The sequence below is a fragment of the Phasianus colchicus genome, chromosome Z, assembly GCF_987193195.1.
Source record: "Phasianus colchicus chromosome Z, bPhaCol1.hap1.1, whole genome shotgun sequence".
In the NCBI taxonomy this organism is placed as follows: Eukaryota; Metazoa; Chordata; class Aves; order Galliformes; family Phasianidae; genus Phasianus; species Phasianus colchicus.
The window spans coordinates 8,887,181-9,028,419 of record NC_143476.1 but is presented as its reverse complement, the minus strand read 5'-3'; the positions used below and the strand labels follow the sequence as shown (position 1 = coordinate 9,028,419).

At 49.0% G+C, this 141,239-nt stretch overlaps 4 protein-coding genes and 1 long non-coding RNA gene across 5 annotated transcripts; 1 reads left to right on the top strand and 4 right to left on the bottom strand.

Moving 5' to 3' along the window:
• Nucleotides 1-14,764: 14,764 nt before the first annotated feature.
• Nucleotides 14,765-18,491, bottom strand: LOC149912422 (rho GTPase-activating protein 32-like). Its single transcript, XM_090130805.1, has 6 exons — nt 18,413-18,491; nt 18,013-18,094; nt 17,392-17,535; nt 17,056-17,158; nt 16,828-16,960; nt 14,765-14,833 (listed from the first exon to the last, which is right to left on the bottom strand). The coding sequence occupies exons 1-6, from the start codon at nt 18,461-18,463 to the stop codon at nt 14,765-14,767; spliced, it is 582 nt and encodes a 193-aa protein (XP_089986931.1). The 5' UTR covers nt 18,464-18,491.
• A 9,467-nt stretch (nt 18,492-27,958) lies between these two features.
• LOC149912421 (uncharacterized) lies at nt 27,959-29,946 on the top strand. Its single transcript, XR_016462076.1, has 3 exons — nt 27,959-28,077; nt 29,040-29,277; nt 29,802-29,946. It is a non-coding gene; the product is annotated as an uncharacterized LOC149912421 (long non-coding RNA).
• Nucleotides 29,947-78,993: 49,047 nt separating this feature from the next.
• Nucleotides 78,994-103,430, bottom strand: LOC149912420 (rho GTPase-activating protein 33-like). Its single transcript, XM_090131064.1, has 3 exons — nt 103,255-103,430; nt 103,027-103,159; nt 78,994-79,014 (listed from the first exon to the last, which is right to left on the bottom strand). The coding sequence occupies exons 1-3, from the start codon at nt 103,428-103,430 to the stop codon at nt 78,994-78,996; spliced, it is 330 nt and encodes a 109-aa protein (XP_089987190.1).
• Nucleotides 103,431-104,060: 630 nt separating this feature from the next.
• LOC149912418 (uncharacterized) lies at nt 104,061-136,285 on the bottom strand. The gene is made up of 3 exons (XM_090131063.1): nt 136,167-136,285; nt 135,908-135,985; nt 104,061-104,339 (listed from the first exon to the last, which is right to left on the bottom strand). The coding sequence occupies exons 2-3, from the start codon at nt 135,956-135,958 to the stop codon at nt 104,061-104,063; spliced, it is 330 nt and encodes a 109-aa protein (XP_089987189.1). The 5' UTR covers nt 135,959-135,985; nt 136,167-136,285.
• On the bottom strand, nt 130,739-134,685 carry LOC149912419 (rho GTPase-activating protein 33-like). Its single transcript, XM_090130802.1, has 4 exons — nt 134,679-134,685; nt 134,511-134,613; nt 134,283-134,415; nt 130,739-130,795 (listed from the first exon to the last, which is right to left on the bottom strand). Exons 1-4 carry the CDS (start codon nt 134,683-134,685, stop codon nt 130,739-130,741), a joined length of 300 nt encoding a protein of 99 aa, XP_089986928.1.
• Nucleotides 136,286-141,239: the final 4,954 nt, after the last annotated feature.

Genomic DNA, 141,239 nt, shown 5'->3' with positions numbered 1-141,239 from the left:
CTTTTTGGGAGTGACAGCACGCCTGAATGAAGCACAAATCTAAACATTTAAAATAAGGGCTAGTGTCAAAGGGACTTGCAGTATTTCTCGTGAAGAAATATTTGATGCTTCTTTATGAAAGTCATCATAACAAAAGTGTACTGATGTCTTTGCTGAGGATTTCCTTGGTTCCAGCCTGAAGGTGTGCGCAGGCATGAGCAGGCAGTGCTGAGCTGCAGGTGAGTGCCTGTGTCCCACAGCAGGAAACCCGTGGATGTCTTCAGGGGTTTGAAATGGGCAGAGCTGTGAAACCTGCAGGCTTTCACTGAAATTGTCCCCTGCTTTATTTTGTAATCTTAGTTTCACCAATGCTTTCCAATATAATTTTCGTATGAGTGCAGATACATGGGATAGGATTTAAAGTTTTTATGGTGCTGCTGTATAGTTTTCTGTGGTCATCATAAGCCAATAAAAAAAATAAATGGTAATCAGGCAATCTATTAACAACCTGTGGCACGTGTCAAAACAATGAAATTCCTTGCAGGAAGACAATATTGCTATATAATACTGTGGCTATCCAAAACTGTTAATTATACTTGATGAGCTGGAGATAATCCTGAAATGCGGGTCTTTGATCTTAGCCAAGAAAAATAAACCGTATTATCATTCTTAAATTGGCAGCTGCTATCAAAAGCCTGTGTCTTATTTCCCTTTTAGTAACACTGGCTAAATCAGAGAAAGTGATAAAAGAATTTCATGATTGCAGCTTAGGGATTCTTTCCCACTTGACCAGAAGTAATCAATGTCCAAAAATGTCTGTAAATACTTTTTCTATCTTATTTTGCCAGATGTATTGATATTTGAGATAGATAGTACATAGATAAGCAATGCAAATTCGCTGGATTGTTTTAGAGAAAAAAGCTCTGGTTATCAGATCGTTTCCATGCAGAAATAAGATTTACAGAAAAATTCTCATTATTATTATTCATGCATGAATAAGTTCAAAAAAGAGATGTGGGGGATGTTGTTTCAATTCCAGGTGATAGTAGGAAGGACTGTCAGGATGGAAAGGCTAGTGTCTGCATGGGCAAAGAAACACTTCTGGTTTTCATTTTCCCTTTGTCTTTGAGTGCAAGAGGCCATGAGGAGAGAGTGCACTAAACTTGGACCCTTTTTGACCATTGCAGCAGAGATGGAGAAGTGTTCAACCTTCTAGAAGGATTTCAGGACAAAGATATGTAATGAAAATAAGTCCAGCTTGGCTGTCCTTGTGGGCATCAGCTGTTCGCATCTGCATAGTTGTTGCTATGGGAATGGCAGAACAGCTGGAATGTTGCATTTCCTTGTGTGACACAAGCACTGGTGAATTCAAAGCAAGAGGGGTATATTACAAAGAGCATCACCTCCCTGCCAGATTAGGAAAAGGTGAGTGGGATGTTGTTTCAATTAGTGCTGATGGCAGGAAGGACTGTAAGGATGGAAAGTCTGGTGTTTGCCATGGGCTGGGAAACACATTTGCTATTCATTTTGTCTTAATCTTTCAATGCTAGATAAATAGAAAAGAGTGTGCCCTCACCTAGGAACTCTCCTGCCCTCTTCTGCTGCGACGGAGAAATGTCCAGCTTGTAGAAGGACATCAGTACAAAGATATGTAATGAAAATAAGTCCAGGCTGGCTGTCCTTGTGGGCATCAGCTGCTGGCATCTGCATTGCTGCTGCCAAGAGCATGGCACAGCAGGTAAAAGATTGCTTTTCCTTGTGTGACACAGGAGCTCTTGACTTGAAAGCTACAGGGATGCAATAGAAAGAGCTGCAACCTCTGCCAGACATGGCAAAGGTGAGTGGGATGTTGTTTCAATTAGTGCTGATGTCAGGAAGGACTGTAAGGATGGAAAGTCTGGTGTTTGCCATGGGCAGGGAAACACATCTGGTTTTCATTTTCTCTTTCTCTTTGAGTGCCAGATAAACAGGGGAGAGTGTGCCCTCACCTTGGATCCATCCTGCCCTCTTCTGCTGAGATGGAGAAATGTTCCAGCTTGTAGAAGGACATCAGGACAAAGATATGTAATGAAAATAAGTCCAGGCTGGCTGTCCTTGTGGGCATCAGCTGCTGGCATCTGGACTTCTGTGCCATGAGCATGGCAAAGCAGGTAAAAATTGCGTTTCCTTGTGTGACACAGGAGCTCTTGACTTGAAAGCTAGAGGGATGCAATAGAAAGAGCTGCAACCTCTGCCAGACATGGCTAACTTGAGTGGGATGTTGTTTCCATTTCTGCTGATGTCAGGAAGACTGTAAGGATGGAAAGGCTGGTGTTTGCCATGGGCAGGGAAACACATCTGGTTTTCATTTTCTCTTTCTCTTTGAGTGCCAGATAAACAGGGGAGAGTGTGCCCTCACCTTGGAACTCTCCTGCCCTCTTCTGCTGAGATGGAGAAATGTCCAAGCTTCTAGAAGGACATCAGGACAAAGATATGTAATGAAAGTAAGTCCAGGCTGGCTGTCCTTGTGGGCATCAGCTGCTGGCATCTGCATTGCTGCTACCAAGAGCGTGGCAAAGCAGGTAAAAGGTTGCTTTTCCTTGTGTGACACAGGAGCTCTTGACTTGAAAGCTAGAGGGAAGCAATAGAAAGAGCTGCAACCTCTGCCAGACATGGCAAAGGTGAGTGGGATGTTGTTTCAATTAGTGCTGATGTCAGGAAGGACTGTAAGGATGGAAAGTCTGGTGTTTGCCATGGGCAGGGAAACACATCTGGTTTTCATTTTCTCTTTCTCTTTGAGTGCCAGATAAACAGGGGAGAGTGTGCACTCACCTTGGACCCATCCTGCCATCTTCTCCGGAGATGGAGAAATCTTCCTGCTTGTAGAAGGACATCAGGACAAAGATATGTAATGAAAGTAAGTCCAGGCTGGCTGTCCTTGTGGGCATCAGCTGCTGGCATCTGCATTGCTGCTGCCAAGAGCGTGGCAAAGCAGGTAAAAGGTTGCTTTTCCTTGTGTGACACAGGAGCTCTTGACTTGAAAGCTAGAGGGAAGCAATAGAAAGAGCTGCAACCTCTGCCAGACATGGCAAAGGTGAGTGGGATGTTGTTTCAATTAGTGCTGATGTCAGAAAGACTGTAAGGATGGAAAGTCTGGTGTTTGCCATGGGCTGGGAAACACATCTGGTTTTCATTTTCTCTTTCTCTTTGAGTGACAGATAAACAGGGGAGAGTGTGCCCTCACCTTGGACCCATCCTGCCCTCTTCTGCTGAGATGGAGAAATGTTCAAGCTTCTAGAAGGACATCAGGACAAAGATATGTAATGAAAATAAGTCCAGGCTGGCTGTCCCTGTGGGCATCAGCTGCAGGCATCTGCATTGCTGCTGCCATGAGCATGGCATAGCAGTTAAAACTTGCTTTTCCTTGTGTGACACAGGAGCTCTTGACTTGAAAGCTAGAGGGATGTAATAGAAAGAGCTGCAACCTCTGCCTGCCATGGCAAAGGTGAGTGGGATGTTGTTTCAGTTGCTGCTGATGTCAGGAAGGACTGTAAGGATGGAATGTCTGGTGTTTGCCATGGGCAGGGAAACACATCTGGTTTTCATTTTCTCTTTCTCTTTGAGTGCCAGATAAACAGGGGAGAGTGTGCCCTCACCTTGAACCCATCCTGCCCTCTTCTGCTGAGATGGAGAAATGTTCCAGCTTCTAGAAGGACATCAGGACAAAGATATGTAATGAAAGTAAGTCCAGGCTGGCTGTCCTTGTGGGCATCAGCTGCTGGCATCTGCATTGCTGCTGCCAAGAGCATGGCACAGCAGGTAAAAGAATGCTTTTCCTTGTGTGACACAGGATCTCTTGACTTGAAAGCTAGAGGGATGCAATAGAAAGAGCTGCAACCTCTGCCAGACATGGCAAAAGTGAGTGGGATGTTATTTCAATTAGTGCTGATGACAGGAAGACTGTAAGGATGGAAAGGCTGGTGTTTGCCATAAGCTGGGAAACACATCTGTTTTCATTTTCTCTTTCTCTTTGAGTGCCAGATAAACAGGGGAGAGTGTGCCCTCACCTTGGAACTCTCCTGCCCTCTGCTGCTCAGAGGGAGAAATGTCCAAGCTTCTAGAAGGACATCAGGACAAAGATATGTAATGAAAATAAGTCCAGGCTGGCTGTCCTTGTGGGCATCAGCTGCTGGCATCTGCATTGCTGCTGCCATGAGCATGGCACAGCAGGTAAAAGATTGCTTTTCCTTGTGTGACACAGGAGCTCTTGACTTGAAAGCTAGAGGGATGCAATAGAAAGAGCTGCAACCTCTGCCAGACATGGCAAAGGTGAGTGGGATGTTGTTTCAATTAGTGCTGATGTCAGGAAGGACTGTAAGGATGGAAAGTCTGGTGTTTGCCATGGGCAGGGAAACACATCTGGTTTTCATTTTCTCTTTCTCTTTGAGTGCCAGATAAACAGGGGAGAGTGTGCACTCACCTTGGACCCATCCTGCCATCTTCTCCGGAGATGGAGAAATCTTCCTGCTTGTAGAAGGACATCAGGACAAAGATATGTAATGAAAGTAAGTCCAGGCTGGCTGTCCTTGTGGGCATCAGCTGCTGGCATCTGCATTGCTGCTGCCAAGAGCGTGGCAAAGCAGGTAAAAGGTTGCTTTTCCTTGTGTGACACAGGAGCTCTTGACTTGAAAGCTAGAGGGAAGCAATAGAAAGAGCTGCAACCTCTGCCAGACATGGCAAAAGTGAGTGGGATGTTATTTCAATTAGTGCTGATGACAGGAAGACTGTAAGGATGGAAAGGCTGGTGTTTGCCATAAGCTGGGAAACACATCTGTTTTCATTTTCTCTTTCTCTTTGAGTGCCAGATAAACAGGGGAGAGTGTGCCCTCACCTTGGAACTCTCCTGCCCTCTGCTGCTCAGAGGAAGAAATGTCCAAGCTTCTAGAAGGACATCAGGACAAAGATATGTAATGAAAATAAGTCCAGGCTGGCTGTCCTTGTGGGCATCAGCTGCTGGCATCTGCATTGCTGCTGCCATGAGCATGGCAAAGCAGGTAAAAGATTGCTTTTCCTTGTGTGACACAGGAGCTCTTGACTTGACAGCTAGAGGGATGCAATAGAAAGAGCTGCAACCTCTGCCAGACATGGCAAAGGTGAGTGGGATGTTGTTTCAGTTGCTGCCAATGTCAGGAAGGACTGTAAGGATGGAAAGTCTCGTGTTTGCCATGGGCAGGGAAACACATCTTGTTTTCATTTTCTCTTTCTCTTTGAGTGCCAGATAAACAGGGGAGAGTGTGCCCTCACCCTGGACCCATCCTGCCCTCTTCTGCTGAGATGGAGAAATGTTCCAGCTTGTAGAAGGACATCAGGACAAAGATATGTAATGAAAATAAGTCCAGGCTGGCTGTCCTTGTGGGCATCAGCTGCTGGCATCTCCATTGCTGCTGCCATGAGCATGGCAAAGCAGGTAAAAGGTTGCTTTTCCTTGTGTGACACAGGAGCTCTTGACTTGAAAGCTAGAGGGATGCAATAGAAAGAGCTGCAACCTCTGCCCGACATGGCAAAGGTGAGTGGGATGTTGTTTCAATTAGTGCTGATGACAGGAAGACTGTAAGGATGGAAAGGCTGGTGTTTGCCATGGGCAGGGAAACACATCTTGTTTTCATTTTCTCTTTCTCTTTGAGTGCCAGATAAACAGCAGAGTGTGCCCTCACCTTGGAACCCTCCTGCCCTCTTCTGCTGAGATGGTGAAATGTTCTAGCTTCTAGAAGGACATCAGGACAAAGACATGTAATGGAAATAAATCCAGGCTGGCTGTCCTTGTGGGCATCAGCTGCTGGCATCTGCATTGCTGCTGCCATGAGCATGGCACAGCAGGTAAAAGATTGCTTTTCCTTGTGTGACACAGGAGCTCTTGACTTGAAAGCTAGCGGGATGCAATAGAAAGAGCTGCAACCTCTGCCAGACATGGCAAAGGTGAGTGGGATGTTGTTTCCATTGTTGCTGTTGTCAGGAAGACTGTAAGGATGGAAATGCTGGTGTTTGCCATGGGCTGGGAAACACATCTGGTTTTCATTTTCTCTTTGTGTGCCAGAAAAAGAGCAGAGTGTGCCCTCACCTTGAACCCCTCCTGCCCTCTTCTGCTGAGATGGAGAAATGTTCCAGCTTGTAGAAGGACATCAGGACAAAGATATGTAATGAAAATAAGTCCAGGCTGGCTGTCCTTGTGGGCATCAGCTGCTGACATCTGCACTGCTGCTGTCATGAGCATGGCAAAGCAGGTAAAAGATTGCTTTTCCTTGAGTGACCCAGGAGCTCTTGACTTGAAAGCTAGAGGGATGCAATAGAAAGAGCTGCAACCTCTGCCAGACATGGCAAAGGTTAGTGGGATGTTGTTTCAGTTGCTGCTGATTTCAGGAAGGCCTGTAAGGATGGAAAGTCTGGTGTTTGCCATGGGCAGGGAAACACATCTGGTTTTCATTTTCTCTTTCTCTTTGAGTGCCAGATAAACAGGGGAGAGTGTGCCCTCACCTTGGAGCTCTCCTGCCCTCTGCTGCTCAGAGGGAGAAATGTCCAAGCTTCTAGAAGGACATCAAGACAAAGATATGTAATAAAAGTAAGTCCAGTTTGGCTGTACTTGTGCGCATCAGCTGCTGGCATCTGCATTGCTGCTGGCATGAGCATGGCACAGCAGGTAAAAGGTTGCTTTTCCTTGAGTGACACAGGGGCTCTTGACTTGAAAGCTAGAGGGATGCAATAGAAAGAGCTGCAACCTCTGCCAGACATGGCAAAGGTGAGTGGGATGTTGTTTCAGTTGCTGCTGAAGTCAGGAAGGACTGTAAGGATGGAAAGGCTGGTGATTGCCATGGGCTGGGAAACACATCTGGTTTTCATTTTCTCTTTGTGTGCCATAAAAAGAGGAGAGTGTGCCCTCACCTTGAACCCCTCCTGCCCTCTTCTGCTAAGGTGGAGAAATGTTCCAGCTTCTAGAAGGACATCAGGACAAAGATATGTAATGAAAATAAGTCCAGGCTGGCTGTCCTTGTGGGCATCAGCTGCTGGCATCTGCACTGCTGCTGCCATGAGCATGGCAAAGCAGGTAAAAGATTGCTTTTCCTTGAGTGACACAGGAGCTCTTGACTTGAAAGCTAGAGGGATGCAATAGAAAGAGCTGCAACCTCTGCCAGACATGGCAAAGGTGAGTGGGATGTTGTTTCAGTTGCTGCTGATTTCAGGAAGGCCTGTATGGATGGAAAGGCTGGTGTTTGCCATGGGCAGGGAAACACATCTGGTTTTCATTTTCTCTTTCTCTTTGAGTGCCAGATAAACAGGGGAGAGTGTGCCCTCACCTTGGAGCACTCCTGCCCTCTGCTGCTCAGAGGGAGAAATGTCCAAGCTTCTAGAAGGACATCAAGACAAAGATATGTAATAAAAATAAGTCCAGGCTGGCTGTACTTGTGCGCATCAGCTGCTGGCATCTGCATTGCTGCTGGCATGAGCATGGCACAGCAGGTAAAAGATTTCTTTTCCTTGAGTGACACAGGAGCTCTTGACTTGAAAGCTAGAGGGATGCAATAGAAAGAGCTGCAACCTCTGCCAGACATGGCAAAGGTGAGTGGGATGTTGTTTCCATTGCTGCTGATGTCAGGAAGTACTGTAAGGATGGAAAGGCTGGTGTTTGCCATGGGCAGGGAAACACATCTTGTTTTAATTTTCTCTTTCTCTTTGAGTGCCAGATAAATCGGGGAGAGTGTGTCCTCACCCTGGAACTCTCCTGCCCTCTGCTGCTCAGAGGGAGAATGGCCAAGCTTGTAGAAGGACATCAGGACAAAGATATGTAATGAAAATAAGTCCAGGCTGGCTGTCCTTGTTGGCATCAGCTGCTGGCATCTGCATTGCTGCTGCCATGAGCATGGCAAAGCAGGTAAAAGATTGCTTTTCCTTGTGTGACACAGGAGCTCTTGACTTGAAAGCTACAGGGATGCAATAGAAAGAGCTGCAACCTCTGCCAGACATGGCAAAGGTGAGTGGGATGTTGTTTCAGTTGCTGATGATGTGAGGAAGGACTGTAAGGATGGAAAAGCTGGTGATTGCCATGGTCTGGGAAACACATCTGGTTTTCATTTTCTCTTTCTCTTTGAGTGCCAGATAAAGAGCAGAGTGTGCCCTAACCTTGGACCCATCCTGCCCTCTGCTGCTCAGAGGGAGAAATGTCCCAGCTTCTAGAAGGACATCAGGACAAAGATATGTAATGGAAATAAGTCCAGGCTGGCTGTCCTTGTGGGCATCAGCTGCTGGCATCTGCATTGCTGCTGCCATGAGCATGACACAGCATGTAAAAGATTGCTTTTCCTTGAGTGACATAGACTCTCTTGACTTGAAAGCAAGAAGGATGCAATAGAAAGAGCTGCAACCTCTGCCAGACATGGCAAAGGTGAGTGGGATGTTGTTTCAGTTGCTGCTGATGTCAGGAAGACTGTAAGGATGGAAAGGCTGGTGTTTGCCATGGGCAGGGAAACAATGCTGGTTTTCATCTTCTCTTTCTCTTTGAGTGCCAGAAAAATAGAGGAGAGTGTGCGTACTTTCTACCCCTCTTGCCCTCTTCTGCTGAGATGGAGAAATGTCCCAGGTTCTACAAGGACATCAGGACAAAGATATGTAGTGAAAATAAGTCCAGGCTGGCTGTCCTTGTGGGCATCAGCTGCTGGCATCTGCATTGCTGCTGCCATGAGCATGGCAAAGCAGGTAAAAGATTGCTTTTCCTTGCCTGACACAGGTTCTGTTGACTTGAAAGCTAGAGGGATGCAATAGAAAGAGCTGCAACCTCTGCCAGACATGGCAAAGGTGAGTGGGATGTTGTTTCAATTAGTGCTGATGTCAGGAAGGACTGTAAGGATGGAAAGGCTGGTGTTTGCCATGGGCAGGGAAACACATCTGGGTTTCATCTTCTCTTTCTCTTTGTGTGCCAGAAAAATAGAGGAGTGTGTGCCTGCAACTTGGAGCCCTTCTGCCCTTTTCTGCTGAGATGGAGAAATGTCCCAGCTTCTAGAAGGACATCAGGACAAAGATATGTAATGAAAATAAGTCCAGGCTGGCTGTCCTTGTGGGCATCAGCTGCTGGCATCTGCATTGCTGCTGCCATGAGCATGGCACAGCAGGTAAGGTATTGCTTTTCCTTGTGGGACAGCTGTTAAGCCATTCTGATTCACCCTTTTCATCCACAGCATCCAGATTTTTCCCACACTGCTGTTTTTATCCAGCAGTGTGCATATGTGCAGTGCTACAGAGGTTGATGGCCCTGCCTTTGGCAGGGGGTTGGAGATTCCTGATCCTTGAGGTCCCTTCCAACCCGGGCTATTCTGTGTGTGTGTGTGTGACTGGCTAAACACCAATTGTTGCTAGCTCAGCAGGTATACTGCTAATTATTGAACGTCTGACAGCTGATATCAACACTTGGCCACTATTTCTGGACACCTGCTCATCCCTGAAGAGAGAGAAGTTTGGAAGGAGGACAGAGGGGAGTCTCTTGATGCCTGCCTGTTGCATCCCAACCTGCCCACAAAGTGAGTCAATTCGGCCTTGTGTGGAGGCCCTGGCTTCTTTGGAGTCTGTTTTTCTTTTGCTGAGCTTCTCCTATCCAAACAGAATGGCCTTACAACATGCTTTCTCTTTCTTAATGCTATACCCATGCAATTTGTAACTATTACAGTTCTGTAAGTGAGAATTGATCACATGATTGAACAACTGTATTTCTAAAATATGTTATGAAATAACTTCTTTTCACTAATACTAATAAAGTCTTTCTACTTTTTCAAACTGTTTCTAAGGGCAAATTACTAAACACATGGTGCTGTACTGCTTCAGAGCAATCCCACATTTGATAGCCAGTGCAGAAACAACATTCCATCCTACAGCATTAGCTAGTTCAGAGGTACCAGACGTGTATCTGGATGTGGCTGTTGTGCATAACTGGGGCTGAGGGATCAGAAATGACAGCTCCACTCTTGGAGACCACAGAACTAAAATGGAAAGATAAAATAGTTGCAGGGCAATTGTTCTGTGTGCCTGAAGCAGGGACCGATTTATGGGGGAGAGATTTAACAGTTAAATGAGGATTACAGCTGCAAGTCTGTGAAACAGATGTCAGGTGTCAGTGAATGTGTTAACAGCTGTGATGAGAAGAAATGAATCCAAAGCTGTGGGCAGGGGAAGGAAATCGGGGTGGACTCACAATTTTCCCTTACAAAGAACTGCCCAAGGAGGGAGTGGAGCTGTGAAACAGCAACAATATCCCATAGCCTTAGAAGGGAGAGTGGGTCTAAAAGCTGTAACACAGACACTGGTTAAGGATGGTCTTCTGGAACCTTGTCTGTGGCCTTATAACACCCCAATCCTGTCGGCACGGAAGGCAGACGGCACGTATCGGCTGGTGCAAGATGTAAGGAAATGACTGAACCCGTTCTCAAAAGACAGCCTGTGGTTCCTAACCCCTATACCCTAATGAGTCAGATCCCACACGGACAGCAGTGGTTTGGTGTGAGAGACCTCAAAGATGCTTTCCGGACAGCCTCTGGACTCAGAGAGAAATGGCTGCGTTTGTATGAGGACACATTGTAATCCTATCGTGATTCGTGATGATACTGTAGATACTGGAACTCGTGCTAATCCTTGTCTTTGCAGCATTTGAAGCAAGCAACTGGTGCTGCTGTCATGCAGAAAGCTCCCTTCCAACCACTCAGCAAGCATTTGGATGAGACAGCTTCCTGCTGGGGAGCCCTCCGACATCACTGCTGCCTCCTCCAGAACCATACCTGCAGATGCTTCAGAGCTCTTCAGCATGGACTTCCTTCCTCCCATCAGCAGCTGCTCCTGCACTGACCTTCATTCACACTGGGATACCATCTGCTTCCAGCAGGAGCTGACCTGCGAGACAGAGAAAGGAAACGTGGGATGAGCACCAATGCAGAAGCACAAGGCTGTGTCACCACCACGTCTTGCAGCCTTGGGAAGTCAGCTGCAACTGCAGCCTTGGTCAGAATTCTTTTGCTTTGGGGAACAGATGGACTCGGAATGGAAGGACACGAGAAAAATGACATCTGTTTGAGCTCAGCAGACTTGAGAGGTGGGCCTGGGTGAACCTCATGAGGTTCAGCACAGCCAAGTGCAAGGTTTGGCATTTGGGCCGGAGGAATCCCAGGCATTCTTTTGTCATCGTGGTGGTTTCCAATAGACCCCAACAATGAGACATCAGGTCGCCGTGTGGGCTCCTGGGTGACACTGCCATTTCCCAGCCATTGCAGCCTAGGGGCAAATAAAGTAAAATACTTCAGAAAGATCTCACACTGATTGCATATTTTACTGTTCTTTTACACAAAACAGAAGGGGAGGGCAGCAGATGCATGCAGCTGCATCAACACCCAGGCTGCTAAAGGAATGGAAAGACAGAAACATCAAATATCAATGCCTTATTCTAATGCAAGGAGGGAAGCTTTTTTCAATGTTACTTTTTATCACTTAAAATAAGCAGTTGGCACTCTTAAAGGAAAATCCTAGGCCCCAGGTTCTGACAGTGTGGCAATCTGGACACAGCTGTGAATGATCCAAACAGTCTGTTCCAGATTTTAACATCCCTTTTATGCATTCACAAGTTTTCTCTCTTGACTTCCCCTTACAGCCGTTAGATGCCAGCAAAACATCCCACAAACACTCCTTAACTCTGTGCACACAGGCACCCATCCAACCAGAGCCATCAGTCATTCCCAGCCATGCGCTCTTCCTCCAATCATGGTCAGCATCACACGGCCGTCACGCAGCTCACTTGACTCAGTTTTTCTCTTCTTTCTGGAGGTGTCCTTGCTTCTCAGCCTTACCTTCTCGTGATGTTTATCTCGCTCTGCAGCTCCTGCTCTGAATAGGCTTTCTTGTATTCCCGCATGACAGGCACAAAATGCAGCCACAGCCCCTGCCACCAAGGTCAGCTCTTCAGCACACATTACCTGAGGAGCACTTGGCAACTCCTGCAACCTGAGCAGTGCCAGGAAAACTGTTTCACTTCTGCTTCTCCTGGCTCAGAAATTCATTTTCCTACCTAGAAAATGGGAAGAGAAAAGAAAGACAAAAAACCCTGACATAAAGCAGACACAATTGATACTGTGGAATTCTGGAAGGCAAGGGATTTGCCCTCTATGATGAGAAGTTGACTGCAAAGAACTAAGAAGAGCCATGAGCAGGTTGTGAACTTGTGGGTAAAATTAGGAAGTGCAGCAGTGCAGGGCTTCTGGAGGTGAGGGTCTGCTACAGCCGCCTGGAAAGAGAGCCTGTTGGTGGGAGCTGCTTACTGCAGCCAGCAGAAGCATCGCACTCACTGACTCTCATCCTGATGGGGGATTCCAGTCAGTCTGGGAAATCAGCATGGCTGGCTGCAAGCAATCTGACAGACTCCTGGAGTGCAGTGAGAATCACTCTGTGGTGCAGGCATTGGGCACAGCAAGCAGAAGGGAAGCATTGCTGGACATGGTGCACACCAGGGGTTACGACAGGAGGCGGTCAGGGCTGCAGTGACCATGCCCTCCTTGAGTTGGGGATCTCAAGGAATGCGGGCCTGGCAGGAAGCAAAGGCAGGAGCCTGAACTTCAGGAGAGCCAGCTGCAGGCTGTTCCAGGAATTCTTGGACGAGATCCTCTGGACAACTGTGTGTAGGGGCAAAGGGATGGAAAAGAGCTGGTCACTTTCTCAGAAAAAAACGTGCTCAGGTTGCACGCTGAGCTGCAGGAGAGGAAGGGGAGGAGGTGCCAGCACGGCTCTGCACGATGCTCTGCCACACTGGGCAGCTTGATCATGGCTCAGCAGTGGGATCTGACGTGGAGAAGGGGAGAAGGAAATCAAGGATGGGAGGGAGCCATCAGACACAGTCGGTGAGTGTCTGTGAAGTCTTGCAGACCCAGAGATTCCCAGGTTGTTTCTGCTTTTGCAGCATTTGTGTGCTGCAGGGTGAGCAAAAGGTTCTGCTGCTTGATTCTTCTGCAGGAGCCGCCTAAAAGGGAAATGGCCACTGAGCTGCAGACCAAGCAGTACTGCCTGACGTTGGCCAGGGGGAGCTTCTCCTGCCGCAGTGTGCTGATGACAGGTCTGGAGATGATCTGCAGGGCCAGTTCGTAGATGGGAGCCAGGAAAGGACATGATGGGAGGAGGGAGGTGTTAAGCAACATCCAAGGCATCAAAATGCATCAAAAATCCCTGAAAAGCGTCACAAAGCCACAGCCAGGAAGCCTGGGAGTATCATGAGCAGCATCCAGGATGCGAGAGATTATTTGCTACCACGCCAAATGGTAGCAGAGCTCCCCCTGCAGACATCCCAAAGCCAGACAAAACAGGAACAAACCCAGAGCTGTGCTGCCCGCACCCCACAGCCACAGCATTGCAAGCTGGGGTGCCTTGCTGTGTGCTGCATTCATCCCAGTCCGTGTGAATGAAGACTCTGGAGGCAGTCAAGGCAATGATTGAGCACAAGTGTGCTTTTATTATAATATAAAGTTCAGGAGGGTGTGAGAGGTCCATGGTGAAGATGGGACTCATGCTGTCTTGTCATGGAGAGAGTGGCTCAGAGCTCTCAGTGCTGCTGTCCGGTGCCTGGGACTGGAGGCCTGATTGAAAGTCCCCTTGCAAGAGGCTCTGCTCCTCCTCACTGACACTGACCTGCTCCTGCATGGAGGTGCTGCTGTCGGGGCACTCACACTGTGCTTGGGATGGGCTGCACTGCAGAGACTCCTGGTTACAATCCAGGCTGGCGACTGTGGTGTCTTGCAGGCCCAGGTCAGCAACTTCAGCAGAGCCAGGTGTAATGAGGGCATGGACTTCGATGAGCTCCTTCTCTCCATCACTGTTTTCATGTGGAAGGCTGCTGTTGGAACTGCAGCAATTTGTGCTTCCTAAGAGCTCTCCACTGATGGAAGCACACAGAGCATCCTCGCTACTTGCCCTGGATCTTCTGGGTTGGCAAGGGCTCGATTCATCTAGAAAGGATACACAGGGGTTAGTGTCAAACTTTCACAAGCTGAATGACGACAGTGGTTCTTGATCAGGGGTGAACTGAAGATGCTAGGCAGGGGCTGGAATGCCAGAAGGAGATACAAGTGCATTGCAAACTTGAATTCTATGCTCCTGAAAAGCAGGGATTTGGAAGCTGCATTTGCACCCTTACCTGCCAGGACTACCACTGCTGTTTCTGAGGGCTGCCTGGCATTGCGCTGCAGTTGGCGTTTGCTGCCAGAGGATGGCTTTCTGAGGCTGAAGCAGCAACACCAACTGCTAGCTGGTGATTCCTCAGTCTTTCTGCGTGGATTTTGCCTGGAGAGAGAAAACAGCCAACGCTGTGAGTCGTGCGTGGTGCAGGGTGAGGGAAGAGCAGCACTGAGCTCTTGGCAGCAGTTGCTTGTTCCTGGGACTGCCTGGTTTCTGCAGAAACACAACTTAGAAACTCGCTCTGTTTCCGGCAGTTGAGGATGGCTCCGTTCTACTGCTCAGCCCTGAAGTCTTGCTGGCTAAATTCCCCTCAACTCTGTCAAGCAAGATGCAGAGCATGTGAGCAAAGGCTCCACAGCTGTACAGCACAGCATCTGAGGGATGGCTTTTAGTGAGCTGGCAGGCGTAACTGCTTTCTGAGGAACCGTGCAGCCATAAAGGAAGTTCAGGAGCATCTCTGACTCTTACATTAGCACCTCATCGGCCTCATCTCACTGCCATGTTTAATTTCTAGTGCCAGCAAGTCTGACCAACTGCTCTGCTTAGAGGAGAACTGGAATTGGTTTCAGGCACGTGGCCCTGACATCTGGAAAACCCCACCATTAGCATAACCTAGTTTCAGCAAGTTTTGGCACTAGAAATATTGAGAAAAAAACAAAAACAAAAACAAAAACCTACCCAAACAATGATGCTAGGTGCTGGAAAAGAAAGTCCTCTTTACCTGTCAGATGGAAAGTCAATGACGGTGTGGAATTTGCCCTGCCCAGCTGCAGGGCTTTCTTCCACTTCAATGTCGTGGCTGCTCTCTGTCACAGGGGGAGAGCTGCTGTGGCCTCGCCTCTGTGCCTGTGCCTCCTCCAGGCTGAGCAGCTTTGTGGCAGCAGAAGAGACCCCCACAGACTTGGGCCCTGGGAGAGAATTGTGCCCTGTCAGGGAAAACCACAGGTAAGAGCGAGGATCAGAAAGCAGCAGCACAGCCACCACAGTTCTGGGGGAGGTGCTGTATTTTTCTCAGGCTTGCTTATCCGAGCCACTGGAAGAAGAGGAGCTCAAAATAACCATGTGGGCAGAGGTGTGTTTATGGCAAAGGACACGGTCATCATTAAGAGCAGCTTACTGTATCAAAACAGGTAAGGAAAAACCCAAGGAAATGGGGGCAGGGAACTGAGAAAGCTTCGCTGCCACACTTGCATCAAGCTTTTCCTGCATGCAAACCATAATAATGACGGTTTCCTCCTTGTGAAGTTTGGGCTTGGACATTCTCAGCATCCAGCAACAGGATGCCATACCCTAATGAAAGCCCAGAGGTCTGCTGTCCCCTTGATGGTAAAAGAGTATCTCAAAGGTCCTGGAGAAGGCCTGCATTTGATCAAGGTGTCAGGTCAAGATAAAGCTAATGGAGGAAGACACTCACCTGCTGCATCTGCAATGTCTGCTCTGGATTTGGAGCAGAAGAGGACGTCTGTGTGGTTGATGATGAATTCCACCACATCCGACTGCGTCTGCAGCTCCATGCAGGCAGCTCTTCCGCTGGCGCAGGCAGACTCGTTCTGCTGTGATCTGTAGAAAAGGCAGATTTTAGAAGTCATTTCTCCAAGACCGTTTCCCCGAGTCTGAATTGTTGCAGCCAAAAGCTGTCAGCTGAGGCTCTGGAGATTTCCGCAGTGGGCAATCAGTGATGCCACTGCAGAAATTCTCCTGGATGATCAAGGACACGTCAGTCCCATCTCAACAAGACTGCAGAAATTGTCACCTAGACATTGTGCCCGTGGGGTTGGAGAACAGCCCAGGCTCCTGCTCTGCTGTCAGCCACAGATTTTACAGGAGAAGAGCACATTTGATGGAGAAAAAGAGAGGACTGCTTTTCTTAACTGGAGAACAGAGGAAGCGTTGAAACAGAAGCAGAAGTTTACCTTAAGAGGTTTGGAGCCCACACAATGGCTAGGTTCTTGGCATGCATGTTTGTGATGGTGGAGCTCCCAGCCAGACACGCCAAGTGTCTCATCAGGTACTCCAGTGTCCTGGAAAACAAGAGAGGCAAACGTTCAGCACCAACGAGCATGCCGTGCTGCAATTCAGAAGCAAACCTCCATTCATGCTACTTCTTGTGATTGCTACTGTCACCAAAGACGAAGTAGATCCAACTTGACTGAGTGCCACGCTGCAGCACCAAGCCCCAGCACAGCACAGCCGCAGCCATCAGCTGCACCAAGCGTGCCCCCGTGCCCAGGAACTGACCCCATAAAGTAAGCCCATGGAGCCTTCAACCCTTCAGCATACACAGGCATCGTGTTGCCGGCGTGAGACAGAGCCTGGAACCGCATCGTTGCCCTCTGCAATGCAGCAGGGCTGAGCTCAGCAGGCTGAGGGCAGCACTGACCTGTAGTGAGGAGCGGGCAGCTGCTGGATGACGTCCTGCATTCTGAGCAGCCGCTCCTCCTCTGTAGCGGCACCAACAGCATCCTGGAGTAGTGCAGAAAGGGAGCGAGACACCAATCAGGCTAGTACACCACTGCGAGTAAACCTCGTGGGGCTGACAGCAAAAGGGCCTCCGAGCTGGGGCACTGCTGCAGCCATCTGCCAAGAGGCCCAGGAAGAGGGAAATGAAAGACGTGGCCTTGTGCTTACCGAGAACTTGCCGTACAGCTGGTGGGTGAGCAGAGGGTTCGGGAGCTCCCTGAAGTACATCTTGCAGAGGGAGCTCACGCTGTGAATGTCACGGACGGTGAGCTCAGGAATCTGCTCCGACTCAAATTCCTGCCTGGAGAGAGGGACGCAAACCCGGTTGAGCGAGAGGAAGGCAAGCCCAAAGCCACACCAGATGCACTCAGGCTGTGTCAGTCGCAGCACTCTTACCGCAGTCTCTGGATGTTGGACGCGACGCCGGACAGGCGGTATATCCCCTGCACCACGCCGTGCTGCTCAAGGAACTCAGCGCAGCTCTGGAGGACCTGGGGGACTGAAGAACACGTGCCAGCCGTCAGTGGAGCTCCTGATTCAATCGTGCTGCAGGCTGTGCTTCACATCCCATCCACTAAGCCCAGCCAGGCTTGGCTGAAGCAAATACAGATGTGCTTGTCTCTTAGGAGCATCTGCATCTGCTATCAGCCTGCCCCCTGCTAGATATGAGCTCCCTTTCATCTTCTTCAGATGCCCAGCAGAGGAAGATCTCAGGAATGGGCAGCTCCTTACCATCACGACCGGAGTGGAGAAGATGCTCTCCCAGGTCACCGCCAAACACCCTTTCCTTCTCCACCTCCCGCTCGGTCGGTTTCTTTGGGCGGGCCTTCACCAAGGAACGAAGGAAGGTGAGGATCTTGCTGCGTTTCTTGGGCACTGCACAACAAAAGGAAGAAACCAGGTCATTTCAGGTCTGGCTCCGTTGGACGAGGCCGAGCACAGCACATTCTACAGAGCACGTCAGAACGGGAAGAACATTACCAACCAGTACATACAAAAAGGGATTTTCCCCATCTCTGGAGGAGCCCAAGGCCAGGTTGGATGGGGCCCTGGGCAGCCTGGTCTTGTCTCACATTAAATGTGGGGCTGGGAGACCATCCTGAGGCGGGAGGGTTGGAGCATAATGATGCCTGAGGTCCCTTCCATCCCAAGCCATTCTATGAAGATTCTATAGTTTCCCCAAGTCCAATCATAAACACAGGAGGATTGGGCCAAATCCCCGCCCCATGGTGTGCATGAAGAATCATCAACGCAGAGGACAATGTGGGATGGATAAAGGAGGTATTAAAAACGGAACCACCCTTAAAAAGATTTCATTTTTCTTCCCGTCACCATCAAATGTAACAACCATACCTGGCTTTGGCACAGAATTGATGAGTGCCTCAGGAATGTTCTTATTAATGAGTTCCACACACTCCCCTGGGAAAAATCCAACCTGTAACAAGAACAAAATAGAGACCAACTATTGCATGCTGCATTTCTACGGTTTGAACTGTTAAATCAAAAGCCACGTAACATTTCCCTCGGAACGTGCTTGCCTGACGCTCCGTAAGACTATCCAGCAGAAAATGGCCATAGTTCACAGCATAAAGGTAATAATTTTTCAACATTAGCAGCCAAAGGCAAGGTCCCCTGACACTGACACAGGGAAACTGTTTATGTCCACTAGGCATCCTGTGCAGGCAGAGCAGCTCTAAGCTGAGATTCCTGCCTTTACTGAAGTTGCACTCTCCAGTCTGAAGCTTGTGCCTACCTGGAAGCCGAGCTTGCCTCTCCACCAGGGGGTCAGCTCCTTTGGTGGCATGTCGATGACACACACGATGTCTCCCACCTGCAAGAGATTGCAACGTCAATCCCAGCTTCAGCACGGCTGGGAGGAAAGCACAGCTCAAATGTCTGCATTCTTCTGCACTGCCAAACATTGCCGAGCATGAGAGCACTTGCACCAGTGCAGCTCTGAAGGCATTTGCCATTGTAAAATTGAGCAACAAGGAACGCCTTGAACTGCTTACCTCAAAGGAGAGTTCATCCGCTGCCTGGGCAATGTATCTCTTAATGACATGGGCAGCAGCAATAGCTGGAATGTTCACAGCTGACTCCCCATGGTCCAGCAGGGGCTTCCCCTTGTTCTCAGTCTGAAACAGAGAGCACAGGCCACGGTGAGGAGCTGGGAACCAACAAGGAGGATTTCAAGGTGAGGAGCACATCTGCAGAGAAAGCTGCAGGAAATGCACTCGGTCCTTATCATGGGCACTTCAGAAGGAACTGCAAGTCTAATAACGGCTGTTTCTCTCCCTGGTGTGCAGCAGGCACACGCCAGCAAAGATGCATCTCTCCCCATCCAGACTAATCAGCAATGGCACTGACACAGGCAGGTGGCCTTGTCCATGTTGCCCCCTCCTTTCCTGCGCTCTTTGTGCAGGAAGGCTGACTGTTTAAGATGCTAGGAGACCGTGAAGAGGGAAACCAAAGCTACGGCTGCAGTTACAAGGTGCAAACAGTGCCATTGCAAGCACCAAGCAGCTCTCTTGAGCAGTCCAACCAACAGCGAGGCCAAACAGAGCAGAGAATGACTGTTGTTTCTGCAGCCATTTCAAGGGAAAAGTCAGTAGAGGACAAACACAACAGCCGAGATGGCTCTGGTACTTTTATAAACTTGCCACGCTTGCACTACTGTCTTGCCACAGAGGAGCTCTCTTGGAAAGCAGGAGAGCACATCTGCGGCTCACTCTGCTGGCTGCAGTCAGGGAACAAAGACCAATCAGAGCTTCATACTCTACCTCTGTCCATGCCAGGTCAGGCCCACAGCTGATCTCGCTGCACGCCACAGCCATCAGCGTAGGTGTGACAAGCTGGAACTGAAAAGAAACACACTTTTATTTTCTCTGTTCACATCTCTGCTGTGCTCCCTACAGCTGTCGGGCACACTCACACAGCCCAAGCACGCCTGCTGGTGTCCCTGGTGATGCTGTGCAGCTCTGCACAAGCTGGGGCTGGGACTCTTTGCCTAAGGGATTGGTTTCCTGTAGACCAGCTGGTCACAGCACCACAGACAGCATCCTTCTGAGGGCTGAGCTGCAGAGCACGTGGAGAAAACCCACACGTGACCAGCGTCCCATCAAAGCTGGATGAGGCTGTGTTACTAAACACGGGGCGTCACGGGCTGCTAAAGCATGTGGGGGGACAAACCATGGCAGGTACCTGGCAAGAGATCAGAACGAGGGAGAGAAATCTCACAAATCCGCAGCCGTTCCTTGTCACTTTGCTCTGATCTTCCACGAGCAAAAGCTGCAGCAGGGAAGCAGGCAGAGGGTGGAGAGAGGAGAGTGAAAGAGCAGGTCAGTTTGCTTCCACGGTTTAGCAAAGACTACGAGGGAAAATCCAAAATCTGCCCTCCCTCAACTTAAAAACTTAAGTTTTCAACTTAAAACCATTTCCCCTTGTCCTGCTGTTATCTACCCTTTCAAAGAGTTGATTCCCCTCCTCTTTTTAGGCTCCCTTTAGGTACTGAAGGCTGCCATGAGGTCACCCCACAGCCTTCATTTCTCCAGGCTGAACAAGCCCAGCTCCCTCAGCCTGTCTTTGCAGGGGAGGTGCTCCTGTCCCCTGATCATCTCTGTGGCTCGCCTCTGGACCCTCTCCAACAGCTCCCTGTCTTTCTGGACACTGTACTGCAGCTGGGGCCTCACAAGAGCAGAGCAGGGGGGGACGATCACCTCCCTGTCCCTCATGGCCACCCCTCTGCTGATGGAGATAATGTGATCCTATGAGCTCCGCCAGCCAGCAGTTCTCAGCACTCACTGTCCCCCCGTCTCTCCCACACTGTCTCAGCTTACCTACAAGGTGCTGCACAGGACGGTGTGAAGACAAAGGGACGCAGTCGGTGCACAAGTGCAACAAGCGAGCTGCTCAGTCAGAGCTCCAGCGCTCCAATGAAGGGACGCAGCACGCACTGCTCCTCCCCTCATTCTAGCCCTTATGACATCACTGAGGGCCACCAGGCTGCTCCACCACGACGGACAGGGTGGGGAGGCAAGACCAGTCACAAGGGCAGAAGATTCCAACAGCCCAGCCCAACGTTCTGGAATCAGGGGCTGCTTGGAATTCTACCCCAGCCAAATCCTGGAGAAGCTGGCACGGGGTCGTCATGACCAAAGCGCAGGACCTGGCGCTTGCTCTTGTTGAGCCTCGCACAACTGGCCTCAGTGCATCCCTCTGGAGGGCCTTCCTGCCCTCAGCCAGATGGACGCTTCCTCCCAGCAGCGTACCTTGCAGTGCTGGGCCCATGTCAAATCCACACTAGAGTGGCTTTTGTTACATTCAAGGGCATGTTGCAGCACCCATCTATTTCACCTGGAAGGAAATAAAGCAGGAGATGGGAGAAACACAGAACTACTGCCAGACTGCTTTATCACCTTCTTACACCACCTTCCCTTGCCTCATCCCCTACCCCAACTCCTGGATGATGCCCACAGGCTGATAGTTGGATCTCAAATCCATAGGAATCCTTTCACAGGACTCCATCAAAAAGGCTGTCACACTTGTTCCGTACACTCACACTGACCCAGCAGTGGTATCACAGTCACTTAACACACACACAACAACCAAACCCCGAGCATGCACATCCCTTCCTGCGTGACTGCAGCCCACAGCTCCCCTTCACACCTCCGTGGATCTCTGGTGTTTTACACGGATGCAGCCTCGCTGCAGCTCCGTGGCTGTCACACAAGGCCTGCAGGACCTCTTTCTCTGCAAACCCCGTCTGCAGGCATTGGTTCACGAGGTTCACCTCCTGCCCTCCTGAGCAAAAACAAGCACTAAGAACAAGAGCAAAGCACGCTGGACTCGACCTGGCTGGATCCCCAACCCTCAGTCCTGTCAGACGGACCCTGGTGTGGAGACTCATCCCCAAAGCCTGGCTGGACATCAGCACAGGCATCCTTCTTCAAACGCCCCATCCAAGCAGCAAGGGATCAAAGCGTTGGCACAGCTGAAACAGAAATGCTGTGTGAGTTTCCTGTTAGCACTGAGCAGGAACAAATCTACCGCTGAGCAGCAGGATGTGAGACAAGCAGCAGAAGACACCCAACCTGCAGAACCAGCTCGTTTGGGGTCGGTCCAGATGTTTGTCTGCTCCCTTCCCTGGCCCAGGCCAAGCTTGTGAGCTGCTCCTCCTTGGTGCAGGGGGAAATGGTGCAGATGCCATGTGGTGGCTATGCACAGCATGCCTTTCACTTGCTTTTCCTCTCTCCATCTTCCATTAGCAAACAGCATCTCCAGCCTCCAGAGATCACTGAGTCCAACCCCTGCACAACAGTGAAAAAAAAGATATGATAAGGGGTACTTAAAGCACAGCATCTGTAATCAGATCAGACTCCTGCACTGTGAAGACTTCCATGAGTATTCCTGCAGAGTGCATCACTTAGTCTCTCTTTAGCCTTGTGTTCATGGTTTTCCTGTAAGAGCTTGTCTAAACACTGCCTGTAATCGTGGTTATGCTAGAAGCATTTGGATTTATTGATCCTCAGTGTGATTTCAATAACAAATGCAGATGTTTTTTTGTTAGGGACAGCTTTCAATTTCTCAACTCAAATTTCAATATTGCAGTAGGTGTTGACAACCACGGGGCTGCAGTACAGAGAATTACAGGAAGATTAATTTCTCCATCTCCATGCTCCTAGACATTTATGATTACAGTGATGTAGTTATAGACAAAGTTGCAAGATACCAAAGCTAGAATAACCTCTTGGTGCAGCAGGATGTCTGGAGCCCAAGTGCAGAGTCTCAGTGTTGCAAAGCCTTGAAGAGGTGCACCGTATGTGCTGGGGCTGATGACACAGACACTGGAGCAAGGCCAGTGTGATGTTAGAAACTTGACCAGCAGCTGATCTGTTGTCAGCCATTTCTGGACACAAACGGGATCTGGTCGACTTAGGACATGACCTTTGGGCTGGAGAGCAACTCCCCGAGGAATCACACAGCCACTGCAGACCGTTGGCAAGAACCCCATACCAAAACAGCTCATCTGCAATCAGTTTTTAATCTGTGCAGCAGTGATTGGAACAGGCGCACGCTCTCTGCAATTGCAGGAATGTTCACAAGTGGAATGTACATCACCTGTGTGCTCCAGCTCTTCTGTGTGCATGCTAGGAGCAGTGATCCCCCTGCACCCAGGGCTGCAATAAAGTCATGTTGGGTTTCTAACCTGACAACCAGCAGCCCAGGCTGCCCAGAGCCACATCCAGCCTGGCCTTGGATGCCTGCAGGGATGGGGCATCCATAGCCTCCCTGGGCAACCTGTTCCAGTGCCTCACCACCCTCTGGCTGAAAAACTTCCTCCTCACATCCAACCTAAACCTCAACACCCCCCGTCTCAGTTTAAAGCCATTCCCCACTTGTCCCATCACCATCCACCCTCCAAAACAAAACTCCTCGGCTGTTCAACACTGAAAGAGCAAAATAACCCACAGCTCTTACTTCCACTGTATGCATTTAATTCCAAACTTAAGGTCACAGGTTAATTACTCAGGTGATCCTTCCGGACAGAAGAACTACTCGTAGTGATGTGTAGGAGTAAGGAACAGTTTGAAAAGGTCATGGACATATTAGAACTTGCAGCATTTATCTTAATAGATGCCTACATTGCAAAGCATTTTGTAAAACACACGTTACAAGTACTGTGCATTGGATTACACTATATCAAACTCTAAGTAACAATACAGGTTGCTTTTCAATCTACACTTACATGTTTTCTTCTAACTCCTTGATAAAATTCCTTACTACCTTAGTTTTACAGCCAAAGCAGTGTTTGAGCTGGTAATGTACTCTTGAACAGCACTGTTGCCTTTAACATTTGTATGTTTAGATCTGAAAAGAGAATTTGGTCATTATTTCATGATGAGAGAATCTTATATGACAAAACAGAATTACAAAAATCTGACAATACTGTAAAATGCCAGCGTAAGAATGTGGCTTTGATTTTTTTTTCTTTTTTTTTCTTTTTTTTTCTTTTTTTTTTTTCTTTCTTTCTTTTTTCTTTTCTTTTTTTTTTTTTTAAATGGTGAGTGTACCATTAATTCAAGACAAGAATTTTGTTTGTAAGTCGATCTCTATAACTGTTCTTGGCATCATTCTGTAGGATGAACTAGATACATGGAATTTGGCACTGGCTCCCCAGGGCAGTGGTTTGGCACTGAGCTGACACAGGCCAAAGAGCATTTGCACAATGCTCTCAGACACAGGGCTTGACCCATAGGAGGTCCGGTGTGGAACCAGGAGGTGGAATACATGATCCTCGAGGTCCCTTCCAAATACAGATATTCCATGATCCTCTAATACTTATATTCCCAAGTCCTGTACACAGTGCTCAGGTGCTTAACTGAGAGGTTCCATGAAACAGTGAGGTATCTATGTCCCTTTACCACTCAGTTATTCAAATTGCCACATGGATCTTTTATCCAGTCACATTAAAAAAACACTCAAAGTATTTCCTTCAGTCTTCCATTCTGATAGAGCTTTCTGGAGCAAATAAAGAGTTGCAACTCAGAATGTCCACACCTCCCTTCCTGCACCCTGCATACTTTTTTCATTGCACTGTGATTATGTACCATTCTATTGTCACCCTCATTCTGTCATTATCTGGGCAGTTTACTGCCATTAAATTTTCCAGCAACAGATGCCCACAAGTACAGCCAGCCTGGAAATATTTTGATTACTTACCTTTGTCCTGATGTCCTTGTAGGAGGTGGGACATTTCTCCATCTCAGCAGCAGAGGGCAGGAGGGGTCCAAGGTGAGGGCACGCTCTCCTCTATTTTTCTGGCACTCAAAGACAAAGGGAACAAGAAAACCAGACGTGTTTCCCTGCCCATGGCAAACACCAGCCTTTCCATCCTTACAGTCCTTCCTGCCATCAGCAGAGACATTTTGCTTTCTTGTGCCACTTCATCCCGTTAGCATCTGGCATTCTAACAAAAAAGTACTTACAAGGAATTTTAATATTTTCATATTAAATGTCAGAATTAGAACCATTATGTTTACCAAATATTTAAAACGTTCAACCCAGTGAGAAGTGAATTGATGTTGTCTTTAGCATTCAGATAAGAACTTGTAAAGGAAGTAAAAAGTGCTGCTTTCATAAACTATAGTCTCATTGTCAAGCCTTGCACTGTCTCAGCAGAATATTACAGAATGTTCATTCAAGCAGGAATTAAGAGATGCGTCTGAATTGATAACAACAATGAATAATTAAGAAAGCTTGACTGCAGTCTGCTTGAGGATTCCAGTCTGAAGTGTGTTCCACCTGATGACAACTGGGAATGTCTTTCTCTCACCATTAGAACCATTGCACCTCTGACTAAACACATAGCGAATCACCAGTGAAAACTAACTACATGTTGATTAACATTCAGAGAGATTGTGCAGGTGTCCTTTTAGGAACTGGCCTACAGTATGCTAAGAGGGATGTATGTGGGGACATTAGGATAACGTGCCCTCTGCCCTTTAAGACAGCCCAAGCAGACCAGGTCAGCAGGCTGAAGAGCTGAGTGGGTCACAGAATCACAGAATCACAGAATTGCCAGGGTTGGAAGGGACCTCAAGGATCATGAATCTCCAACCCCCCTGCCACACGCAGGGCCACCAACCATTCCACCTAAAGCTAGACCAGGCTGCCCAGGGCCCCATCCAATCTGGCCTTGAACACCTCCAGGGACGGGGCATCCACAACCTCCCTGGGCATCCTGTTCCAGTACCTCACCACTCTCTCCGTAAAGAATTTCCCCTGACGTCCAACCTAAATCTCCCTTCCCTCAGCTTAAAACCATTTCCCCTTGTCCTGCTGTCACCCTTTCAAAGAGTTGATTTCCCTCCTGTTTGTAGGTTCCCTTTAGGTACTGAAAGGCTGCAATGAGGTCACCCCGCAGCCTTCTTTTCTCCAGGCTGAACAAGCCCAGCTGCCTCAGCCTGTTATCACAGGGGAGGTGCTCCTGTCCCCTGATCATCTTCGTGGCCCTCCTCTGGACCCTCTCCAGCAGCTCCCTGTCTTTCTTGTACTGGGGGCTCCAGACCTGGACGCAGTATTCCAGATGGGGCCTCACAAGAGCAGAGTAGAGGGGAACAATCACCTCTCTGTCCCTGCTGGGTCACCAGGGCTCAGAGACTTCACTCGGCCATCTGAAAGTTGAGGGCCTTCAGCCCAAGCTGCCCTTTTCCATGCAGGCAAGGAGGCCAAGAGAAGGTGGATCGGCACGGTTCTGGTGCAGACAGGGGCTGCAGTGTGAGCAGGCCTACACAGACAAGGCTGTGCCCACACAGAGTGACAGCAGCTTTCGCTGTGAGCAGATTCCCAGGGGGCCTGAGCCATGGCAGTTCTTGATGGCAGCATGTTCCAATCAGCCCTGGAAGTCTTCTCTGGACGTCTGTCGCATTCTGGAATCCACACTGAGGACGCAGTCGCTGTGTCAGAGCAGCTGGCAGAGTCACGGGGAACCGTGACGTAGTTGGCCCAGGGAGCAACAACAAGGCCTGCACTGCTCAGCCAGCCCAGGCCAAAGGGGAGCACGAGAGAGAGCAGAGGAGAGAGGGGGGGAAAGAGGGCCAGGAAGGAAAGGCCTGTGCCTGAATGGACGTGTAGCAGCAGCTGCTGACAGCAAACTCGGTGATGGCAGGGGCACAGCAGAGCAGTGCAATGCTGGCAGCTTCCTGTGTCTTTCACACAGGCACTGCAGACATGGCCAGCACTGGGAGATCAGCAGAACTGCTGCACACCTCTGCCAGCCCAGGCCAGAGGAGTGCAGAACAGTGAGCTGCTGCTGAGGGGAGAGAGGATGGCCTGAGAGCTGACCTGAGAGGCAGGGCTGGCTGTGTTACAGCAGCCTCTGTGTCCTCCTCCTGTGTCTGTGAGGGCCAGAGGGCCAGAAGAGAACATGCCCAGACAACGAAGCCCTGCTGTCCTCTGCTGCTCAGCTGGAGAGATGTTCCGCCTTCCTGAAGGACGCTGATCCAAAGGGAAGGAATCAAAGGAAGTCCAGGCTGGCTGTCCTTGTGGGCATCAGCTGCTGGCAGCTGCCTCTGTGCTGCCATGGGCAGGGCACAGCACACACAGTGTTTGCAGTTCCCTGTGTGACACTGGCCCTGGTGACCTGACAGCCATAGGGAGACAAGAGAAAGAGCTGCCTCCCTCTGCCAGATGAGGCAAAGGTGAGAATCCCAGAATCACAGCATGGCCCGGGTTGGAAAGGAGCTCAAGGTTCATGAATCTCCAACCCTTGGCTCTCCAAGGGTGCACAGGGGGCTTTGTTCTCCCTGTGGTGCAGCTTCAGTGCCAACTCACAGCTGAGCTGGTTGGCACACTGTGACAGCCTGCCGCTCTGAAGCTCTTGGGGCAGTGCTCAGTTCTTTCTGAAGTACTCTGGAAAATGCTGCTTCTCCTTCACCAAGTCTGTTTCCAGACAGACGTCTTTTTCTCCTCTGTACACACAAACAGTATCTTGTAACTCCCTGGCACAGTGCTCAGAAGTGATACTTCTGGAAGCACGTCAGAGAAAAGTGGCCTTGTCCCAGTGGACTTTCAGAGCAGATGAGAACAAGTCTTGGTTGACGGCTTTCTTCTGCTTCTGGAACTGCACAGGCAGGTTGTGTGTTGTCATACTTCGTGCTGTGGAATTTCATCAGTGAAAGGATTCTGCTCTAATGACTGTCATTCTAAAGCTGATATTGTTTCTACCGCATCAGGCTTGCATGAAGCATCTCTGATCAACAGAGAAATCAGAAAAATTGCTTTTCCTATTGCAGTTTCCTTTTAACTAGTGATGAAAGCTGTCAGTTTATTTTTGGCACCAGAAATCCTGGGATGCAACCAGGTTAGATAAGAAGTGAAACTGAGTCAACAGTAAAGGAACATAGATGAGATAGCATCACACAGCTGTGGAAAAGATGTTCCAGCTCTGTGTCTACCTACACCTTCAGGAGATGAAAAGTACTGGCTTACTGAGGTGTCCTGGGTTGCAGGTTCTGTTAGTCTCCATTTTTGGAAGAGCTGCTTGCAATAAATACCATGTAAGGTGAATGAGCTTGATAGAATCAGGGTGTGAAAGAGATGGATTTGCTGTTTCCCTGAAGGTGCAGGAGTATTGCTGTGCCTACAGTCAGTAAACAAGGCAGAAATCACTGTGTTCCTCAGAATGAAAAAGAATAAAAATCTTTTTGGGAGTGACAGCACGCCTGAATGAAGCACAAATCTAAACATTTAAAATAAGGGCTAGTGTCAAAGGGACTTGCAGTATTTCTCGAGAAGAAATATTTGATGCTTCTTTAGGAAAGTCATCATAACAAAAGTGTACTGATGTCTTTGCTGAGGATTTCCTTGGTTCCAGCCTGAAGGTGTGCGCAGGCATGAGCAGGCAGTGCTGAGCTGCAGGTGAGTGCCTGTGTCCCACAGCAGGAAACCCGTGGATGTCTTCAGGGGTTTGAAATGGGCAGAGCTGTGAAACCTGCAGGCTTTCACTGAAATTGTCCCCTGCTTTATTTTGTAATCTTAGTTTCACCAATGCTTTCCAATATGATTTTCGTATGAATGCAGATACATGGGATAGGATTTAAAGTTTTTATGGTGCTGCTGTATAATTTTCTGTGGTCATCATAAGCCAATAAAAAAAAAAAATGGTAATCAGGCAATCTATTAACAACCTGTGGCACGTGTCAAAACAATGAAATTCCTTGCAGGAAGACAATATTGCTATACAATAATGTGGCTATCCAAAACTGTTAATTATACTTGATGAGCTGGAGATAATCCTGAAATGGGGGACTTTGATCTTAGCCAAGAATAATAAAACTTATTATCATTCTTAAATTGGCAGCTGCTATCAAAAGCCTGTGTCTTATTTCCCTTTTCGTAACACTGGCTAAATCAGAGAAAGTGATAAAAGTAGTTCATGATTGCAGCTTAGGGATTCTTACCCACTTGACCAGAAGTAATCTATGTCCAAAAATGTCTGTAAATACTTTTTCTATCTTATTTTGCCAGATGTATTGATATTTGAGATGAATGGCAAAAACATTTTGCGTATAGATAAGCAATGCAAATTCGCTGGATTGTTTTAGAGAAAAAAGCTCCGGTTATCAGATCGTTTCCATGCAGAAATAAGATTTACAGAAAAATTCTCATTATTATTATTCATGCATGAATAAGTTCAAAAAAGAGATGTGGGGGATGTTGTTTCAATTCCAGGTGATTTTAGGAAGGACTGTCAGGATGGAAAGGCTAGTGTCTGCCATGGGCAAAGAAACACTTCTGGTTTTCGTGTTCCCTTTGTCTTTGAGTGCAAGAGGCCATGAGGAGAGTGTGACCTAAACTTGGACCCTTTTTGACCACTGCAGCAGAGATGGAGAAGTGTTCAACCTTCTAGAAGGACTTCAGGACAAAGATATGTAATGAAAATAAGTCCAGGTTGGCTGTCCTTGTGGGCATCAGCTGCTCGCATCTGCATAGTTGTTGCTATGGGAATGGCAGAACAGCTGGAATGTTGCATTTCCTTGTGTGACACAAGCACTGGTGAATTCAAAGCAAGAGGGGTATAATAGAAAGAGCATCACCTCCCTGCCAGATTAGGCAAAGGTGAGTGGGATGTTGTTTCAATTAGTGCTGATGGCAGGAAGGACTGTAAGGATGGAAAGGCTGGTGTTTGCCATGGGCAGGGAAACACATCTGGTTTTCATCTTCACTTTGTTTTCCAGAAAAAGAGGAGTGTGTGCCCTCACCTTGGACCCCTCCTGCCCTCTTCTGCTGAGATGGAGAAATGTTCCAGCTTCTAAAAGGACATCAGGACAAAGATATGGAATGAAAATAAGTCCAGGCTGGCTTACCTTGTGGGCATCAGATGCTAGCATCTGCATTGCTGCTGCCATGAGCATGGCAAAGCAGGTAAAAGATTGCTTTTCCTTGTGTGACACAGGAGCTCTTGAGTTGACAGCTAGAGGGATGCAATAGAAAGAGCTGCAACCTCTGCCAGACATGGCAAACTTGAGTGGGATTTTGTTTCACTTGCTGCTGATGTCAGGAAGGACTGTAAGGATGGAAAGGCTGGTGTTTGCCATGGGCAGGGAAACACATCTTGTTTTAATTTTGTCTTAATCTTTCAGAGCTAGATAAATAGAGGAGTGTTTGCCCTCACCTTGGAACTCTTCTGCCCTCTGCTGCTCAGAGGGAGAAATTTCCAATCTTCTAGAAGGACATCAGGACAAAGATATGTAATGAAAATAAGTCCAAGATGGCTGTCCTTGTGGGCATCTGCTGCTGGCATCTGCATTGCTGCTGCCATGAGCATGGCACAGCAGGTAAAAGATTGCTTTTCCTTGTGTGACACAGGAGTTCTTGACTTGAAAGCTAGAGGGATGCAATAGAAAGAGCTGCAACCTCTGCCAGACATGGCAAACTTGAGTGGGATGTTGTTTCAATTAGTGCTGATGTCAGGAAGGACTGTAAGGATGGAAAGGCTGGTGTTTGCCATGGGCAGGGAAACACATCTGGTTTTCATTTTCTCTTTCTCTTTGAGTGCCAGATAAACAGGGGAGAGTGTGCCTGCAGCTTGGACCCCTCCTGCCCTCTTCTGCTGAGAAGGTGAAATGTTCCAGCTTGTAGAAGGACATCAGGACAAAGATATGTAATGAAAATAAGTCCAGGCTGGCTGTCCTTGTGGGCATCAGCTGCTGGCATCTGCATTGCTGCTGCCATGAGCATGGCACAGCAGGTAAAACATTGCTTTTCCTTGTTTGACACAGGAGCTCTTGACTTGAAAGCAAGAGGGATGCAATAGAAAGAGCTGCAACCTCTGCCAGACATGGCAAACTTGAGTGGGATGTTGTTTCAGTTCCTGCTGATGGCAGGAAGGACAGAAAGCATGGAAAGGCTGGTGTTTTCCATGGGCAGGGAAGCACATCTGGTTTTCATTTTCTCTTTCTCTTTCAGTGCCAGATAAACAGGGGTGAGTGTGCCTGCAACTTGGACCCCTCCTGCCCTCTTCTGCTGAGATGGTGAAATGTTCCAGCTTCTAGAAGGACATCAGGACAAAGATATGTAATGAAAATAAGTCCAGGCTGGCTGTCCTTGTGGGCATCAGCTGCTGGCATCTGCATTGGTGTTGCCATGAGTATGGCAAAGCAGGTAAAAGATTGTTTTTCCTTGTGTGACACAGGAGCTCTTGACTTGACAGCTAGAGGGATGCAATAGACAGAGCTGCAACCTCTGCCAGACATGGCAAAGGTGAGTGGGATGTTGTTTCAATTAGTGCTGATGTCAGGAAGGACTGTAAGGATGGAAAGGCTGGTGTTTGCCATGGGCAGGGAAACACATCTGGTTTTCATTTTCTCTTTCTCTTTGAGTGCCAGATAAACAGGGGAGAGTGTGCCCTCACCTTGTAACTCCCCTGCCCTCTTCTGCTGAGATGGAGAAATGTTCCAGGATCTAGAAGGACATCAGGACAAAGATATGTAATGAAAATAAGTCCAGGCTGGCTGTCCTTGTGGGCATCAGCTGCTGGCATCTGCATTGGTGTTGCCATGAGCATGGCAAAGCAGGTAAAAGTTGCTTTTCCTTGTGTGACACAGGAGCTCTTGACTTGACAGCTAGAGGGATGCAATAGACAGAGCTGCAACCTCTGCCAGACATGGCAATGGTGTGTGGGATGTTGTTTCAATTAGTGCTGATGTCAGGAAGGACTGTAAGGATGGAAAGGCTGGTGTTTGCCATGGGCACGGAAACACATCTGGTTTACATTTTCTCCTTCTCTTTGAGTGCCAGAAAAAGAGGAGAGTGTGCCCTCACCTTGTAACTCCCCTGCCCTCTTCTGCTGAGATGGAGAAATGTTCCAGCTTCTCGAAGGACATCAGGACAAAGATATGTAATGAAAATAAGTCCAGGCTGGCTGTCCTTGTGGGCATCAGCTGCTGGCATCTGCATTGGTGTTGCCATGAGCATGGCAAAGCAGGTAAAAGGTTGCTTTTCCTTGTGTGACACAGGAGCTCTTGAGTTGAAAGCTAGAGGGATGCAATAGAAAGAGCTGCAACCTCTGCCAGACATGGCAAAGGTGAGTGGGATGTTGTTTCAATTAGTGCTGATGTCAGGAAGGACTGTAAGAATGGAAAGGCTGGTGTTTGCCATGGGCAGGGAAACACATCTGGTTTTCATTTTCTCTTTCTCTTTGAGTGCCAGATAAACAGGGGAGAGTGTGCCCTCACCTTGTAACTCCCCTGCCCTCTTCTGCTGAGATGGAGAAATGTTCCAGCTTCTAGAAGGACATCAGGACAAAGATATGTAATGAAAATAAGTCCAGGCTGGTTGTCCTTGTGGGCATCAGCTGCTGGCATCTGCATTGGTGTTGCCATGAGCATGGCAAAGCAGGTAAAAGATTGCTTTTCCTTGTGTGACACAGGAGCTCTTGACTTGAAATCTAGAGGGATGCAATAGACAGAGCTGCAACCTCTGCCAGACATGGCAAAGGTGAGTGGGATGTTGTTTCAATTAGTGCTGATGTCAGGAAGGACTGTAAGGATGGAAAGGCTGGTGTTTGCCATGCGCAGGGAAACACATCTGGTTTTCATTTTCTCTTAATCTTTCAGTGCTAGATAAATAGAGGAGAGTGTGCCCTCGCCTTTGAGCTCTCCTGCCCTCTGCTGCTCAGAGGGAGAAATGTCCCAGCTTCTAGAAGGACATCAGGACAAAGTTATGTAGTGAAAATAAGTCCAGGCTGGCTGTCCTTCTGGGCATCAGCTGCTGGCATCTGCATTGGTGTTGCCATGAGCATGGCACAGCAGGTAAGGGATTCCTTTTCCTTGTGTGACAGCTGTTGAGCCATTCTGATTCACCCTTTGCATGCACAGCATATAGTTTTTTCCCACACTGCTGTTTCTATCCAGCAATGTGCATATGTGCTGTGCTACAGACGTTGGTGGTCCTGCCTGTGGCAGGGAGTTGGAGATTCCTGATCCTTGAGGTCCCTTCCAACCCGGGCCATTCTGTGTGTGTGTGTGTTACTGGCTAAACACCAATTGTTGCTAGCTCAGCAGGTATACTGCTAATTATTGAACGCCTGACAGCTGCTTATCAACACTTGGCCACTATTTCTGGACACCTGCTCATCCCTTAATAGAGAGAAGTTTGGAAGGAGGACAGAGGGGAGTCTCTTGTTGCCTGCCTGTTGCATCCCAACTTGCCCACAGAGTGAGTCAATTCGGCCTTGTGTGGAGGCCCTGGCTTCTTTGGAGTCTGTTTTTCTTTTGCTGAGCTTCTCCTATCCAAACAGAATGGCCTTACAACATGCTTTCTGGTCCTTAATACTAAACCCATGCAATTTGTAACTATTACAGTTCTGTAAGTGTGAATTGATCACATGATTGAACAACTGTATTTCTAAAATATGTTATGAAATAACTTCTTTTTACTAATACTAATAAAGTCTTTCTACTTTTTCAAACTGTTTCTAAGGGCAAATTACAAAACACATGGTGCGGTACTACTTCAGAGCAATCCCACATTTGATAGCCAGTGCAGAAACAACATTCCATCCTACAGCATTAGCTAGTTCAGAGGTACCAGACGTGTATCTGGATGTGGCTGTTGTGCATAACTGGGGCTGAGGGATCAGAAATGACAGCTCCACTCTTGGAGACCACAGAACTAAAATGGAAAGATAAAATAGTTGCAGGGCAATTGTTCTCTGTGCCTGATGCAGGGACCGATTTATGGGGGAGAGATTTAACAGTTAAATGAGGATTACAGCTGCAAGTCTGTGAAACAGATATCAGGTGTCAATGAATGTGTTATCAGCTGTGATGAAGAAGAAATGAATCCAAAGGTGTGGGCAGGGGAAGGAAATCGGAGTGGACTCACAATTTTCCCTTACAAAGAACTGCCCAAGGAGGGAGTGGAGCTGTGAAACAGCAACAATATCCCATAGCCTTAGAAGGGAGAGTGGGTCTAAAAGCTGTAACACAGACAGTGGTTAAGGATGGTCTTCTGGAACCTTGTCTGTGGCCTTATAACACCCCAATCCTGTCGGCACGGAAGGCAGACGGCACGTATCGGCTGGTGCAAGATGTAAGGAAATGACTGAACCCGTTCTCAAAAGACAGCCTGTGGTTCCTAACCCCTATACCCTAATGAGTCAGATCCCACACGGACAGCAGTGGTTTGGTGTGAGAGACCTCAAAGATGCTTTCTGGACAGTCTCTGGACTCAGAGAGAAATGGCTGCGTTTGTATGAGGACACATTGTAATCCTATCGTGATTCGTGATGATACTGTAGATACTGGAACTCGTGCTAATCCTTGTCTTTGCAGCATTTGAAGCAAGCAGCTGGTGCTGCTGTCATGCAGAAAGCTCCCTTCCAACCACTCAGCAAGCATTTGGATGAGACAGCTTCCTGCTGGGGAGCCCCACAACATCACTGCTGCCTCCTCCAGAACCATACCTGCAGATGCTTCAGAGCTCTTCAGCATGGACTTCCTTCCTCCCATCAGCAGCTGCTCCTGCACTGACCTTCATTCACACTGGGATACCATCTGCTTCCAGCAGGAGCTGACCTGCGAGACAGAGAAAGGAAACGTGGGATGAGCACCAATGCAGAAGCACAAGGCTGTGTCACCACCACGTCTTGCAGCCTTGGGAAGTCAGCTGCAACTGCAGCCTTGGTCAGAATTCTTTTGCTTTGGGGAACAGATGGACTCGGAATGGAAGGACACGAGAAAAATGACATCTGTTTGAGCTCAGCAGACTTGAGAGGTGGGCCTGGGTGAACCTCATGAGGTTCAGCACAGCCAAGTGCAAGGTTTGGCATTTGGGCCGGAGGAATCCCAGGCATTCTTTTGTCATCGTGGTGGTTTCCAATAGACCCCAACAATGAGACATCAGGTCGCCGTGTGGGCTCCTGGGTGACACTGCCATTTCCCAGCCATTGCAGCCTAGGGGCAAATAAAGTAAAATACTTCAGAAAGATCTCACACTGATTGCATATTTTACTGTTCTTTTACACAAAACAGAAGGGGAGGGCAGCAGATGCATGCAGCTGCATCAACACCCAGGCTGCTAAAGGAATGGAAAGACAGAAACATCAAATATCAATGCCTTATTCTAATGCAAGGAGGGAAGCTTTTTTCAATGTTACTTTTTATCACTTAAAATAAGCAGTTGGCACTCTTAAAGGAAAATCCTAGGCCCCAGGTTCTGACAGTGTGGCAATCTGGACACAGCTGTGAATGATCCAAACAGTCTGTTCCAGATTTTAACATCCCTTTTATGCATTCACAAGTTTTCTCTCTTGACTTCCCCTTACAGCCGTTAGATGCCAGCAAAACATCCCACAAACACTCCTTAACTCTGTGCACACAGGCACCCATCCAACCAGAGCCATCAGTCATTCCCAGCCATGCGCTCTTCCTCCAATCATGGTCAGCATCACACGGCCGTCACGCAGCTCACTTGACTCAGTTTTTCTCTTCTTTCTGGAGGTGTCCTTGCTTCTCAGCCTTACCTTCTCGTGATGTTTATCTCGCTCTGCAGCTCCTGCTCTGAATAGGCTTTCTTGGATTCCCGCATGACAGGCACAAAATGCAGCCACAGCCCCTGCCACCAAGGTCAGCTCTTCAGCACACATTACCTGAGGAGCACTTGGCAACTCATGCAACCTGAGCAGTGCCAGGAAGACTGTTTCACTTCTGCTTCTCCTGGCTCAGAAATTCATTTTCCTACCTAGAAAATGGAAAAAAATAAATAAATAAATAAATAAAATAAAAAAATCCTGACACAATTGATACTATGGAATTCTGGAAGGCAAGGGATTTGCCCTCTATGATGAGAAGTTGACTGCAAAGAACTCAGAAGAGCCATGACCAGGTTGTGAACTTGTGGGTAAAATCAGGAAGTGCAGCAGTGCAGGGCTTCTGGAGGTGAGGGTCTGCTACAGCCGCCTGGAAAGAGAGCCTGTTGGTGGGAGCTGCTTACTGCAGCCAGCAGAAGCATCGCACTCACTGACTCTCATCCTGATGGGGGATTCCAGTCAGTCTGGGAAATCAGCATGGCTGGCTGCAAGCAATCTGACAGACTCCTGGAGTGCAGTGAGAATCACTCTGTGGTGCAGGCATTGGGCACAGCAAGCAGAAGGGAAGCATTGCTGGACATGGTGCACACCAGGGGTTACGACAGGAGGCGGTCAGGGCTGCAGTGACCATGCCCTCCTTGAGTTGGTGATCTCAAGGAATGCGGGCCTGGCAGGAAGCAAAGGCAGGAGCCTGAACTTCAGGAGAGCCAGCTGCAGGCTGTTCCAGGAATTCTTGGACAAGATCCTCTGGACAACTGTTTGTAGGGGCAAAGGGATGGAAAAGAGCTGGTCACTTTCTCAGAAAAAAACTTGCTCAGGTTGCACGCTGAGCTGCAGGAGAGGAAGGGGAGGAGGTGCCAGCACGGCTCTGCACGATGCTCTGCCACACTGGGCAGCTTGATCATGGCTCAGCAGTGGGATCCGATGAGGAGAAGGGGAGAAGGAAATCAAGGATGGGAGGGAGCCATCAGGCACAGTCGGTGAGTGTCTGTGAAGTCTTGCAGACCCAGAGATTCCCAGGTTGTTTCTGCTTTCGTAGCATTTGTGTGCTGCAGGGTGAGGAAATTCTTCTGCTGCTTGATTCTTCTGCAGGAGCCGCCTAAAAGGGAAATGGCCACTGAGCTGCAGACCAAGCAGTACTGCCTGACGTTGGCCAGGGGGAGCTTCTCCTGCCGCAGTGTGCTGATGACAGGTCTGGAGATGATCTGCACGGCCAGCTCGTAGGTGGGAGCCAGGAAAGGACATGATGGGAGGAGAGAGGTGTTAAAGAACAGCCAAGGCATGGAAATGCATCAGAAAGCCCTGAAAAGCATCACAAAGCCACAGCCAGGAAGCTTGGGAGTATCATGAGCAGCATCCAGGATGCGAGAGATTATTTGCTACCATGCCAAATGGTAGCAGAGCTCCCCCTGCAGACATCCCAAAGCCAGACAAAACAGGAACAAACCCGGAGCTGTGCTGCACGCACCCCACGGCCACAGCATTGCAAGCTGGGGTGCCTTGCTGTGTGCTGCATTCATCCCAGTCCGTGTGAATGAAGACTCTGGAGGCAGTCAAGGCGTTGGTTGAGCACAAGTGTGCTTTTATTATTAAATAAAGGACAGGAGGGTGTGAGAGGTCCACGGTGACTTAGGGACTCATCCTGTCTTGTCATGGAGAGAGTGGCTCAGAGCTCTCAGTGCTGCTGTCCTGTGCCTGAGACTGGAGGCCTGATTGAAAGTCCCCTTGCAAGAGGCTCTGCTCCTCCTCACTGATGCTGACCTGCTCCTGCATGGAGGTGCTGCTGTCGGGGCACTCACACTGTGCTTGGGATGGGCTGCACTGCATGGACTCCTGGTTACAATCCAGGCTGGCGACTGTGGTGTCTTGCAGGCCCAGGTCAGCAACTTCAGCAGAGCCAGGTGTAATGAGGGCATGGACTTCGATGAGCTCCTTCTCTCCATCACTGTTTTCATGTGGAAGGCTGCTGTTGGAACTGCAGCAATTTGTGCTTCCTAAGAGCTCTCCACTGATGGAAGCACAGAGAGCATCCTCGCTACTTGCCCTGGATCTTGTGGGTTGGCAAGGGCTCGATTCACCTAGAAAGGATACACAGGGGTTAGTGTCAAACTTTCACAAGCTGAATTACGACAGTGGTTGATCAGAGGTGTACTGAAGACGTTAGGCAGGGGCTGGAATGGCAGAAGGAGATACAAGTGCAGAGCGAACTTGAATTCTATGTTCCTGAAAAGCAGGGATTTGGAAGCTGCATTTGCACCCTTACCTGCCAGGACTACCACTGCTGTTTCTGAGGGCTGCCTGGCATTGCGCTGCAGTTGGCGTTTGCTCCCAGAGGTTTGCTTTCTGAGGCTGAAACAGCAACACCAACTGCTAGCTGGTGATTCCTCCTTCTTGCTGGGTGGATTTTGTCTGGAGAGAGAAAACAGCCAATGCTGTGAGTCGTGCGTGGTGCAGGGTGAAGGAAGAGCAGCACTGAGCTCTTGGCAGCAGTTGCTTGTTCCTAGCACTGCCTGGTTTCTGCAGAAACACAACTTAGAAACTCGCTCTGTTTCCAGCAGTTGAGGATGGCTCCATTCCTATAGCTCAGCCCTGAAGTCTTGCTGGCTAAATTCCCCTCAACTCTGTCAAGCAAGATGCAGAGCATGTGAGCAAAGGCTCCACAGCTGTACAGCACAGCATCTGAGGGATGGCTTTGATGGAGCTGGCAGGTGTAACTGCTTTCTGAGGAACCGTGCAGCCATAAAGGAAGTTCAGAAGCATCTCTGACTCTTACATTAGCACCTCATCGGCCTCATCTCACTGCCATGTTTAATTTCTAGTGCCAGCAAGTCTGACCAACTGCTCTGCTTAGAGGAGAACTGGAATTGGTTTCAGGCACGTGGCCCTGACATCTGGAAAATCCCACCTTAGCCTAACTTACTTTCAGCAACTTTTGGCACTAGAAATACTGGGAAAAAAAAACCACAAAAACCCACCCAAACAATGATGCTAAGTGCTGGAAAAGAAAGTCCTCTTTACCTGTCAGATGGAAAGTCGATGACGGTGTGGAAATTGCCCTGCCCAGCTGCAGGGCTTTCTTCCACTTCAATGTCCCTGCTGCTCTCTGTCACAACAGGAGAGCTGCTGTGGCCTCGCCTCTGTGCCTGTGCCTCCTCCAGGCTGAGCAGCTTTGTGGCAGCAGAAGAGACCCCCACAGACTTGGGCCCTGGGAGAGAATTGTGCCCTGTCAGGGAAAACCACAGGTAAGAGCGAGGATCAGAAAGCAGCAGCACAGCCACCACAGTTCTGGGGGAGGTGCTGTATTTTTCTCAGGCTTGCTTATCCGAGCCACTGGAAGAAGAGGAGCTCAAAATAACCATGTGGGCAGAAGTCTGTTTATGGCAAAGGACACGGTCATCATTAAGAGCAGCTTACCCCTAGATAAAAGGGGCAGGGAACTGAGAAAGCTTCGCTGCCACACTTGCATCAAGCTTTTCCTGCGTGCAAACCATAATAATGACGGTTTCCTCCTTGTGAAGTTTGGGCTTGGACATTCTCAGCATCCAGCAACAGGATGCCATACCCTAATGGAAGCCCAGAGGTCTGCTGTCCTCTTGATGGTAAAAGAGTATCTCAAAGGTCCCAGAGAAGGCCTGCATTTGGTCAAGGTGTCAGGTCAAGATCAAGCTAATGGAGGAAGACACTCACCTGCTGCATCTGCGATGTCTGCTCTGGATTTGGAGCCGAAGAGGACGTCTGTGTGGTTGATGATGAATTCCACCACATCCGACTGCGTCTGCAGCTCCATGCAGGCAGCTCTTCCGCTGGCGCAGGCAGACTCGTTCTGCTGTGATCTGTAGAAAAGGCAGATTTTAGAAGTCATTTCTCCAAGACCGTTTCCCCGAGTCTGAATTGTTGCAGCCAAAAGCTGTCAGCTGAGGCTCTGGAGACTTCCGCAGTGGGCAATCAGTGATGCCACTGCAGAAATTCCCCTGGATGATCAAGGACACGTCAGTCCCATCTCAACAAGACTGCAGAAATTGTCACCTAGACATTGTGCCTGTGGGGTTGGAGAACAGCCCAGGCTCCTGCTCTTCTGTCAGCCACAGATTTTACAGGAGAAGAGCACATTTGATGGAGAAAAAGAGGACTGTTCTTTTTTAGTGGAGAACATATGAAGCGTTGTGTTGAAACAGAACCAGAAGTTTACCTTAAGAGGTTTGGAGCCCACACAATGGCTAGGTTCTTGGCATGCATGTTTGTTATCGTGGAGCTCCCAGCCAGACACGCCAAGTGTCTCATCAGGAACTCCAGTGTCCTGGAAAACAAGAGAGGCAAACGTTCAGCACCAACGAGCATGCCGTGCTGCAATTCAGAAAGCAAACCTCCATTCATGCTACTTCTTGTGATTGCTACTGTCACCGAAGATGAAGTAGATCCAACTTGACTGAGTGCCACGCTGCAGCACCAAGCCCCAGCACAGCACAGCCGCAGCCATCAGCTGCACCAAGCGTGCCCCCGTGCCCAGGAACTGACCCCATAAAGTAAGCCCATGGAGCCTTCAACCCTTCAGCATACACAGGCATCGTGTTGCCGGCGTGAGACAGAGCCTGGAACCGCATCGTTGCCCTCTGCAATGCAGCAGGGCTGAGCTCAGCAGGCTGAGGGCAGCACTGACCTGTAGTGAGGAGCGGGCAGCTGCTGGATGACGTCCTGCATTCTGAGCAGCCGCTCCTCCTCTGTAGCGGCACCAACAGCATCCTGGAGTAGTGCAGAAAGGGAGCGAGACACCAATCAGGCTAGTACACCACTGCGAGTAAACCTCGTGGGGCTGACAGCAAAAGGGCCTCCGAGCTGGGGCACTGCTGCAGCCATCTGCCAAGAGGCCCAGGAAGAGGGAAATGAAAGACGTGGCCTTGTGCTTACCGAGAACTTGCCGTACAGCTGGTGGGTGAGCAGAGGGTTCGGGAGCTCCCTGAAGTACATCTTGCAGAGGGAGCTCACGCTGTGAATGTCGCGGACGGTGAGCTCTGGAATCTGCTCCGACTCAAATTCCTGCCTGGAGAGAGGGACGCAAACCCGGTTGAGCGAGAGGAAGGCAAGCCCAAAGCCACACCAGATGCACTCAGGCTGTGTCAGTCGCAGCACTCTTACCGCAGCCTCTGGATGTTGGACGCGACGCCGGACAGGCGGTATATCCCCTGCACCACGCCGTGCTGCTCAATGAACTCAGCGCAGCTCTGGAGGACCTGGGGGACTGAAGAACACGTGCCAGCCGTCAGTGGAGCTCCTGATTCAATCGTGCTGCAGGCTTTGCTCCCGGGAGTCACATCCCATCCACTAAGCCCAGCCAGGCTTGGCTGAAGCAAATACAGATGTGCTTGTCTCTTAGGAGCATCCGCCTCACTTGATCCTTCAGCCATCAACTCCCATTACACGTGCCTCCACTGCTATCAGCCTGCCCCGTGCTAGATATGAGCTCCCTTTCATCTTCTTTAGATGCCCAGCAGAGGAAGATCTCAGGAATGGGCAGCTCCTTACCATCACGACCAGAGTGGAGAAGATGCTCTCCCAGGTCACCGCCAAACACCCTTTCCTTCTCCACCTCCCGCTCGGTCGGTTTCTTTGGGCGGGCCTTCACCAAGGAACGAAGGAAGGTGAGGATCTTGCTGCGTTTCTTGGGCACTGCACAACAAAAGGAAGAAACCAGGTCATTTCAGGTCTGGCTCCGTTGGACGAGGCTGAGCACAGCACATTCTACAGAGCACGTCAGAACGGGAAGAACATTACCAACCAGTACATACAAAAAGGGATTTTCCCCATCTCTGGAGGAGCCCAAGGCCAGGTTGGATGGGGCCCTGGGCAGCCTGGTCTAATCTGACAATAAATGTGGGGGCTGGCAGCACAGCCTGATGCAGGGAAGTGGAAGCCTAAGAACCTTGCAGACCGTTCCATCCCAAGCCATTCTATGAAGATTCTATAGTTTCCACAAGTCCAGTCATAAACACAGGAAGATTGCGCCAAATCCCTGCCCCATGGTGTGCATGAAGGATCATCAACCCAGAGGACAATGTGGCATGGATAAAGGAGGTACTAAACATGGAACACACCCCAAATAAGACTTCATTTTGCTTCCCCACACCATCAAATGTAACATCCCTACCTGGCTTTGGCACAGAGTTGATGAGTGCCTCAGGAATGTTCTTATTAATGAGTTCCACACACTCCCCTGGGAAAAATCCAACCTGTAACAAGAAGAGAGGCCAACTATTGCATGCAGCACTTCTCAGATCTGAACTGTTAAATCAAAAGCCACGTAACATTTCCCTTGGAACGTGCTTGCCTGACGTTCCATAAGACTATCCAGCAGAAAATGGCCATAGTTCACAGCATAAAGGTAATAATTTTTCAACATTTGCAGCCAAAGGCAAGGTCCTCTGACACCGACACAGGGAAACTGTTTATGTCCTTTAGGCATCCTGAGCAGGCAGAGCAGCTCTAAGCTGAGATTCCTGCCTTTACTGCAGTTGCACTCTCCAGTCTGAAGCTTGTGCCTACCTGGAAGCCGAGCTTGCCTCTCCACCAGGGGCTCAGCTCCTTTGGTGGCATGTCGATAACACAGATGATGTCTCCCACCTGCAAGAGATTGCAATGTCAATCCCAGCTTCAGCACGGCTGGGAGGAAAGCACAGCTCAAATGACTGCATTCTTCTGCACTGCCAAACATCGCCGAGCATGAGAGCACTTGCACCAGTGCAGCTCTGAAGGCATTTGCCATTGTAAAATTGAACAACAAGGAACGCCTTGAACTGCTTACCTCAAAGGAGAGTTCATCCGCTGCCTGGGCAACGTGTCTCTTAACGACATGGGCAGCAGCAATAGCTGGAACATTCACAGGTGCCACCTCATGGTCCAGCAGGGGCTTCCCCTTGTTCTCAGCCTGAAACAGAGAGCACAGGCCACGGTGAGGAGCTGGGAACCAACAAGGAGGATTTCAAGGTGAGGAGCACATCTGCAGAGAAAGCTGCAGGAAATGCACTCGGTCCTTATCATGGGCACTTGAGAAGGAACTGCAAGTCTAATAACGGCTGTTTCTCTCCCTGGTGTGCAGCAGGCACACGCCAGCAAAGATGCATCTCTCCCCACCCAGACTAATCAGCAATGGCACTGACGCAGACAGGTGGCCTTGTGTATTTTGCCACATCCTTTCCTGCGCTCTTTGTGCAGGAAGGCTGACTGTTTCAGATGCTACGAGACCGTGAAGAGGGAAACCAAAGCTACGGCTGCAGTTACAAGGTGCAAACAGTGCCATTGCAAGCACCAAGCAGCTCTCCTGAGCAGTCCAACCAACAGCGAGGCCAAACAGAGCAGAGAATGATTGTTGTTTCTGCAGCCATTTCAAGGGAAAAGTCAGTAGAGGACAAACCCCACAGCCGAGATGGCTCTGGTACTTTTATAAACTTGCCACGCTTGCACTACTGTCTTGCCACAGAGGAGCTCTCTTGGAAAGCAGGAGAGCACATCTGCGGCTCACTCTGCTGGCTGCAGTCAGGGAACAAAGACCAATCAGAGCTTCATACTCTACCTCTGTCCATGCCAGGTCAGGCCCACAGCTGATCTCGCTGCACGCCACAGCCATCAGCGTAGGTGTGACAAGCTGGAACTGAAAAGAAACACACTTTTATTTTCTCTGTTCACATCTCTGCTGTGCTCCCTACAGCTGTCGGGCACACTCACACAGCCCAAGCACGCCTGCTGGTGTCCCTGGTGATGCTGTGCAGCTCTGCACAAGCTGGGGCTGGGACTCTTTGCCTAAGGGATTGCTTTCCATAAAACCAGCTGGTCACAGCACCACAGACAGCATCCTTCTGAGGGCTGAGCTGCAGAGCACGTGGAGAAAACCCACACGTGACCAGCGTCCCATCAAAGCTGGATGAGGCTGTGTTACTAAACACGGGGCGTCACGGGCTGCTAAAGCATGTGGGGGGACAAAGCATGGCAGGTACCTGGCAAGAGATCAGAACGAGGGAGACAAATCTCACGAATCCGCAGCCGTTCCTTGTCACTTTGCTCTGATCTTCCACGAGCAAAAGCTGCAGCAGGGAAGCAGGCAGAGGGTGGAGAGAGGAGAGAGAAAGAGCAGGTCAGTTTGCTTCCACGGTTTAGCAAAGACTACGAGGGAAAATCCAAAATCTGCCCTCCCTCAACTTAAAAACTTAAGTTTTCAACTTAAAACCATTTCCCCTTGTCCTGCTGTTATCTACCCTTTCAAAGAGTTGATTCCCCTCCTCTTTTTAGGCTCCCTTTAGGTACTGAAGGCTGCCATGAGGTCACCCCACAGCCTTCATTTCTCCAGGCTGAACAAGCCCAGCTCCCTCAGCCTGTCTTTGCAGGGGAGGTGCTCCTGTCCCCTGATCATCTCTGTGGCTCGCCTCTGGACCCTCTCCAACAGCTCCCTGTCTTTCTGGACACTGTACTGCAGCTGGGGCCTCACAAGAGCAGAGCAGGGGGGGACGATCACCTCCCTGTCCCTCATGGCCACCCCTCTGCTGATGGAGATAATGTGATCCTATGAGCTCCGCCAGCCAGCAGTTCTCAGCACTCACTGTCCCCCCGTCTCTCCCACACTGTCTCAGCTTACCTACAAGGTGCTGCACAGGACGGTGTGAAGACAAAGGTACGCAGTCGGTGCACAAGTGCAACAAGCGAGCTGCTCAGTCAGAGCTCCAGGGCTCCAATGAAGGGACGCAGCACGCACTGCTCCTCCCCTCATTCTAGCCCTTATGACATCACTGAGGGCCACCAGGCTGCTCCACCACGACGGACAGGGTGGGGAGGCAAGACCAGTCACAAGGGCAGAAGATTCCAACAGCCCAGCCCAACGTTCTGGAATCAGGGGCTGCTTGGAATTCTACCCCAGCCAAATCCTGGAGAAGCTGGCACGGGGTCGTCATGACCAAAGCGCAGGACCTGGCGCTTGCTCTTGTTGAGCCTCGCACAACTGGCCTCAGTGCATCCCTCTGGAGGGCCTTCCTGCCCTCAGCCAGATGGACGCTTCCTCCCAGCAGCGTACCTTGCAGTGCTGGGCCCATGTCAAATCCACACTAGAGTGGGTTTTGTTACATTCAAGGGCATGTTGCAGCACCCATCTATTTCACCTGGAAGGAAATAAAGCAGGAGATGGGAGAAACACAGAACTGCTGCCAGACTGCTTTATCACCTTCTTACACCACCTTCCCTTGCCTCATCCCCTACCCCAACTCCTGGATGATGCCCACAGGCTGATAGTTGGATCTCAAATCCATAGGAATCCTTTCACAGGACTCCATCAAAAAGGCTGTCACACTTGTTCCGTACACTCACACTGACCCAGCAGTGGTATCACAGTCACTTAACACACACACAACAACCAAACCCCGAGCATGCACATCCCTTCCTGCGTGACTGCAGCCCACAGCTCCCCTTCACACCTCCGTGGATCTCTGGTGTTTTACACTGATGCAGCCTCGCTGCAGCTCCGTGGCTGTCACACAAGGCCTGCAGGACCTCTTTCTCTGCAAACCCCGTCTGCAGGCATTGGTTCACGAGGTTCACCTCCTGCCCTCCTGAGCAAAAACAAGCACTAAGAACAAGAGCAAAGCACGCTGGACTCGACCTGGCTGGATCCCCAACCCTCAGTCCTGTCAGACGGACCCTGGTGTGGAGACTCATCCCCAAAGCCTGGCTGGACATCAGCACAGGCATCCTTCTTCAAACGCCCCATCCAAGCAGCAAGGGATCAAAGCGTTGGCACAGCTGAAACAGAAATGCTGTGTGAGTTTCCTGTTAGCACTGAGCAGGAACAAATCTACCGCTGAGCAGCAGGATGTGAGACAAGCAGCAGAAGACACCCAACCTGCAGAACCAGCTCGTTTGGGGTCGGTCCAGATGTTTGTCTGCTCCCTTCCCTGGCCCAGGCCAAGCTTGTGAGCTGCTCCTCCTTGGTGCAGGGGGAAGTGGTGCAGATGCCATGTGGTGGCTATGCACAGCATGCCTTTCACTTGCTTTTCCTCTCTCCATCTTCCATCTTCCATTAGCAAACAGCATCTCCAGCCTCCAGAGATCACTGAGTCCAACCCCTGCACAACAGTGAAAAAAAAGATATGATAAGGGGTACTTAAAGCACAGCATCTGTAATCAGATCAGACTCCTGCATTGTGAATACTTCCATGAGTATTCCTGCAGAGTGCATCACTTAGTCTCTCTTTAGCCTTGTGTTCATGGTTTTCCTGTAAGAGCTTGTCTAAACACTGCCTGTAATCGTGGTTATGCTAGAAGCATTTGGATTTCTTGATCCTTAGTGTGATTTCAATAACAAATGCAGATGGTTTTTTGTTAGGGACAGCTTTCAATTTCTCAACTGAAATTTCAATATTGCATTAGGTGTTGACAACCACGGGGCTGCAGTACAGAGAATTACAGGAAGATTAATTTCTCCATCTCCATGCTCCTAGACATTTATGATTACAGTGATGTAGTTATAGACAAAGTTGCAAGATACCAAAGCTAGAATAACCTCTTGGTGCAGCAGGATGTCTGGAGCCCAAGTGCAGAGTCTCAGTGTTGCAAAGCCTTGAAGAGGTGCACCGTATGTGCTGGGGCTGATGACACAGACACTGGAGCAAGGCCAGTGTGATGTTAGAAACTTGACCAGCAGCTGATCTGTTGTCAGCCATTTCTGGACACAAACGGGATCTGGTCGACTTAGGACATGACCTTTGGGCTGGAGAGCAACTCCCCGAGGAATCACACAGCCACTGCAGACCGTTGGCAAGAACCCCATACCAAAACAGCTCATCTGCAATCAGTTTTTAATCTGTGCAGCAGTGATTGGAACAGGCGCACGCTCTCTGCAATTGCAGGAATGTTCACAAGTGGAATGGACATCACCTGTGTGCTCCAGCTCTTCTGTGTGCATGCTAGGAGCAGTGATCCCCCTGCACCCAGGGCTGCAATAAGGTCCTGTGGGCTTTCTAACCTGCCAACCAGCAGCCCAGGCTGCCCAGAGCCACATCCAGCCTGGCCTTGGATGCCTGCAGGGATGGGGCATCCACAGCCTCCCTGGGCAACCTGTTCCAGTGCCTCACCACCCTCTGGCTGAAAAACTTCCTCCTCACATCCAACCTAAACCTCAACACCCCCCGTCTCAGTTTAAAGCCATTCCCCACTTGTCCCATCACTGTCCACCCTCCAAAACAAAACACCTCGGCTGTTCAACACTGAAAGAGCAAAATAACCCACAGCTCTTACTTCCACTGTATGCAGTTAATTCCAAACTTAAGGTCACAGGTTAATTACTCATGTGATCCTTCCTGACAGAAGAACTACTCGTAGTGATGTGTAGGAATAAGGAACAGTTTGAAAAGGTCATGGACATATTAGAACTTGCAGCATTTATCTTAATAGATGCCTACATTGCAAAGCATTTTGTAAAACACACGTTACAAGTACTGTGCACTGGATTACACTATATCAATCTCTAAGTAACAATACAGGTTGCTTTTAAACCTACACTTACATGTTTTCTTCTAACTCCTTGATAACATTCCTTACTACCTTCAGTTTCATACCCAAAGCAGTGTTTGAACAGCACTGTTGCCTTTAACATTTGTATGTTTAGATCTGAAAAGAGAATTTGGTCATTATTTCATGATGAGAGAATCTTATATGACAAAACAGAATTACAAAAATCTGACAATACTGTAACATGCCAGCGTAAGAATGTGGCTTTGATTTTTTTTTTTCTTTTTTTTTTTTAAATGGTGAGTGTACCATTAATTCAAGACAAGAATTTTGTTTGTAAGTCGATCTCTATAACTGTTCTTGGCATCATTCTGTAGGATGAACTAGATACATGGAATTTGGCACTGGCTCCCCAGGGCAGTGGTTTGGCACTGAGCTGACAAAGGCCAAAGAGCATTTGCACAATGCTCTCAGACACAGGGCTTGACCCATAGGAGGTCCGGTGTGGAACCAGGAGGTGGAATACATGATCCTCGAGGTCCCTTCCAAATACAGATATTCCATGATCCTCTAATACTTATATTCCCAAGTCCTGTACACAGTGCTCAGGTGCTTAATTGAAAGGTTCCATGAAACAGTGAGGTATCTATGTCCCTTTACCACCCAGTTATTCAATTTGCCACGTGGATCTTTTATCCAGTCACATTAAAAAACCCCTCAAAGTATTTCCTTCAGTCTTCCATTCTGATAGAGCTTTCTGGAGCAAATAAAGAGTTGCAACTCAGAATGTCCACACCTCCCTTCCTGCACCCTGCATACTTTTTTCATTGCACTGTGATTACGTACCATTCTATTGTCACCCTCATTCTGTCATTATCTAGGCAGTTTACTGCCATTAAATTTTCCAGCAACAGATGCCCACAAGTACAGCCAGCCTGGAAATATTTTGATTACTTACCTTTGTCCTGATGTCCTTGTAGGAGGTGGGACATTTCTCCATCTCAGCAGCAGAGGGCAGGAGGGGTCCATGGTGAGGGCACGCTCTCCTCTCTTTTTCTGGCACTCAAAGACAAAGGGAACAAGAAAACCAGATGTGTTTCCCTGCCCATGGCAACCACCAGCCTTTCCATCCTTACAGTCCTTCCTGCCATCAGCACAGACATTTTGCTTTCTTGTGCCACTTCATCCCTTTAGCATCTGGCATTCTAACAAAAAAGTACTTACAAGGAATTTTAATATTTTCATATTAAATGTCAGAATTAGAACCATTATGTTTGCCAAATATTTAAAACGTTCAACCCAGTGAGAAGTGAATTGTTGTTGTATTTAGCATTCAGATAAGAACTTGTAAAGGAAGTAAAAAGTGCTGCTTTCATAAACTATAGTCTCATTGTCAAGCCTTGCACTGTCTCAGCAGATTATTACAGAATGTTCATTCAAGCAGGAATTCAGAGATGCGTCTGAATTGATAACAACAACGAGTAATTAAGAAAGCTTGACTGCAGTCTGCTTGAGGATTCCAGTCTGAAGTGTGTTCCACCTGATGACAACTGGGAATGTCTTTCTCTCACCATTAGAACCATTGCACCTCTGACTAAACACATAGCTAATCACCACTGAAAACTAACTACATGTTGATTAACATTCAGAGAGATTGTGCAGGTGTCCTTTTAGGAACTGGCCTACAGTATGCTAAGAGGGATGGATGTGGGGACATTAGGATCACGTGCCCTCTGCCTTTTAAGACAGCCCCAGCAGAGCAGGTCAGCAGGCTGAAGAGCTGAGTGGGTCACCAGGGCTCAGAGACTTCACTCGGCCATCTGAAAGTTGAGGGCCTTCAGCCCAAGCTGCCCTTTTCCATGCAGGCAAGGAGGCCAAGAGAAGGTGGATCGGCACGGTTCTGGTGCAGACAGGGGCTGCAGTGTGAGCAGGCCTACACAGACAAGGCTGTGCCCACACAGAGTGACAGCAGCTTTCGCTGTGAGCAGATTCCCAGGGGGCCTGAGCCATGGCAGTTCTTGATGGCAGCATGTTCCAATCAGCCCTGGAAGTCTTCTCTGGACGTCTGTCGCATTCTGGAATCCACACTGAGGACGCAGTCGCTGTGTCAGAGCAGCTGGCAGAGTCACAGGGAACCGTGACGTAGTTGGCCCAGGGAGCAACAACAAGGCCTGCACTGCTCAGCCAGCCCAGGCCAAAGGGGAGCACGAGAGAGAGCAGAGGAGAGAGGGGGGGAAAGAGGGCCAGGAAGGAAAGGCCTGTGCCTGAATGGACGTGTAGCAGCAGCTGCTGACAGCAAACTCGGTGATGGCAGGGGCACAGCAGAGCAGTGCAATGCTGGCAGCTTCCTGTGTCTTTCACACAGGCACTGCAGACATGGCCAGCACTGGGAGATCAGCAGAACTGCTGCACACCTCTGCCAGCCCAGGCCAGAGGAGTGCAGAACAGTGAGCTGCTGCTGAGGGGAGAGAGGATGGCCTGAGAGCTGACCTGAGAGGCAGGGCTGGCTGTGTTACAGCAGCCTCTGTGTCCTCCTCCTGTGTCTGTGAGGGCCAGAGGGCCAGAAGAGAACATGCCCAGACAACGAAGCCCTGCTGTCCTCTGCTGCTCAGCTGGAGAGATGTTCCGCCTTCCTGAAGGACGCTGATCCAAAGGGAAGGAATCAAAGGAAGTCCAGGCTGGCTGTCCTTGTGGGCATCAGCTGCTGGCAGCTGCCTCTGTGCTGCCATGGGCAGGGCACAGCACACACAGTGTTTGCAGTTCCCTGTGTGACACTGGCCCTGGTGACCTGACAGCCATAGGGAGACAAGAGAAAGAGCTGCCTCCCTCTGCCAGATGAGGCAAAGGTGAGAATCCCAGAATCACAGCATGGCCCGGCTTGGAAAGGAGCTCAAAGTTCATGAATCTCCAACCCTTGGCTCTCCAAGGGTGCACAGGGGGCTTTGTTCTCCCTGTGGTGCAGCTTCAGTGCCAACTCACAGCTGAGCTGGTTGGCACACTGTGACAGCCTGCCGCTCTGAAGCTCTTGGGGCAGTGCTCAGTTCTTTCTGAAGTACTCTGGAAAATGCTGCTGTCATGACTGTCATTCTAAAGCTGATATTGTTTCTACCGCATCAGGCTTGCATGAAGCATCTTTGATCAACAGAGAAATCAGAAAAATTGCTTTTCCTATTGCAGTTTCCTTTTAACTAGTGATGAAAGCTGTCAGTTTATTTTTGGCACCAGAAATCCTGGGATGCAACCAGGTTAGATAAGAAGTGAAACTGAGTCAACAGTAAGGGAACACAGATGAGATAGCATCACACAGCTCTGGAAAAGATGTTCCAGCTCTGTGTCTACCTACACCTTCAGGAGATGAAAAGTACTGGCTTACTGAGGTGTCCTGGGTTGCAGGCTCTGTTAATCTCCATTTTTGGAAGAGCTGCTTGCAATAAATACCTTGTAAGGTGAATGAGCTTGATAGAAGTAGGGTGTGAAAGAGATGGATTTGCTGTTTCCCTGAAGGTGCAGGAGTATTGCTGTGCCTACAGTCAGTAAACAAGGCAGAAATCACTGTGTTCCTCAGAATGAAAAACAAAAGAATAAAAATCTTTTTGGGAGTGACAGCACGCCTGAATGAAGCACAAATCTAAACATTTAAAATAAGGGTTAGTGTCAAAGGGACTTGCAGTATTTCTCGTGAAGAAATATTTGATGCTTCTTTAGGAAAGTCATCATAACAAAAGTGTACTGATGTCTTTGCTGAGGATTTCCTTGGTTCCAGCCTGAAGGTGTGCGCAGGCATGAGCAGGCAGTGCTGAGCTGCAGGTGAGTGCCTGTGTCCCACAGCAGGAAACCCGTGGATGTCTTCAGGGGTTTGAAATGGGCAGAGCTGTAAAACCTGCAGGCTTTCACTGAAATTGTCCTCTGCTTTATTTTGTAATCTTAGTTTCACCAATGCTTTCCAATATTATTTTCGTATGAGTGCAGATACATGGGATAGGATTTAAAGTTTTTATGGTGCTGCTGTATAATTTTCTGTGGTCATCATAAGCCAATAAAAAAAATAAATGGTAATCAGGCAATCTATTAACAACCTGTGGCACGTGTCAAAACAATGAAATTCCTTGCAGGAAGACAATATTGCTATATAATAATGTGGCTATCCAAAACTGTTAATTATACTTGATGAGCTGGAGATAATCCTGAAATGCAGGACTTTGATCTTAGCCAAGAATAATAAAACTTATTATCGTTCTTAAATTGGCAGCTGCTATCAAAAGCCTGTGTCTTATTTCCCTTTTAGTAACACTGGCTAAATCAGAGAAAGTGATAAAAGAATTTCATGATTGCAGCTTAGGGATTCTTACCCACTTGACCAAAAGTAATCAATGTCCAAAAATGTCTGTAAATACTTTTTCTATCTTATTTTGCCAGATGTATTGATATTTGAGATGAATGGCAAAAACATTTTGCGTACATAGATAAGCAATGCAAATTTCCTGGATTGTTTTAGGGAAAAAAGCTCCAGTTATCTGATCGTTTCCATGCAGAAATAAGATTTACAGTAAAATTCTCATTATTATTATTCCTGCATGAATAAGTTCAAAAAAGAGATGTGGGAGATGTTGTTTCAATTCCAGCTGATTGTAGGTAGGACTGTCAGGATGGAAAGGCTAGTGTCTGCCATGGGCAAAGAAACACTTCTGGTTTTCATGTTCTCTTTGTCTTTGAGTGCAAGAGGCCATGAGGAGAGAGTGCCCTAAACTTGGACCCTTTTTGAACATTGCAGCAGAGATGGAGAAGTGTTCAACCTTCTAGAAGGACTTCAGGACAAAGATATGTAATGAAAATAAGACCAGGTTACTGTCCTTGTGGGCATCAGCTACTGACATCTGCATAGTTGTTCCTATGGGAATGGCAGAACAGCTGGAATGTTGCATTTCCTTGTGTGACACAAGCACTGGTGAACTCAAAGCCAGAGGGGTATAATAGAAAGAGCATCACCTCCCTGCCAGATTAGGAAAAGGTGAGTGGGATGTTGTTTCAATTAGTGCTGATGGCAGGAAGGACTGTAAGGATGGAAAGGCTGGTGTTTGCCATGGGCAGGGAAACAAATCTGGTTTTCATCTTCTCTTTCTCTTTCAGTGCCAGATAATCAGGGGAGAGTGTGCCTGCAACTCTTACCCCTCCTGCCCTCTTCTGCTGAGATGGTGAAATGTTCCAGCTTCTAGAAAAACATCAGGACAAAGATATGTAATGAAAATAAGTCCAGGCTGGCTGTCCTTGTAGGCATCAGCTGCTGGCATCTGCATTGCTGCTGCCATGAGCATGGCACAGCAGGTAAAAGATTGCTTTTCCTTGTGTGACACAGGAGCTCTTGACTTGACAGCTAGAGGGATGTAATAGAAAGAGCTGCAACCTTTCCAGACATGGCAAAGGTGAGTGGGATGTTGTTTCAATTAGTGCTGATGACAGGAAGGACTGTAAGGATGGAAAGGCTGTTGTTTGCCATGGGCAGGGAAACACATCTGGTTTTCATCTTCTCTTTGTGTGCCAGAAAAAAAAGAGAGTGTGCCTGCAACTTGGACCCCTCCTGCCCTCTGCTGCTCATAGGGAGAAATGTTCCAGCTTCTAGAAGGACATCAGGACAAAGATATGTAATGAAAATAAGTCCAGGCTGGCTGTCCTTGTGGGCATCAGCTGCTGGCATCTGCATTGCTGCTGCCATGAGCATGGCACAGCAGGTAAAAGATTGCTTTTCCTTGTGTGACACAGGAGCTCTTGACTTGACAGCTAGAGGGATGCAATAGAAAGAGCTGCAACCTCTGCCAGAAATGGCAAAGGTGAGTGGGATGTTGTTTCAGTTATTGCTCATGTCAGGAAGGACTGTAAGGATGGAAAGGCTGGTGTTTGCCATGGGCAGGGAAACACATCTGGTTTTCATTTTCTCTTTCTCTTTGAGTGCCAGATAAACAGGGGAGAGTGTGCCCTCACCTTGGAACTCTCCTGCCCTCTGCTGCTCAGAGGGAGAAATTTCCATGCTTCTAGAAGGACATCAGGACAAAGATATGTAATGAAAATAAGTCCAGGCTGGCTGTCCTTGTGGGCTTCAGCTGCTGGCATCTGCATTGCTGCTGCCATGAGCATGGCACAGCAGGTATAAGATTGCTTTTCCTTGTGTGACACAGGAGCTCTTGACTTGACAGCTAGAGGGATGCAATAGAAAGAGCTGCAACCTCTGGCAGACATGGCAAAGGTGAGTGGGATGTTGTTTCAGTTGCTGCTGATGTCAGGAAGGACTGTAAGGATGGAAAGTCTGGTGTTTGCCATGGGCAGGGAAACACATCTGGTTTTCATCTTCTCTTTCTCTTTCAGTGCCAGATAATCAGGGGAGAGTGTGCCTGCAAATCTTACCCCTCCTGCCCTCTTCTGCTGAGATGCTGAAATGTTCCAGCTTCTAGAAAGACATCAGGACAAAGATATGTAATGAAAATAAGTCCAGGCTGGCTGTCCTTGTGGGCATCAGCTGCTGGCATCTGCATTGCTGCTGCCATGAGCATGGCAAAGCAGGTAAAAGATTGCTTTTCCTTGTGTGACACAGGAGCTCCTGACTTGAAAGCAAGAGGGATGCAATAGAAAGAGCTGCAACCTCTGCCAGACATGGCAAAGGTGAGTGGGATGTTGTTTCAGTTATTGCTCATGTCAGGAAGGACTGTAAGGATGGAAATTCTGGTGTTTGCCATGGGCAGGGAAACACATCTGGTTTTCATCATCTCTTTGTGTGCCAGAAAAAAAGGAGAGTGTGCCTGCAACTTGGACCCCTCCTGCCCTCTGCTGCTCATAGGGAGAAATGTTCCAGCTTCTAGAAGGACATCAGGACAAAGATATGTAATGAAAATAAGTCCAGGCTGGCTGTCCTTGTGGGCATCAGCTGCTGGCATCTGCATTGCTGCTGCCATGAGCATGGCACAGCAGGTAAAAGATTGCTTTTCCTTGTGTGACACAGGAGCTCTTGACTTGACAGCTAGAGGGATGCAATAGAAAGAGCTGCAACCTCTGCCAGAAATGGCAAAGGTGAGTGGGATGTTGTTTCAGTTATTGCTCATGTCAGGAAGGACTGTAAGGATGGAAAGGCTGGTGTTTGCCATGGGCAGGGAAAGACATCTGGTTTTCATTTTCTCTTTCTCTTTGAGTGCCAGATAAACAGGGGAGAGTGTGCCCTCACCTTGGAACTCTCCTGCCCTCTGCTGCTCAGAGGGAGAAATTTCCATGCTTCTAGAAGGACATCAGGACAAAGATATGTAATGAAAATAAGTCCAGGCTGGCTGTCCTTGTGGGCTTCAGCTGCTGGCATCTGCATTGCTGCTGCCATGAGCATGGCACAGCAGGTATAAGATTGCTTTTCCTTGTGTGACACAGGAGCTCTTGACTTGACAGCTTGAGGGATGTAATAGAAAGAGATGCAACCTCTGCCAGACATGGCAAACTTGAGTGGGATGTTGTTTCAATTAGTGCTGATGACAGGAAGGACTGTAAGGATGGAAAGGCTGGTGTTTGCCATGGGCAGGGAAACACATCTGGTTTTCATCTTCTCTTTCTCTTTCAGTGCCAGATAATCAGGGGAGAGTGTGCCTGCAAATCTTACCCCTCCTGCCCTCTTCTGCTGAGATGCTGAAATGTTCCAGCTTCTAGAAAGACATCAGGACAAAGATATGTAATGAAAATAAGTCCAGGCTGGCTGTCCTTGTGGGCATCAGCTGCTGGCATCTGCATTGCTGCTGCCATGAGCATGGCAAAGCAGGTAAAAGATTGCTTTTCCTTGTGTTACACAGGAGCTACTGACTTGAAAGCAAGAGGGATACAATAGAAAGAGCTGCAACCTCTGCCAGACATGGCAAAGGTGAGTGGGATGTTGTTTCCATTGCTGCTGATGTCAGGAAGGACTGTAAGGATGGAAAGGCTGGTGTTTGCCATGGGCAGGGAAACACATCTGGTTTTCATCTTCTCTTTGTGTGCCAGAAAAAAAGGAGAGTGTGCCTGCAACTTGGACCCCTCCTGCCCTCTGCTGCTGAGAGGGAGAAATGTTCCAGCTTCTAGAAGGACATCAGGACAAAGATATGTAATGAAAATAAGTCCAGGCTGGCTGTCCTTGTGGGCATCAGCTGCTGGCATCTGCATTGCTGCTGCCATGAGCATGGCACAGCAGGTAAAAGATTGCTTTTCCTTGTGTGACACAGGAGCTCTTGACTTGAAAGCAAGAGGGATGCAATAGAAAGAGCTGCAACCTCTGCCAGACATGGAAAAGGTGAGTGGGATGTTGTTTCAGTTGCTGCTGATGTCAGGAAGGACTGTAAGGATGGGAAGTCTGGTGTTTGCCATGGGCAGGGAAACACATCTGGTTTTCATTTTCTCTTTCTCTTTGAGTGCCAGATAAACAGGGGAGAGTGTGCCCTCACCTTGGACCCATCCTGCCATCTTCTGCTGAGATGGAGAAATGTTCCAGCTTCTAGAAGGACATCAGGACAAAGATATGTAATGAAAATAAGTCCAGGCTGGCTGTCCTTGTGGACATCAGCTGCTGGCATCTGCATTGCTGCTGCCATGAGCATGGCAAAGCAGGTAAAATATTGCTTTTCCTTGTATGACACAGGAGCTCCTGACTTGAAAGCTAGAGGGATGCAATAGAAAGAGCTGCAACCTTTGCCAGACATGGCAAAGGTGAGAGGGATGTTGTTTCCATTGCTGCTGATGTCAGGAAGGACTGTAAGGATGGAAAGGCTGGTGTTTGCCATGGGCTGGGAAACACATCTGGTTTTCATCTTCTCTTTGTGTGCCAGAAAAAAAGGAGAGTGTGCCTGCAAGCTGGACCCCTCCTGCCCTCTGCTGCTCATAGGGAGAAATGTGCCAGCTTCTAGAAGGACATAATGACAAAGATATGTAATGAAAATAAGTCCAGGCTAGCTGTCCTTGTGGGCATCAGCTGCTGGCATCTGCATTGCTGCTGCCATGAGCATGGCACAGCAGGTAAAAGGTTGCTTTTCCTTGTGTGACACAGGGGCTCTTGACTTGAAAGCAAGTGGGATGCAATAGAAAGAGCTGCAACCTCTGCCAGACATGGCAAACTTGAGTGGGATGTTGTTTCCATAGCTGCTGATGTCAGGAAGGACTGTAAGGATGGAAAGGCTGTTGTTTGCCATGGAAAGGGAAACACATCTGGTTTTCATTTTCTCTTTCTCTTTCAGTGCCAGATAAACAGGGAGAGTGTGCCCTCACCTTGGACCCCACCTGCCCTCTGCTGCTCAAAGGGAGAAATGTCCAAGCTACTAGGAAGGACATCAGGACAAAGATATGTAATGAAAATAAGTCCAGGCTGGCTGTCCTTGTGGGCATCAGGTGCTGGCATCTGCATTGGTGTTGCCATGAGCATGGCAAAGCAGGTAAAAGGTTGCTTTTCTTTGTGTGACACAGGAGCTCTTGACTTGAAAGCTAGAGGGATGCAATAGAAAGAGCTGCAACCTCTGGCAGACATGGCAAAGGTGAGTGGGATGTTGTTTCAGTTGCTGCTGATGTCAGGAAGGACTGTAAGGATGGAAAGTCTGGTGTTTGCCATGGGCAGGGAAACACATCTGGTTTTCATTTTCTCTTTCTCTTTGAGTGCCAGATAAACAGGGGAGAGTGTGCCCTCACCTTGGACCCATCCTGCCATCTTCTGCTGAGATGGAGAAATGTTCCAGCTTGTAGAAGGACATCAGGACAAAGATATGTAATGAAAATAAGTCCAGGCTGGCTGTCCTTGTGGGCATCAGTTGCAGGCATCTGCATTGCTGCTGCCAAGAGCATGGCAAAGCAGGTAAAAGATTGCTTTTCCTTGTGTGACACAGGAGCTCTTGACTTGAAAGCAAGAGGGATGCAATAGAAAGAGCTGCAACCTCTGGAAGACATGGCAAAGGTGAGTGGGATGTTGTTTCAATTAGTGCTGATGTCAGGAAGACTTTAAGGATGGAAAGGCTGGTGTTTGCCATGGGCTGGGAAACACATCCTGTTTTCATTTTCTCTTTCTCTTTGAGTGCCAGATAAACAGGGGAGAGTGTGCCCTCACCTTGGACCCATCCTGCCCTCTGCTGCTCAGAGGGTGTATGGCCAAGCTTGTAGAAGGACATCAGGACAAAGATATGTAATGAAAATAAGTCCAGGCTGGCTGTCCTTGTGGGCATCAGCTGCTGGCATCTGCATTGCTGCTGCCATGAGCATGGCAAAGCAGGTAAAAGATTGCTTTTCCTTGTGTGACACAGGAGCTCTTGACTTGAAAGCAAGAGAGATGCAATAGAAAGAGCTGCAACCTCTGCCAGACATGGCAAAGGTGAGTGGGATGTTGTTTCAGTTGCTGCTGATGTCAGGAAGGACTGTAAGGATGGGAAGTCTGGTGTTTGCCATGGGCAGGGAAACACATCTGGTTTTCATTTTCTCTTTCTCTTTGAGTGCCAGATAAACAGGGGAGAGTGTGCCCTCACCTTGGACCCATCCTGCCATCTTCTGCTGAGATGGAGAAATGTTCCAGCTTCTAGAAGGACATCAGGACAAAGATATGTAATGAAAATAAGTCCAGGCTGGCTGTCCTTGTGGACATCAGCTGCTGGCATCTGCATTGCTGCTGCCATGAGCATGGCACAGGAGGTAAAAGATTGCTTTTCCTTGTATGACACAGGAGCTCCTGACTTGAAAGCTAGAGGGATGCAATAGAAAGAGCTGCAACCTTTGCCAGACATGGCAAAGGTGAGAGGGATGTTGTTTCCATTGCTGCTGATGTCAGGAAGGACTGTAAGGATGGAAAGGCTGGTGTTTGCCATGGGCTGGGAAACACATCTGGTTTTCATCTTCTCTTTGTGTGCCAGAAAAAAAGGAGAGTGTGCCTGCAAGCTGGACCCCTCCTGCCCTCTGCTGCTCATAGGGAGAAATGTGCCAGCTTCTAGAAGGACATAATGACAAAGATATGTAATGAAAATAAGTCCAGGCTGGCTGTCCTTGTGGGCATCAGCTGCAGGCATCTGCATTGCTGCTGCCATGAGCATGGCAAAGCAGGTAAAATATTGCTTTTCCTTGTGTGACACAGGAGCTCTTGAGTTGAAAGCTAGAGGGATGCAATAGAAAGAGCTGCAACCTCTGCCAGACATGGCAAACTTGAGTGGGATGTTGTTTCCATAGCTGCTGATGTCAGGAAGGACTGTAAGGATGGAAAGGCTGTTGTTTGCCATGGACAGGGAAACACATCTGGTTTTCATTTTCTCTTTCTCTTTCAGTGCCAGATAAACAGGGAGAGTGTGCCCTCACCTTGGACCCCACCTGCCCTCTGCTGCTCAAAGGGAGAAATGTCCAAGCTACTAGGAAGGACATCAGGACAAAGATATGTAATGAAAATAAGTCCAGGCTGGCTGTCCTTGTGGGCATCAGGTGCTGGCATCTGCATTGGTGTTGCCATGAGCATGGCAAAGCAGGTAAAAGGTTGCTTTTCCTTGTGTGACACAGGAGCTCTTGACTTGAAAGCTAGAGGGATGCAATAGAAAGAGCTGCAACCTCTGCCAGACATGGCAAAGGTGAGTGGGATGTTGTTTCAATTAGTGCTGATGTCAGGAAGACTTTAAGGATGGAAAGGCTGGTGTTTGCCATGGGCTGGGAAACACATCTTGTTTTCATTTTCTCTTTCTCTTTGAGTGCCAGATATACAGGGGAGAGTGTGCCCTCACCTTGGACCCCTCCTGCCCTCTTCTGCTGTCATGGAGAAATGTTCCAGCTTGTAGAAGGACATCAGGACAAAGATATGTAATGAAAATAAGTCCAGGCTGGCTGTCCTTGTGGGCATCAGCTGCTGGCATCTGCATTGCTGCTGCCATGAGCATGGCACAGCAGGTAAAAGATTGCTTTTCCTTGTGTGACACAGGAGCTCTTGACTTGAAAGCTAGAGGGATACAATAGAAAGAGCTGCAACCTTTGCCAGACATGGCAAAGGTGAGTGGGATGTTGTTTCAGTTGCTGCTGATGTCAGGAAGGACTGTAAGGATGGAAAGGCTGGTGTTTGCCATGGGCTGGGAAACACATCCTGTTTTCATTTTCTCTTTCTCTTTGAGTGCAAGATAAACAGGGGAGAGTGTGCCCTCACCTTGGACCCATCCTGCCATCTTCTGCTGAGATGGAGAAATGTTCCAGCTTGTAGAAGGACATCAGGACAAAGATATGTAATGAAAATAAGTCCAGGCTGGCTGTCCTTGTGGGCATCAGTTGCAGGCATCTGCATTGCTGCTGCCAAGAGCATGGCAAAGCAGGTAAAAGATTGCTTTTCCTTGTGTGACACAGGAGCTCTTGACTTGAAAGCTAGAGGGATGCAATAGAAAGAGCTGCAACCTCTGCCAGACATGGCAAAGGTGAGTGGGATGTTGTTTCAATTAGTGCTGATGTCAGGAAGACTTTAAGGATGGAAAGGCTGGTGTTTGCCATGGGCTGGGAAACACATCCTGTTTTCATTTTCTCTTTCTCTTTGAGTGCCAGATAAACAGGGGAGAGTGTGCCCTCACCTTGGACCCATCCTGCCCTCTGCTGCTCAGAGGGTGTATGGCCAAGCTTGTAGAAGGACATCAGGACAAAGATATGTAATGAAAATAAGTCCAGGCTGGCTGTCCTTGTGGGCATCAGTTGCAGGCATCTGCATTGCTGCTGCCAAGAGCATGGCAAAGCAGGTAAAAGATTGCTTTTCCTTGTGTGACACAGGAGCTCTTGACTTGAAAGCAAGAGGGATGCAATAGAAAGAGCTGCAACCTCTGGAAGACATGGCAAAGGTGAGTGGGATGTTGTTTCAATTAGTGCTGATGTCAGGAAGACTTTAAGGATGGAAAGGCTGGTGTTTGCCATGGGCTGGGAAACACATCCTGTTTTCATTTTCTCTTTCTCTTTGAGTGCCAGATAAACAGGGGAGAGTGTGCCCTCACCTTGGACCCATCCTGCCCTCTGCTGCTCAGAGGGTGTATGGCCAAGCTTGTAGAAGGACATCAGGACAAAGATATGTAATGAAAATAAGTCCAGGCTGGCTGTCCTTGTGGGCATCAGCTGCTGGCATCTGCATTGCTGCTGCCATGAGCATGGCAAAGCAGGTAAAAGGTTGCTTTTCCTTGTGTGACACAGGAGCTCTTGACTTGAAAGCTAGAGGGATGCAATAGAAAGAGCTGCAACCTCTGCCAGACATGGCAAAGGTGAGTGGGATGTTGTTTCAGTTGCTGCTGATGTCAGGAAGGACTGTAAGGATGGAAAGTCTGGTGTTTGCCATGGGCAGGGAAACACATCTGGTTTCCAATAGACCCCAACAATGAGACATCAGGTCGCCGTGTGGGCTCCTGGGTGACACTGCCATTTCCCAGCCATTGCAGCCTAGGGGCAAATAAAGTAAAATACTTCAGAAAGATCTCACACTGATTGCATATTTTACTGTTCTTTTACACAAAACAGAAGGGGAGGGCAGCAGATGCATGCAGCTGCATCAACACCCAGGCTGCTAAAGGAATGGAAAGACAGAAACATCAAATATCAATGCCTTATTCTAATGCAAGGAGGGAAGCTTTTTTCAATGTTACTTTTTATCATTAAAATAAGCAGTTGGCACTCTTAAAGGAAAATCCTAGGCCCCAGGTTCTGGCAGTGTGGCAATCTGGACTCAGCTGTGACTGATCCAAACAGTCTGTTCCAGATTTTAACATCCCTTCTATGCATTCACAAGTTTTCTCTCTTGACTTCCCCTTACAGCCGTTAGATGCCAGCAAAACATCCCACAAACACTCCTTACCTCTGTGCACACAGGCACCCATCCAACCAGAGCCATCAGTCATTCCCAGCCATGCGCTCTTCCTCCAATCATGGTCAGCATCACACGGCCGTCACGCAGCTCACTTGACTCAGTTTTTCTCTTCTTTCTGGAGGTGTCCTTGCTTCTCAGCCTTACCTTCTCGTGATGTTTATCTCGCTCTGCAGCTCCTGCTCTGAATAGGCTTTCTTGTATTCCCGCATGACAGGCACAAAATGCAGCCACAGCCCCTGCCACCAAGGTCAGCTCTTCAGCACACATTACCTGAGGAGCACTTGGCAACTCCTGCAACCTGAGCAGTGCCAGGAAGACTGTTTCACTTCTGCTTCTCCTGGCTCAGAAATTCATTTTCCTACCTAGAAAATGGAAAAAGAAAAGAAAGAAAAAAAATCCTGACATAAAGCAGACACAATTGATACTATGGAATTCTGGAAGGCAAGGGATTTGCCCTCTATGATGAGAAGTTGACTGCAAAGAACTCAGAAGAGCCATGAGCAGGTTGTGAACTTGTGGGTAAAATCAGGAAGTGCAGCAGTGCAGGGCTTCTGGAGGTGAGGGTCTGCTACAGCCGCCTGGAAAGAGAGCCTGTTGGTGGGAGCTGCTTACTGCAGCCAGCAGAAGCATCGCACTCACTGACTCTCATCCTGATGGGGGATTCCAGTCAGTCTGGGAAATCAGCATGGCTGGCTGCAAGCAATCTGACAGACTCCTGGAGTGCAGTGAGAATCACTCTGTGGTGCAGGCATTGGGCACAGCAAGCAGAAGGGAAGCATTGCTGGACATGGTGCACACCAGGGGTTACGACAGGAGGCGGTCAGGGCTGCAGTGACCATGCCCTCCTTGAGTTGGTGATCTCAAGGAATGCGGGCCTGGCAGGAAGCAAAGGCAGGAGCCTGAACTTCAGGAGAGCCAGCTGCAGGCTGTTCCAGGAATTCTTGGACAAGATCCTCTGGACAACTGTTTGTAGGGGCAAAGGGATGGAAAAGAGCTGGTCACTTTCTCAGAAAAAACCTTCCTCAGGTTGCACGCTGAGCTGCAGGAGAGGAAGGGGAGGAGGTGCCAGCACGGCTCTGCACGATGCTCTGCCACACTGGGCAGCTTGATCATGGCTCAGCAGTGGGATCCGATGAGGAGAAGGGGAGAAGGAAATCAAGGATGGGAGGGAGCCATCAGACACAGTCGGTGAGTGTCTGTGAAGTCTTGCAGACCGAGAGATTCCCAGGTTGTTTCTGCTTTTGCAGCATTTGTGTGCTGCAGGGTGAGCAAAAGGTTCTGCTGCTTGATTCTTCTGCAGGAGCCGCCTAAAAGGGAAATGGCCACTGAGCTGCAGACCAAGCAGTACTGCCTGACGTTGGCCAGGGGGAGCTTCTCCTGCCGCAGTGTGCTGATGACAGGTCTGGAGATGATCTGCAGGGCCAGTTCGTAGATGGGAGCCAGGAAAGGACATGATGGGAGGAGGGAGGTGTTAAGCAACAGCCAAGGCATGGAAATGCATCAGAAAGCCCTGAAAAGCGTCACAAAGCCACAGCCAGGAAGCTTGGGAGTATCATGAGCAGCATCCAGGATGCGAGAGATTATTTGCTACCATGCCAAATGGTAGCAGAGCTCCCCCTGCAGACATCCCAAAGCCAGACAAAACAGGAACAAACCCGGAGCTGTGCTGCACGCACCCCACGGCCACAGCATTGCAAGCTGGGGTGCCTTGCTGTGTGCTGCATTCATCCCAGTCCGTGTGAATGAAGACTCTGGAGGCAGTCAAGGCGTTGGTTGAGCACAAGTGTGCTTTTATTATTAAATAAAGGACAGGAGGGTGTGAGAGGTCCACGGTGAAGATGGGACTCATCCTGTCTTGTCATGGAGAGAGTGGCTCAGAGCTCTCAGTGCTGCTGTCCTGTGCCTGAGACTGGAGGCCTGATTGAAAGTCCCCCTGCAAGAGGCTCTGCTCCTCCTCACTGATGCTGACCTGCTCCTGCATGGAGGTGCTGCTGTCGGGGCACTCACACTGTGCTTGGGATGGGCTGCACTGCATGGACTCCTGGTTACAATCCAGGCTGGCGACTGTGGTGTCTTGCAGGCCCAGGTCAGCAACTTCAGCAGAGCCAGGTGTAATGAGGGCATGGACTTCGATGAGCTCCTTCTCTCCATCACTGTTTTCATGTGGAAGGCTGCTGTTGGAACTGCAGCAATTTGTGCTTCCTAAGAGCTCTCCACTGATGGAAGCACACAGAGCTTCCTCGCTACTTGCCCTGGATCTTGTGGGTTGGCAAGGGCTCGATTCACCTAGAAAGGATACACAGGGGTTAGTGTCAAACTTTCACAAGCTGAATTATGACAGTGGTTGATCAGAGGTGTACTGAAGACATTAGGCAGGGGCTGGAATGGCAGAAGGAGATACAAGTGCAGAGCAAGCTTGAATTGTATGTTCCTGAAAAGCAGGGATTTGGAAGCTGCATTTGCACCCTTACCTGCCAGGACTACCACTGCTGTTTCTGAGGGCTGCCTGGCATTGCGCTGCAGTTGGCGTTTGCTGCCAGAGGATGGCTTTCTGAGCCTGAAGCAGCAACACCAACTGCTAGCTGGTGATTCCTCACTCTTGCTCGGTGGATTTTGCCTGGAGAGAGAAAACAGCCAACGCTGTGAGTCGTGCGTGGTGCAGGGTGAGGGAAGAGCTGCACTGAGCTCTTGGCAGCAGTTGCTTGTTCCTAGCACTGCCTGGTTTCTGCAGAAAAACAGAAAAACCCACCCAAACAATGATGCTAGGTGCTGGAAAAGAAAGTCCTCTTTACCTGTCAGATGGAAAGTCAACGACGGTGTGGAATTTGCCCTGCCCAGCTGCAGGGCTTTCTTCCACTTTGATGTCCCTGCTGCTCTCTGTCACAGGGGGAGAGCTGCTGTGGCCTCGCCTCTGTGCCTGTGCCTCCTCCAGGCTGAGCAGCTTTGTGGCAGCAGAAGAGACCCCCACAGACTTGGGCCCTGGGAGAGAATTGTGCCCTGTCAGGGAAAACCACAGGTAAGAGCGAGGATCAGAAAGCAGCAGCACAGCCACCACAGTTCTGGGGGAGGTGCTGTATTTTTCTCAGGCTTGCTTATCCGAGACACTGGAAGAAGAGGAGCCCAAAATAACCATGTGGGCAGAGGTGTGTTTATGGCAAAGGAAACGGTCATCATTAAGAGCAGCTTACTGTATCAAAATAGGCAAGGAAAAACCCAAGGAAATGGGGGCAGGGAACTGAGAAAGCTTTGCTGCAACGCTTGCATCAAGCTTCTCCTGCATGCAAACCATAATAATGATGGTTTCCTCCTTGTAAATTTTGGGCTTGGACATTCTCAGCATCCAGCAACAGGATGCCATACCCTAATGGAAGCGAGAGGTCTGCTGTCCCCTTGATAGTAAAAGAGTATCTCAAAGGTCCCGGAGAAGGCCTGCATTTGGTCAAGGTGTCAGGTCAAGATAAAGCTAATGGAGGAAGACACTCACCTGCTGCATTTGCAATGTCTGCTCTGGATTTGGAGCCGAAGAGGACGTCTGTGTGGTTGATGATGAATTCCACCACATCTGACTGTGTCTGCAGCTCCATGCAGGCAGCTCTTCCGCTGGCGCAGGCAGACTCGTTCTGCTGTGATCTGTAGAAAAGGCAGATTTTAGAAGTCATTTCTCCAAGACCGTTTCCCCGAGTCTGAATTGTTGCAGCCAAAAGCTGTCAGCTGAGGCTCTGGAGACTTCCGCAGTGGGCAATCAGTGATGCCACTGCAGAAATTCCCCTGGATGATCAAGGACACGTCAGTCCCATCTCAACAAGACTGCAGAAATTGTCACCTAGACATTGTGCCCGTGGGGATGGAGAACAGCTCAGGCTCCTGCTCTTCTGTCAGCCACAGATTTTACAGGAGAAGAGCACATTTGATGGAGAAAAAGGGAGCACTGTTTTTTTTTTTAATGGAGAACAGATGTAAGCGTTGTGTTGAAACAGAACCAGCAGTTTACCTTAAGAGGTTTGGAGCCCACACAATGGCTAGGTTCTTGGCATGCATGTTTGTTATCGTGGAGCTCCCAGCCAGACACGCCAAGTGTCTCATCAGGAACTCCAGTGTCCTGGAAAACAAGAGAGGCAAACGTTCAGCACCAACGAGCATGCCGTGCTGCAATTCAGAAAGCAAACCTCCATTCATGCTACTTCTTGTGATTGCTACTGTCACCGAAGATGAAGTAGATCCAACCTGACTGAGTGCCACGCTGCAGCACCAAGCCCCAGCACAGCACAGCCGCAGCCATCAGCTGCACCAAACGTGCCCCCGTGCCCAGGAACTGACCCCATAAAGTAAGCCCATGGAGCCTTCAACCCTTCAGCATACACAGGCATCGTGTTGCCGGCGTGAGACAGAGCCTGGAACCGCATCGTTGCCCTCTGCAATGCAGTAGGGCTGAGCTCAGCAGGCTGAGGGCAGCACTGACCTGTAGTGAGGAGCGGGCAGCTGCTGGATGACGTCCTGCATTCTGAGCAGCCGCTCCTCCTCTGTAGCGGCACCAACAGCATCCTGGAATAGTGCAGAAAGGGAGCGAGACACCAATCAGGCTAGTACAGCACTGCGAGTAAACCTCGTGGGGCTGACAGCAAAAGGGCCTCCGAGCTGGGGCACTGCTGCAGCCATCTGCCAAGAGGCCCAGGAAGAGGGAAATGAAAGACGTGGCCTTGTGCTTACCGAGAACTTGCCGTACAGCTGGTGAGTGAGCAGAGGGTTCGGGAGCTCCCTGAAGTACATCTTGCAGAGGGAGCTCACGCTGTGAATGTCACGGACGGTGAGCTCAGGAATCTGCTCCGACTCAAATTCCTGCCTGGAGAGAGGGACGCAAACCCGGTTGAGCGAGAGGAAGGCAAGCCCAAAGCCACACCAGATGCACTCAGGCTGTGTCAGTCGCAGCACTCTTACCGCAGCCTCTGGATGTTGGACGCGACGCCGGACAGGCGGTATATCCCCTGCACCACGCCGTGCTGCTCAATGAACTCAGCGCAGCTCTGGAGGACCTGGGGGACTGAAGAACACGTGCCAGCCGTCAGTGGAGCTCCTGATTCAAGTCCTGCTGCAGGCTGTGCTTCACATCCCATCCACTAAGCCCAGCCAGGCTTGGCTGAAGCAAATACAGATGTGCTTGTCTCTTAGGAGCATCCGCCTCACTTTATCCTTCAGCCATCAACTCCCATTACACGTGTCTCCACGGCTATCAGCCTGCCCCCTGCTAGATATGAGCTCCCTTTCATCTTCTTTAGATGCCCAGCAGAGGAAGATCTCAGGAATGGGCAGCTCCTTACCATCACGACCGGAGTGGAGAAGATGCTCTCCCAGGTCACCGCCAAACACCCTTTCCTTCTCCACCTCCCGCTCGGTCGGTTTCTTTGGGCGGGCCTTCACCAAGGAATGAAGGAAGGTGAGGATCTTGCTGCGTTTCTTGGGCACTGCACAACAAAAGGAAGAAACCAGGTCATTTCAGGTCTGGCTCCGTTGGACGAGGCCGAGCACAGCACATTCTACAGAGAACGTCAGAACGGGAAGAACATTACCAACCAGTACATACAAAAAGGGATTTTCCCCATCTCTGGAGGAGCCCAAGGCCAGGTTGGATGGGGCCCTGGGCAGCCTGGTCTAATCTGACATTAAATGTGGGGGCTGGCAGCACAGCCTGATGCAAGGAAGTGGAAGCTTGAGGATCCTTAAGGACCCTACCATCCCAAGCCATTCTATGAAGATTCTATAGTTTCCCCAAGTCCAATCATAAACACAGGAGGATTGGGCCAAATCTCTGCCCCATGGTGTGCATGAAGAATCATCAACCCAGAGGACAATGTGGGATGGATAAAGGAGGTACTAAACATGGAACGCACCCCCAAAAAGACTTCATTTTGCTTCCCCACACCATCAAATGTAACATCCCTACCTGGCTTTGGCACTGAGTTGATGAGTGCCTCAGGAATGTTCTTATTAATCAGTTCCACACACTCCCCTGGGAAAAATCCAACCTGTAACAAGAAGAGAAGCCAACTATTGCATGCAGCACTTCTCAGGTCTGAACTGTTAAACCAAAAGCCACATAACATTTCCCTCGGAACGTGCTTGCCTGACGTTCCATAAGACTATCCAGCAGAAAATGGCCATAGTTCAAAGCATAAAGGTAATAATTTTTCAACATTTGCAGCCAACGGCAAGGTCCCCTGACACCGACACAGGGAAACTGTTTACGTCCATTAGGCATCCTGTGCATGCAGAGCAGCTCTAAGCTAAGATTCCTGCCTTTACTGCAGTTGCACTCTCCAGTCTGAAGCTTGTGCCTACCTGGAAGCCGAGCTTGCCTCTCCACCAGGGGGTCAGCTCCTTTGGTGGCATGTCGATGACACACACGATGTCTCCGACCTGCAAGAGATTGCAACGTCAATCCCAGCTTCAGCACAGCTGGGAGGAAAGCACAGCTCAAATGTCTGCATTCTTCTGCACTGCCAAACATCGCCGAGCATTAAAGCACTTGCACCAGTGCAGCTCTGAAGGCATTTGCCATTGTAAAATTGAGCAACAAGGAACGCCTTGAACTGCTTACCTCAAAGGAGAGTTCATCCGCTGCCTGGGCAACGTATCTCTTAATAGCATGGGCAGCAGCAATAGCTGGAACATTCACAGGTGCCACCTCATGGTCTAGCAGGGGCTTCCCCTTGTTCTCAGCCTGAAACAGAGAGCACAGGCCACGGTGAGGAGCTGGGAACCAACAAGGAGGATTTCAAGGTGAGGAGCACATCTGCAGAGAAAGCTGCAGGAAATGCACTCGGTCCTTATCATGGGCACTTCAGAAGGAACTGCAAGTCTAATAACGGCTGTTTCTCTCCCTGGTGTGCAGCAGGCACACGCCAGCAAAGATGCATCTCTCCCCATCCAGACTAATCAGCAATGGCACTGACGCAGACAGGTGGCCTTGTGTATTTTGCCACATCCTTTCCTGCGCTCTTTGTGCAGGAAGGCTGACTGTTTAAGATGCTAGGAGACCGTGAAGAGGGAAACCAAAGCTACGGCTGCAGTTACAAGGTGCAAACAGTGCCATTGCAAGCACCAAGCAGCTCTCTTGAGCAGTCCAACCAACAGCGAGGCCAAACAGAGCAGAGAATGATTGTTGTTTCTGCAGCCATTTCAAGGGAAAAGTCAGTAGAAGATATACACCACAACCTTCAACTCTTGCACTACTGTCTTGCCACAGTGGAGCTCTCTTGGAAAGCAGGAGAGCACATCTGCGGCTCACTCTGCTGGCTGCAGTCAGGGAACAAAGACCAATCAGAGCTTCATACTCTACCTCTGTCCATGCCAGGTCAGGCCCACAGCTGATCTCGCTGCACGCCACAGCCATCAGCGTAGGTGTGACAAGCTGGAACTGAAAAGAAACACACTTTTATTTTCTCTGTTCACATCTCTGCTGTGCTCCCTACAGCTGTCGGGCACACTCACACAGCCCAAGCACGCCTGCTGGTGTCCCTGGTGATGCTGTGCAGCTCTGCACAAGCTGGGGCTGGGACTCTTTGCCTAAGGGATTGCTTTCCATAAAACCAGCTGGTCACAGCACCACAGACAGCATCCTTCTGAGGGCTGAGCTGCAGAGCACGTGGAGAAAACCCACACGTGACCAGCGTCCCATCAAAGCTGGATGAGGCTGTGTTACTAAACACGGGGCGTCACGGGCTGCTAAAGCATGTGGGGGGACAAAGCATGGCAGGTACCTGGCAAGAGATCAGAACGAGGGAGAGAAATCTCACGAATCCGCAGCCGTTCCTTGTCACTTTGCTCTGATCTTCCACGAGCAAAAGCTGCAGCAGGGAAGCAGGCAGAGGGTGGAGAGAGGAGAGAGAAAGAGCAGGTCAGTTTGCTTCCACGGTTTAGCAAAGACTACAAGGGAAAAACCAAAATCTGCCGTCCCTCAACTTAAAAACTTAAGTTTTCAACTTAAAACCATTTCCCCTTGTTCTGCTGTTATCTACCCTTTCAAAGAGGTGATTCCCCTCCTCTTTTTAGGCTCCCTTTAGGTACTGAAGGCTGCAATGAGGTCACCCCACTGCCTTCTTTTCTCCAGGCTGAACAAGCCCAGCTCCCTCAGCCTGTCTTTGCAGGGGAGGTGCTCCAGTCCCCTGATCATCTCTGTGGCTCGCCTCTGGACCCTCTCCAACAGCTCCCTGTCTTTCTGGACACTGTACTGCAGCTGGGGCCTCACAAGAGCAGAGCAGGGGGGGACGATCACCTCCCTGTCCCTCATGGCCACCCCTCTGCTGATGGAGATAATGTGATCCTATGAGCTCCGCCAGCCAGCAGTTCTCAGCACTCACTGTCCCCCCGTCTCTCCCACACTGTCTCAGCTTACCTACAAGGTGCTGCACAGGACGGTGTGAAGACAAAGGTACGCAGTCGGTGCACAAGTGCAACAAGCGAGCTGCTCAGTCAGAGCTCCAGCGCTCCAATGAAGGGACGCAGCACGCACTGCTCCTCCCCTCATTCTAGCCCTTATGACATCACTGAGGGCCACCAGGCTGCTCCACCACGACGGACAGGGTGGGGAGGCAAGACCAGTCACAAGGGCAGAAGATTCCAACAGCCCAGCCCAACGTTCTGGAATCAGGGGCTGCTTGGAATTCTACCCCAGCCAAATCCTGGAGAAGCTGGCACGGGGTCGTCATGACCAAAGCGCAGGACCTGGCGCTTGCTCTTGTTGAGCCTCGCACAACTGGCCTCAGTGCATCCCTCTGGAGGGCCTTCCTGCCCTCAGCCAGATGGACGCTTCCTCCCAGCAGCGTACCTTGCAGTGCTGGGCCCATGTCAAATCCACACTAGAGTGGGTTTTGTTACATTCAAGGGCATGTTGCAGCACCCATCTATTTCACCTGGAAGGAAATAAAGCAGGAGATGGGAGAAACACAGAACTGCTGCCAGACTGCTTTATCCCTTTCTCAGCCCAACTTCCCTTGCCTCATCCCCTACCCCAACTCCTGGATGATGCCCACGGGCTGATAGTTGGATCTCAAGTCCATAGGACTCCTTTCACAGGGCTCCATCAAAAAGGCTGTCACACTTGTTCCGTACACTCACACTGACCCAGCAGTGGTATCACAGTCACTTAACACACACACAACAACCAAACCCCGAGCATGCACATCCCTTCCTGCGTGACTGCAGCCCACAGCTCCCCTTCACACCTCCGTGGATCTCTGGTGTTTTACACTGATGCAGCCTCGCTGCAGCTCCGTGGCTGTCACACAAGGCCTGCAGGACCTCTTTCTCTGCAAACCCCGTCTGCAGGCATTGGTTCACGAGGTTCACCTCCTGCCCTCCTGAGCAAAAACAAGCACTAAGAACAAGAGCAAAGCACGCTGGACTCGACCTGGCTGGATCCCCAACCCTCAGTCCTGTCAGTCGTACCCTGGTGTGGAGACTCATCCCCAAAGCCTGGCTGGACATCAGCACAGGCATCGTTCTTCAAACGCCCCATCCAAGCAGCAAGGGATCAAAGCGTTGGCACAGCTGAAACAGAAATGCTGTGTGAGTTTCCTGTTAGCACTGAGCAGGAACAAATCTACCGCTGAGCAGCAGGATGTGAGACAAGCAGCAGAAGACACCCAACCTGCAGAACCAGCTCGTTTGGGGTCGGTCCAGATGTTTGTCTGCTCCCTTCCCTGGCCCAGGCCAAGCTTGTGAGCTGCTCCTCCTTGGTGCAGGGGGAAATGGTGCAGATGCCATGTGGTCGCTATGCACAGCATGCCTTGAACTTGCTTTTCCTCTCTCCATCTTCCATTAGTAAACAGCATCTCCAGCCTCCAGAGATCACTGAGTCCAACCCCTGCACAACAGTGAAAAAAAAGATATGATAAGGGGTACTTAAAGCACAGCATCTGTAATCAGATCAGACTCCTGCACTGTGAAGACTTCCATGAGTATTCCTGCACAGTGCATCACTTAGTCTCTCTTTAGCCTTGTGTTCATGGTTTTCCTGTAAGAGCTTGTCTAAACACTGCCTATAATCGTGGTTATGCTAGAATAACCTCTTGGTGCAGCAGGATGTCTGGAGCCCAAGTGCAGAGTCTCAGTGTTGCAAAGCCTTGAAGAGGTGCACCGTATGTGCTGGGGCTGATGACACAGACACTGGAGCAAGGCCAGTGTGATGTTAGAAACTTGACCAGCAGCTGATCTGTTGTCAGCCATTTCTGGACACAAACGGGATCTGGTCGACTTAGGACATGACCTTTGGGCTGGAGAGCAACTCCCCGAGGAATCACACAGCCACTGCAGACCGTTGGCAAGAACCCCATACCAAAACAGCTCATCTGCAATCAGTTTTTAATCTGTGCAGCAGTGATTGGAACAGGCGCACGCTCTCTGCAATTGCAGGAATGTTCACAAGTGGAATGTACATCACCTGTGTGCTCCAGCTCTTCTGTGTGCATGCTAGGAGCAGTGATCCCCCTGCACCCAGGGCTGCAATAAAGTCCTGTGGGCTTTCTGACCTGCCAACCAGCAGCCCAGGCTGCCCAGAGCCACATCCAGCCTGGCCTTGGATGCCTGCAGGGATGGGGCATCCACAGCCTCCCTGGGCAACCTGTTCCAGTGCCTCACCACCCTCTGGCTGAAAAACTTCCTCCTCACATCCAACCTCAACCTCAACACCCCCCGTCTCAGTTTAAAGCCATTCCCCACTTGTCCCATCACTGTCCACCCTCCAAAACAAAACACCTCGGCTGTTCAACACTGAAAGAGCAAAATAACCCACAGCTCTTACTTCCACTGTATGCAGTTAATTCCAAACTTAAGGTCACAGGTTAATTACTCATGTGATCCTTCCTGACAGAAGAACTACTCGTAGTGATGTGTAGGAGTAAGGAACAGTTTGAAAAGGTCATGGACATATTAGAACTTGCAGCATTCATCTTAATAGATGCCTACATTGCAAAGCATTTTGTAAAACACACGTTACAAGTACTGTGCATTGGATTACACTATATCAAACTCTAAGTAACAATACAGGTTGCTTTTAAATCTACACTTGCATGTTTTCTTCCAACTCCTTGATAAAATTCCTTACTACCTTCAGTTTTATAGCCAAAGCAGTGTTTGAGCTGGTAATGTACTCTTGAACAGCACTGCTGCCTTTAGCATTTGTATGTTTAGATCTGAAAAGAGAATTTGGTCATTATTTCATGATGAGAGAATCTTATATGACAAAACAGAATTACAAAAATCTGACAATACTGTAAAATGCCAGCGTAAGAATGTGGCTTTGATTTTTTTTTTTTCTTCTTTTTTCTTTTTCTTTTTCTTTCTTTCTTTTTTTTTTTTTTTTTTTTTTTAATGGTGAGTGTACCATTAATTCAAGACAAGAATTTTGTTTGTAAGTCGATCTCTATAACTGTTCTTGGCATCATTCTGTAGGATGAACTAGATACATGGAATTTGGCACTGGCTCCCCAGGGCAGTGGTTTGGCACTGAGCTGACAAAGGCCAAAGAGCATTTGCACAATGCTCTCAGACACAGGGCTTGACCCATAGGAGGTCCGGTGTGGAACCAGGAGGTGGAATACATGATCCTCGAGGTCCCTTCCAAATAAAGATATTCCATGATCCTCTAATACTTATATTCCCAAGTCCTGTACGCAGTGCTCAGGTGCTTAATTGAAAGGTTCCATGAAACAGTGAGGTATCTATGTCCCTTTACCACTCAGTTATTCAATTTGCCACATGGATCTTTTATCCAGTCACATTAAAAAAACACTCAAAGTATTTCCTTCAGTCTTCCATTCTGATAGAGCTTTCTGGAGCAAATAAAGAGTTGCACCTCAGAATGTCCACACCTCCCTTCCTGCACCCTGCATACTTTTTTCATTGTACTGTGATTACGTACCATTCTATTGTCACCCTCATTCTGTCATTATCTAGGCAGTTTACTGCCATTAAATTTTCCAGCAACAGATGCCCACAAGTACAGCCAGCCTGGACTTATTTCCAATACTTATCTTTGTCCTGATGTCCTTGTAGGAGGTGGGACATTTCTCCATCTCAGCAGAATAGGGCAGGTGGGGTCAAAGCTGATGGCACACTCCTCTATTTTTCAGGCACTCAAAGACAAAGGGAACAAGAAAACCAGATGTGTTTCCCTGCCCATGGCAAACACCAGCCTTTCCATCCTTACAGTCCTTCCTGCCATCAGCAGAGATATTTTGCTTTCTTGTGCCACTTCATCCCTTTAGCATCTGGCATTCTAACAAAAAAGTACATACAAGGAGTTTTAATATTTTCATATTAAATGTCAGAATTAGAACCATTATGTTTACCAAATATTTTAAACATTCAACCCAGTGAGAAGTGAATTGATTTAGCATTCAGATAAGAACTTGTAAAGTCAGTAAAAAGTGCTGCTTTCATAAACTATAGTCTCATTGTCAAGCCTTGCACTGTCTCAGCAGATTATTACAGAATGTTCATAAGCAGGAATTAAGAGATGCGTCTGAATTGATAACAACAACGAATAATTAAGAAAGCTTGACTGCAGTCTGCTTGAGGATTCCAGTCTGAAGTGTGTTCCACCTGATGACAACTGGGAATGTCTTTCTCTCACCATTAGAACCATTGCACCTCTGACTAAACACATAGCTAATCACCACTGAAAACCTAGGTGCAATTTCTGCAGTGCACAGACCAACTGCATGTTGATTAACATTCAGAGAGATTGTGCAGGTGTCCTTTTAGGAACTGGCCTACAGTATGCTAAGAGGGATGGATGTGGGGACATGAGGATAACGTGCCCTCTGCCTGTTAAGACAGCCCCAGCAGAGCAGGTCAGCAGGCTGAAGAGCTGAGTGGGTCACCAGGGCTCAGAGACTTCACTCGGCCATCTGCAAGTTGAGGGACTTCAGCCCAAGCTGCCCTTTTCCATGCAGGCAAGGAGGCCAAGAGAAGGTGGATCGGCACGGTTCTGGTGCAGACAGGGGCTGCAGTGTGAGCAGGCCTACACAGACAAGGCTGTGCCCACACAGAGTGACAGCAGCTTTCGCTGTGAGCAGATTCCCAGGGGGCCTGAGCCATGGCAGTTCTTGATGGCAGCATGTTCCAATCAGCCCCGGAAGTCTTCTCTGGACGTCTGTCGCATTCTGGAATCCACACTGAGGACGCAGTCGCTGTGTCAGAGCAGCTGGCAGAGTCACGGGGAACCGTGACGTAGTTGGCCCAGGGAGCAACAACAAGGCCTGCACTGCTCAGCCAGCCCAGGCCAAAGGGGAGCACGAGAGAGAGCAGAGGAGAGAGGGGGGGAAAGAGGGCCAGGAAGGAAAGGCCTGTGCCTGAATGGACGTGTAGCAGCAGCTGCTGACAGCAAACTCGGTGATGGCAGGGGCACAGCAGAGCAGTGCAATGCTGGCAGCTTCCTGTGTCTTTCACACAGGCACTGCAGACATGGCCAGCACTGGGAGATCAGCAGAACTGCTGCACACCTCTGCCAGCCCAGGCCAGAGGAGTGCAGAACAGTGAGCTGCTGCTGAGGGGAGAGAGGATGGCCTGAGAGCTGACCTGAGAGGCAGGGCTGGCTGTGTTACAGCAGCCTCTGTGTCCTCCTCCTGTGTCTGTGAGGGCCAGAGGGCCAGAAGAGAACATGCCCAGACAACGAAGCCCTGCTGTCCTCTGCTGCTCAGCTGGAGAGATGTTCCGCCTTCCTGAAGGACGCTGATCCAAAGGGAAGGAATCAAAGGAAGTCCAGGCTGGCTGTCCTTGTGGGCATCAGCTGCTGGCAGCTGCCTCTGTGCTGCCATGGGCAGGGCACAGCACACACAGTGTTTGCAGTTCCCTGTGTGACACTGGCCCTGGTGACCTGACAGCCAGAGGGAGACAAGAGAAAGAGCTGCCTCCCTCTGCCAGATGAGGCAAAGGTGAGAATCCCAGAATCACAGCATGGCCCGGGTTGGAAAGGAGCTCAAGGTTCATGAATCTCCAACCCTTGGCTCTCCAAGGGTGCACAGGGGGCTTTGTTCTCCCTGTGGTGCAGCTTCAGTGCCAACTCACAGCTGAGCTGGTTGGCACACTGTGACAGCCTGCCGCTCTGAAGCTCTTGGGGCAGTGCTCAGTTCTTTCTGAAGTACTCTGGAAAATGCTGCTTCTCCTTCACCAAGTCTGTTTCCAGACAGACGTCTTTTTCTCCTCTGTACACACAAACAGTATCTTGGTAACTCCCTGGCACAGTGCTCAGAAGTGATACTTCTGGAAGCACGTCAGAGAAAAGTGGCCTTGTCCCAGTGGACTTTCAGAGCAGATGAGAACAAGTCTTGGTTGACGGCTTTCTTCTGCTTCTGGAACTGCACAGGCAGGTTGTGTGTTGTCATACTTTATGCCAGAGTGCCAAACTGAAGCAGTTTCTGCAACCTCTTTTTTTCATACTTGTCACTCTTTGCTGAGACCTTAACTTAGTCATTTTTAATGCGCTCTCATCTAAACTACTGTGTCCTCCAGTGTCAGTGTTGTATGAATCAGGACTGTGGGATTTCATCAGTGAAAGGATTCTGCTCTAATGACTGTCATTCTAAAGCTGATATTGTTTCTACCGCATCAGGCTTGCATGAAGCATCTTTGATCAACAGAGAAATCAGAAAAATTGCTTTTCCTATTGCAGTTTCCTTTTAACTAGTGATGAAAGCTGTCAGTTTATTTCTGGCACCAGAAATCCTGGGATGCAACCAGGTTAGATAAGAAGTGAAACTGAGTCAACAGTAAGGGAACACAGATGAGATAGCATCACACAGCTCTGGAAAAGATGTTCCAGCTCTGTGTCTACCTACACCTTCAGGAGATGAAAAGTACTGGCTTACTGAGGTGTCCTGGGTTGCAGGTTCTGTTAATCTCCATTTTTGGAAGAGCTGCTTGCAATAAATACCTTGTAAGGTGAATGAGCTTGATAGAAGTAGGGTGTGAAAGAGATGGATTTGCTGTTTCCCTGAAGGTGCAGGAGAATTGCTGTGCCTACAGTCAGTAAACAAGGCAGAAATCACTGTGTTCCTCAGAATGAAAAACAAAAGAATAAAAATCTTTTTGGGAGTGACAGCACGCCTGAATGAAGCACAAATCTAAACATTTAAAATAAGGGCTAGTGTCAAAGGGACTTGCAGTATTTCTCGTGAAGAAATATTTGATGCTTCTTTAGGAAAGTCATCATAACAAAAGTGTACTGATGTCTTTGCTGAGGATTTCCTTGGTTCCAGCCTGAAGGTGTGCGCAGGCATGAGCAGGCAGTGCTGAGCTGCAGGTGAGTGACTGTGTCCCACAGCAGGAAACCCGTGGGTGTCTTCAGGGGTTTGAAATGGGCAGAGCTGTAAAACCTGCAGGCTTTCACTGAAATTGTCCTCTGCTTTATTTTGTAATCTTAGTTTCACCAATGCTTTCCAATATAATTTTCGTATGAATGCAGATACATGGGATAGGATTTAAAGTTTTTATGGTGCTGCTGTATAATTTTCTGTAGTCATCATAAGCCAATAAAAAAAAAATAAATGGTAATCAGGCAATCTATTAACAACCTGTGGCACGTGTCAAAACAATGAAGTTCCTTGCAGGAAGACAATATTGCTATACAATAATGTGGCTATCCAAAACTGTTAATTATACTTGATGAGCTGGAGATAAACCTGAAATGCGGGACTTTGATCTTAGCCAAGAATAATAAACCTTATTATCATTCTTAAATTGGCAGCTGCTATCAAAAGCCTGTGTCTTATTTCCCTTTTAGTAACACTGGCTAAATCAGAGAAAGTGATAAAAGAATTTCATGATTGCAGCTTAGGGATTCTTTCCCACTTGACCAGAAGTAATCAATGTCCAAAAATGTCTGTAAATACTTTTTCTATATTATTTTGCCAGAAGTATTGATATTTGAGATGAATGGCAAAACCATTTTGCGTACATAGATAAGCAATGCAAATTTCCTGGATTGTTTTAGAGAAAAAAGCTCTGGTTATCAGATGGTTTCCATGCAGAAATAAGATTTACAGAAAAAAATCTCATTATTATTATTCATGCATGAATAAGTTCAAAAAAGAGATGTGGGGGATGTTGTTTCAATTCCAGGTAATTGTAGGAAGGACTGTCAGGATGGAAAGGCTGGTGTCTGCCATGGGCAAAGAAACACTTCTGGTTTTCATGTTCCCTTTCTCTTTGAGTGCAAGAGGCCACGAGGAGAGTGTGCCCTAAACTTGGACCCTTTTTGACCATTGCAGCTGAGATGGAGAAATGACCCACCTTCTAGAAGGACATCAGGACAAAGAGATATAATGAAAATAAGTCCAGGCTGGCTGTCCTTGTGGGCATCAGCTGCTGGCATCTGCATTGCTGCTGCCATTAGCATGGCACAGCAGGTAAAAGATTGCTTTTCCTTGTGTGACACAGGAGCTCTTGACTTGAAATCTAGAGGGATGCAATAGAAAGAGCTGCAAACTCTGCCAGACATGGCAAAGGTGAGTGGGATGTTGTTTCAATTTAGTGCTGATGTCAGGAAGGACTGTAAGGATGGAAAGTCTGGTGTTTGCCATGGGCAGGGAAACACATCTGGTTTTCATCTTCTCTTTGTGTGCCAGAAAAAGAAGAGAGTGTGCCCTAACATTGGACCCCTCCTGCCCTCTTCTGCTGAGATGGTGAAATGTTCCAGCTTGTAGAAGGACATCAGGACAAAGATATGTAATGAAAATAAGTCCAGGCTGGCTGTCCTTGTGGACATCAGCTGCTGGCATCTGCATTGCTGCTGCCATGAGCATGGCAAAGCAGGTAAAAGATTGCTTTTCCTTGTGTGACACAGGAGCTCTTGACTTGACAGCTAGAGGGATGTAATAGAAAGAGCTGCAACCTCTGCCAGACATGGCAAAGGTGAGTGGGATGTTGTTTCAATTAGTGCTGATGTTAGGAAGACTGTAAGGATGGAAAGGCTGGTGTTTGCCATGGGCAGGGAAACACATTTCAGTCTGGAGAAGAGGAGGCTCAGGGGAGACCTTATTGCTCTCTATAACTACCTGAAGGGAGGTTGTAGCGAGCTGGGGGTCGGCCTCTTCTCTCGTGTAACTGGTGATAGGACTAGAGGGAATGGTTTCAAGCTTCGCCAGGGAAGATTCAGGCTGGATATTAGGAAATACTACTTCTCTGAAAGGGTGGACAGGCACTGGAATGGGCTGCCCAGGGAGGTGGTGGAGTCACCGACCCTGGAGGTGTTCAAAGAACGTTTGGATGTTGTGTTGAGGGATATGGTTTAATGAGAACCATTGGTGACAGGTGGATGGTTGGACTGGATGATCCTATAGGTCTTTTCCAACCTTAGTGATTCTGTGATTCTGTGATTCTGTGACATCTGGTTTTCATCTTCTCTTTGTTTTCCAGAAAAAGAAGAGAGATTGCCTGCAACTTGAACCCCTCCTGCCCTCTTCTGCTGAGATGGAGAAATGTTCCAGCTTGTAGAAGGACATGAGGACAAAGATATGAAATGAAAATAAGTCCAGGCTGGCTGTCCTTGTGGGAATCAGCTGCTGGCATCTGCATTGCTGCTGCCATGAGCATGGCACAGCAGGTAAAAGATTGCTTTTCCTTGTGTGACACAGGAGCTCTTGACTTGAAAGCTAGAGGGATGCAATAGAAAGAGCTGCAACCTCTGCCAGACATGGCAAAGGTGAGTGGGATGTTGTTTCAGTTGCTGATGATGTCAGGAAGGACTGTAAGGATGGAAAGGCTGGTGTTTGCCATGGGCAGGGAAACACATCTGGTTTTCATTTTCTCTTTCTCTTTGAGTGCCAGATAAAGAGCAGAGTGTGCCCTCACCTTGGACCCCTCCTGCCCTCTACTGCTGAGATGGAGAAATGTTCCAGCTTCTAGAAGGAAATCAGGACAAAGATATGTAATGAAAATAAGTCCAGGCTGGCTGTCCTTGTGGACATCAGCTGCTGGCATCTGCATTGCTGCTGCCACGAGCATGGCAAAGCAGGTAAAAGATTGCTTTTCCTTGTGTGACACAGGAGCTCTTGACTTGAAAGCTAGAGAAATGCAACAGAAAGAGATGCAACCTCTTCCAGACATGGCAAAGGTGAGTGGGATGTTGTTTCAATTAGTGCTGATGTCAGGAGGACTGTAAGGATGGAAAGGCTGGTGTTTGCCATGGGCAGGGAAACACATCTGGTTTTCATCTTCTCTTTGTGTGCCAGAAAAAGAGGAGAGTGTGCCTGCAACTTGGACCCATCCTGCCCTCTGCTGCTCATAGGGAGAAATGTCCAAGCTTCTAGAAGGACATCAGGACAAAGATATGTAATGAAAATAAGTCCAGGCTGGCTGTCCTTGTGGGAATCAGCTGCTGACATCTGCATTGCTGCTGCCATGAGCATGGCACAGCAGGTAAAAGATTGCTTTTCCTTGTTTGACACTAGAACTCTTGACTTGACAGCTAGAGGGATGTAATAGAAAGAGCTGCAACCTCTGCCAGACATGGCAAAGGTGAGTGGGATGTTGTTTCAATTAGTGCTGATGTCAGGAGGACTGTAAGGATGGAAAGGCTGGTGTTTGCCATGGGCAGGGAAACACATCTGGTTTTCATCTTCTCTTTGTGTGCCAGAAAAAGAGGAGTGTGTGCCCTCACCTTGGACCCCTCCTGCCCTCTTCTGCTGAGATGGAGAAATGTTCCAGCTTGTAGAAGGACATCAGGACAAAGATATGTTATGAAAATAAGTCCAGGCTGGCTGTCCTTGTGGGCATCTGCTGCTGGCATCTGCATTGCTGCTGCCATGAGCATGGCAAAGCAGGTAAAAGATTGCTTTTCCTTGTGTGACACAGGAGCTCTTGACTTGAAAGCTAGAGGGATGCAATAGAAAGAGCTGCAACCTCTGCCAGACATGGCAAAGGTGAGTGGGATGTTGTTTCCATTGCTGATGATTGCAGGAAGGACTGTAAGGATGGAAAGTCTGGTGTTTGCCATGGGCAGGGAAACACAGCTGGTTTTCATTTTCTCTTTGTGTTCCAGAAAAAGAGGAGAGTGTGCCCTCACCTTGGAACTCTCCTGCCCTCTGCTGCTCAGAGGGAGAAATTTCCCAGTTTCTAGAAGGACATCAGGACAAAGATATGTAATGAAAATAAGTCCAGGCTGGCTGTCCTTGTGGGCATCAGCTGCTGGCATCTGCATTGCTGCTGCCATGAGCATGGCACAGGAGGTAAAAGATTGCTTTTCCTTGTGTGACACAGGAGCTCTTGACTTGACAGCTAGAGGGATGCAATAGAAAGAGCTGCAACCTCTGCCAGACATGGCAAAGGTGAGTAGGATGTTTTTCCAGCTGCTGATGATGTCAGGAAGGACTGTAAGGATGGAAAGGCTGGTGTTTGCCATGGGCAGGGAAACACATCTGGTTTTCATTTTCTCTTTCTCTTTGAGTGCCAGTTAAAGAGCAGAGTGTGCCCTCACCTTGGACCCCTCCTGCCCTCTGCTGCTGAGATGGAGAAATGTTCCAGCTTGTAGAAGGACATCAGGACAAGGATATGTGATGAAAATAAGTCCAGGCTGGCTGTCCTTGTGGGCATCAGCTGCTGGCATCTGCATTGCTGCTGCCATGAGCATGGCAAAGCAGGTAAAAGATTGCTTTTCCTTGTGTGACACAGGAGCTCTTGACTTGAAAGCTAGAGGGATGCAATAGAAAGAGCTGCAACCTCTGCCAGACATGGCAAAGGTGAGTGGGATGTTGTTTCAGTTGCTGATGATGTCAGGAAGGACTGTAAGGATGGAAAGGCTGGTGTTTGCCATGGGCAGGGAAACACATCTGGTTTTCATTTTCTCTTTCTCTTTGAGTGCCAGATAAAGAGCAGAGTGTGCCCTCACCTTGGACCCCTCCTGCCCTCTGCTGCTGAGATGGAGAAATGTTCCAGCTTGTAGAAGGACATCAGGACAAGGATATGTGATGAAAATAAGTCCAGGCTGGCTGTCCTTGTGGGCATCAGCTGCTGGCATCTGCATTGCTGCTGCCATGAGCATGGCACAGGAGGTAAAAGATTGCTTTTCCTTGTGTGACACAGGAGCTCTTGACTTGAAAGCTAGAGGGATGCAATAGAAAGAGCTGCAACCTCTGCCAGACATGGCAAAGGTGAGTGGGATATTCTTTCCATTGCTGATGATTGCAGGAAGGACTGTAAGGATGCAAAGTCTGGTGTTTGCCATGGGCAGGGAAACACATCTGGTTTTCATTTTCCCTTTCTCTTTGAGTGCCAGATAAAGAGCAGAGTGTGCCCTCACCTTGGAACTCTCCTGCCCTCTGCTGCTCAGATGGAGAAATTTCCCAGTTTCTAGAAGGACATCAGGACAAGGATATGTAATGAAAATAAGTCCAGGCTGGCTGTCCTTGTGGGCATCAGCTGCTGGCATCTGGACTTCTGCTGCCATGAGCATGGCACAGCAGGTAAAAGATTGCTTTTCCTTGTGGGACACAGGAGCTCTTGACTTGAAAGCTAGAGGGATGCAATAGAAAGAGCTGCAACCTCTGCCAGACATGGCAAAGGTGAGTGGGATGTTGTTTCCATTGCTGATGATTGCAGGAAGGACTGTAAGGATGGAAAGGCTGGTGTTTGCCATGGGCTGGGAAACACATCTGGTTTTCATTTTCTCTTTCTCTTTGAGTGCCAGATAAAGAGCAGAGTGTGCCCTCACCTTGGACCCCTCCTGCCCTCTTCTGCTGAGATGGAGAAATGTTACAGCTTCTAGAAGGACATCAGGACAAGGACATGTAATGAAAATAAGTCCAGGCTGGCTGTCCTTGTGGGCATCAGCTGCTGGCATCTGCATTGCTGCTGCCATGAGCATGGCACAGGAGGTAAAAGATTGCTTTTCCTTGTGTGACACAGGAGCTCTTCACTTGAAAGCTAGAGGGATGCAATAGAAAGAGCTGCAACCTCTGCCAGACATGGCAAAGGTGAGTGGGATGTTGTTTCAATTAGTGCTGATGTCAGGAAGGACTGTAAGGATGGAAAGTCTGGTGTTTGCCATGGGCAGGGAAACACATCTTGTTTTCATTTTCTCTTTGTGTTCCAGAAAAAGAGCAGACTGTGCCCTCACCTTGGACCCATCCTGCCCTCTTCTGCTGAGATGGAAAAATGTTCCAGCTTCTAGAAAGACATCAGGACAAAGATATGTAATGAAAATAAGTCCAGGCTGGCTGTCCTTGTGGGCATCAGCTGCTGGCATCTGCATTGCTGCTGCCATGAGCATGGCACAGCCGGTAAAAGATTGCTTTTCCTTGTGTGACACAGGAGCTCTTGACTTGAAAGCTAGAGGGATGCAATAGAAAGAGCTGCAACCTCTGGCAGACATGGCAAAGGTGAGTGGGATGTTGTTTCAGTTGCTGCTGATGTCAGGAAGGACTGGAAGGATGGAAAGGCTGGTGTTTGCCATGGGCAGGGAAACACAGCTGGTTTTCATTTTCTCTTTCTCTTTGAGTGCCAGATAAAGAGCAGAGTGTGCCCTCACCTTGGACCCATCCTGCCCTCTGCTGCTCAGAGGGAGAAATGTCCAAGCTTCTAGGAGGTAATCAGGACAAAGATATGTAATGAAAATAAGTCCAGGCTGGCTGTCCTTGTGGGCATCAGCTGCTGGCATCTGCATTGCTGCTGCCATGAGTATGGCACAGCAAGTAAAAGATTGCTTTTCCTTGTGTGACACAGGAGCTCTTGACTTGACAGCTAGAGGGATGCAATAGAAAGAGCTGCAACCTCTGCCAGACATGGCAAAGGTGAGTAGGATGTTTTTCCAGTTGCTGATGATGTCAGGAAGGACTGTAAGGATGGAAAGGCTGGTGTTTGCCATGGGCTGGGAAACACATCAGGTTTTCATTTTCTCTTTCTCTTTGAGTGCCAGTTAAAGAGCAGAGTGTGCCCTCACCTTGGACCCCTCCTGCCCTCTGCTGCTGAGATGGAGAAATGTTCCAGCTTGTAGAAGGACATCAGGACAAGGATATGTGATGAAAATAAGTCCAGGCTGGCTGTCCTTGTGGGCATCAGCTGCTGGCATCTGCATTGCTGCTGCCATGAGCATGGCACAGCAGGTAAAAGATTGCTTTTCCTTGTGTGACACAGGAGCTCTTGACTTGAAAGCTAGAGGGATGCAATAGAAAGAGCTGCAACCTCTGCCAGACATGGCAAAGGTGAGTGGGATGTTGTTTCAATTAGTGCTGATGTCAGGAAGGACTGGAAGGATGGAAAGGCTGGTGTATGCCATGGGCAGGGAAACACATCTTGTTTTCATTTTCTCTTTGTGTTCCAGAAAAAGAGCAGACTGTGCCCTCACCTTGGACCCATCCTGCCCTCTTCTGCTGAGATGGAAAAATGTTCCAGCTTCTAGAAAGACATCAGGACAAAGATATGTAATGAAAATAAGTCCAGGCTGGCTGTCCTTGTGGGCATCAGCTACTGGCATCTGCATTGCTGCTGCCATGAGCATGGCACAGGAGGTAAAAGATTGCTTTTCCTTGTGTGACACAGGAGCTCTTGACTTGAAAGCTAGAGGGATGCAATAGAAACAGCTGCAACCTCTGCCAGACATGGCAAAGGTGAGTGGGATGTTGTTTCCATTGCTGATGATTGCAGGAAGGACTGTAAGGATGGAAAGGCTGCTGTTTGCCATGGGCTGGGAAACACATCTGGTTTTCATTTTCTCTTTCTCTTTGAGTGCCAGATAAAGAGCAGAGTGTGCCCTCACCTTGGACCCCTCCTGCCCTCTTCTGCTGAGATGGAGAAATGTTACAGCTTCTAGAAGGACATCAGGACAAGGACATGTAAGGAAAATAAGTCCAGGCTGGCTGTCCTTGTGGGCATCAGCTGCTGGCATCTGCATTCCTGCTGCCATGAGCATGGCACAGCAGGTAAAAGATTGCTTTTCCTTGTGTGACACAGGAGCTCTTGACTTGACAGCTAGAGGGATGCAATAGAAAGAGCTGCAACCTCTGCCAGACATGGCAAAGGTGAGTGGGATGTTGTTTCCATTCCTGATGATTGCAGGAAGGACTGTAAGGATGGAAAGGCTGGTGTTTGCCATGGGCAGGGAAACACATCTGGTTTTCATTTTCTCTTTCTCTTTGAGTGCCAGATAAAGAGCAGAGTGTGCCCTCACCTTGGACCCATCCTGTCCTATGCTGCTCAGAGGGAGAAATGTTCCAGCTTCTAGAAGGACATCAGGACAAAGATATGTAATGAAAATAAGTCCAGGCTGGCTGTCCTTGTGGGCATCAGCAGCTGGCATCTGCATTGCTGCTGCCATGAGCATGGCACAGCAGGTAAAAGATTGCTTTTCCTTGTGTGACACAGGAGCTCTTGACTTGACAGCTAGAGGGATGCAATAGAAAGAGCTGCAACCTCTGCCAGACATGGCAAAGGTGAGTGGGATGTTGTTTCAGTTGCTGATGATGTCAGGAAGGACTGTAAGGATGGAAAGGCTGGTGTTTGCCATGGGCAGGGAAACACAGCTGGTTTTCATTTTCTCTTTCTCTTTGAGTGCCAGATAAAGAGCAGAGTGTGCCCTCACCTTGGACCCATCCTGCCCTCTGCTGCTCAGAGGGAGAAATGTCCAAGCTTCTAGAAGGAAATCAGGACAAAGACATGTAATGAAAATAAGTCCAGGCTGGCTGTCCTTGTGGGCATCAGCTGCTGGCATCTGCATTGCTGCTGCCATGAGCATGGCACAGGAGGTAAAAGATTGCTTTTCCTTGTGTGACACAGGAGCTCTTGACTTGACAGCTAGAGGGATGCAATAGAAAGAGCTGCAACCTCTGCCAGACATGGCAAAGGTGAGTAGGATGTTTTTCCAGTTGCTGATGATTGCAGAAAGGACTGGAAGGATGGAAAGGCTGCTGTTTGCCATGGGCTGGGAAACACATCTGGTTTTCATTTTCTCTTTGTCTTTGAGTGCCAGTTAAAGAGCAGAGTGTGCCCTCACCTTGGACCCATCCTGTCCTATGCTGCTCAGAGGGAGAAATGTTCCAGCTTCTAGAAGGACATCAGGACAAAGATATGTAATGAAAATAAGTCCAGGCTGGCTGTCCTTGTGGGCATCAGCTGCTGGCATCTGCATTGCTGCTGCCATGAGTATGGCACAGCAGGTAAAAGATTGCTTTTCCTTGTGTGACACAGGAGCTCTTGACTTGAAAGCTAGAGGGATGCAATAGAAAGAGCTGCAACCTCTGCCAGACATGGCAAAGGTGAGTGGGATGTTGTTTCAGTTGCTGATGATTGCAGGAAGGACTGTAAGGATGGAAAGGCTGGTGTTTGCCATGGGCAGGGAAACACAGCTGGTTTTCATTTTCTCTTTCTCTTTGAGTGCCAGATAAAGAGCAGAGTGTGCCCTCACCTTGGACCCCTCCTGCCCTCTGCTGCTGAGATGGAGAAATGTTCCAGCTTGTAGAAGGACATCAGGACAAGGATATGTAATGAAAATAAGTCCAGGCTGGCTGTCCTTGTGGGCATCAGCTGCTGGCATCTGCATTGCTGCTGGCATGAGCATGGCAAAGCAGGTAAAAGATTGCTTTTCCTTGTGTGACACAGGAGCTCTTGACTTGACAGCTAGAGGGATGCAATAGAAAGAGCTGCAACCTCTGCCAGACATGGCAAAGGTGAGTGGGATGTTGTTTCCATTGCTGATGATTGCAGGAAGGACTGTAAGGATGGAAAGTCTGGTGTTTGCCATGGGCAGGGAAACACATCTGGTTTTCATTTTCTCTTTCTCTTTGAGTGCCAGATAGAGAGGAGAGTGTGCCCTCACCTTGGACCCCTCCTGCCCTCTTCTGCTCAGAGGGAGAAATGTTCCAGCTTCTAGAAGGACATCAGGACAAAGATATGTAATGAAAATAAGTCCAGGCTGGCTGTCCTTGTGGGCATCAGCTGCTGGCATCTGCATTGCTGCTGCCATGAGCATGGCACAGGAGGTAAAAGATTGCTTTTCCTTGTGTGACACAGGAGCTCTTGACTTGAAAGCTAGAGGGATGCAATAGAAAGAGCTGCAACCTCTGCCAGACATGGCAAAGGTGAGTGGGATGTTGTTTCCATTGCTGATGATTGCAGGAAGGACTGTAAGGATGGAAAGGCTGCTGTTTGCCATGGGCTGGGAAACACATAATGTTTTCATTTTCTCTTTCTCTTTGAGTGCCAGATAAAGAGCAGAGTGTGCCCTCACCTTGGACCCCTCCTGCCCTCTTCTGCTGAGATGGAGAAATGTTCCAGCTTCTAGAAGGACATCAGGACAAAGATATGTAATGAAAATAAGTCCAGGCTGGCTGTCCTTGTGGGCATCAGCTGCTGGCATCTGCATTGCTGCTGCCATGAGCATGGCACAGCAGGTAAAAGATTGCTTTTCCTTGTGTGACACAGGAGCTCTTGACTTGAAAGCTAGAGGGATGCAATAGAAACAGCTGCAACCTCTGCCAGACATGGCAAAGGTGAGTGGGATGTTGTTTCAATTAGTGCTGATGTCAGGAAGGACTGTAAGGATGGAAAGGCTGGTGTTTGCCATGGGCAGGGAAACACATCAGGTTTTCATTTTCTCTTTCTATTTGAGTGCCAGATAAAGAGCAGAGTGTGCCCTCACCTTGGACCCATCCTGCCCTCTTCTGCTGAGATGGAGAAATGTTCCAGCTTCTAGAAGGACATCAGGACAAGGATATGTAATGAAAATAAGTCCAGGCTGGCTGTCCTTGTGGACATCAGCTGCTGGCATCTGCATTGCTGCTGCCATGAGCATGGCACAGGAGGTAAAAGATTGCTTTTCCTTGTGTGACACAGGAGCTCTTGACTTGAAAGCTAGAGGGATGCAATAGAAAGAGCTGCAACCTCTGCCAGACATGGCAAAGGTGAGTGGGATGTTGTTTCAATTAGTGCTGATGTCAGGAAGGACTGGAAGGATGGAAAGGCTGGTGTTTTCCATGGGCAGGGAAACACAGCTGGTTTTCATTTTCTCTTTCTCTTTGAGTGCCAGATAAAGAGCAGAGTGTGCCCTCACCTTGGAACACTCCTGCCCTCTTCTGCTGAGATGGAGAAATGTTCCAGCTTGTAGAAGGACATCAGGACAAAGATATGTAATGAAAATAAGTCCAGGCTGGCTGTCCTTGTGGGCATCAGCTACTGGCATCTGCATTGCTGCTGCCATGAGCATGGCACAGGAGGTAAAAGATTGCTTTTCCTTGTGTGACACAGGAGCTCTTGACTTGAAAGCTAGAGGGATGCAATAGAAACAGCTGCAACCTCTGCCAGACATGGCAAAGGTGAGTGGGATGTTGTTTCAATTAGTGCTGATGTCAGGAAGGACTGGAAGGATGGATAGGCTGGTGTTTGCCATGGGCAGGGAAACACATCTGGTTTTCATTTTCTCTTTCTCTTTGAGTGCCAGATAAAGAGCAGAGTGTGCCCTCACCTTGGACCCCTCCTGCCCTCTCCTGCTGAGATGGAGAAATGTTCCAGCTTGTAGAAGGACATCAGGACAAGGATATGTAATGAAAATAAGTCCAGGCTGGCTGTCCTTGTGGGCATCAGCTGCTGGCATCTGCATTGCTGCTGGCATGAGCATGGCACAGCAGGTAAAAGATTGCTTTTCCTTGTGTGACACAGGAGCTCTTGACTTGACAGCTAGAGGGATGCAATAGAAAGAGCTGCAACCTCTGCCAGACATGGCAAAGGTGAGTGGAATGTTGTTTCCATTGCTGATGATTGCAGGAAGGACTGTAAGGATGGAAAGGCTGGTGTTTGCCATGGGCAGGGAAACACAGCTGGTTTTCATTTTCTCTTTCTCTTTGAGTGCCAGATAAAGAGCAGAGTGTGCCCTCACCTTGGAACTCTCCTGCCCTCTGCTGCTCAGAGGGAGAAATGTTCCAGCTTGTAGAAGGACATCAGGACAAAGATATGTAATGAAAATAAGTCCAGGCTGGCTGTCCTTGTGGGCATCAGCTGCTGGCATCTGCATTGCTGCTGGCATGAGCATGGCACAGCAGGTAAAAGATTGCTTTTTTGTGTGTGACACAGGAGCTCTTGACTTGACAGCTAGAGGGATGCAATAGAAAGAGCTGCAACCTCTGCCAGACATGGGAAAGGTGAGTGGGATGTTGTTTCCATTGCTGATGATTGCAGGAAGGACTGTAAGGATGGAAAGGCTGGTGTTTGCCATGGGCAGGGAAACACATCTGGTTTTCATTTTCTCTTTCTCTTTGAGTGCCAGATAAAGAGCAGAGTGTGCCCTCACCTTGGACCCCTCCTGCCCTCTTCTGCTGAGATGGAGAAATGTTCCAGCTTGTAGAAGGACATCAGGACAAGGATATGTGATGAAAATAAGTCCAGGCTGGCTGTCCTTGTGGGCATCACCTGCTGGCATCTGGACTTCTGCTGCCATGAGCGTGGCACAGGTGGTAAAAGATTGCTTTTCCTTGTGTGACACAGGAGCTCTTCACTTGAAAGCTAGAGGGATGCAATAGAAAGAGCTGCAACCTCTGCCAGACATGGCAAAGGTGAGTGGGATGTTGTTTCAATTAGTGCTGATGTCAGGAAGGACTGGAAGGATGGAAAGGCTGGTGTTTGCCATGGGCAGGGAAACACATCAGGTTTTCATTTTCTCTTTCTCTTTGAGTGCCAGATAAAGAGCAGAGTGTGCCCTCACCTTGGACCCATCCTGTCCTATGCTGCTCAGAGGGAGAAATGTTCCAGCTTGTAGAAGGACATCAGGACAAAGATATGTAATGAAAATAAGTCCAGGCTGGCTGTCCTTGTGGGCATCAGCTACTGGCATCTGCATTGCTGCTGCCATGAGCATGGCAAAGAATGTAAAAGATTGCTTTTCCTTGTGTGACACAGGAGCTCTTGACTTGAAAGCTAGAGGGATGCAATAGAAAGAGCTGCAACCTCTGCCAGACATGGCAAAGGTGAGTGGGATGTTGTTTCCATTGCTGATGATTGCAGGAAGGACTGTAAGGATGGAAAGGCTGGTGTTTGCCATGGGCAGGGAAACACATCAGGTTTTCATTTTCTCTTTCTCTTTGAGTGCCAGATAAAGAGCAGAGTGTGCCCTCACCTTGGACACCTCCTGCCCTCTTCTGCTGAGATGGAGAAATGTTCCAGCTTGTAGAAGGACGTCAGGACAAAGATATGTAATGAAAATAAGTCCAGGCTGGCTGTCCTTGTGGGCATCAGCTGCTGGCATCTGCATTGCTGCTGCCATGAGCATGGCAAAGCAGGTAAAAGATTGCTTTTCCTTGTGTGACACAGGAGCTCTTGATTTGACAGCTAGAGGGATGCAATAGAAAGAGCTGCAACCTCTGCCAGACATGGCAAAGGTGAGTGGGATGTTGTTTCAATTAGTGCTGATGTCAGGAAGGACTGGAAGGATGGAAAGGCTGGTGTTTGCCATGGGCTGGGAAACACATATTGTTTTCATTTTCTCTTTCTCTTTGAGTGCCAGAAAAAGAGGAGAGTGTGCCCTCAACTTGGACCCATCCTGTCCTATGCTGCTCAGAGGGAGAAATGTTCCAGCTTCTAGAAGGACATCAGGACAAAGATATGTAATGAAAATAAGTCCAGGCTGGCTGTCCTTGTGGGCATCAGCTGCTGGCATCTGCATTGCTGCTGCCATGAGCATGGCACAGCAGGTAAAAGATTGCTTTTCCTTGTGTGACACAGGAGCTCTTGACTTGAAAGCTAGAGGGATGCAATAGAAAGAGCTGCAACCTCTGCCAGACATGGCAAAGGTGAGTGGGATGTTGTTTCAATTAGTGCTGATGTCAGGAAGGACTGGAAGGATGGAAAGTCTGGTGTTTGCCATGGGCAGGGAAACACATCTTGTTTTCATTTTCTCTTTGTGTTCCAGAAAAAGAGGAGAGTGTGCCCTCACCTTGGACCAATCATGCCCTCTTTTGCTGAGATGGAAAAATGTTCCAGCTTCTAGAAAGACATCAGGACAAAGATATGTAATGAAAATAAGTCCAGGCTGGCTGTCCTTGTGGGCATCAGCTGCTGGCATCTGCATTGCTGCTGCCATGAGCATGGCACAGCAGGTAAAGGATTGCTTTTCCTTGTGTGACACAGGAGCTCTTGACTTGACAGCTAGAGGGATGTAATAGAAAGAGCTGCAACATTTGCCAGACATGGCAAAGGTGAGTGAGTGGGATGTTGTTTCAATTAGTGCTGATGTCAGGAAGAACTGTAAGGATGGAAAGGCTGGTGTTTGCCATGGGCAGGGAAACACATCTGCTTTTCATCTTCTCTTTGTGTGCCAGAAAAAGAGGAGAGTGTGCCTGTAACTTGGACCCCTCCTGCACTCTTCTGCTGAGATTCAGAAATGTTCCAGCTTCTAGAAGGACATCAGGACAAAGATATGTAATGAAAATAAGTCCAGGCTGGCTGTCCTTGTGGGCATCAGCTGCTGGCATCTGCATTGCTGCTGCCATGAGCATGGCAAAGCAGGTAAAAGATTGCTTTTCCTTGAGTGACACAGGTGCTCTTGACTTGAAAGCTAGAGGGATGCAATAGAAAGAGCTGCAACCTCTGGCAGACATGGCAAAGGTGAGTGGGATGTTGTTTCAATTAGTGCTGATGTCAGGAAGGACTGTGAGGATGGAAAGGCTGGTGTTTTCCATGGGCAGGGAAACAATGCTGGTTTTCATCTTCTCTTTGAGTGCCAGATAAAGAGCAGAGTGTGCCCTCACCTTGGACCCATCCTGCCCTCTGCTGCTCATAGGGAGAAATGTTCCAGCTTCTAGAAGGACATCAGGACAAAGATATGTAATGAAAATAAGTCCAGGCTGGCTGTCCTTGTGGGCATCAGCTGCTGGCATCTGGACTTCCGCTGCCATGAGCTTGGCACAGCAGGTAAAAGATTGCTTTTCCTTAGGTGACACAGGCTCTGTTGACTTGAAAGCAAGAGGGATGCAATAGAAAGAGCTGCAACCTCTGCCAGACATGGCAAAGGTGAGTGGGATGTTGTTTCAATTAGTGCTGATGTCAGGAAGGACTGTAAAGATGGAAAGTCTGGTGTTTGCCATGGGGAGGGAAACACATCTGGTTTTCATTTTCTCTTTCTCTTTGAGTGCCAGATAAAGAGCAGAGTGTGCCCTCACCTTGGACCCCTCCTGCCCTCTTCTGCTGAGATGGAGAAATGTTCCAGCTTGTAGAAGGACATCAGGACAAGGATATGTAATGAAAATAAGTCCAGGCTGGCTGTCCTTGTGGGCATCAGCTGCTGGCATCTCCATTGCTGCTGCCATGAGCATGGCACAGCAGGTAAAAGATTGCTTTTCCTTGTGTGACATAGGAGCTCTTGACTTGAAAGCTAGAGGGATGCAATAGAAAGAGCTGCAACCTCTGCCAGACATGGCAAAGGTGAGTGGGATGTTGTTTCAGTTAGTGCTGATGTCAGGAAGGAATGTAAGGATGGAAAGGCTGGTGTTTGCCATGGGCAGGGAACACATCTGGTTTTCATTTTCTCTTTCTCTTTGTGTGTCAGATAAAGAGCAGAGTGTGCCCTCGCCTTGGACCCATCGTGCCCTCTGCTGCTCTGAGGGAGAAATATTCCAGCTTGTAGAAGGACATCAGGATAAGGATATGTAATGAAAATAAGTCCAGGCTGGCTGTCCTTGTGGGCATCAGCTGCTGGCATCTGCATTGCTGCTGCCATGAGCATGGCACAGCAGGTAAAAGATTGCGTTTCCTTGTGTGACACAGGAGCTCTTGACTTGAAAGCTAGAGGGATGCTATAGAAAGAGCTGCAACCTCTGCCAGACATGGCAAAGGTGAGTGGGATGTTGTTTCCATTGCTGATGATTGCAGGAAGGACTGTAAGGATGGAAAGGCTGGTGTTTCCCATGGGCTGGGAAACATATCTGGTTTTCATTTTCTCTTACTCTTTGAGTGCCAGATAAACAGGGGAGTGTGTGCCCTCACCTTCGACCCATCCTGCCCTCTTCTGCTGAGATGGAGAAATGTTCCAGCTTGTAGAAGGACATCAGGACAAAGATATGTAATGAAAATAAGTCCAGGCTGGCTGTCCTTGTGGGCATCAGCTGCTGGCATCTGCATTGCTGCTGCCATGAGCATGGCAAAGCAGGAAAAAGATTGCTTTTCCTTGAGTGACACAGGAGCTCTTGACTTGAAAGCTAGAGGGATGCAATAGAAAGAGCTGCAACCTCTGCCAGACTTGGCAAAGGTGAGTAGGATGTTGTTTCAATTAGTGCTGAAGTCAGGAGGACTGTAAGGATGGAAAGGCTGGTGTTTGCCATGGGCTGGGAAACACATCTGCTTTTCATTTTCTCGTTGTATGCCAGAAAAAGAGGAGAGTGTGCCCTCACCTTGGACCCATCCTGCCCTCTTCTGCTCATTGGGAGAAATGTCCAAGCTTCTAGAAGGACATCAGGACAAAGATATGTAATGAAAATAAGTCCAGGCTGGCTGCCCTTGTGGGCATCAGCTGCTGGCATCTGCATTGCTGCTGCCATGAGCATGGCAAAGCAGGTAAAAGGTTTCTTTTCCTTGTGTGACACAGGAGCTCTTGACTTGAAAGCTAGAGGGATGCAATAGAAAGAGCTGCAACCTCTGCCAGACATGGCAAAGGTGAGTGGGATGTTGTTTCAATTAGTGCTGATGACAGGAAGACTGTAAGGATGGAAAGGCTGGTGTTTGCCATGGGCTGGGAAACACATCTATTTTCATTTTCTCTTTCTGTGCCAGAAAAAGAGGAGAGTGTGCCTGCAACTTGGACCCATCCTGCCCTCTGCTGCTCAGAGGGTGAAATGTTCCAGCTTGTCGAAGGACATCAGGACAAAGATATGTAATGAAAATAAGTCCAGGCTGGCTGTCCGTGTGGGCATCAGCTGCTGGCATCTGCACTGCTGCTGCCATGAGCATGGCAAAGCAGGTAAAAGATTGCTTTTCCTTGTGTGACACAGGGGCTCTTGACTTGAAAGCTAGAGGGATGCAATAGAAAGAGCTGCAACCTCTGCCAGACATGGCAAAGGTGAGTGGGATGTGGTTTCAGTTAGTGCTGATGTCAGGATGGACTGTAAGGATCGAAAGTCTGGTGTTTGCCATGGGCAGGGAAACACATCTGGTTTTCATTTTCTCTTTGTGTGCCAGAAAAAGAGCAGAGTGTGCCCTCACCTTGGAACCCTCCTGCCCTTTTCTGCTGAGATGGAGATATGTTCCAGCTTCTAGAAGGACATCAGGACAAAGATATGTAATGAAAATAAGTCCAGGCTGGCTGTCCTTGTGGGCATCAGCTGCTGGCATCTGCATTGCTGCTGCCATGAGCATGGCAAAGCAGGTAAAAGATTGCTTTTCATTGAGTGACCCAGGAGCTCTTGACTTGAAAGCTAGAGGGATGCAATAGAAAGAGCTGCAACCTCTGCCAGACATGGCAAAGGTGAGTGGGATGTTGTTTCAATTAGTGCTGAAGTCAGGAAGGACTGTAAGGATGGAAAGGCTGGTGTTTGCCATGGGCTGGGAAACACATCTGGTTTTCATTTTCTCTTTGTGTGCCAGAAAAAGAGCAGAGTGTGCCCTCACCTTGGACACCTACTGCCCTCTGCTGCTCAGAGGGAGAATGGCCAAGCTTCTTGAAGGACATCAGGACAAAGATATGTAATGAAAATAAGTCCAGGCTGGCTGCCCTTGTGGGCATCAGCTGCTGGCATCTGCATTGCTGCTGCCAAGAGCATGGCACAGCAGGTAAAAGATTGCTTTTCCTTGTGTGACACAGGAGCTCTTGACTTGAAAGCTAGAGGGATGCAATAGAAAGAGCTGCAAACTCTGCCAGACATGGCAAAGGTGAGTGGGATGTTGTTTCAGTTGCTGCTGATGTCAGGAAGGACTGTAAGGATGGAAAGGCTGGTGTTTGCCATGGGCAGGGAAACACATCTGGTTTTCACTTTCTCTTTCTCTTTGTGTGCCACATAAACAGGGGACAGTGTGCCCTCACCTTGGACCCATCCTGCCCTCTTCTGCTGAGATGGAGAAATGTTCCAGCTTCTAGAAGGACATCAGGACAAGGATATGTAATGAAAATAAGTCCAGGCTGGCTGTCCTTGTGGGCATCAGCTGCTGGCATCTGCATTGCTGCTGCCATGAGCATGGCACAGCAGGTAATAGATTGCTTTTTCTTGTGTGACACAGGAGCTCTTGACTTGAAAGCTAGAGGGATGCAATAGAAAGAGCTGCAACCTCAGCCAGACAATGCTAACTTGAGTGGGATGTTCTTTCAATTAGTGCTGAAGTCAGGAAGAATGTAAGGATGGAAAGGCTGGTGTTTGCCATGGGCTGGGAAACACATCTGGTTTTCATTTTCTCTTTGTGTGCCAGAAAAAGAGTAGAGTGTGCCCTCACCTTGGATCCCTCCTGCCCTCTTCTGCTGAGATGGAGAAATGTTCCAGCTTCTAGAAGGACATCAGGACAAAGATATGTAATGAAAATAAGTCCAGGCTGGCTGTCCTTGTGGGCATCAGCTGCTGGCATCTGCACTGCTGCTGCCATGAGCATGGCAAAGCAGGTAAAAGATTGCTTTTCCTTGAGTGACCCAGGAGCTCTTGACTTGAAAGCTAGAGGGATGCAATAGAAAGAGCTGCAACCTCTGCCAGACATGGCAAAGGTGAGTGGGATGTTGTTTCAGTTGCTGCTGATGTCAGGAAGGACTGTAAGGATGGAAAGGCTTGTGTTTGCCATGGGCAGGGAAACACATCTGGTTTTCATTTTCTCTTTCTCTTTGAGTGCCAGATAAACAGGGGAGAGTGTGCCCTCACCTTGGAGCTCTCCTGCCCTCTGCTGCTCAGAGGGAGAAATGTCCAAGCTTCTAGTAGGACATCAAGAAAAAGATATGTAATAAAAATAAGTCCAGGCTGGCTGTACTTTTGCGCATCAGCTGCTGGCATCTGCATTGGTGTTGCCATGAGCATGGCACAGCAGGTAAAAGATTGCTTGTCCTTGTGTGACACAGGAGCTCTTGAGTTGAAAGCTAGAGGGATGCAATAGAAAGAGCTGCAACCTCTGCCAGCCATGGCAAAGGTGAGTGGGAAGTTGTTTCCATTGCTGCTGATGTCAGGAAGTACTGTAAGGACGGAAAGGCTGGTGTTTGCCATGGGCAGGGAAACACATTTGGTTTTCATTTTCTCTTTCTCTTTGAGTGCCAGATAAACAGGGGAGTGTGTGCCCTCACCTTGGACCCATCTTGCCCTCTCCTGCTGAGATGGAGAAATGTTCCAGCTTTTAGAAGGACATCAGGACTAAGATATGTAATGAAAATAAGTCCAGGCTTGCTGTCCTTATGGGCATCAGCTGCTGGCATCTGCATTGCTGCTGCCATGAGCATGCCAAAGCAGGTAAAAGGTTGCTTTTCCTTGTGTGACACAGGAGCTCTTGACTTGAAAGCTAGAGGGATGCAATAGAAAGAGCTGCAACCTCTGCCAGACATGGCAAAGGTGAGTGGGATGTTGTTTCAATTAGTGCTGAAGTCAGGAAGGACTGTAAGGATGGAAAGGCTGGTGTTTGCCATGGGCTGGGAAACACATCTGGTTTTCATTTTCTCTTTGTGTGCCAGAAAAAGAGCAGAGTGTGCCCTCACCTTGGACACCTACTGCCCTCTGCTGCTCAGAGGGAGAATGGCCAAGCTTCTTGAAGGACATCAGGACAAAGATATGTAATGAAAATAAGTCCAGGCTGGCTGTCCTTGTGGGCATCAGCTGCTGGCATCTGCATTGCTGCTGCCATGAGCATGACACAGCAGGTAAAAGATTGCTTTTCCTTGAGTGACATAGACTCTGTTGACTTGAAAGGAAGAAGGATGCAATAGAAAGAGCTGCAACCTCTTCCAGACATGGCAAAGGTGAGTGGGATGTTGTTTCAGTTGCTGCTGATGTCAGGAAGGACTTTAAGGATGGAAAGGCTGGTGTTTGCCATGGGCAGGGAAACAATGCTGGTTTTCATCTTCTCTTTCTCTTTGAGTGCCAGAAAAATAGAGGAGAATGTGCGTGCTTTCTACCCCTCTTGCCCTCTTCTGCTGAGATGGAGAAATGTCCCAGGTTCTACAAGGACATCAGGACAAAGATATGTAGTGAAAATTAGTCCAGGCTGGCTGTCCTTGTGGGCATCAGCTGCTGGCTTCTGCATTGGTGTTGCCATGAGCATGTCACAGCAGGTAAGGGATTGCTTTTTCTTGTGGGACAGCTGTTAAGCCATTCTGATTCACCCTTTGCATCCACAGCATACAGTTTTTTCCCACACTGCTGTTTCTATCCAGCAGTGTGCATATGTGCAGTGCTACAGATGTTGGTGGTCCTGCCTGTGGCAGGGGGTTGGAGATTCCTGATCCTTGAGGTCCCTTCCAACCCGGGCCATTCTGTGTGTGTGTGTGTGACTGGCTAAACACCAATTGTTGCTAGCTCAGCAGGTATACTGCTAATTATTGAACGCCTGACAGCTGCTTATCAACACTTGGCCACTATTTCTGGACACCTGCTCATCCCTGAAGAGAGAGAAGTTTGGAAGGAGGACAGAGGGGAGTCTCTTGATGCCTGCCTGTTGCATCCCAACCTGCCCACAGAGTGAGTCAGTTCGGCGTTGTGTGGAGGCCCTGGCTTCTTTGGAGTCTGTTTTTCTTTTGCTGAGCTTCTCCTATCCAAACAGAATGGCCTTACAACATGCTTTCTGGTCCTTAATACTATACCCATGCAATTTGTAACTATTACAGTTCTGTAAGTGAGAATTGATCACATGATTGAACAACTGTATTTCTAAAATATGTTATGAAATAACTTCTTTTTACTAATACTAATACTAATAAAGTCTTTCTACTTTTTCAAACTGTTTCTAAGGGCAAATTACAAAACACATCGTGCTGTACTGCTTCAGAGCAATCCCACATTTGATAGCCAGTGCAGAAACAACATTCCATCCTACAGCATTAGCTAGTTCAGAGGTACCAGACGTGTATCTGGATGTGGCTGTTGTGCATAACTGGGGCTGAGGGATCAGAAGTGACAGCTCCACTCTTGGAGACCACAGAACTAAAATGGAAAGATAAAATAGTTGCAGGGCAATTGTTCTGTGTGCCTGAAGCAGGGACCGATTTATGGGGGAGAGATTTAACAGTTAAATGAGGATTACAGCTGCAAGTCTGTGAAACAGATATCAGGGGTCAATGAATGTGTTAACAGCTGTGATGAAGAAGAAATGAATCCAAAGGTGTGGGCAGGGGAAGGAAATCGGGGTGGACTCACAATTTTCCCTTACAAAAAACTGCCCAAGGAGGGAGTGGAGCTGTGAAACAGCAACAATAACCCATAGCCTTAGAAGGGAGAGTGGGTCTAAAAGCTGTAACACAGACAGTGGTTAAGGATGGTCTTCTGGAACCTTGTCTGTGGCCTTATAACACCCCAATCCTGTCGGCACGGAAGGCAGACGGCACGTATCGGCTGGTGCAAGATGTAAGGAAATGACTGAACCCGTTCTCAAAAGACAGCCTGTGGTTCCTAACCCCTATACCCTAATGAGTCAGATCCCACACGGACAGCAGTGGTTTGGTGTGAGAGACCTCAAAGATGCTTTCCGGACAGCCTTTGGACTCAGAGAGAAATGGCTGCGTTTGTATGAGGACACATTGTAATCCTATCGTGATTCGTGATGATACTGTAGATACTGGAACTCGTGCTAATCCTTGTCTTGGCAGCATTTGAAGCAAGCAACTGGTGCTGCTGTCATGCAGAAAGCTCCCTTCCAACCACTCAGCAAGAATTTGGATGAGACAGCTTCCTGCTGGGAGCCCTCCGACATCACTGCTGCCTCCTCCAGAACCATACCTGCAGATGCTTCAGAGCTCTTCAGCATGGACTTCCTTCCTCCCATCAGCAGCTGCTCCTGCACTGACCTTCATTCACACTGGGATACCATCTGCTTCCAGCAGGAGCTGACCTGCGAGACAGAGAAAGGAAACGTGGGATGAGCACAAATGCAGAAGCACAAGGCTGTGTCACCACCACGTCTTGCAGCCTTGGGAAGTCAGCTGCAACTGCAGCCTTGGTCAGAATTCTTTTGCTTTGGGGAACAGATGGACTCGGAATGGAAGGACACGAGAAAAATGGCATCTGTTTGAGCTCAGCAGACTTGAGAGGTGGGCCTGGGTGAACCTGATGAGGTTCAGCACAGCCAAGTGCAAGGTTTGGCATTTGGGCCGGAGGAATCCCAGGCATTCTTTTGTCATCGTGGTGGTTTCCAATAGACCCCAACAATGAGACATCAGGTCGCCGTGTGGGCTCCTGGGTGACACTGCCATTTCCCAGCCATTGCAGCCTAGGGGCAAATAAAGTAAAATACTTCAGAAAGATCTCACACTGATTGCATATTTTACTGTTCTTTTACACAAAACAGAAGGGGAGGGCAGCAGATGCATGCAGCTGCATCAACACCCAGGCTGCTAAAGGAATGGAAAGACAGAAACATCAAATATCAATGCCTTATTCTAATGCAAGGAGGGAAGCTTTTTTCAATGTTACTTTTTATCATTTAAAATAAGCAGTTGGCACTCTTAAAGGAAAATCCTAGGCCCCAGGTTCTGGCAGTGTGGCAATCTGGCACGGACTCAGCTGTGAATGATCCAAACAGTCTGTTCCAGATTTTAACATCCCTTCTATGCATTCACAAGTTTTCTCTCTTGACTTCCCCTTACAGCCGTTAGATGCCAGCAAAACATCCCACAAACACTCCTTAACTCTGTGCACACAGGCACCCATCCAACCAGAGCCATCCGTCATTCCCAGCCATGCGCTCTTCCTCCAATCATGGTCAGCATCACACGGCCGTCACGCAGCTCACTTGACTCAGTTTTTCTCTTCTTTCTGGAGGTGTCCTTGCTTCTCAGCCTTCCCTTCTCGTGATGTTTATCTCGCTCTGCAGCTCCTGCTCTGAATAGGCTTTCTTGGATTCCCGCATGACAGGCACAAAATGCAGCCACAGCCCCTGCCACCAAGGTCAGCTCTTCAGCACACATTACCTGAGGAGCACTTGGCAACTCCTGCAACCTGAGCAGTGCCAGGAAGACTGTTTCACTTCTGCTTCTCCTGGCTCAGAAATTCATTTTCCTACCTAGAAAATGGAAAAAGAAAGGAAAGAAAAAAAATCCTGACATAAAGCAGACACAATTGATACTATGGAATTCTGGAAGGCAAGGGATTTGCCCTCTGTGATGAGAAGTTGACTGCAAAGAACTCAGAAGAGCCATGAGCAGGTTGTGAACTTGTGGGTAAAATTAGGAAGTGCAGCAGTGCAGGGCTTCTGGAGGTGAGGGTCTGCTACAGCCGCCTGGAAAGAGAGCCTGTTGGTGGGAGCTGCTTACTGCAGCCAGCAGAAGCATCACACTCACTGACTCTCATCCTGATGGGGGATTCCAGTCAGTCTGGGAAATCAGCATGGCTGGCTGCAAGCAATCTGACAGACTCCTGGAGTGCAGTGAGAATCACTCTGTGGTGCAGGCATTGGGCACAGCAAGCAGAAGGGAAGCATTGCTGGACATGGTGCACACCAGGGGTTACGACAGGAGGCGGTCAGGGCTGCAGTGACCATGCCCTCCTTGAGTTGGTGATCTCAAGGAATGCGGGCCTGGCAGGAAGCAAAGGCAGGAGCCTGAACTTCAGGAGAGCCAGCTGCAGGCTGTTCCAGGAATTCTTGGACGAGATCCTCTGGACAACTGTTTGTAGGGGCAAAGGGATGGAAAAGAGCTGGTCACTTTCTCAGAAAAAGATTTGCTCAGGTTGCAGGCTGAGCTGAAGGAGAGGAAGGGGAGGAGGTGCCAGCACGGCTCTGCACGATGCTCTGCCACACTGGGCAGCTTGATCATGGCTCAGCAGTGGGATCAGACGAGGAGAAGGGGAGAAGGAAATCAAGGATGGGAGGGAACCATCAGACACAGTCAATAAGTGTCTGTGAAGTCTTGCAAACCAGAGATTCCCAGGTTGTTTCTGCTTTTGCAGCATTTGTGTGGTGCAGGGTGAGCAAAAGGTTCTGCTGCTTGATTCTTCTGCAGGAGCCGCCTAAAAGGGAAATGGCCACTGAGCTGCAGACCAAGCAGTACTGCCTGACGTTGGCCAGGGGGAGCTTCTCCTGCCGCAGTGTGCTGATGACAGGTCTGGAGATGATCTGCAGGGCCAGTTCGTAGATGGGAGCCAGGAAAGGACATGATGGGAGGAGGGAGGTGTTAAGCAACATCCAAGGCATCAAAATGCATCAGAAGGCCGTGAAAAGCATCACAAAGCCACAGCCAGGAAGCTTGGGAGTATCATGAGCAGCATCCAGGATGCGAGAGATTATTTGCTACCATGCCAAATGGTAGCAGAGCTCCCCCTGCAGACATCCCAAAGCCAGACAAAACAGGAACAAACCCGGAGCTGTGCTGCACGCACCCCACAGCCACAGCATTGCAAGCTGGGGTGCCTTGCTGTGTGCTGCATTCATCCCAGTCCGTGTGAATGAAGACTCTGGAGGCAGTCAAGGCGTTGATTGAGCACGAGTGTGCTTTTATTATTATATAAAGGACAGGAGGGTGTGAGAGGTCCACGGTGAAGATGGGACTCATCCTGTCTTGTCATGGAGAGAGTGGCTCAGAGCTCTCAGTGCTGCTGTCCGGTGCCTGGGACTGGAGGCCTGATTGAAAGTCCCCCTGCAAGAGGCTCTGCTCCTCTTCACTGATGCTGACCGGCTCCTGCATGGAGGTGCTGCTGTCGGGGCACTCACACTGTGCTTCAGATGGGCTGCACTGCAGAGACTCTGGGTTAAAATCCACACTTGTGACTGTGGTGTCTGGGAGGCTCAGGTCAGCAACTTCAGCAGAGCCAGGTGTAATGAGAGCATGGACTTCGATGAGCTCCTTCTCTCCATTACTGATGTCAGATGGAAGGCTGCTGTTGGAACTGCAGCAATTTGTGCTTCCTAAGAGCTCTCCACTGATGGAAGCACACAGAGCATCCTCGCTACTTGCCCTGGATCTTATGGCTTGGCAAGGGCTCGATTCACCTAGAAAGGATACACAGGGGTTAGTGTCAAACTTTCACAAGCTGAATTACGACAGTGGTACTTGATCAGGGGTGAAGATTTAGGCACGGGATTGAACGCTAGAAAGAGATACATGTGCAGAGCAAGCTTGAATTGTATGTTCCTGAAAAGCAGGGATTTGGAAGCTGCATTTGCACCCTTACCTGCCAGGACTACCACTGCTGTTTCAGAGGGCTGCCTGGCATTGCGCTGCAGTTGGCGTTTGCTGCCAGAGGATGGCTTCCTGAGGCTGAAGCAGCAACACCAACTGCTAGCTGGTGATTCCTCATTCTTGCTGGGTGGATTTTGTCTGGAGAGAGAAAACAGCCAATGCATTGAGTCGTGCGTGGTGCAGGGTGAGGGAAGAGCAGCACTGAGCTCTTGGCAGCAGTTGCTTGTTCCTAGCACTGCCTGGTTTCTGCAGGAAAACACAAAAACCCACCCAAACAATGATGCTAGGTGCTGGAAAAGAAAGTCCTCTTTACCTGTCAGATGGAAAGTCAACGACGGTGTGGAATTTGCCCTGCCCAGCTGCAGGGCTTTCTTCCACTTCAATGTCCCTGCTGCTCTCTGTTACCACAGAAGAGGTGCTGTGGCCTCGCCTCTGTGCCTGTGCCTCCTCCAGGCTGAGCAGCTTTGTGGCAGCAGAAGAGACCCCCACAGACTTGGGCCCTGGGAGAGAATTGTGCCCTGTCAGGGAAAACCACAGGTAAGAGCGAGGATCAGAAAGCAGCAGCACAGCCACCACAGTTCTGGGGGAGGTGCTGTATTTTTCTCAGGCTTGCTTATCCGAGCCACTGGAAGAAGAGGAGCCCAAAATAACCATGTGGGAAGAGGTGTGTTTATGGCAAAGGACACGGTCATCATTAAGAGCAGCTTACTGTATCAAAATAGGCAAGGAAAAACCCAAGGAAATGGGGGCAGGGAACTGAGAAAGCTTCGCTGCCACACTTGCATCAAGCTTTTCCTGCGTGCAAACCATAATAATGACGGTTTCCTCCTTGTGAAGTTTGGGCTTGGACATTCTCAGCATCCAGCAACAGGATGCCATACCCTAATGGAAGTCCAGAGGTCTGCTGTCCCCTTGATGGTAAAAGAGTATCTCAAACATCCTGGAGAAGGCCTGCATTTGGTCAAGGTGTCAGGTCAAGATCAAGCTAATGGAGGAAGACACTCACCTGCTGCATCTGCAATGTCTGCTCCGGATTTGGAGCCGAAGAGGACGTCGGTGTGGTTGATGATGAATTTCACCACATCCGACTGCGTCTGCAGCTCCATGCAGGCAGCTCTTCCGCTGGCGCAGGCAGACTCGTTCTGCTGTGATCTGTAGAAAAGGCAGATTTTAGAAGTCATTTCTCCAAGACCGTTTCCCCGAGTCTGAATTGTTGCAGCCAAAAGCTGTCAGCTGAGGCTCTGGAGACTTCCGCAGTGGGCAATCAGTGATGCCACTGCAGAAATTCCCCTGGATGATCAAGGACACGTCAGTCCCATCTCAACAAGACTGCAGAAATTGTCACCTAGACATTGTGCCCGTGGGGATGGAGAACAGCTCAGGCTCCTGCTCTTCTGTCAGCCACAGATTTTACAGAAGAAGAGCACATTTGATGGAGAAAAAGGGAGCACTGTTTTTTTTTTTAATGGAGAACAGATGTAAGCGTTGTGTTGAAACAGAACCAGCAGTTTACCTTAAGAGGTTTGGAGCCCACACAATGGCTAGGTTCTTGGCATGCATGTTTGTGATGGTGGAGCTCCCAGCCAGACACGCCAAGTGTCTCATCAGGAACTCCAGTGTCCTGGAAAACAAGAGAGGCAAACGTTCAGCACCAACGAGCATGCCGTGCTGCAATTCAGAAAGCAAACCTCCATTCATGCTACTTCTTGTGATTGCTACTGTCACCGAAGATGAAGTAGATCCAACCTGACTGAGTGCCACGCTGCAGCACCAAGCCCCAGCACAGCACAGCCGCAGCCATCAGCTGCACCAAGCGTGCCCCCGTGCCCAGGAACTGACCCCATATAGTAAGCCCATGGAGCCTTCAACCCTTCAGCATACACAGGCATCGTGTTGCCGGCGTGAGACAGAGCCTGGAACCGCATCGTTGCCCTCTGCAATGCAGTAGGGCTGAGCTCAGCAGGCTGAGGGCAGCACTGACCTGTAGTGAGGAGCGGGCAGCTGCTGGATGACGTCCTGCATTCTGAGCAGCCGCTCCTCCTCTGTAGCGGCACCAACAGCATCCTGGAGTAGTGCAGAAAGGGAGCGAGACACCAATCAGGCTAGTACACCACTGCGAGTAAACCTCGTGGGGCTGACAGCAAAAGGGCCTCCGAGCTGGGGCACTGCTGCAGCCATCTGCCAAGAGGCCCAGGAAGAGGGAAATGAAAGACGTGGCCTTGTGCTTACCGAGAACTTGCCGTACAGCTGGTGGGTGAGCAGAGGGTTCGGGAGCTCCCTGAAGTACATCTTGCAGAGGGAGCTCACGCTGTGAATGTCCCGGACGGTGAGCTCAGGAATCTGCTCCGACTCAAATTCCTGCCTGGAGAGAGGGACGCAAACCCGGTTGAGCGAGAGGAAGGCAAGCCCAAAGCCACACCAGATGCACTCAGGCTGTGTCAGTCGCAGCACTCTTACCGCAGTCTCTGGATGTTGGACGCGACGCCGGACAGGCGGTATATCCCCTGCACCACGCCGTGCTGCTCAATGAACTCAGCGCAGCTCTGGAGGACCTGGGGGACTGAAGAACACGTGCCAGCCGTCAGTGGAGCTCCTGATTCAAGTCCTGCTGCAGGCTGTGCTTCACATCCCATCCACTAAGCCCAGCCAGGCTTGGCTGAAGCAAATACAGATGTGCTTGTCTCTTAGGAGCATCCGCCTCACTTTATCCTTCAGCCATCAACTCCCATTACACGTGTCTCCACGGCTATCAGCCTGCCCCCTGCTAGATATGAGCTCCCTTTCATCTTCTTTAGATGCCCAGCAGAGGAAGATCTCAGGAATGGGCAGCTCCTTACCATCACGACCGGAGTGGAGAAGATGCTCTCCCAGGTCACCGCCAAACACCCTTTCCTTCTCCACCTCCCGCTCGGTCGGTTTCTTTGGGCGGGCCTTCACCAAGGAATGAAGGAAGGTGAGGATCTTGCTGCGTTTCTTGGGCACTGCACAACAAAAGGAAGAAACCAGGTCATTTCAGGTCTGGCTCCGTTGGACGAGGCCGAGCACAGCACATTCTACAGAGAACGTCAGAACGGGAAGAACATTACCAACCAGTACATACAAAAAGGGATTTTCCCCATCTCTGGAGGAGCCCAAGGCCAGGTTGGATGGGGCCCTGGGCAGCCTGGTCTAATCTGACATTAAATGTGGGGGCTGGCAGCACAGCCTGATGCAAGGAAGTGGAAGCTTGAGGATCCTTAAGGACCCTACCATCCCAAGCCATTCTATGAAGATTCTATAGTTTCCCCAAGTCCAATCATAAACACAGGAGGATTGGGCCAAATCTCTGCCCCATGGTGTGCATGAAGAATCATCAACCCAGAGGACAATGTGGGATGGATAAAGGAGGTACTAAACATGGAACGCACCCCCAAAAAGACTTCATTTTGCTTCCCCACACCATCAAATGTAACATCCCTACCTGGCTTTGGCACTGAGTTGATGAGTGCCTCAGGAATGTTCTTATTAATGAGTTCCACACACTCCCCTGGGAAAAATCCAACCTGTAACAAGAAGAGAAGCCAACTATTGCATGCAGCACTTCTCAGGTCTGAACTGTTAAACCAAAAGCCACATAACATTTCCCTCGGAACGTGCTTGCCTGACGTTCCATAAGACTATCCAGCAGAAAATGGCCATAGTTCAAAGCATAAAGGTAATAATTTTTCAACATTTGCAGCCAACGGCAAGGTCCCCTGACACCGACACAGGGAAACTGTTTACGTCCATTAGGCATCCTGTGCATGCAGAGCAGCTCTAAGCTAAGATTCCTGCCTTTACTGCAGTTGCACTCTCCAGTCTGAAGCTTGTGCCTACCTGGAAGCCGAGCTTGCCTCTCCACCAGGGGGTCAGCTCCTTTGGTGGCATGTCGATGACACACACGATGTCTCCGACCTGCAAGAGATTGCAGTGTCAATCCCAGCTTCAGCACAGCTGGGAGGAAAGCACAGCTCAAATGTCTGCATTCTTCTGCACTGCCAAACATCGCCGAGCATTAAAGCACTTGCACCAGTGCAGCTCTGAAGACATTTGCCATTGTAAAATTGAGCAACAAGGAACGCCTTGAACTGCTTACCTCAATGGAGAGTTCATCCGCTGCCTGGGCAACGTATCTCTTAATAGCATGGGCAGCAGCAATAGCTGGAACATTCACAGGTGCCACCTCATGGTCTAGCAGGGGCTTCCCCTTGTTCTCAGCCTGAAACAGAGAGCACAGGCCACGGTGAGGAGCTGGGAACCAACAAGGAGGATTTCAAGGTGAGGAGCACATCTGCAGAGAAAGCTGCAGGAAATGCACTCGGTCCTTATCATGGGCACTTCAGAAGGAACTGCAAGTCTAATAACGGCTGTTTCTCTCCCTGGTGTGCAGCAGGCACACGCCAGGCAATGCAAAGATGCATCTCTCCCCATCCAGACTAATCAGCAATGGCACTGACGCAGACAGGTGGCCTTGTGTATTTTGCCACATCCTTTCCTGCGCTCTTTGTGCAGGAAGGCTGACTGTTTCAGATGCTACGAGACCGTGAAGAGGGAAACCAAAGCTACGGCTGCAGTTACAAGGTGCAAACAGTGCCATTGCAAGCACCAAGCAGCTCTCTTGAGCAGTCCAACCAACAGCGAGGCCAAACAGAGCAGAGAATGATTGTTGTTTCTGCAGCCATTTCAAGGGAAAAGTCAGTAGAGGACAAACACAACAGCCGAGATGGCTCTGGTACTTTTATAAACTTGCCACTCTTGCACTACTGTCTTGCCACAGAGGAGCTCTCTTGGAAAGCAGGAGAGCACATCTGCGGCTCACTCTGCTGGCTGCAGTCAGGGAACAAAGACCAATCAGAGCTTCATACTCTACCTCTGTCCATGCCAGGTCAGGCCCACAGCTGATCTCGCTGCACGCCACAGCCATCAGCGTAGGTGTGACAAGCTGGAACTGAAAAGAAACACACTTTTATTTTCTCTGTTCACATCTCTGCTGTGCTCCCTACAGCTGTCGGGCACACTCACACAGCCCAAGCACGCCTGCTGGTGTCCCTGGTGATGCTGTGCAGCTCTGCACAAGCTGGGGCTGGGACTCTTTGCCTAAGGGATTGCTTTCCATAAAACCAGCTGGTCACAGCACCACAGACAGCATCCTTCTGAGGGCTGAGCTGCAGAGCACGTGGAGAAAACCCACACGTGACCAGCGTCCCATCAAAGCTGGATGAGGCTGTGTTACCAAACACGGGGCGTCACGGGCTGCTAAAGCATGTGGGGGGACAAAGCATGGCAGGTACCTGGCAAGAGATCAGAACGAGGGAGAGAAATCTCACGAATCCGCAGCCTTTCCTTGTCACTTTGCTCTGATCTTCCACGAGCAAAAGCTGCAGCAGGGAAGCAGGCAGAGGGTGGAGAGAGGAGAGAGAAAGAGCAGGTCAGTTTGCTTCCACGGTTTAGCAAAGACTACAAGGGAAAAACCAAAATCTGCCCTCCCTCAACTTAAAAACTTAAGTTTTCAACTTAAAACCATTTCCCCTTGTCCTGCAGTTATCTACCCTTTCAAAGAGTTGATTCCCCTCCTCTTTTTAGGCTCCCTTTAGGTACTGAAGGCTGCCATGAGGTCACCCCACTGCCTTCTTTTCTCCAGGCTGAACAAGCCCAGCTCCCTCAGCCTGTCTTTGCAGGGGAGGTGCTCCAGTCCCCTGATCATCTCTGTGGCTCGCCTCTGGACCCTCTCCAACAGCTCCCTGTCTTTCTGGACACTGTACTGCAGCTGGGGCCTCACAAGAGCAGAGCAGGGGGGGACGATCACCTCCCTGTCCCTCATGGCCACCCCTCTGCTGATGGAGATAATGTGATCCTATGAGCTCCGCCAGCCAGCAGTTCTCAGCACTCACTGTCCCCCCGTCTCTCCCACACTGTCTCAGCTTACCTACAAGGTGCTGCACAGGACGGTGTGAAGACAAAGGGACGCAGTCGGTGCACAAGTGCAACAAGCGAGCTGCTCAGTCAGAGCTCCAGCGCTCCAATGAAGGGACGCAGCACGCACTGCTCCTCCCCTCATTCTAGCCCTTATGACATCACTGAGGGCCACCAGGCTGCTCCACCACGACGGACAGGGTGGGGAGGCAAGACCAGGCACAAGGGCAGAAGATTCCAACAGCCCAGCCCAACGTTCTGGAATCAGGGGCTGCTTGGAATTCTACCCCAGCCAAATCCTGGAGAAGCTGGCACGGGGTCGTCATGACCAAAGCGCAGGACCTGGCGCTTGCTCTTGTTGAGCCTCACACAACTGGCCTCAGTGCATCCCTCTGGAGGGCCTTCCTGCCCTCAGCCAGATGGACGCTTCCTCCCAGCAGCGTACCTTGCAGTGCTGGGCCCATGTCAAATCCACACTAGAGTGGGTTTTGTTACATTCAAGGGCATGTTGCAGCACCCATCTATTTCACCTGGAAGGAAATAAAGCAGGAGATGGGAGAAACACAGAACTACTGCCAGACTGCTTTATCACCTTCTTACACCAACTTCCCTTGCCTCATCCCCTACCCCAACTCCTAAATGATGCCCACAGGCTGATAGTTGGATCTCAAGTCCATAGGACTCCTTTCACAGGGCTCCATCAAAAAGGCTGTCACACTTGTTCCGTACACTCACACTGACCCAGCAGTGGTATCACAGTCACTTAACACACACACAACAACCAAACCCCGAGCATGCACATCCCTTCCTGCGTGACTGCAGCCCACAGCTCCCCTTCACACCTCCGTGGATCTCTGGTGTTTTACACGGATGCAGCCTCGCTGCAGCTCCGTGGCTGTCACACAAGGCCTGCAGGACCTCTTTCTCTGCAAACCCCGTCTGCAGGCATTGGTTCACAAGGTTCACCTCCTGCCCTCCTGAGCAAAAACAAGCACTAAGAACAAGAGCAAAGCACACTGGACTCGACCTGGCTGGATCCCCAACCCTCAGTCCTGTCAGTCGTACCCTGGTGTGGAGACTCATCCCCAAAGCCTGGCTGGACATCAGCACAGGCATCATTCTTCAAACGCCCCATCCAAGCAGCAAGGGATCAAAGCGTTGGCACAGCTGAAACAGAAATGCTGTGTGAGTTTCCTGTTAGCACTGAGCAGGAACAAATCTACCGCTGAGCAGCAGGATGTGAGACAAGCAGCAGAAGACACCCAACCTGCAGAACCAGCTCGTTTGGGGTCGGTCCAGATGTTTGTCTGCTCCATTCCCTGGCCCAGGCCAAGCTTGTGAGCTGCTCCTCCTTGGTGCAGGGGGAAATGGTGCAGATGCCATGTGGTGGCTATGCACAGCATGCCTTTTACTTGCTTTTCCTATCTCCATCTTCCATTAGCAAACAGCATCTCCAGCCTCCAGAGATCACTGAGTCCAACCCCTGCACAACAGTGAAAAAAAAGATATGATAAGGGGTACTTAAAGCACAGCATCTGTAATCAGATCAGACTCCTGCACTGTGAAGACTTCCATGAGTATTCCTGCAGAGTGCATCACTTAGTCTCTCTTTAGCCTTGTGTTCATGGTTTTCCTGTTAGAACTTGTCTAAACACTGCCTATAATCGTGGTTATGCTAGAAGCATTTGGATTTGTTGATCCTCAGTGTGATTTCAGTAACAAATCCAGATGCTTTTTTGTTAAGGGCAGCTTTCAATTTCTCAACTGAAATTTCAATATTGCATTAGGTGTTGACAACCACGGGGCTGCAGTACAGAGAATTACAGGGAGATTAATTTCTCCATCTCCATTCTCCTAGACATTTATGATTACAGTGATGTAGTTATATACAAAGTTGCAAGATACCAAAGCTAGAATAACCTCTTGGTGCAGCAGGATGTCTGGAGCCCAAGTGCAGAGTCTCAGTGTTGCAAAGCCTTGAAGAGGTGCACCGTATGTGCTGGGGCTGATGACACAGACACTGGAGCAAGGCCAGTGTGATGTTAGAAACTTGACCAGCAGCTGATCTGTTGTCAGCCATTTCTGGACACAAACGGGATCTGGTCGACTTAGGACATGACCTTTGGGCTGGAGAGCAACTCCCCGAGGAATCACACAGCCACTGCAGACCGTTGGCAAGAACCCCATACCAAAACAGCTCATCTGCAATCAGTTTTTAATCTGTGCAGCAGTGATTGGAACAGGCGCACGCTCTCTGGAATTGCAGGAATGTTCACAAGTGGAATGTACATCACCTGTGTGCTCCAGCTCTTCTGTGTGCATGCTAGGAGCAGTGATCCCCCTGCACCCAGGGCTGCAATAAAGTCCTGTGGGCTTTCTAACCTGCCCACCAGCAGCCCAGGCTGCCCAGAGCCACATCCAGCCTGGCCTTGGATGCCTGCAGGGATGGGGCATCCACAGCCTCCCTGGGCAACCTGTTCCAGTGCCTCACCACCCTCTGGCTGAAAAACTTCCTCCTCACATCCAACCTAAACCTCAACACCCCTCGTCTCAGTTTAAAGCCATTCCCCACTTGTCCCATCACTGTCCACCCTCCAAAACAAAACACCTCGGCTGTTCAACACTGAAAGAGCAAAATAACCCACAGCTCTTACTTCCACTGTATGCATTTAATTCCAAACTTAAGGTCACAGGTTAATTACTCATGTGATCCTTCCTGACAGAAGAACTACTCGTAGTGATGTGTAGGAGTAAGGAACTGTTTGAAAAGGTCATGGACATATTAGAACTTGCAGCATTTATCTTAATAGATGCCTACATTGCAAAGCATTTTGTAAAACACACGTTACAAGTACTGTGCATTGGATTACACTATATCAAACTCTAAGTAACAATACAGGTTGCTTTTAAATCTACACTTACATGTTTTCTTCCAACTCCTTGATAAAATTCTTTACTACCTTCAGTTTTAGAGCCAAAGCAGTGTTTGAGCTGGTAATGTACTCTTGAACAGCACTGCTGCCTTTAGCATTTGTATGTTTAGATCTGAAAAGAGAATTTGGTCATTATTTCATGATGAGAGAATCTTATATGACAAAACAGAATTACAAAAATCTGACAATACTGTAAAATGCCAGCGTAAGAATGTGGCTTTGATTTTTTTTTTCTTTTTCTTTCTTTTTTTTTTTTTTTTTTTAAATGGTGAGTGTACCATTAATTCAAGACAAGAATTTTGTTTGTAAGTCGATCTCTATAACTGTTCTTGGCATCATTCTGTAGGATGAACTAGATACATGGAATTTGGCACTGGCTCCCCAGGGCAGTGGTTTGGCACTGAGCTGACAAAGGCCAAAGAGCATTTGCACAATGCTCTCAGACACAGGGCTTGACCCATAGGAGGTCCGGTGTGGAACCAGGAGGTGGAATACATGATCCTCGAGGTCCCTTCCAAATAAAGATATTCCATGATCCTCTAATACTGTTATTCCCAAGTCCTGTACACAGTGCTCAGATGCTTAACTGAAAGGTTCCATGAAACAGTGAGGTATCTATGTCCCTTTACCACTCAGTTATTCAATTTGCCACATGGATCTTTTATCCAGTCACATTAAAAAAACACTCAAAGTATTTCCTTCAGTCTTCCATTCTGATAGAGCTTTCTGGAGCAAATAAAGAGTTGCAACTCAGAATGTCCACACCTCCCTTCCTGCACCCTGCATACTTTTTTCATTGCACTGTGATTACGTACCATTCTATTGTCACCCTCATTCTGTCATTATCTAGGCAGTTTACTGCCATTAAATTTTCCAGCAACAGATGCCCACAAGTACAGCCAGCCTGGACTTATTTCCAATACTTATCTTTGTCCTGATGTCCTTGTAGGAGCTGGGACATTTCTCCATCTCAGCAGCAGAGGGCAGGAGGGGTCCAAGGTGAGGGCACGCTCTCCTCTATTTTTCTGGCACTCAAAGACAAAGGGAACAAGAAAACCAGATGTGTTTCCCTGCCCATGGCAAACACCAGCCTTTCCATCCTTACAGTCCTTCCTGCCATAAGCAGAGACATTTTGCTTTCTTGTGCCACTTCATCCCTTTAGCATCTGGCATTCTAACAAAAAAGTACTTACAAGGAATTTTAATATTTTCATATTAAATGTCAGAATTAGAACCTTATATTTACCAAATATTTAAAACGTTCAACCCAGTGAGAAGTGAATTGATGTTGTATTTAGCATTCAGATAAGAACTTGTAAAGGAAATAAAAAGTGCTGCTTTCATAAACTATAGTCTCATTGTCAAGCCTTGCACTGTCTCAGCAGATTATTACAGAATGTTCATTCAAGCAGGAATTCAGAGATGCGTCTGAATTGATAACAACAACGAGTAATTAAGAAAGCTTGACTGCAGTCTGCTTGAGGATTCCAGTCTGAAGTGTGTTCCACCTGATGACAACTGGGAATGTCTTTCTCTCACCATTAGAACCATTGCACCTCTGACTAAACACATAGCTAATCACCACTGAAAACCTAGGTGCAATTTCTGCAGTGCACAGACCAACTACGTGCTGATTAACATTCAGAGAGATTGTGCAGGTGTCCTTTTAGGAACTGGCCTACAGTATGCTAAGAGGGATGGATGTGGGGACATTAGGATAACGTGCCCTCTGCCTGTTAAGACAGCCCCAGCAGAGCAGGTCAGCAGGCTGAAGAGCTGAGTGGGTCACCAGGGCTCAGAGACTTCACTCGGCCATCTGCAAGTTGAGGGACTTCAGCCCAAGCTGCCCTTTTCCATGCAGGCAAGGAGGCCAAGAGAAGGTGGATCGGCACGGTTCTGGTGCAGACAGGGGCTGCAGTGTGAGCAGGCCTACACAGACAAGGCTGTGCCCACACAGAGTGACAGCAGCTTTCGCTGTGAGCAGATTCCCAGGGGGCCTGAGCCATGGCAGTTCTTGATGGCAGCATGTTCCAATCAGCCCTGGAAGTCTTCTCTGGACGTCTGTCGCATTCTGGAATCCACACTGAGGACGCAGTCGCTGTGTCAGAGCAGCTGGCAGAGTCACGGGGAACCGTGACGTAGTTGGCCCAGGGAGCAACAACAAGGCCTGCACTGCTCAGCCAGCCCAGGCCAAAGGGGAGCACGAGAGAGAGCAGAGGAGAGAGGGGGGGAAAGAGGGCCAGGAAGGAAAGGCCTGTGCCTGAATGGACGTGTAGCAGCAGCTGCTGACAGCAAACTCGGTGATGGCAGGGGCACAGCAGAGCAGTGCAATGCTGGCAGCTTCCTGTGTCTTTCACACAGGCACTGCAGACATGGCCAGCACTGGGAGATCAGCAGAACTGCTGCACACCTCTGCCAGCCCAGGCCAGAGGAGTGCAGAACAGTGAGCTGCTGCTGAGGGGAGAGAGGATGGCCTGAGAGCTGACCTGAGAGGCAGGGCTGGCTGTGTGACAGCAGCCTCTGTGTCCTCCTCCTGTGTCTGTGAGGGCCAGAGGGCCAGAAGAGAACATGCCCAGACAACGAAGCCCTGCTGTCCTCTGCTGCTCAGCTGGAGAGATGTTCCGCCTTCCTGAAGGACGCTGATCCAAAGGGAAGGAATCAAAGGAAGTCCAGGCTGGCTGTCCTTGTGGGCATCAGCTGCTGGCAGCTGCCTCTGTGCTGCCATGGGCAGGGCACAGCACACACAGTGTTTGCAGTTCCCTGTGTGACACTGGCCCTGGTGACCTGACAGCCATAGGGAGACAAGAGAAAGAGCTGCCTCCCTCTGCCAGATGAGGCAAAGGTGAGAATCCCAGAATCACAGCATGGCCCGGCTTGGAAAGGAGCTCAAGGTTCATGAATCTCCAACCCTTGGCTCTCCAAGGGTGCACAGGGGGCTTTGTTCTCCCTGTGGTGCAGCTTCAGTGCCAACTCACAGCTGAGCTGGTTGGCACACTGTGACAGCCTGCCGCTCTGAAGCTCTTGGGGCAGTGCTCAGTTCTTTCTGAAGTACTCTGGAAAATGCTGCTGTCATGACTGTCATTCTAAAGCTGATATTGTTTCTACCGCATCAGGCTTGCATGAAGCATCTCTGATCAACAGAGAAATCAGAAAAATTGCTGTTCCTATTGCAGTTTCCTTTTAACTAGTGATGAAAGCTGTCAGTTTATTTTTGGCACCAGAAATCCTGGGATGCAACCAGGTTAGATAAGAAGTGAAACTGAGTCAACAGTAAGGGAACACAGATGAGATAGCATCACACAGCTCTGGAAAAGATGTTCCAGCTCTGTGTCTACCTACACCTTCAGGAGATGAAAAGTACTGGCTTACTGAGGTGTCCTGGGTTGCAGGCTCTGTTAATCTCCATTTTTGGAAGAGCTGCTTGCAATAAATACCTTGTAAGGTGAATGAGCTTGATAGAAGTAGGGTGTGAAAGAGATGGATTTGCTGTTTCCCTGAAGGTGCAGGAGTATTGCTGTGCCTACAGTCAGTAAACAAGGCAGAAATCACTGTGTTCCTCAGAATGAAAAACAAAAGAATAAAAATCTTTTTGGGAGTGACAGCACGCCTGAATGAAGCACAAATCTAAACATTTAAAATAAGGGTTAGTGTCAAAGGGACTTGCAGTATTTCTCATGAAGAAATATTTGATGCTTCTTTATGAAAGTCATCATAACAAAAGTGTACTGATGTCTTTGCTGAGGATTTCCTTGGTTCCAGCCTGAAGGTGTGCGCAGGCATGAGCAGGCAGTGCTGAGCTGCAGGTGAGTGCCTGTGTCCCACAGCAGGAAACCCGTGGATGTCTTCAGGGGGTTGAAATGGGCAGAGCTGTGAAACCTGCAGGCTTTCACTGAAATTGTCCCCTGCTTTATTTTGTAATCTTAGTTTCACCAATGCTTTCCAATATTATTTTCGTATGAGTGCAGATACATGGGATAGGATTTAAAGTTTTTATGGTGCTGCTGTATAATTTTCTGTGGTCATCATAAGCCAATAAAAAAAATAAATGGTAATCAGGCAATCTATTAACAACCTGTGGCATGTGTCAAAACAATGAAATTCCTTGCAGGAAGACAATATTGCTATACAATAATGTGGCTATCCAAAACTGTTAATTATACTTGATGAGCTGGAGATAATCCTGAAATGCAGGACTTTGATCTTAGCCAAGAATAATAAAAGTTATTATCATTCTTAAATTGGCAGCTGCTATCAAAAGCCTGTGTCTTATTTCCCTTTTCGTAACACTGGCTAAATCAGAGAAACTGATAAAAGAATTTAATGATTGCAGCTTAGGGATTCTTTCCCACTTGACCAGAAGTAATCTATGTCCAAAAATGTCTGTAAATACTTTTTCTGTATTATATTGCCAGATGTATTGATATTTGAGATGAATGGCAAAAACATTTTGCGTACATAGATAAGCAATGCAAATTTCCTGGATTGTTTTAGGGAAAAAAGCTCCAGTTATCTGATCGTTTCCATGCAGAAATAAGATTTACAGTAAAATTCTCATTATTATTATTCCTGCATGAATAAGTTCAAAAAAGAGATGTGGGAGATGTTGTTTCAATTCCAGCTGATTGTAGGTAGGACTGTCAGGATGGAAAGGCTAGTGTCTGCCATGGGAAAAGAAACACTTCTGGTTTTCATGTTCTCTTTGTCTTTGAGTGCAAGAGGCCATGAGGAGAGAGTGCCCTAAACTTGGACCCTTTTTGAACATTGCAGCAGAGATAGAGAAGTGTTCAACCTTCTAGAAGGACTTCAGGACAAAGATATGTAATGAAAATAAGTCCAGGCTGGCTGTCCTTGTGGGCATCAGCTGCTGGCATCTGCATTGGTGTTGCCATGAGCATGGCAAAGCAGGTAACAGATTGCTTTTCCTTGAGTGACACAGGAGCTCTTGAGTTGAAAGCTACAGGGATGCAATAGCAAGAGCTGCAACCTCTGCCAGACATGGCAAAGGTGAGTGGGATGTTGTTTCAATTAGTGCTGATGTCAGGAAGGACTGGAAGGATGGAAAGACTGGTGTTTGCCATGGGCAGGGAAACACATCTGGTTTTCATTTTCTCTTTCTCTTTGAGGGCCATATAAAGAGCAGAGTGTGCCCTCACCTTGGACCCATCCTGCCCTCTGCTGCTCAGAGGGAGAAATGTCCAAGCTTCTAGAAGGAAATCAGGACAAAGATATGTAATGAAAATAAGTCCAGGCTGGCTGTCATTGTGGGCATCAGCTGCTGGCATCTGGATTGCTGCTGCCATGAGCATGGCAAAGCAGGTAAAAGATTGCGTTTCCTTGTGTGACACAGGAGCTCTTGACTTGAAAGCTAGAGGGATGCAATAGAAAGAGCTGCAACCTCTGCCAGACATGGCAAAGGTGAGTGGGATGTTGTTTCAATTAGTGCTGATGTCAGGAAGGACTGTAAGGATGGAAAGTCTGGTGTTTGCCATGGGCAGGGAAACACATCTGGTTTTCATTTTCTCTTTCTCTTTGAGTGCCAGTTAAAGAGCAGAGTGTGCCCTCACCTTGGACCCATCCTGCCCTCTGCTGCTCAGAGGGAGAAATGTCCAAGCTTCTAGAAGGAAATCAGGACAAAGATATGTAATGAAAATAAGTCCAGGCTGGCTGTCATTGTGGGCATCAGCTGCTGGCATCTGGACCTCTGCTGCCATGAGCATGGCACAGCAGGTAAAAGATTGCTTTTCCTTGTGTGACACAGGAGCTCTTGACTTGAAAGCTAGAGGGATGCAATAGAAAGAGCTGCAACCTCTGCCAGACATGGCAAAGGTGAGTGGGATGTTGTTTCAGTTAGTGCTGATGTCAGGAAGGACTGTAAGGATGGAAAGGCTGGTGTTTGCCATGGGCTGGGAAAGACATCTGGTTATCATCTTCTCTTTGACTTTGTGTGCCAGATAAAGAGCAGAGTGTGCCCTCACCTTGGACCCCTCCTGCCCTCTTCTGCTGAGATGGAGAAATGTTCCAGCTTCTAGAAGGACATCAGGACAAAGATGTGTAATGAAAATAAGTCCAGGCTGGCTGTCCTTGTGGGCATCAGCTGCTGGCATCTGGACTTCTTCTGCCATGAGCATGGCACAGCAGGTAAAAGATTGCGTTTCCTTGAGTGACACAGGAGCTCTTGATTGAAAGCTAGAGGGATGCAATAGAAAGAGCTGCAACCTCTGCCAGACATGGCAAAGGTGAGTGGGATGTTGTTTCAATTAGTGCTGATGTCAGGAGGACTTTAAGGATGGAAAGGCTGGTGTTTGTCATGGGCTGGGAAACACATCTGGTTTTCATTTTCTCTTTGTATTCCAGAAAAAGAGGAGAGTGTGCCCTCACCTTGGACCCCTCCTGCTCTCTTCTGCTGAGATGGAGAAATGTTCCAGCTTGTAGAAGGACATCAGGACAAGGATATGTGATGAAAATAAGTCCAGGCTGGCTGTCCTTGTGGGCATCAGCTGCTGGCATCTGCATTGCTGCTGCCATGAGCATGGCACAGCAGGTAAAAGATTGCTTTTCCTTGTGTGACACAGGAGCTCTTGACTTGACAGCTAGAGGGATGCAATAGAAAGAGCTGCAACCTCTGCCAGACATGGCAAAGGTGAGTGGGATGTTGTTTCAGTTGCTGCTGATGTCAGGAAGGACTGTAAGGATGGAAAGGCTGGTGTTTGCCATGGGCAGGGAAACACATCTGGTTTTCATTTTCTCTTTCTCTTTGAGTGCCAGATAAAGAGCAGAGTGTGCCCTCACCTTGGACCCATCCTGCCCTCTGCTGCTCAGAGGGTGAAATGTCCAAGCTTCGAAAAGGACATCAGTACAAAGATATGTAATGAAAATAAGTCCAGGCTGGCTTTCCTTGTGGGCATCAGCTGCTGGCATCTGCATTGCTGCTGCCATGAGCATGGCAAAGCAGGTAAAAGGTTGCTTTTCCTTGTGTGACACAGGAGCTCTTGACTTGAAAGCTAGATGGATGCAATAGAAAGAGCTGCAACCTCTGCCAGACATGGCAAAGGTGAGTGGGATGTTGTTTCAGTTAGTGCTGATGTCAGGAAGGACTGTAAGGATGGAAAGGCTGGTGTTTGCCATGGGCTGGGAAACACATCTTGTTTTCATTTTCTCTTTCTCTTTGAGTGCCAGATAAAGAGCACATTGTGCCCTCCCCTTGGACCCCTCCTGCCCTCTTCTGCTGAGATGGAGAAATGTTCCAGCTTCTAGAAGGACATCAGAACAAAGATGTGTAATGAAAATAAGTCCAGGCTGGCTGTCCTTGTGGGCATCAGCTGCTGGCATCTGCATTGCTGCTGCCATGCCATGGCAAAGCAGGTAAAAGATTGCTTTTCCTTGTGTGACACATGAGCTCTTGTCTTGAAAGCTAGAGGGATGCAGTAGAAAGAGCTGCAACCTCTGCCAGACGTGGCAAAGATGAGTGGGATGTTGTTTCAATTATTCCTGAAGTCAGGAAGATTTTAAGGATGGAAAGTCTGGTGTTTGCCATGGGCTGGGAAACACATCTGGTTTTCATTTTCTCTTTCTCTTTGAGTGCCAGATAAAGAGCAGAGTGTGCCCTCACCTTGGACCCATCCAGGTCTCTGCTGCTCAGAAGGAGAAATGTCCAAGCTTCTAAAAGGACATCAGGACAAAGATATGTAATGAAAATAAGTCCAGGCTGGCTGTCATTGTGGGCATCAGCTGCTGGCATCTGGATTGCTGCTGCCATGAGCATGGCAAAGCAGGTAAAAGATTGCGTTTCCTTGTGTGACACAGGAGCTCTTGATTGAAAGCTAGAGGGATGCAATAGAAAGAGCTGCAACCTCTGCCAGACATGGCAAAGGTGAGTGGGATGTTGTTTCAATTAGTGCTGATGTCATGAAGGACTGTAAGGATGGAAAGTCTGGTGTTTGCCATGGGCAGGGAAACACATCTGGTTTTCATTTTCTCTTTCTCTTTGAGTGCCAGATAAAGAGGACATTGTGCCCTCCCCTTGGACCCCTCCTGCCCTCTTCTGCTGAGATGGAAAAATGTTCCAGCTTCTAGAAGGACATCAGAACAAAGATGTGTAATGAAAATAAGTCCAGGCTGGCTGTCCTTGTGGGCATCAGCTGCTGGCATCTGCATTGCTGCTGCCATGAGCATGGCACAGCAGGTAAAAGATTGCTTTTCCTTGTGTGACACAGGAGCTCTTGACTTGACAGCTAGAGGGATGCAATAGAAAGAGCTGCAACCTCTGCCAGACATGGCAAAGGTGAGTGGGATGTTGTTTCAGTTGCTGCTGATGTCAGGAATGACTGTAAGGATGGAAAGGCTGGTGTTTGCCATGGGCAGGGAAACACATCTGGTTTTCATTTTCTCTTTCTCTTTGAGTGCCAGATAAAGAGCAGAGTGTGCCCTCACCTTGGACCCATCCTGCCCTCTGCTGCTGAGATGGTGAAATGTCCCAGCTTCTAGAAGGACATCAGGATAAGGATATGTAATGAAAATAAGTCCAGGCTGGCTGTCATTGTGGGCATCAGCTGCTGGCATCTGGACTTCTGCTGCCATGAGCATGGCACAGCAGGTAAAAGATTGCGTTTCCTTGTGTGACACAGGAGCTCTTGACTTGAAAGCTAGAGGGATGCAATAGAAAGAGCTGCAACCTCTACCAGACGTGGCAAAGGTGAGTGGGATGTTGTTTCAATTAGTGCTGATGTCAGGAAGGACTGTAAGGATGGAAAGTCTGGTGTTTGCCATGGGCAGGGAAACACATCTGGTTTTCATTTTCTCTTTCTCTTTGAGTGCCTGATAAAGAGGACATTGTGCCCTCCCCTTGGACCCCTCCTGCCCTCTTCTGCTGAGATGGAAAAATGTTCCAGCTTCTAGAAGGACATCAGAACAAAGATGTGTAATGAAAATAAGTCCAGGCTGGCTGTCCTTGTGGGCATCAGCTGCTGGCATCTGCATTGCTGCTGCCATGAGCATGGCACAGCAGGTAAAAGATTGCTTTTCCTTGTGTGACACAGGAGCTCTTGACTTGACAGCTAGAGGGATGCAATAGAAAGAGCTGCAACCTCTGCCAGACATGGCAAAGCTGAGTGGGATGTTGTTTCAGTTGCTGCTGATGTCAGGAAGACTGTAAGGATGGAAAGTCTGGTGTTTGCCATAGCCAGGGAAACACATCTGGTTTTCATTTTCTCTTTGAGTGCCAGAAAAAGAGCAGAGTGTGCCCTCACTTTGGACCCATCCTGCCCTCCTCTGCTGCTATTGAGAAATGTTAGAGCTTCTAGAAGGACATCAGGACAAAGATATGTAATGAAAATAAGTCCAGGCTGGATGTCCTTGTGGGCATCAGCTGCTGGTATCTGGACTTCTGCTGCCATGAGCATGGCACAGCAGGTAAAAGATTGCTTTTCCTTGTGTGACACAGGAGCTCTTCACTTGAAAGCTAGAGGGATGCAATAGAAAGAGCTGCAACCTCTGCCAGACATGGCAAAGGTGAGTGGGATGTTGTTTCAGTTGCTGATGATGTCAGGAAGGACTGTAAGGATGGAAAGGCTGGTGTTTGCCATGGGCTGGGAAACACATCTGGTTTTCATTTTCCCATTCTCTTTGAGTGCCAGATAAACAGGGGAGAGTGTGCCCTCACCTTGGAACTCTCCTGCCCTCTGCTGCTCAGAGGGAGAAATTTCCCAGTTTCTAGAAGGACATCAGGACAAAGATATGTAATGAAAATAAGTCCAGGCTGGCTGTCCTTGTGGGCATCAGCTGCTGGCATCTGCATTGCTGCTGCCATGAGGATAGCACAGCAGGTAAAAGATTGCTTTTCCTTGTTTGACACAGGTGCTCTTGACTTGAAAGCTAGAGGGATGCAATAGAAAGAGCTGCAACCTCTGCCAGACATGGCAAAGGTGAGTGGGATGTTGTTTCCATTGCTGATGATTGCAGGAAGGACTGTAAGGATGGAAAGTCTGGTGTTTGCCATGGGCAGGGAAACACATCAGGTTTTCATTTTCTCTTTCTCTTTGAGTGCCAGTTAAAGAGCAGAGTGTGCCCTCACCTTGGACCCATCCTGCCCTTTTCTGCTGAGATGGAAAAATGTTCCAGCTTCTAGAAAGACATCAGGACAAAGATATGTAATGAAAATAAGTCCAGGCTGGCTGTCCTTGTGGGCATCAGCTGCTGGCATCTGCATTGCTGCTGCCATGAGCATGGCACAGCAGGTAAAAGATTGCTTTTCCTTGTGTGACACAGGAGCTCTTGACTTGAAAGCTAGAGGGATGCAATAGAAAGAGCTGCAACCTCTGCCAGACATGGCAAAGGTGAGTGGGATGTTGTTTCAATTAGTGCTGATGTCAGGAAGGACTGGAAGGATGGATAGGCCGGTGTTTGCCATGGGCAGGAAAACACATCTGGTTTTCATTTTCTCTTTCTCTTTGAGTGCCAGATAAAGAGCAGAGTGTGCCCTCACCTTGGACCCATCCTGCCCTCTGCTGCTCAGAGGGAGAAATGTTCCAGCTTCTAGAAGGACATCAGGACAAAGATATGTAATGAAAATAAGTCCAGGCTGGCTGTCCTTGTGGGCATCAGCTGCTGGCATCTGCATTGCTGCTGCCAGGAGCATGGCACAGCAGGTAAAAGATTGCTTTTCCTTGTGTGACACAGGAGCTCTTGACTTGAAAGCTAGAGGGATGCAATAGAAAGAGCTGCAACCTCTGCCAGACATGGCAAAGGTGAGTGGGATGTTGTTTCAATTAGTGCTGATGTCAGGAAGGACTGGAAGGATGGATAGGCTGGTGTTTGCCATGGGCAGGAAAACACATCTGGTTTTCATTTTCTCTTTCTCTTTGTGTGCCAGATAAAGAGCAGAGTGTGCCCTCACCTTGGACCCATCCTGCCCTCTGCTGCTCAGAGGGAGAAATGTCCAAGCTTCTAGAACGAAATCAGGACAAAGATATGTAATGAAAATAAGTCCAGGCTGGCTGTCCTTGTGGGCATCAGTTGCTGGCATCTGCATTGCTGCTGCCATGAGCATGGCACAGCAGGTAAAGGATTGCTTTTCCTTGTGTGACACAGCAGCTCTTGACTTGACAGCTAGAGGGATGTAATAGAAAGAGCTGCAACATTGCCAGACATGGCAAAGGTGAGTGGGATGTTGTTTCAATTAGTGCTGATGTCAGGAAGAACTGTAAGGATGGAAAGGCTGGTGTTTGCCAGGGGCAGGGAAACACATCTGCTTTTCATCTTCTCTTTGTGTGCCAGAAAAAGAGGAGAGTGTGCCTGTAACTTGGACCCCTCCTGCCCTCTTCTGCTGAGATGGAGAAATGTTCCAGCTTGTAGAAGGACATCAGGACAAAGGTATGTAATGAAAATAAGTCCAGGCTGGCTGTCCTTCTGGGCATCAGCTGCTGGCATCTGCATTGCTGCTGCCATGAGCATGGCACAGCAGGTAAAAGATTGCTTTTCCTTGTGTGACACAGGAGCTCTTGACTTGACAGCTAGAGGGATGCAATAGAAAGAGCTGCAACCTCTGCCAGACATGGCAAAGGTGAGTTGGAAGTTGTTCCCATTGCTGCTGATATCAGGAGGACTGTAAGGATGGAAAGGCTGTTGTTTGCCATGGGCAGGGAAACACATCTGGTTTTCATCTTCTCTTTCTCTTTGTCTGCCAGAAAAAGAGGAGAGTGTGCCTGCAACTTGCACCCCTCCTGCCCTCTTCTGCTGAGATGGAGAAATTTCCCAGCTTCTAGAAGGACGTCAGGACAAAGATATGTACTGAAAATAAGTCCAGGCTGGCTGTCCTTGTGGGCATCAGCTGCTGGCATCTGCATAGTTGTTGCTATGGGAATGGCAGAACAGGTGGAATCTTGCATATGCTTGTGTGACACAAGCACTGGTGAATTCAAAGCCAGAGGGGTATAATAGAAAGAGCATCACCTCCATGCCAGATTAGGCAAAGGTGAGTGGGATGTTGTTTCAGTTGCTGCTGATGTCAGGAGGACTGTAAGGATGGAAAGGCTGGTGTTTACCCTGGGCAGGGAAACACATCTGGTTTTCATTTTCTCTTTCTCTTTGAGTGCCAGATAAACAGGGGAGAGTGTGCCCTCACCGTGGAACTCTCCTGCCCTCTGCTGCTCAGAGGGAGAAATGTTCCTGCTTCTAGTAGGACATCAGGACAAAGATATGTAATGAAAATAAGTCCAGGCTGGCTGTCCTTGTGGGCATCAGCTGCTGGCATCTGCATTGCTGCTGCCATGAGCATGGCACAGCAGGTAAAAGATTGCTTTTCCTTGTGTGACACAGGAGCTCTTGAGTTGACAGCTAGAGGGATGCAATAGACAGAGCTGAAAGCTCTGCCAGACATGGCAAAGGTGAGTGGGATGTTGTTTCAATTAGTGCTGATGTCAGGAGGACTGTAAGGATGGAAAGGCTGGTGTTTGCCATGGGCAGGGAAACACATCTGGTTTTCATCTTCTATTTCTCTTTTTGTGCCAGAAAAAGAGGAGAGTGTGCCCTAACCCTGGACCCCTCCTGCCCTCTTCTGCTGAGATGGAGAAATGTTCCTGCTTCTAGAAGGACATCAGGACAAAGATAGGTAATGAAAATAAGTCCAGGCTGGCTGTCCTTGTGGGCATCAGCTGCTGGCATCTGCACTGCTGCTGCCATGAGCATGGCACAGCAGGTAAAAGATTGCTTTTCCTTGTGTGACACAGGAGCTCTTGACTTGACAGCTAGAGGGATGCAATAGAAAGAGCTGCAACCTCTGCCAGACATGGCAAACCTGAGTGGGATGTTGTTTCAATTAGTGCTGATGTCAGGAGGACTGTAAGGATGGAAAGGCTGGTGTTTGCCATGGGCAGGGAAATACATCTGGTTTTCATCTTCTCTTTGTCTTTGTGTGCCAGAAAAAGTGCAGAGTGTTCCCTCACATTGGAACTCTCCTGCCCTCTTCTGCTGAGATGGAGAAATGTTCCAGCTTCTAGAAGGACATCAGGACAAAGATATGTAATGAAAATAAGTCCAGGCTGGCTGTCCCTGTGGGCATCAGCTGCTGGCATCTGCATTTCTGCTGCCATGAGCATGGCACAGCAGGTAAAAGATTGCTTTTCCTTGTGTGACACAGGAGCTCTTGACTTGAAAGCTAGAGGGATGCAATAGAAAGAGCTGCAACCTCTGGCAGACATGGCAAAGGTGAGTGGGATGTTGTTTCAATTAGTGCTGATGTCAGGAGGACTGTAAAAAGGGAAAGTCTAGTGTTTGCCCTTGGCAGGGAAACACATCTGGTTTTCATTTTGTTTTAATCTTTAAGTTCTAGATAAAAAGAGGACAGTGTGCCCTCACCTTGGAACTCTCTTGCCCTCTGCTGCTCCGAGGGAGAAATGTTCCAGCTTCTAGAAGGACATCAGGACAAAGATATGTAATGAAAAGACGTCCAGGCTGGCTGTCCTTGTGGGCATCAGCTGCTGGCATCTGCACTGCTGCTGCCATGAGCATGGCACAGCAGGTAAAAGATTGCTTTTCCTTGTGTGACACAGGAGCTCTTGACTTGACAGCTAGAGGGATGGAATAGAAAGAGCTGCAACCTCTGGCAGACATGGCAAGGGTGAGTGGGATGTTGTTTCAGTTGCTGCTGATGTCAGGAAGGACTGTAAGGATGGAAAGGCTGGTGTTTGCCATGGGCAGGGAAACACATCCGGTTTTCATCTTCTCTTTGTCTTTGTGTGCCAGAAAAAGTGGAGAGTGTGCACTAATCTTGGACCCATCCTGCCCTCTTCTGCTGAGATGGAGAAATGTTCCTGCTTCTAGAAGGACATCAGGACAAAGATATGTAATGAAAATAAGTCCAGGCTGGCTGTCCTTGTGGGCATCATCTGCTGGCATCTGCACTGCTGCTGCCATGAGCATGGCAAAGCAGGTAAAAGGTTGCTTTTCCTTGTGTGACACAGGAGCTCTTGACTTGAAAGCTAGATGGATGCAATAGAAAGAGCTGCAACCTCTGCCAGACATGGCAAAGGTGAGTGGGATGTTGTTTCAGTTAGTGCTGATGTCAGGAAGGACTGTAAGGATGGAAAGGCTGGTGTTTGCCATGGGCTGGGAAACACATCTTGTTTTCATTTTCTCTTTCTCTTTGAGTGCCAGATAAAGAGCACATTGTGCCCTCCCCTTGGACCCCTCCTGCCCTCTTCTGCTGAGATGGAGAAATGTTCCAGCTTCTAGAAGGACATCAGAACAAAGATGTGTAATGAAAATAAGTCCAGGCTGGCTGTCCTTGTGGGCATCAGCTGCTGGCATCTGCATTGCTGCTGCCATGCCATGGCAAAGCAGGTAAAAGATTGCTTTTCCTTGTGTGACACATGAGCTCTTGTCTTGAAAGCTAGAGGGATGCAGTAGAAAGAGCTGCAACCTCTGCCAGACGTGGCAAAGATGAGTGGGATGTTGTTTCAATTATTCCTGAAGTCAGGAAGATTTTAAGGATGGAAAGTCTGGTGTTTGCCATGGGCTGGGAAACACATCTGGTTTTCATTTTCTCTTTCTCTTTGAGTGCCAGATAAAGAGCAGAGTGTGCCCTCACCTTGGACCCATCCAGGTCTCTGCTGCTCAGAAGGAGAAATGTCCAAGCTTCTAAAAGGACATCAGGACAAAGATATGTAATGAAAATAAGTCCAGGCTGGCTGTCATTGTGGGCATCAGCTGCTGGCATCTGGATTGCTGCTGCCATGAGCATGGCAAAGCAGGTAAAAGATTGCGTTTCCTTGTGTGACACAGGAGCTCTTGACTTGAAAGCTAGAGGGATGCAATAGAAAGAGCTGCAACCTCTGCCAGACATGGCAAAGGTGAGTGGGATGTTGTTTCAATTAGTGCTGATGTCATGAAGGACTGTAAGGATGGAAAGTCTGGTGTTTGCCATGGGCAGGGAAACACATCTGGTTTTCATTTTCTCTTTCTCTTTGAGTGCCAGATAAAGAGGACATTGTGCCCTCCCCTTGGACCCCTCCTGCCCTCTTCTGCTGAGATGGAAAAATGTTCCAGCTTCTAGAAGGACATCAGAACAAAGATGTGTAATGAAAATAAGTCCAGGCTGGCTGTCCTTGTGGGCATCAGCTGCTGGCATCTGCATTGCTGCTGCCATGAGCATGGCACAGCAGGTAAAAGATTGCTTTTCCTTGTGTGACACAGGAGCTCTTGACAGCTAGAGGGATGCAATAGGAAGAGCTGCAACCTCTGCCAGACATGGCAAAGGTGAGTGGGATGTTGTTTCAGTTGCTGCTGATGTCAGGAATGACTGTAAGGATGGAAAGGCTGGTGTTTGCCATGGGCAGGGAAACACAGCTGGTTTTCATTTTCTCTTTCTCTTTGAGTGCCAGATAAAGAGCAGAGTGTGCCCTCACCTTGGACCCATCCTGCCCTCTGCTGCTGAGATGGTGAAATGTCCCAGCTTCTAGAAGGACATCAGGATAAGGATATGTAATGAAAATAAGTCCAGGCTGGCTGTCATTGTGGGCATCAGCTGCTGGCATCTGGACTTCTGCTGCCATGAGCATGGCACAGCAGGTAAAAGATTGCGTTTCCTTGTGTGACACAGGAGCTCTTGACTTGAAAGCTAGAGGGATGCAATAGAAAGAGCTGCAACCTCTGCCAGACGTGGCAAAGGTGAGTGGGATGTTGTTTCAATTAGTGCTGATGTCAGGAAGACTGTAAGGATGGAAAGGCTGGTGTTTGCCATGGGCAGGGAAAGACATCTGGTTTTCATTTTATCTTTGTGTACCAGAAAAAGAGCAGAGTGTGCCCTCACCTTGGAACTCTCGTGCCCTCTTCTGCTGAGATGGAGAAATGTTCCAGCTTCTAGAAGGAAATCAGGACAAAGATATGTAATGAAAATAAGTCCAGGCTGGCTGTCCTTGTGGGCATCAGCTGCTGGCATCTGCATTGCTGCTGCCATGAGGATAGCACAGCAGGTAAAAGATTGCTTTTCCTTGTTTGACACAGGTGCTCTTGACTTGAAAGCTAGAGGGATGCAATAGAAAGAGCTGCAACCTCTGCCAGACATGGCAAAGGTGAGTGGGATGTTGTTTCCATTGCTGATGATTGCAGGAAGGACTGTAAGGATGGAAAGTCTGGTGTTTGCCATGGGCAGGGAAACACATCAGGTTTTCATTTTCTCTTTCTCTTTGAGTGCCAGTTAAAGAGCAGAGTGTGCCCTCACCTTGGACCCATCCTGCCCTTTTCTGCTGAGATGGAAAAATGTTCCAGCTTCTAGAAAGACATCAGGACAAAGATATGTAATGAAAATAAGTCCAGGCTGGCTGTCCTTGTGGGCATCAGCTGCTGGCATCTGCATTGCTGCTGCCATGAGCATGGCACAGCAGGTAAAAGATTGCTTTTCCTTGTGTGACACAGGAGCTCTTGACTTGAAAGCTAGAGGGATGCAATAGAAAGAGCTGCAACCTCTGCCAGACATGGCAAAGGTGAGTGGGATGTTGTTTCAATTAGTGCTGATGTCAGGAAGGACTGGAAGGATGGATAGGCCGGTGTTTGCCATGGGCAGGGAAACACATCTGGTTTTCATTTTCTCTTTCTCTTTGAGTGCCAGATAAAGAGCAGAGTGTGCCCTCACCTTGGACCCATCCTGCCCTCTGCTGCTCAGAGGGAGAAATGTCCAAGCTTCTAGAAGGAAATCAGGACAAAGATATGTAATGAAAATAAGTCCAGGCTGGCTGTCCTTGTGGGCATCAGTTGCTGGCATCTGCACTGCTGCTGCCATGAGCATGGCAAAGCAGGTAAAAGATTGCTTTTCCTTGTGTGACACAGGAGCTCTAGACTTGAAACTAGAGGGATGCAATAGAAAGAGCTGCAACCTCTGCCAGACATGGCAAAGGTGAGTTGGATGTTGTTTCCATTGCTGCTGATGTCAGGAAAAAGTGTAAGGAGGGAAAGTCTAGTGTTTGCCATGGGCAGGAAAACACATCTGGTTTTCATTTTGTTTTAATCTTTAATTCTAGATAAAAAGAGGAGTGTGTGCCCTCACCTTGGACCCTTCCTGCCCTCTTCTGCTGAGATGGAAAAATGTTCCAGGTTGTAAAACGACATCAGCCCCAAGATATGTAATGAAAATAAGTCCAGGCTGGCTGTCCTTGTGGGCATCAGCTGCTGGCATCTGCATTGGTGTTACCAGGAGCATGGCACAGCAGGTAAAAGATTGCTTTTCCTTGTGTGACACAGGAGCTCTTGACTTGACAGCTAGAGGGATGCAATTGAAAGAGCTGCAACCTCTGCCAGACATGGCAAAGGTAAGTGGGATGTTGTTTCAGTTGCTGCTGATGTCAGGAAGGACTGTAAGGATGGAAAGGCTGGTGTTTGCCATGGGCAGGGAAACACATCTGGTTTTCATCTTCTCTTTGTGTGCCAGAAAAAGACGAGAGTGTGCCTGCAACTTGGAAACCTCCTGCCCTCTTCTGCTGAGATGGAGAAATGTTCCAGCTTCTAGAAGGACATCAGGACAAAGACATATAATGAAAATAAGTCCAGGCTGGCTGTCCTTGTGGGCATCAGCTGCTGGCATCTGCATTGGTGTTACCATGAGCATGGCACAGCAGGTAAAAGATTGCTTTTCCTTGTGGGACAGCTGTTAAGCCTTTCTGATTCACCCTTTTCATCCACTGCATCCGTTTTTTTCCACACTGCTGTTTCTATCTGCAATGTGCATATGTGCAGTGCTGCAGAGGTTGGTGCCCCTGCCTGTGGCAGGGGGTTGGAGATTCCTGATCCTTGAGGTCCCTTCCAACCCGGGCCCTTCTGTGTGTGTGTGTGTGACTGGCTAAACACCAATTGTTGCTAGCTCAGCAGGCATACTGCTAATTATTGAACGCCTGACAGCTGCTTATCAACACCTGGCCACTATTTCTGGACACCTGCTCATCCCTGAATAGAGAGAAGTTTGGAAGGAGGACAGAGGGGAGTCTCTTGATGCCTGCCTGTTGCATCCCAACCTGCCCACAGAGTGAGTCAGTTCGGCCTTGTGTGGAGGCCCTGGCTTCTTTGGAGTCTGTTTTTCTTTTGCTGAGCTTCTCCTATCCAAACAGAATGGCCTTACAACATGCTTTCTGGTCCTTAATACTAAACCCATGCAATTTGTAACTATTACAGTTCTGTAAGTGAGAATTGATCACATGATTGAACAACTGTATTTCTAAAATATGTTATGAAATAACTTCTTTTTACTAATACTAATAAAGTCTTTCTACTTTTTCAAACTGTTTCTAAGGGCAAATTACTAAAGACATTGTGCTGTACTGCTTCAGAGCAATCCCACATTTGATAGCCAGTGCAGAAACAACATTCCATCCTACAGCATTAGCTAGTTCAGAGGTACCAGACGTGTATCTGGATGTGGCTGTTGTGCATAACTGGGGCTGAGGGATCAGAAGTGACAGCTCCACTCTTGGAGACCACAGAACTAAAATGGAAAGATAAAATAGTTGCAGGGCAATTGTTCTGTGTGCCTGAAGCAGGGACCGATTTATGGGGGAGAGATTTAACAGTTAAATGAGGATTACAGCTGCAAGTCTGTGAAACAGATATCAGGGGTCAATGAATGTGTTAACAGCTGTGATGAAGAAGAAATGAATCCAAAGCTGTGGGCAGGGGAAGGAAATCGGGGTGGACTCACAATTTTCCCTTACAAATAACTGCCCAAGGAGGGAGTGGAGCTGTGAAACAGCAACAATATCCCATAGCCTTAGAAGGGAGAGTGGGTCTAAAAGCTGTAACACAGACAGTGCTTAAGGATGGTCTTCTGGAACCTTGTCTGTGGCCTTATAACACCCCAATCCTGTCGGCACGGAAGGCAGACGGCACGTATCGGCTGGTGCAAGATGTAAGGAAATGACTGAACCCGTTCTCAAAAGACAGCCTGTGGTTCCTAACCCCTATACCCTAATGAGTCAGATCCCACACGGACAGCAGTGGTTTGGTGTGAGAGACCTCAAAGATGCTTTCCGGACAGCCTCTGGACTCAGAGAGAAATGGCTGCGTTTGTATGAGGACACATTGTAATCCTATCGTGATTTGTGATGATACTGTAGATACTGGAACTCCTGCTAATCCTTGTCTTTGCAGCATTTGAAGCAAGCAACTGGTGCTGCTGTCATGCAGAAAGCTCCCTTCCAACCACTCAGCAAGAATTTGGATGAGACAGCTTCCTGCTGGGGAGCCCTCTGACATCACTGCTGCCTCCTCCAGAACCATACCTGCAGATGCTTCAGAGCTCTTCAGCATGGACTTCCTTCCTCCCATCAGCAGCTGCTCCTGCACTGACCTTCATTCACACTGGGATACCATCTGCTTCCAGCAGGAGCTGACCTGCGAGACAGAGAAAGGAAACGTGGGATGAGCACCAATGCAGAAGCACAAGGCTGTGTCACCACCACGTCTTGCAGCCTTGGGAAGTCAGCTGCAACTGCAGCCTTGGTCAGAATAATTTTGCTTTGGGGAACAGATGGACTCGGAATGGAAGGACACGAGAAAAATGACATCTGTTTGAGCTCAGCAGACTTGAGAGGTGGGCCTGGGTGAACCTCATGAGGTTCAGCACAGCCAAATGCAAGGTTTGGCATTTGGGCCGGAGGAATCCCAGGCATTCTTTTGTCATCGTGGAGGTTTCCAATAGACCCCAACAATGAGACATCAGGTCGCCGTGTGGGCTCCTGGGTGACACTGCCATTTCCCAGCCATTGCAGCCTAGGGGCAAATAAAGTAAAATACTTCAGAAAGATCTCACACTGATTGCATATTTTACTGTTCTTTTACACAAAACAGAAGGGGAGGGCAGCAGATGCATGCAGCTGCATCAACACCCAGGCTGCTAAAGGAATGGAAAGACAGAAACATCAAATATCAATGCCTTATTCTAATGCAAGGAGGGAAGCTTCTATCAATGTTACTTTTTATCACTTAAAATAAGCAGTTGGCACTCTTAAAGGAAAATCCTAGGCCCCAGGTTCTGACAGTGTGGCAATCTGGACTCAGCTGTGACTGATCCAAACAGTCTGTTCCAGATTTTAACATCCCTTCTATGCATTCACAAGTTTTCTCTCTTGACTTCCCCTTACAGCCGTTAGATGCCAGCAAAACATCCCACAAACACTCCTTAACTCTGTGCACACAGGCACCCATCCAACCAGAGCCATCAGTCATTCCCAGCCATGCGCTCTTCCTCCAATCATGGTCAGCATCACACGGCCGTCACGCAGCTCACTTGACTCAGTTTTTCTCTTCTTTCTGGAGGTGTCCTTGCTTCTCAGCCTTCCCTTCTCGTGATGTTTATCTCGCTCTGCAGCTCCTGCTCTGAATAGGCTTTCTTGGATTCCCGCATGACAGGCACAAAATGCAGCCACAGCCCCTGCCACCAAGGTCAGCTCTTCAGCACACATTACCTGAGGAGCACTTGGCAACTCCTGCAACCTGAGCAGTGCCAGGAAGACTGTTTCACTTCTGCTTCTCCTGGCTCAGAAATTCATTTTCCTACCTAGAAAATGGAAAAAGAAAGGAAAGAAAAAAAATCCTGACATAAAGCAGACACAATTGATACTATGGAATTCTGGAAAACAAGGGATTTGCCCTCTATGATGAGAAGTTGAGTGCAAAGAACTAAGAAGAGCCATGAGCAGGTTGTGAACTTGTGGGTAAAATTAGGAAGTGCAGCAGTGCAGGGCTTCTGGAGGTGAGGGTCTGCTACAGCCGCCTGGAAAGAGAGCCTGTTGGTGGGAGCTGCTTACTGCAGCCAGCAGAAGCATCGCACTCACTGACTCTCATCCTGATGGGGGATTCCAGTCAGTCTGGGAAATCAGCATGGCTGGCTGCAAGCAATCTGACAGACTCCTGGAGTGCAGTGAGAATCGCTCTGTGGTGCAGGCATTGGGCACAGCAAGCAGAAGGGAAGCATTGCTGGACATGGTGCACACCAGGGGTTACGACAGGAGGCGGTCAGGGCTGCAGTGACCATGCCCTCCTTGAGTTGGTGATCTCAAGGAATGCGGGCCTGGCAGGAAGCAAAGGCAGGAGCCTGAACTTCAGGAGAGCCAGCTGCAGGCTGTTCTAGGAATTCTTGGGCGAGATCCTCTGGACAACTGCTTGTAGGGGCAAAGGGATGGAAAAGAGCTGGTCACTTTCTCAGAAAAAACCTTCCTCAGGTTGCAGGCTGAGCTGCAGGAGAGGAAGGGGAGGAGGTGCCAGCACGGCTCTGCACGATGCTCTGCCACACTGGACAGCTTGATCATGGCTCAGCAGTGGGATCAGACGAGGAGAAGGGGCGAAGGAAATCAAGGATGGGAGGGAACCATCAGACACAGTCAATGTGTCTGTGAAGTCTTGCAAACCAGAGATTCCCAGGTTGTTTCTGCTTTTGCAGCATTTGTGTGCTGCAGGGTGAGCAAAAGGTTCTGCTGCTTGATTCTTCTGCAGGAGCCGCCTAAAAGGGAAATGGCCACTGAGCTGCAGACCAAGCAGTACTGCCTGACGTTGGCCAGGGGGAGCTTCTCCTGCCGCAGTGTGCTGATGACAGGTCTGGAGATGATCTGCAGGGCCAGTTCGTAGGTGGGAGCCAGGAAAGGACATGATGGGAGGAGGGAGGTGTTAAGCAACATCCAAGGCATCAAAATGCATCAGAAGGCCCTGAAAAGCATCACAAAGCCACAGCCAGGAAGCTTGGGAGTATCATGAGCAGCATCCAGGATGCGAGAGATTATTTGCTACCATGCCAAATGCTAGCAGAGCTCCCCCTGCAGACATCCCAAAGCCAGACAAAACAGGAACAAACCCGGAGCTGTGCTGCACGCACCCCACAGCCACAGCATTGCAAGCTGGGGTGCCTTGCTGTGTGCTGCATTCATCCCAGTCCGTGTGAATGAAGACTCTGGAGGCAGTCAAGGCGTTGATTGAGCACAAGTGTGCTTTTATTATTGTATAAAGGACAGGAGTATGTGAGAGGTCCATGGTGAAGATGGGACTCATCCTGTCCTGTCATGGAGAGAGTGGCTCAGAGCTCTCAGTGCTGCTGTCCGGTGCCTGGGACTGGAGGCCTGATTGAAAGTCCTCCTGCAAGAGGCTCTGCTCCTCCTCCCTGACACTGACCTGCTCCTGCATGGAGGTGCTGCTGTCGGGGCACTCACACTTTGCTTCAGATGGGCTGCACTGCAGAGACTCTGGGTTAAAATCCACACTTGTGACTGTGGTGTCTGGGAGGCTCAGGTCAGCAACTTCAGCAGAGCCAGGTGTAATGAGAGCATGGACTTCGATGAGCTCCTTCTCTCCATTAATGTTGTTAGATGGAAGGCTGCTATTGGAACTGCAGCAATTTGTGCTTCCTATGAGCTCTCCACTGATGGAAGCACACAGAGCATCCTTGCTACTTGCCCTGGATCTTATGGCTTGGCAAGGGCTCGATTCACCTAGAAAGGATACACAGGGGTTAGTGTCAAACTTCCACAAGCTGAATTACGACAGTGGTTCTTGATCAGGGGTGAAGATTTAGGCACGGGATTGAACGCTAGAAAGAGATACATGTGCAGAGCAAGCTTGAATTGTATGTTCCTGAAAAGCAGGGATTTGGAAGCTGCATTTGCACCCTTACCTGCCAGGACTACCACTGCTGTTTCAGAGGGCTGCCTGGCATTGCGCTGCAGTTGGCGTTTGCTGCCAGAGGATGGCTTCCTGAGGCTGAAGCAGCAACACCAACTGCTAGCTGGTGATTCCTCATTCTTGCTGGGTGGATTTTGTCTGGAGAGAGAAAACAGCCAATGCTGTGAGTCGTGCGTGGTGCAGGGTGAGGGAAGAGCAGCACTGAGCTCTTGGCAGCAGTTGCTTGTTCCTAGCACTGCCTGGTTTCTGCAGGAAAACACAAAATCCCACCCAAACAATGATGCTAGCTGCTGGAAAAGAAAGTCCTCTTTACCTGTCAGATGGAAAGTCAACGACGGTGTGGAATTTGCCCTGCCCAGCTGCAGGGCTTTCTTCCACTTCAATGTCCCTGCTGCTCTCTGTTACCACAGAAGAGGTGCTGTGGCCTCGCCTCTGTGCCTGTGCCTCCTCCAGGCTGAGCAGCTTTGTGGCAGCAGAAGAGACCCCCACAGACTTGGGCCCTGGGAGAGAATTGTGCCCTGTCAGGGAAAACCACAGGTAAGAGCGAGGATCAGAAAGCAGCAGCACAGCCACCACAGTTCTGGGGGAGGTGCTGTATTTTTCTCAGGCTTGCTTATCCGAGCCACTGGAAGAAGAGGAGCTCAAAATAACCATGTGGGCAGAGGTGTGTTTATGGCAAAGGACACGGTCATCATTAAGAGATGTCACCCCTAGATAAAAGGGGCAGGGAACTGAGAAAGCTTCGCTGCCACACTTGCATCAAGCTTTTCCTGCGTGCAAACCATAATAATGACGGTTTCCTCCTTGTGAAGTTTGGGCTTGGACATTCTCAGCATCCAGCAACAGGATGCCATACCCTAATGGAAGCCCAGAGGTCTGCTGTCCCCTTGATGGTAAAAGAGTATCTCAAAGGTCCTGGAGAAGGCCTGCATTTGGTCAAGGTGTCAGGTCAAGATCAAGCTAATGGAGGAAGACACTCACCTGCTGCATCTGCGATGTCTGCTCTGGATTTGGAGCAGAAGAGGACGTCGGTGTGGTTGATGATGAATTCCACCACATCCGACTGCGTCTGCAGCTCCATGCAGGCAGCTCTTCCGCTGGCGCAGGCAGACTCGTTCTGCTGTGATCTGTAGAAAAGGCAGATTTTAGAAGTCATTTCTCCAAGACCGTTTCCCCGAGTCTGAATTGTTGCAGCCAAAAGCTGTCAGCTGAGGCTCTGGAGACTTCCGCAGTGGGCAATCAGTGATGGCACTGCAGAAATTCCCCTGGATGATCAAGGACACGTCAGTCCCATCTCAACAAGACTGCAGAAATTGTCACCTAGACATTGTGCCCGTGGGGTTGGAGAACAGCTCAGGCTCCTGCGCTTCTGTCAGCCACAGATTTTACAGAAGAAGAGCACATTTGATGGAGAAAAAGGGAGGACTGTTTTTTTTCCTGGAGAACAGATGAAGCGTTGTGTTGAAACAGAAGCAGAAGTTTACCTTAAGAGGTTTGGAGCCCACACAATGGCTAGGTTCTTGGCATGCATGTTTGTTATCATGGAGCTCCCAGCCAGACACGCCAAGTGTCTCATCAGGTACTCCAGTGTCCTGGAAAACAAGAGAGGCAAACGTTCAGCACCAACGAGCATGCTGTGCTGCAATTCAGAAAGACAAAGGCTGGAACCACATCGTTGCCCTCTGCAATGCAGCAGGGCGGAGCTCAGCAGGCTGAGGGCAGCACTGACCTGTAGTGAGGAGCGGGCAGCTGCTGGATGACGTCCTGCATTCTGAGCAGCCGCTCCTCCTCTGTAGCGGCACCAACAGCATCCTGGAGTAGTGCAGAAAGGGAGCGAGACACCAATCAGTCTAGTACAGCACTGCGAGTAAACCTCGTGGGGCTGACAGCAAAAGGGCCTCCGAGCTGGGGCACTGCTGCAGCCATCTGCCAAGAGGCCCAGGAAGAGGGAAATGAAAGACGTGGCCTTGTGCTTACCGAGAACTTGCCGTACAGCTGGTGGGTGAGCAGAGGGTTCGGGAGCTCCCTGAAGTACATCTTGCAGAGGGAGCTCACGCTGTGAATGTCACGGACGGTGAGCTCAGGAATCTGCTCCGACTCAAATTCCTGCCTGGAGAGAGGGACGCAAACCCGGTTGAGCGAGAGGAAGGCAAGCCCAAAGCCACACCAGATGCACTCAGGCTGTGTCAGTCGCAGCACTCTTACCGCAGTCTCTGGATGTTGGACGCGACGCCGGACAGGCGGTATATCCCCTGCACCACGCCGTGCTGCTCAATGAACTCAGCGCAGCTCTGGAGGACCTGGGGGACTGAAGAACACGTGCCAGCCGTCAGTGGAGCTCCTGATTCAATCGTGCTGCAGGCTGTGCTTCACATCCCATCCACTAAGCACAGCCAGGCTTGGCTGAAGCAAATACAGATGTGCTTGTCTCTTAGGAGCATCCGCCTCACTTGATCCTTCAGCCATCAACTCCCATTACACGTGTCTCCACGGCTATCAGCCTGCCCCCTGCTAGATATGAGCTCCCTTTCATCTTCTTTAGATGCCCAGCAGAGGAAGATCTCAGGAATGGGCAGCTCCTTACCATCACGACCGGAGTGGAGAAGATGCTCTCCCAGGTCACCGCCAAACACCCTTTCCTTCTCCACCTCCCGCTCGGTCGGTTTCTTTGGGCGGGCCTTCACCAAGGAACGAAGGAAGGTGAGGATCTTGCTGCGTTTCTTGGGCACTGCACAACAAAAGGAAGAAACCAGGTCATTTCAGGTCTGGCTCCGTTGGACGAGGCCGAGCACAGCACATTCTACAGGGCACGTCAGAACGGGAAGAACATTACCAACCAGTACATACAAAAAGGGATTTTCCCCATCTCTGGAGGAGCCCAAGGCCAGGCTGGATGGGGCCCTGGGCAGCCTGATCTAGTCTCACATTAAATGTGGGGGCTGGGAGACCATCCTGAGGCGGGAGGGTTGGAGCATGATGATCCCTGAGGTCCCTTCCATCCCAAGCCATTCTATGAAGATTCTATAGTTTTGCCAAGTCCAATCATAAACACAGGAGGATTGGGCCAAATCTCTGCCCCATGGTGTGCATGAAGAATCATCAACCCAGAGGACAATGTGGGATGCATAAAGGAGGTATTAAACATGGAACACACCCCAAAAAAGACTTCATTTTGCTTCCCCACACTATCAAATGTAACATCCGTACCTGGCTTTGGCACTGAGTTGATGAGTGCCTCAGGAATGTTCTTATTAATCAGTTCCACACACTCCCCTGGGAAAAATCCAACCTGTAACAAGAAGAGGGGCCAACTATTGCATGCAGCATTTCTCAGATCTGAACTGTTAAACCAAAAGCCACGTAACATTTCCCTCGGAACGTGCTTGCCTGACGTTCCATGAGACTATCCAGCAGAAAATGGCCATAGTTCAAAGCATAAAGGTAATAATTTTTCAACATTTGCAGCCAACGGCAAGGTCCCCTGACACCGACACAGGGAAATTGTTTACGTCCATTAGGCATCCTGTGCAGGCAGAGCAGCTCTAAGCTGAGACTCCTGCCTTTACTGAAGTTGCACTCTCCAGTCTGAAGCTTGTGCCTACCTGGAAGCCGAGCTTGCCTCTCCACCAGGGGGTCAGCTCCTTTGGAGGCATGTCGATGACACAGATGATGTCTCCCACCTGCAAGAGATTGCAACGTCAATCCCAGCTTCAGCACGGCTGGGAGGAAAGCACAGCTCAAATGACTGCATTCTTCTGCACTGCCAAACATCGCCGAGCATGAGAGCACTTGCACCAGTGCAGCTCTGAAGGCATTTGCCATTGTAAAATTGAGCAACAAGGAACGCCTTGAACTGCTTACCTCAAAGGAGAGTTCATCCGCTGCCTGGGCAACGTATCTCTTAACGACATGGGCAGCAGCAATAGCTGGAATGTTCACAGCTGACTCCCCATGGTCCAGCAGGGGCTTCCCCTTGTTCTCAGTCTGAAACAGAGAGCACAGGCCACGGTGAGGAGCTGGGAACCAACAAGGAGGACTTCAAGGTGAGGAGCACATCTGCAGAGAAAGCTGCAGGAAATGCACTCGGTCCTTATCATGGGCACTTCAGAAGGAACTGCAAGTCTAATAACGGCTGTTTCTCTCCCTGGTGTGCAGCAGGCACACGCCAGGCAATGCAAAGATGCATCTCTCCCCACCCAGACTAATCAGCAATGGCACTGACGCAGGCAGGTGGCCTTGTCCATTTTGCCCCCTCCTTTCCTGCGCTCTTTGTGCAGGAAGGCTGACTGTTTCAGATGCTAGGAGACCGTGAAGAGGGAAACCAAAGCTATGGCTGCAGTTACAAGGTGCAAACAGTGCCATTGCAAGCACCAAGCAGCTCTCTTGAGCAGTCCAACCAACAGCGAGGCCAAACAGAGCAGAGAATGATTGTTGTTTCTGCAGCCATTTCAAGGGAAAAGTCAGTAGAGGACAAACACAACAGCCGAGATGGCTCTGGTACTTTGATAAACTTGCCACGCTTGCACTACTGTCTTGCCACAGAGGAGCTCTCTTGGAAAGCAGGAGAGCACATCTGCGGCTCACTCTGCTGGCTGCAGTCAGGGAACAAAGACCAATCAGAGCTTCATACTCTACCTCTGTCCATGCCAGGTCAGGCCCACAGCTGATCTCGCTGCACGCCACAGCCATCAGCGTAGGTGTGACAAGCTGGAACGGAAAAGAAACACACTTTTATGTTCTCTGTTCACATCTCTGCTGTGCTCCCTACAGCTGTCGGGCACACTCACACAGCCCAAGCACGCCTGCTGGTGTCCCTGGTGATGCTGTGCAGCTCTGCACAAGCTGGGGCTGGGACTCTTTGCCTAAGGGATTGCTTTCCATAAAACCAGCTGGTCACAGCACCACAGACAGCATCCTTCTGAGGGCTGAGCTGCAGAGCACGTGGAGAAAACCCACACGTGACCAGCGTCCCATCAAAGCTGGATGAGGCTGTGTTACTAAACACGGGGCGTCACGGGCTGCTAAAGCATGTGGGGGGACAAACCATGGCAGGTACCTGGCAAGAGATCAGAATGAGGGAGAGAAATCTCACAAATCCGCAGCCGTTCCTTGTCACTTTGCTCTGATCTTCCACGAGCAAAAGCTGCAGCAGGGAAGCAGGCAGAGGGTGGAGAGAGGAGAGAGAAAGAGCAGTTCAGTTTGCTTCCACGGTTTAGCAAAGACTACGAGGGAAAATCCAAAATCTGCCCTCCCTCAACTTAAAAACTTAAGTTTTCAACTTAAAACCATTTCCCCTTGTCCTGCAGTTATCTACCCTTTCAAAGAGTTGATTCCCCTTCTCTTTTTAGGCTCCCTTTAGGTACTGCAGGCTGCCATGAGGTCACCCCACAGCCTCCATTTCTCCAGGCTGAACAAGCCCAGCTCCCTCAGCCTGTCTTTGCAGGGGAGGTGCTCCTGTCCCCTGATCATCTCTGTGGCTCGCCTCTGGACCCTCTCCAGCAGCTCCCTGTCTTTCTGGACACTGTACTGCAGCTGGGGCCTCACAAGAGCAGAGCAGGGGGGGACGATCACCTCCCTGTCCCTCATGGCCACCCCTCTGCTGATGGAGATAATGTGATCCTATGAGCTCCGCCAGCCAGCAGTTCTCAGCACTCACTGTCCCCCCGTCTCTCCCACACTGTCTCAGCTTACCTACAAGGTGCTGCACAGGACGGTGTGAAGACAAAGGGACGCAGTCGGTGCACAAGTGCAACAAGCGAGCTGCTCAGTCAGAGCTCCAGCGCTCCAATGAAGGGACGCAGCACGCACTGCTCCTCCCCTCATTCTAGCCCTTATGACATCACTGAGGGCCACCAGGCTGCTCCACCACGACGGACAGGGTGGGGAGGCAAGACCAGTCACAAGGGCAGAAGATTCCAACAGCCCAGCCCAACGTTCTGGAATCAGGGGCTGCTTGGAATTCTACCCCAGCCAAATCCTGGAGAAGCTGGCACGGGGTCGTCATGACCAAAGCACAGGACCTGGCGCTTGCTCTTGTTGAGCCTCGCACAACTGGCCTCAGTGCATCCCTCTGGAGGGCCTTCCTGCCCTCAGCCAGATGGACGCTTCCTCCCAGCAGCGTACCTTGCAGTGCTGGGCCCATGTCAAGTCCACACTAGAGTGGGTTTTGTTACATTCAAGGGCATGTTGCAGCACCCATCTATTTCACCTGGAAGGAAATAAAGCAGGAGATGGGAGAAACACAGAACTACTGCCAGACTGCTTTATCCCTTTCTCAGCCCAACTTCCCTTGCCTCATCCCCTACCCCAACTCCTGGATGATGCCCACGGGCTGACAGTTGGATCTCAAGTCCATAGGACTCCTTTCACAGGGCTCCATCAAAAAGGCTGTCACACTTGTTCCGTACACTCACACTGACCCAGCAGTGGTATCACAGTCACTTAACACACACACAACAACCAAACCCCGAGCATGCACATCCCTTCCTGCGTGACTGCAACCCACAGCTCCCCTTCACACCTCCGTGGATCTCTGGTGTTTTACACGGATGCAGCCTCGCTGCAGCTCCGTGGCTGTCACACAAGGCCTGCAGGACCTCTTTCTCTGCAAACCCCGTCTGCAGGCATTGGTTCACGAGGTTCACCTCCTGCCCTCCTGAGCAAAAACAAGCACTAAGAACAAGAGCAAAGCACGCTGGACTCGACCTGGCTGGATCCCCAACCCTCAGTCCTGTCAGTCGTACCCTGGTGTGGAGACTCATCCCCAAAGCCTGGCTGGACATCAGCACAGGCATCATTCTTCAAACGCCCCATCCAAGCAGCAAGGGATCAAAGCGTTGGCACAGCTGAAACAGAAATGCTGTGTGAGTTTCCTGTTAGCACTGAGCAGGAACAAATCTACCGCTGAGCAGCAGGATGTGAGACAAGCAGCAGAAGACACCCAACCTGCAGAACCAGCTCGTTTGGGGTCGGTCCAGATGTTTGTCTGCTCCCTTCCCTGGCCCAGGCCAAGCTTGTGAGCTGCTCCTCCTTGGTGCAGGGGGAAATGGTGCAGATGCCATGTGGTGGCTATGCACAGCATGCCTTTTACTTGCTTTTCCTCTCTCCATCTTCCATTAGCAAACAGCATCTCCAGCCTCCAGAGATCACTGAGTCCAACCCCTGCACAACAGTGAAAAAAAAGATATGATAAGGGGTACTTAAAGCACAGCATCTGTAATCAGATCAGACTCCTGCACTGTGAAGACTTCCATGAGTATTCCTGCAGAGTGCATCACTTAGTCTCTCTTTAGCCTTGTGTTCATGGTTTTCCTGTAAGAGCTTGTCTAAACACTGCCTATAATCGTGGTTATGCTAGAAGCATTTGGATTTGTTGATCCTCAGTGTGATTTCAGTAACAAATCCAGATGCTTTTTTGTTAAGGGCAGCTTTCAATTTCTCAACTGAAATTTCAATATTGCATTAGGTGTTGACAACCACGGGGCTGCAGTACAGAGAATTACAGGGAGATTAATTTCTCCATCTCCATGCTCCTAGACATTTATGATTACAGTGATGTAGTTATATACAAAGTTGCAAGATACCAAAGCTAGAATAACCTCTTGGTGCAGCAGGATGTCTGGAGCCCAAGTGCAGAGTCTCAGTGTTGCAAAGCCTTGAAGAGGTGCACCGTATGTGCTGGGGCTGATGACACAGACACTGGAGCAAGGCCAGTGTGATGTTAGAAACTTGACCAGCAGCTGATCTGTTGTCAGCCATTTCTGGACACAAACGGGATCTGGTCGACTTAGGACATGACCTTTGGGCTGGAGAGCAACTCCCCGAGGAATCACACAGCCACTGCAGACCGTTGGCAAGAACCCCATACCAAAACAGCTCATCTGCAATCAGTTTTTAATCTGTGCAGCAGTGATTGGAACAGGCGCACGCTCTCTGCAATTGCAGGAATGTTCACAAGTGGAATGTACATCACCTGTGTGCTCCAGCTCTTCTGTGTGCATGCTAGGTGCAGTGATCCCCCTGCACCCAGGGCTGCAATAAAGTCCTGTGGGCTTTCTAACCTGCCCACCAGCAGCCCAGGCTGCCCAGAGCCACATCCAGCCTGGCCGTGGATGCCTGCAGGGATGGGGCATCCACTGCCTCCCTGGGCAACCTGTTCCAGTGCCTCACCACCCTCTGGCTGAAAAACTTCCTCCTCACATCCAACCTAAACCTCAACACCCCTCGTCTCAGTTTAAAGCCATTCCCCACGTGTCCCATCACTGTCCACCCTCCAAAACAAAACACCTCGGCTGTTCAACACTGAAAGAGCAAAATAACCCACAGCTCTTACTTCCACTGTATGCATTTAATTCCAAACTTAAGGTCACAGGTTAATTACTCATGTGATCCTTCCTGACAGAAGAACTACTCGTAGTGATGTGTAGGAGTAAGGAACTGTTTGAAAAGGTCATGGACATATTAGAACTTGCAGCATTTATCTTAATAGATGCCTACATTGCAAAGCATTTTGTAAAACACACGTTACAAGTACTGTGCATTGGATTACACTATATCAAACTCTAAGTAACAATACAGGTTGCTTTTAAATCTACACTTACATGCTAACTCCTTGATAAAATTCCTGACTGCCTTCAGTTTTATAGCCAAAGCAGTGTTTGAGCTGGTAATGTACTCTTGAACAGCACTGCTGCCTTCAGCATTTGTATGTTTAGATCTGAAAAGAGAACTTGGTCATTATTTCACAATGAGAGAATCCTATATGACAAAACAGAATTACAAAAATCTGACAATACTGTAAAATGCCAGCGTAAGAATGTGGCTTTGATATTTTTTTTTTGTTTTTTTTTTTTAAATGGTGAGTGTACCATTAATTCAAGACACGAATTTTGTTTGTAAGTCGATCTCTATAACTGTTCTTGGCATCATTCTGTA

Bases quoted from the DNA above. Each gene is read 5' to 3' on its own strand.
- LOC149912420 (XM_090131064.1), bottom strand. From the start codon at position 103,430: ATGGGATGTGAAGCACAGCCTGCAGCAGGACTTGAATCAGGAGCTCCA. The intron at 103,160-103,254 runs GTAAGAGTGCTG...CCCTCTCTCCAG, and splicing joins TCCAACATCCAGAGACTGCG to GCAGGAATTTGAGTCGGAGC. The intron at 79,015-103,026 runs GTAAGCACAAGG...ACATCCCTCTAG, and splicing joins AGCTGTACGGCAAGTTCTCG to CTGTCAAGTCAAGAGTTCTA.
- LOC149912422 (XM_090130805.1), bottom strand. From the start codon at position 18,463: ATGCCACCAAAGGAGCTGACCCCCTGGTGGAGAGGCAAGCTCGGCTTC. The intron at 18,095-18,412 runs GTAGGCACAAGC...TTCTTGTTACAG, and splicing joins GAGGCAAGCTCGGCTTCCAG to GTTGGATTTTTCCCAGGGGA. The intron at 17,159-17,391 runs GTAAGGAGCTGC...CGTGTTCTTCAG, and splicing joins TCTCCACTCCGGTCGTGATG to TCCCCCAGGTCCTCCAGAGC.
- LOC149912418 (XM_090131063.1), bottom strand. From the start codon at position 135,958: ATGCCTCCAAAGGAGCTGACCCCCTGGTGGAGAGGCAAGCTCGGCTTC. The intron at 104,340-135,907 runs GTAGGCACAAGC...TTCTTGTTACAG, and splicing joins GAGGCAAGCTCGGCTTCCAG to GTTGGATTTTTCCCAGGGGA.
- LOC149912419 (XM_090130802.1), bottom strand. The intron at 134,416-134,510 runs GTAAGAGTGCTG...CCCTCTCTCCAG, and splicing joins TCCAACATCCAGAGACTGCG to GCAGGAATTTGAGTCGGAGC. The intron at 130,796-134,282 runs GTAAGCACAAGG...CCCTACAAGCAG, and splicing joins AGCTGTACGGCAAGTTCTCG to TTGTCCAGAGGATCTCGCCC.